The sequence below is a fragment of the Chrysoperla carnea genome, chromosome 5, assembly GCF_905475395.1.
Source record: "Chrysoperla carnea chromosome 5, inChrCarn1.1, whole genome shotgun sequence".
Taxonomy (NCBI): Eukaryota; Metazoa; Arthropoda; class Insecta; order Neuroptera; family Chrysopidae; genus Chrysoperla; species Chrysoperla carnea.
In genome coordinates, this window is record NC_058341.1 from 2,672,755 (window position 1) to 2,794,650 (window position 121,896).

The 121,896-nt window shown below is 28.4% G+C and overlaps 6 protein-coding genes across 8 annotated transcripts; 1 reads left to right on the forward strand and 5 right to left on the reverse strand.

Moving 5' to 3' along the window:
* Positions 1 to 2,670: 2,670 nt before the first annotated feature.
* On the forward strand, positions 2,671 to 4,891 carry LOC123300284. The gene is made up of 3 exons (XM_044882832.1): positions 2,671 to 2,743; positions 3,399 to 3,541; positions 4,620 to 4,891. The coding sequence occupies exons 2-3, from the start codon at positions 3,415 to 3,417 to the stop codon at positions 4,889 to 4,891; spliced, it is 399 nt and encodes a 132-aa protein (XP_044738767.1). The 5' UTR covers positions 2,671 to 2,743; positions 3,399 to 3,414.
* A 975-nt stretch (positions 4,892 to 5,866) lies between these two features.
* On the reverse strand, positions 5,867 to 10,049 carry LOC123300249 (monocarboxylate transporter 9-like). Of its 3 annotated transcripts, XM_044882787.1 has the most exons (8): positions 9,957 to 10,049; positions 8,902 to 9,083; positions 8,641 to 8,767; positions 8,407 to 8,550; positions 7,955 to 8,214; positions 7,058 to 7,610; positions 6,539 to 6,730; positions 5,867 to 6,245 (listed from the first exon to the last, which is right to left on the reverse strand). In XM_044882787.1, exons 2-8 carry the CDS (start codon positions 9,046 to 9,048, stop codon positions 6,091 to 6,093), a joined length of 1,578 nt encoding a protein of 525 aa, XP_044738722.1. In that variant the 5' UTR covers positions 9,049 to 9,083; positions 9,957 to 10,049; the 3' UTR covers positions 5,867 to 6,090. The 3 variants fall into 3 exon arrangements, with proteins under 3 accessions (XP_044738722.1, XP_044738721.1, XP_044738723.1); XM_044882786.1 differs by lacking the exon at positions 9,957 to 10,049 and having other exon boundaries at positions 8,902 to 9,127; XM_044882788.1 differs by lacking the exons at positions 8,902 to 9,083; positions 9,957 to 10,049 and having other exon boundaries at positions 8,625 to 8,761.
* Positions 10,050 to 30,310: 20,261 nt separating this feature from the next.
* Positions 30,311 to 31,088, reverse strand: LOC123300285 (uncharacterized protein CXorf65 homolog). Its single transcript, XM_044882833.1, has 3 exons — positions 30,903 to 31,088; positions 30,558 to 30,833; positions 30,311 to 30,471 (listed from the first exon to the last, which is right to left on the reverse strand). The coding sequence occupies exons 1-3, from the start codon at positions 31,054 to 31,056 to the stop codon at positions 30,311 to 30,313; spliced, it is 591 nt and encodes a 196-aa protein (XP_044738768.1). The 5' UTR covers positions 31,057 to 31,088.
* A 30,469-nt stretch (positions 31,089 to 61,557) lies between these two features.
* Positions 61,558 to 63,067, reverse strand: LOC123300963. The gene is made up of 4 exons (XM_044883654.1): positions 62,887 to 63,067; positions 62,593 to 62,677; positions 61,878 to 62,113; positions 61,558 to 61,799 (listed from the first exon to the last, which is right to left on the reverse strand). The coding sequence occupies exons 1-4, from the start codon at positions 62,966 to 62,968 to the stop codon at positions 61,588 to 61,590; spliced, it is 615 nt and encodes a 204-aa protein (XP_044739589.1). The 5' UTR covers positions 62,969 to 63,067; the 3' UTR covers positions 61,558 to 61,587.
* A 712-nt stretch (positions 63,068 to 63,779) lies between these two features.
* On the reverse strand, positions 63,780 to 65,512 carry LOC123300823. The gene is made up of 5 exons (XM_044883469.1): positions 65,454 to 65,512; positions 65,114 to 65,180; positions 64,905 to 64,996; positions 64,638 to 64,821; positions 63,780 to 64,514 (listed from the first exon to the last, which is right to left on the reverse strand). The coding sequence occupies exon 5, from the start codon at positions 64,471 to 64,473 to the stop codon at positions 63,865 to 63,867; it is 609 nt and encodes a 202-aa protein (XP_044739404.1). The 5' UTR covers positions 64,474 to 64,514; positions 64,638 to 64,821; positions 64,905 to 64,996; positions 65,114 to 65,180; positions 65,454 to 65,512; the 3' UTR covers positions 63,780 to 63,864.
* A 2,296-nt stretch (positions 65,513 to 67,808) lies between these two features.
* LOC123300294 (orexin receptor type 1) lies at positions 67,809 to 120,955 on the reverse strand. Its single transcript, XM_044882846.1, has 6 exons — positions 120,542 to 120,955; positions 100,474 to 100,653; positions 81,313 to 81,407; positions 70,078 to 70,242; positions 69,061 to 69,372; positions 67,809 to 68,445 (listed from the first exon to the last, which is right to left on the reverse strand). The coding sequence occupies exons 1-6, from the start codon at positions 120,953 to 120,955 to the stop codon at positions 67,866 to 67,868; spliced, it is 1,746 nt and encodes a 581-aa protein (XP_044738781.1). The 3' UTR covers positions 67,809 to 67,865.
* Between the last annotated feature and the right edge of the window lie 941 nt (positions 120,956 to 121,896).

A 121,896-nucleotide genomic window follows, 5' to 3' on the forward strand; every position in this document is an offset into this window, starting at 1 on the left:
AACACTTCTTGAACCATATATAAATAAAATAAAAAACAGCGAGAGGTGTCGTGGGACACCCGGTAGGAACATTGTTCCAAGTTTTCGTTTATCAAGTAATGAAAATGAACATCTGTTTAAAATTTGATTTAAAACACAAAATTTCGCTTTGTCCCCACGACTCTTGAGTCAGATCTTCGGAAAATAAGTTCTATATCAATTTTCATGGTGTCATGTGGGATGTAAAATCGAATTTTTTTGTCGTAATCGCCATCAGCATACGTTATCTGTGGATAAAATTTAAAAAAAAAAACTACTTTTAAGGCTATACAAGGAACCACTTTGCTCACAAGCCAGTGGTTTTTGCGTTGCTTTATATGTTTACATTTTACTCGATCCATAATTCGAAAAATTCGATTGAACGATCTATATTCCCTCGATACAATCGAATATGCCCCAATAATAGTAATCGATACCTTCAAATAAAGAAAAAATTAGCTGCCCGCGCTTATTTAAAACGTTTTTAGTCTTAAAGCTCGCATAAAATTTGGGCAATACCAACCCTATTTGTACAAACCATTTGATGTTTGCGGCACGATTAAATCGATCGAAATTTTTCGTGCATTATTCAAATTTGTATAAAAAAAAATTTTTAGTTTTAACCCAAAAACAGATATCGTATTATAGATATGAAATATATTTGTAGATATATTTTTTATATAAATCAAATACCAACATAAGAAATCAAAGTTTTGTTTCCTGTCTAATAAATTTATTTCCTGTCAGTATATTTAAATAAAAATAAAAAATAAAAATGTATACACTATATAAAATATATATTTAAATGTCAAATTTTATGTGCCAATAAATTTTAGGAATACAAAATGTTTAAAAATAAAAAAATCAAATAATTATTACTCGTGTTAAATATATTGAATAAATTTGCCAAAAATTTAGTTACGTTCATAAAAGTTAAACAATTTAATTCATTGTGTAATCGCTAAATCAGTATTTAATTCCTGTCATGATTTTGGGGGATTTTTAAAGTGTATTGGATTAGGAATCAGTTTTTCACCGCATTTTAAAGAATTCATATACTTTTATTTGATAAACAAAGTAACTGTATGAACGAGTTCCTAATTATTGCAAAATTTTCACCCCTGTATTGAGAAAAACATTTATGTCAGGCAGTAATTGAACAATATTCTTATAAATTACTATGTTTTCTTAATATACATCTGTTTATTTAACACCTATTGAGATAAAGTTAAAGTCTATTTATATTCTAAGCTACCGCATGTTGCATGACAAAGTGATTTTCCCAATATGCGGTATATATATTTTTCTGTTGATATTTAATAGAAAATTTCAAATTTTGGGGTAAAATTAGGGTAATTATTGACTAAGGTAGAATAAACATATACTTACTAAAAAGAATTGAGTTTGGAATGTAAGAAATTTTAATCACAAGTCTGGGCAACACCTTTCGATGTTACCCCCAAGCAAAGAGGATTTTCTAATCTGTTACATTCGAAGCTCAACTTAAAACATATGTACATGTAAATTATGAAAAGAGTGCTTAATTTTAGCAACTACCAGAAGGGCAGCATCTCATAGATAATTTTCCGAAAGATAAAAATCCTTTCCAAAACAAACTTTCCAGCAGTGGTATTGTTTTTTAATGCCGTTCTGTCGCTAGTTGCAACAATTATGCATGGCTGCTAAATCAAAAAAACTTATCATAGACTCCAACCACTACATAAAAAATACTAAATAAATAGTTAAAAAATGTTAAACTAGATGTCGATAAAAACCAAATATACTATATCTATGATTATATAACATTTTGCATATTCATCTATGAATTTTCGATTCATATAAAAGAAATAAAAATACAAGGTGCGCTCAAAACTATCGTTTTTGTAAAAGTTGGATATAGAGAATATAATTCAGAGGATAAAGATCTTCGGCAAATTTTGGAATGGCGAGATAGAGCTTCGTTAATTGTCGGTTTTTTAGAATTTCTCGATTAATATTGGTGAAGATATATTGAAATCGAAATAAATTTTAGATTTTTACTTAAGAAGACTTTGGGTTTTTCTGAAAATGGCAATTAATGTCTAAATTATAATTGAGTATAAAAATTACGTTTTTCCCATTGCGGTAGTTTTGAGACATCCTGTATTTTATTAACTATATAGTTTATAGAATTTATTTTTAGAATTTTAAAAATAAAAAAAATTTAAAAATAAAAACATGGTTGGACATGAAAAATATTTATTTATAAACAAAATATTTTATATTTACTTCTGTCATCATATTCTCTGTTGACACAAACTATAGCAAAAAAAAAGATTCTAGTCAGAAAAACTTTGTAGAAGTGTAATAATTATAAATAATAAAATAAAAAGTAATAAAACTGATAAAATATTGTAATTAAAACATTAAAAATTAATAAATTAAAAAAAAAAAATTATTATTATCATAAGTAATGTATTTATTTATTTATTAAAAATTTTTTCTTGTTTTTTGTTTATATAATTTTATAAACTTTGACCCGTTGTTTTAAACTGATTATAATTTTATTATGAAAGTGATTTAGTTTAAAACTGGACTGCGACTTGAATAAAAGTTTTATTTCGAAAGATATAATGTTATTGTTTCGTAATTAAAATGAAATTTATTAAACACATTTAAATAATTAGTTGTCATTTTATTTAATTATTCCAAGACCAATTAAAATATTGTTTTCTTTTGATATAAGGTTGGTAAATTTATTAAATTCTTTTCATTTTCAATTTTTCATTAAATTCTTTGTTGATAATTTTTAATTACGGGATTTAATGTAAATTTTTATTAGGAATTTTTATTTATTTAGTTTTAAACATTACTAACGAAAAAATATGGTAGATCGTGGTGTAGTTTGATCGTTGCGCGTTAAAATAAGTAATTCAAAAAGTGTATAGCGTTTTAGGATTCCGTAGTTAAAGTAGAGAGCCTTCAGAGTATTATTTATCAGAGACAAACCCAATCTATTTCAGGGTCGAATATTTAATTGTTGCGTTTAAAATGCAAATATTTTATGATTTTTGTGTTTCAATTACTACATTCTGCTTCGAAATATAAAGGAAAATCGATCAAGTAAAAGTGCAAAGTGTTTAAAGGTTCCGTAGTAAGTAAAGTTAAGTATATAGCCTTCCGAGTATTAGTCATTAGGAGGAAAATTTCTTTTATTTTAACCCTTCAGCACTTGCGTCAACCGTTCGGTAGTTTTGAGTCACGTGATGAGAGATTAGCTCACAAATTTTGCACATGCGTCAAATATTTCGCGCGTTAATTTTTCTTTAACTTGTTCAATCATACAGAATCTCACAATTTCTGAAGGGTAGTAAAATTTATTTTAAGGTTTTTTTTTTAAGTTTTAGATTGTAAAAAATGATAATAAAAACACCAACCGTTGAGGAATTAATTGCTCGGAGAAAGATGCATAATTGGAATAGTTATTATGGACAAATGTTTCAATATCCAATTCGTTTATCCTCCGATTATGTACTTAAAAATGGTAAGATTGTTTTGCATACTGATTATTCTCAAATAACTCAAGTATTACTTCGAAATTTGTAGTTCATTATCACAAAATCAAATAAATTTTCTTGTTTTTGGATTATTTTAGAAAAACTAATTCGAATAAAACATAAAAGTTCATTTCATTTGATGAATATCGTAGTATTTTTCGAGATATCTCATGAATCGTTCCGAAACAAAAATTTTTTATACAGGCTATTAGGCGATATCTCAAAAACTGTTCACTCGAACGTTAAATTAATACAATTTTTATATTTTTTGGGTCAAAATTACCTTTTATACTGATTTTTATCGAAATTGGAAAGAAAAAATTTTTGTCGAATTTCTCGATTTTTTCAAAGGGGTACCCCTTAAAAAAATTGAAAAAATTCGGAAAAATTTATTTGTGCCCGAATTGGATTAAAATCATTTTCTAGAGTAATTTTGATCCAAAAAAAACAAAAATCGGGTTTATATCATGTTTGGATGCATAGTTTCCGAGACATCGTCGAAAATGTAATACGAAGAACGATTTTCTCAGAAACTACGACTTTAACCATAATATAAACTGGATTTTTGTTTTTTTCAGGTCAAAATTACCTTATATACTGAGTTTTATCGAAATTGGAGAGACAAAATTTTTTGTCGAATTTCTCGATTTTTTCAAAGGGGTACCCCTTAAAAAAATTGCAAAAAAATCGAGAAAAATTTTTTGTGTCCAATTTCCACTAAAATCATTTTCTAGAGTCATTTTGATCCATAAAAAACAAAAATCGTGTCTATAACATGATTGGAATCGTTATTTCTGAGATATCGACTAAAAACCATCCACGGAGAACTCATATTTCGGAGCAATTTCTTCAATCATTACCTCAAAAACTGTCAATCAGTACAAAATGCACTATTTTCGATTTTTTTTAAGTAAAAAGTAAGTCCAGTGTTAGCCAGAGTATAAAAAGTTAAAAAAATTATCAACTACTCCAAAAAATACTCATCAAAAGTTCATAATTGCCCTCCAAAAAATTTCTTAATCCGGATAATTTCATTAATAATTTAATTTTTTATTGTTTTTCAAGAATTATTGAATTCATCCGCAAAAGACAACAATGACACCGATATAGATTTATCGCCACGTTTAATACCAATATCACGTAAACCTCAGACATGGGAAGAAGGACCATTGGTGCCATTAGGTATCACAGTAATATTAGCATTTTTATTAATACTATTAGTTGTATTTCGACAAAATCCAACAATGACTATTGCCACATTATTGGGATGTTTAGTCAGTTTATCTGTTGTATTATTTATTAACAATTTACATGATAATATGCCTGTTTATTATTAAAATTGTGTTTTATTTTATTTAAATTTACCGCCAAATGTATGCAAACCAGTTTATGTGCTGACATCTATGATCGAGTTACGTATAAATAGATGTTATACTCTCGAGACAACATCTCAATCTTCAAACTTAAAATGAGTCGTCATCTTTTGACGGAAAATATTACTAAAAATTCAATTTATCCCTGGAGCTATCCTTGATTCCTCTCTACATAAAATTTCACAATTTCTGATGAACAGGACATGGAATTGTGGAAGCCAAGACTCGCGTCAAAACAGACTCAACGATCGAATGTACAAACTGATTCAGATGAAGATTATTTTCGGGTCACAATCTACGTACCATCGTACATCGATTTGTTTCTAACAAACTTAAAGGATCGATCTTTAAATCATCGCAATATTTTATCAAATTTTTTTGGCCTCTTTCCCAAACAAAATGAAAATTCCTATAAAGACTCTTGCGCTCAACTTATTTTGAACCATAATTTGATCTCTGAGTCGACAACGTTAAACTTTAGCGAAAACGTACTCGATATTTGCAATGAAGATGCGTTTCTAAATGTCTAACAAAAGCTTCGAATGAACACCCTTTTCAATTTTTCATTGTCTCAAAGAGACCTTAGTTCAATGCATCGGAGCCATGCCACAGAGTTTGGGAAAAGTTTTTCCTGTAGCTGTCATAGTTATAACTTCTTGACAAATAGTTTTTGACAGAGTTACATTTGATAAATTATTTTTCGGCTTGATTTTAACTTTTTCAAGGGAGAGGCTTGCAATATCCGATACTTGTGGGTCCTAAATGTTTAAAAAAATGAAATTTTAATAAAAATAAATTTATTTTTGTATAAAAAATAATAAGTACAAAAATAATTAAGAATATTTTACACATTTAAGACTAAAAGAAATTGACAAAAATTAGGAAAACTTCCATAAATTTTTTTTATGGTTCTATAAAAGATACTTTCACAGTTTTTTCCTTTGCTAGCAACAATTTTGGCCAAAAAAGATGAAGAGATCTTAGGTAAGTATATTTTTAGGAATTTAAATGACTTATTACTATTTTTTGGCTAATTATCGCGTCTTTATATCTTATCTGTTGCCTATTCTAAACGTACTGTAAGCTCATGTCCGCCATATTATCACGCTCCGATGTCATGTTATCCAAAATTACCTATATTTATTAAATTTGTAAAAATATTGTCATGATTGAGTCATATTTGTTTTTAATTTATTTTGTTTATCTTTATAACGTCTTATAAATTTTTCGATTGTCCACGAAATTGTTATAGCAAACGTTAAAATATTTAGAAAGTGTAACGTTAATGTATAGTTTTGAGTTTTGTCACGAATCAATCCTGAAATAAAAAAAAAATAAATTGTATAAAATAGTTTCAAATTTTAAAGAATACACATAATTAATCTTTTTTTTGAGATTTAGTGATTTTCGCACAATTAGTCGATTCCTATCGTTGTAAAGCTTCATTTTGCGAAACACGAAATAATAGGTAGAGAATAAGTCGCCTTATTATCGACCAGACTAAAAATAATAAATAAAGAAAATAATTTTGCATTCTAAAACAGGGTTGATTACTTTTGTGCCACTTTTTATAAGTTCATTCATTCATCTCTTGTCAGTTTTGATGCTTACCTACAATGGGACCCAATGCTAATGCGGTAAATCCTCCAGCTAATAATTGTAGTCCAGTCGCAGCTGGTAAACGAGTTAATGGTACATGTGACGGTATTACTAATGCCATAAAAATTGTTCGTATTCCTTTGCCAAAACCAATTAAAGCAGCAATTGGTAAAGATACTGAATACGATTTTGTAATTATTAGCACTGAAAAAAAGAAGAATTTGTTTAATTTATCGAATTTGACATTACCATAAATTACAGATTTCTGTAAAAGTAGTCATTTGACATTACCATAAATTACAGATTTCTGTAAAAGTAATCATTTGACATTACCATAAATTACAGATTTCTGTAAAAGTAGTCATTTGACATTACGATAAATTACAGATTTCTGTAAAAACAGTCAATATAAAATATTTCACGGCCATCTTTTCTGATATACTCAATGAATAATTACGATTATTATACAGCGAGCTTTAAACCCAGCGAAGTAGGTGGGTATCACTCTAGTTATTGATCAAAATTACTTACATATTCGTCCAAAAGCAATACACATAATTCCAATCATAAAAAACGTTCGATTATCCCAATTAACTTTGGCCGATGCAAATGGAATTGTAAATCGTACAATAATATCAACGGTTGCAACCATCGACATGAAATTTGCGGTTTGTAATTTATCAAAATTATAATCTTTTAATACAAATGGTGTTAAAATTGAAAAATTAAATTCGACAAAATATACCACCGTAACGCCCATCATAATATTCAGAAAAATCAAATCTTTTAATAGATCTAATTCGAAAAATAAAATAATTGAATGCCAACATGATTTCTTTTCATTCTGATCTGGCTTTGTTCGGACTTTTGGATCTTTTTCATGATTATTTTTCATTAAATTCTCGGTTTCATCATTTTTCTCAAGTTTATCGAACGCATCTTTATCAGTGACCGTCGGAACTGTTTGAATTGTTCCATTTTTGTGTAGCTTTGAGAGTTCATGCTCATTTTCATTTTCTAATGATACGAAAGTTTGGTCCCTGTCTGTTGCTATGGTAGCACCATTTACATTTTTTAATTCTACCTGGAAACAATTTTTTTGTTTAATACCAATATTTTATGTCAAGCAATTAGGTTACAGTGGCTGTCCTGAGGTGAGACACACTTAGATCATAGGATCCGCTGTGACCCGATACCGAATAACGAAAAAGTTGTCTTTGATGACCTCTCTGACTTCAGATCGGAGAGGTTGTCAAAGAAGGACTTAATTAAATGAGCCCTTATCCTCTACAGCTTTAAGTTAGCACAAAATGGATGAAGGGCAAATAATTTCTGCTCCATTGTACGGGGATGAAAGCCTTGAAAAAAAGGGAGTATATTTGTGGAGCAGGCCATGTTTTTTTGCAAATAATATAAAATATTTCTTACTTCATTTCGAAATTTTGTATGCCAATGTACTGGATGTAACAAGCATGCACATACAATGGCATGAGCAGCAATTCCAGCAAATATTAGAACAGTACCCTCCACTTCATACTGATTTAATAAAAATCTAATTAAATGTGGCATTATAACAGGCCCTAATGCTGTAATGGTCCATGAATATCCTGTAGCAATACGTCGTTTTTTATTAAAATACGTATTTAACGCTATCGAATTTGCTGGTAATGTAAAGCCCATTCCAATACCTTGAGGAAAAAATCGAAATTAATCATTCAATAAGGTTCTAAAATGAATCTAGAGGCTAGTTTGAGAAAATTCAATATAGAAAGTCATTTTCAACTAAACAAAAGTCGACTTTATTTTGGATACCTCCCAATTATTGGGTCGAAACAAAATATGAAAAATTTTAATTGCACACAACACTTACCACAACTTACCATAAAATATCGAAAATACCACAATATATTCTGGAAATGTTTTCGTAAATGCTAACAATACAATCGATAGAAAACATATTGTTGCTCCAAACAATGATACTTTTCGATATGTAAATGCTCGAAATAATGGCCCATTCATTAATCCTGAAAAACACAATAAATCGTTCACATAAAAATATCGAATCGAAAATTCGCACATATGGAACGAACTTATTTACAATGAGGTCTACGCACCCATTAGCGACGATACGGCTGTATTCATATTAATAATTGTGGACGTTTCTGCTGCGGAAATGCCTAAATAATCAAATTTATCACGAAACAGAAGGCCAAATTGTTGTAATGGCGGATACAAAGTTAACTGAAAATTAATTAAGGTACGTTTTAATATAGAAATTTCATTTGTTTTACTTTTAAATCTGTTTAGTTTCCTGAGTTTGAAAATTCGGGAACTTCAACTCATAATCAGGAATAATTTAACAATTCAAAACTCACGGTTGCAATTCCACAAGCAAAACAAATTACCCAACTCCAACCACCATCCGGCGCTTCAAAATCAGGATCACCAACACGTAATCGTCGACGTTTAGGGCCATTTTTATCTGATATCCTAATAATTTTCATTTCATTACGATTTTTCATTGTTTTAAACTTGGCGTCGATATAAACACATGAAACTGAAAAATTTTCAAAACATATTATTTTAGTCACTCTATGTAAGTTTAAATGACTTTTCAAGTACATATGTTTATCATTTATGTCATCATAAATTAATAAATTTATTAAATTTAAATTAAGAGCACTTAATATAATTTTTATCTGATTTGAATTTGAATATTTTTATTAGCCTAAAAAAAAGTTGTAAGTACAAGTATTGCCATCTAGTAGTCGAATTTGTTACTACTGAAATCGGGTTTTCTTCTGATTTTAATTAGTACGAATTACTATCACCGGTATAAAAAGATACATAATAGTATTAGTTATTATGTTATGTATTAGGAAATAAAAATCTTGAAATATTTGCTATCTTTATGAATCATATGATGAAATTGATAATTCATAAATTAATTGTCATAAATACAATAAATATCAAATGTCCGTCACAGATAATTTAATTTAATTTAGATAAATTGTCTTCGAATTAGAAAAATTTTTGTTACTGGTAAAGTTACATTTTCAATTAAAAAAATCTCATAAAAATCGCGAAAATACCTTTTTTAAATTTCAAAATTTTAAGAAAATTAAGATTAACTTGCCAAGATTAACTACACAGCAATTCGAAATTGAAGGTATTATATTAGGAACGCTTTTCATTGACAAGCGGTATAAACATAAAATGAAAACATGCCATAAGAAATGTCAAATGGAAAATTGAAAACAAAAACATTTAACTTAGGCATTATGATTTGAATATTTCAATTTATGAATTAAATTAAAAAATTTATAAATTTTTAAATAAATATTACCGACCAACATAACAATTAAAATTAAACGCATATAAAAACACTAAAAAAAAAAATACTAAAATGAACGAAAAACTGGATAAATACCTCAAGTTATCACTTAAACTGGCTGTTTTTCTCATGAATAACTTAATTCACGAATATTTCCATTAAAAATTATAATTAATACACAAATTTTTAGCTTCTTTTCATCGAAATTTTAACGAAAAATTCATCAAGCCGACTATAAGAATATCACATTGTTAACATACAAAACTAAAATACTGAAAACGAAACATTACGAATATCAACGATATACCAGTTCGTGCTGTTGTCACTGACCTTGTCGAAAATAAAAATAGAATATATAATATACCGCGTGTTTATTTTAGAATTCATATCAAATCACGTCATAATGGCACAAATCAGCTTCCATTTTGAATTTTCAACCAATCATCATTAGGATGATTCCGAATTTGACTGACACTACATTTGAAGCAAAATTCATTTTATTTTGCGTCATATTATGTTTAACAGTTATAACAATGGAAACTTAACATTTACGAAGAAAAAACATTATTTAAGTACTTAATAAGGTACTGAAAGTTAAAAGTACTACAGTGTTGGCACCATATTAGTATTTTTACCATCAAAAACAGGGTTTTTTTTCCTGGTACACTTTATAATGGAATTACCCATTAGTCATTTGAGTTACTATCTAAAAATAATCCTAAAATCATAAGAATAACTATTTCCAATTCTTTACATGCGAGAATTTCTTTTTAGAAATGCTATTTAGATAGTTCGGCTGAAAATTAGTTCAAAGTCACTTAATTACAATAAAGACAGTTTTTGGGGACTCTTGCCTGGTAAAATTGTTAATTGTTTTTGAAATTGTGATTTTTAACACAGTACCATATGGAAGAACTCGCAATAATGTCAATTGTACAAAAATTAATCGATTTAGCTTCAAAACAGTATTCATCATGAAGAAAATTTGATCACAGATGCTGTAAAAAAAACACAGTACTTTACGACGCTTTCTAAGAAGAAAACATAATAAAACTTCAAAAATTAGCCAAATTTTACTCATAAATTTTATCTTTTACGATAGTTTTACTACATTTTATTATATTTACGTGATACAAATTGCCTAGTTGACGAGTTGATTAGACTAGTCAACTAGAGCTCAGCTAATAATAGCAATGGATCAAATCAGCAATTTTCAACCAATGAACCATATAGTTATTGATTTGCAATAGTATGAAAATTTATTTATAGAATTTCTTCTTAGAATTTTCATCAAAAACTTTTCATATTGTGTTCAAATAAAATACATAGTTTAGTCTTTTTCTTTTTTGGGGTGGCAAGCGAATAAAATGTACTATTATAGCTATTCTTTATTGTTGGAGAGCAATAAATATTGTCAACCACTAGCTCGTGACATAGTGAATACTCGACGGTGTACTTTTTTTTTTTTTTTTTTTTTTTTATTTATTAAAACTGGCTTCAGCATATCTGCTATACGGCCATTATCAAAAAAAATTACAATTAGGTTACAAATAAATGAAAAATAAGTAAACAATTCAGAAAGAACATACAGAATATAAATAAAGATATATATATATATGTATATAAAAAAAAAAAATAAATCATCTTCTGGATTTTCTAAAACAAACAGATAAATTCTTTAAAAGAAAAAAAAAAAAAATATTAATAACATAAATAAATAAATAACTTTTCAGTTAGGAGAACAAAAATAATATAAAAAATTTTAACTTCTGGATATTCTGAAACAAACAGAAAAATTCTTAAAAAAAAAAAAGAAAAAAAAAAAATTAAAAATATAAAATAAATAAATTTTCAACTAGGAAAAATTAAAACATTCTTTTGTTCATTTATACACACAGGGACACATAAGGAGTTAGATAGGAAATTCGTCGTCGGGGCCCGTCGAGACTTTATACAAAGGAAATAACACGTAAAAACACAGGTTGGGGGCCGCGGAAGGGTTGACAATAGAGTGGGTTATATATAAAAATTATTATAACAAAAACAGAATAATTGTAAAAATTAAAAAAAAAGGGCCAAAAAAAAATAACAGGGGGTGGGGATAGTATTTAAATTTGGAGTTTGGACTTGTTCAGGAAGGAACAAATTGCAGAAAGGATTTCATATTTATTTAAGGATAGGAGGTGGGGAATATAGTAGGGACCAAAAACACCCATACGGGCTAGGGAGCTTAGTAACAATTGTCTATGCTGGTTAAGGAGTGGGCAGGCGAACGTAATGTGATTTATATCACAATATTCATAGCCACATCTACATCTGGTGTCGGGGGCAATATGTATGCGATGTAGATGGACGGGTAAGGAGTTGTGACCAGTTCTCAAACGGCCAATCATAGTTACATTTTTTCTGCCCACATCCCATTTGTGGAACCATGTTTCAAGTGATGGGACTGGCTGTATTTCATACAGTTTCCGGCCTTTCGTCGATGTATTCCACATTTGGGCCCAATCACGCAGCATAGAGCTCTTGCAGATGGACCATAGATCTTGTGCAGGTGGTGGTGATTCATCTTCTGGACCCGTTTGGACTGCGTCCCTAGCCAACATATCAACAAATTCGTTCCCACGTATACCAATGTGTGACGGACACCACACAAAGGCAACGCGGAAACGACTTTGAATTAGTTTAAATACGGTATTTTTGATCAATACTATGAGAGATGGGGTTTTGGAGTAAATACAACTTTGTTTTAAGAGGGAAAGGGAGCTAAGTGAGTCGGATATTATAGCTGCCATTTCAATTCCATTTGACTCCACGTATGAGAGTGCTTCCAAAATAGCGACACATTCTGCTGAAAAGATTGAAAAGTGTTCAGAAATACTCATAGTGGCAGAATGCGCGCTATTGGGGCAATGGATTGCAACTCCCACACGTGAATTTGGTCCCACCTTGGAGGCGTCTGTATAGATGTATGTGTAATTTGGGAGAATGGTGTTAAGATAATTATTGAAAGTGGAATTGACAAAAGATGAACCATAATCGGCATGTGCCTTGTCAAGTCCACAATCAACAAAAACCGGAATGGTTAAATATCGGGAGGGAAAATCAAAAGAAAAGAAGGAGGGTAAAAGCGATTGGTAGATAGGAATTAGCGCAAATACTCGATAAGCCACCAATAATAAAGGGAGGTCCTTGTTTCTCCAATAGTAGGAATTTGTACAGAGGGTGTTTAGTTGAATAAGTTTTGGAATGAGGGGGTGAGATAAAGAACTATATTGTTTTAGAAAAAATTTTTTGGCTAGATACAGACGACGGACTTTTAGTGGAACATCCGCTGCCTCAATCAAAAGGGAGTTGGTAGGACAGGAGCGCATTTGCCCTAAAGCAATGCGTAAGGATTGAAATTGGATTTTGTCTAATTTATACGAACGCTGGTCAGATAATGGGCATAAGAGGAAAGAACCATAATCGATGAAACTTCGAATTATTAGTCTATATATCGTAAGTAAAGTACTCTGATCAGCTCCCCACCAAACTTTAGTGAGAGCACGAATGATGTTAATTCGGGGAGTACAATTATTTACAATATAGTTGACATGTGAGTTCCATTGCGACTTTCCATCGAAAATGACTCCAAGGAATTTCACAGTTGTTTGACAAGGAATAGATGTGTTGAGAAAAGGGATGGATTCAATATTACATCTATGCCTAGTGAAGACAATAGCTGAGCTTTTTGTAGCCGATATTTCCAAATTGATAGATATTAAATGGTTATGCAGTAAGGTTAGAGCGTTTGAAACATGTTCTATAGCTGTTTGCAAGGATTGGGAAGACGTATACAGGACAAGATCATCTGCGTATTGCAGAAGCTGGATGGGAGGCTGATTTACAGTATGTAAACCAGAGGTGTAAATATTGAATAGGAGACGGTGTACTTTATTAAAATGTTCAACAAGCCCAATCAAACTGAGTTGAATGACAGCTTCAGCTGAAATGTCAAATACAGTTGTATACTTATTACATGAATAAATAACTATTTTTAAACTATTTTTATAAAAATGGCTTTATTGAGGTATATCCATCTTGCATTGAATGATTGATTCAGTGTATATATAGAGTGGACCATTTAATCAATCATAAAATAACTTAATGTGATTCGGCTGTCACGTGAAAAGTCAACTATTTAACTAGGCAATTTGTATGACGTAAATGTAAGAAAATACTGTAAAGATATCGTAAACTAGGCAATTTGTATGACGTAAATGTAAAAAAATAGTATAAAAATATCGAAAAAGCGTCAAAAGGCAAAGTTTTTGCATGTTTTCTTTTTGGAAAGCGCCGGAAGGTAATATTTTTCTTGCATAAACAGAATCTGTGACAAATTTTCTTCATAATGAAAGCTTTTTTGAAGCTCATTCACCGATTAGTTTTTGTATAATTAACATTATTGTGAGTTCTACCATAAGGTACTAAGTTTTGCCTCGTAACAGGCCCCAAAACAGTGTTTATTGTGATCAAGAGACTTTGAACTACCATTTACCGTAAAAACCACTTTAACTATATCATTTACATGTAAACAATTGAAAATATTCATATTTTAAATAATCGTTTCATTTCTTGTAAATTTTATTAGATAACAGCGCTGTCGTTGATTTAGTTGTTTCGCCAATCTATGCCTCTGCCAATTACTTTACTAGAAATTTTATTCACAGTAAGTAGTACCCGACATCAGCCCCCATCATGATGTTTGAATGTACAATTAAAGTAGGTACCCCCATGAGTGCATATATAATGGAAAAAGAAACATTATTTATTTACTTTAAACAATACTGTACTTTTCTAGCTCGAAAAAAAACCTTTGTGAAGAAAATAACGTTCTTTTAACTTTCTGTTAATATTATGGTTTTATACCGAAAAATGAAATAAAAAATGTTTAATGCAAAAATATCAGTTTAATTCGATGAGTATTTTTCGAAATATCTCCATGAATCACTTGAAATAAAAGTTTTTCGTAGATACATGATTTTAAATCGTTAAATGAATCCGATTTATTTAATTTTTTTTCTGGTAATTTATGAAATTTCCAATTAAAGTCCTTTAGAAATTGCATGAACTTCTCTCATCGCAAGAGTAAAGGAGTAAGTAAAAAAAGATTAACTTCTATAATATAAATCGTACTCAGTAAATTAAATAAAACTTATGATAGAAATATGGTGAAATTAGTTAAAATGAATTTAACTATTCATGACGAAATCAAACTATTTTTAACTAACACGTGCATTTAAAACGCGTCTAACGATTACCGAACGATTGACACGAGTGCTGACCGGTTTAAAATTAGAAAGCCACTGATCTGTACCCCAAAGGCTAAACTCCTTACGGCTTGGTTTGTTTCTGTATATAGAAAGCTCATTGCAATGAAACATATTATATACATCAATGATTATGTAAAGGAAAAGACGGTTTTTCCTACGTGCAATTCTCAATTGTGTATGTACAATATATTTTCTTTATGGTTATATATTTGTATAGAAAAGTTTCAATCCAGTTTATTCCCATCTGCCAATTAGTATGGAAATCGTATACGGTTTTTATTTGCTTTATTCATAAAAAAAGCAGGCACTCAGGTAGTTTCCAGTAGCGTAAAGAGCTTAACTTGCATCCGGGGCATAATCCCTTTTTATCGACCTCCCTCCCTTCGAAAACTAGGCTCAAACTAGGCTTTAAATTTGAGACAAAAATGTAATTGAGAAAACAAGACTAGATATTTGAAATGTATGTACATGATCATCTAGAATTAGTTCGAAAGATACCTATTATTTATCTCTAGCGAATTCTCCGGGTATTTTGCGACGTCTTCTTACACGTATTGTTGTATCGATATCCCATTTTTCACAAAGAGACTTCGCTTTTTCTATTGGCTCTACACAGAGCTTGTCTCGAATTTCGGCTTCAAGATCATATCTAACATATTAACATATTATTTGATCAGAAAAATCAAGAAAGGTGCTAATTTATTTATCCACACAGCGTAGATGCCACAAGGAAGTGATGATATTCATAGGTCGTGTAAGCCCTGCCAGTAGAAAAGACGTGTCATTTTCTAATATGAATATATTAGAAGGTTCGAACAAATAATAAAACAAATACTTCATTAAAAGATGGTTATGTATTACAGTTTTTTTTTCTATGAAAACGACCCACTCAAATTAGGATACGAATTGATCGAAAATAATTATGAATACTACCAAATACCTCGAACGAAATATCATTAATTATCGAAAACGTGTGTTATAATATTCTTCGAAAAAAAAAATGTATTTTTACTTTTACAATATCTGAGAAATTTTCATAATATGGTCACGTAAAAATGTTTCATTTGTTTACATAACAATTGCTGCAGTATGAAAATGTTGTACAAAAATAATACTATCTAGAATTCTAGATAGTAGAAAAAAAGGTTTTTTTTCTAGTATATGTATTTTAAATAAAATATAATTTGAATTTTTATTACTTCATTTTCTGAGGATTAAAATAAACTTGTTTACAGGATTATGAAGAAGTGTAACGAATTTTGTATATGATAAAATAAAATTCGAGTTAGAAAGAAAACTGATCTATCCGTATGAATAATAAAAAAATAATAATATGGATAAACTAGCAGTTATGCAACCGCTTCGCTGTTTACCTTCAATTGTAAATACATGAGCTCAAGTATCATTTTTTACATACCGATTACCGATTTTAACCCTTATTTAAACTCTTTAGAACCTGAATTCCCAAAAATCTTCCTTTATTCATGCTTCTAGACCCAGCGGTTTCAGGTGTGCATTGATCGATCAGTCAATGAATCAGTATATAGGTAAATCAGTTTCTTGTTATTGGTATCAGATATCTTTTTAGCGAATTGTCGACGGAAATGGAGCTACTACTTTTGTACTGATGATGGAATTTTGAAAAAATTTCTTCAAATGTTTATTGACCCTACCTAGATGTCAAAAATGACCATCGTTAAAATATTTATACATATATATATATATACGTTTATGGGTCTGTAAGCTCTCTAGCGATCAAAATTTAAGCCCGATTTGAATAAAATATGGTATCAAAAAGGTCAAGATCGTTAAGGAGAGTTTAGTTTTTGAAATGATAATTCTTAGAAAACTTAAAATGCAATATTCGATTTTAATGATGTGTTCTTTTTCAATCTCTGAGTGAATTCGTTTAGCTAACGCAGCTTTTGCGCTACGAATTTTTTTCGTTTTGAAAGCAACCACAACGAAATAAATTTCGGAATACAAGCCTGTTGAGAAGGTTTTAAATATGTATTTAGATAGATATATATATATATAACAGTCTAAGTTTCTTCGAAAAATTCATTTCAGAGAGAAGATGGTTTTCGTGACTGAGAAAGATTTCATCGAAAGTATATTCTCACTGATTATTATTAACACTATATAAGAAATTTTTATTCAGTAAATTAACATAATACACGCAAACTAAAAATAAACAAATTTCTTGAATTGTTTATAAAAAAAAGAAGAAAAAAAAACACTAGAAAAATAATCCTAACTTTGAGTAAACAAACGAATAAAATTCCGAATATGGGTAGATAAATATAGAATCTATCGGAATATACTTTTTTGTAAATAACATGAAACAGCGATTTTACCACCGAAATTAGATAGATTACTTGTTTCTTATAAAAATTATCGACTTTCGGAGGACTTTGGCATTGTCCTTAGACCTAGCATGGAGCCTTGCTTAAATTACGAGAGTAGATGGTTGTCAAGGGGAATTAGAAAGGAAGTTGTTGATTATATTTTTCGATTTCTACCTTAATGTGGACCTCGATAATGTAAAAAATTGCTATGAAACAGTAGCCCCTCTCTAAAGAGTCGAAAAACTTAACTAAATTATTCTTTTAATTGATTGTTTCGGCCAAGAGAGCGAATTTGGTAAGCTTACGAAATTTTACTTCCTTTCAGATCTTCGCAAATCCCTGGGATTAAATTTAACAACTATATATTTTATCTGTCTAAACTTCGTACATCTCCGTCTCTGGCCAATTGGCTGGTGAAGCTCTTAAAAAACCCTCTGTGTGAAAGAATCTATCACTTTCGGGAAAACATCTATGAAGCTTACGTACGATTATTCTATAAAAAAAATATATGGGATATAAATAACAAGGAATCTTTTTTAATAAGTTGTTATGGTAGTTACACTTGTGGATAAAATAACTAGATAATATATCTATGTATGGAAATATAAGCATTCGTAGAATAGAAAGGCGAAAAAATACAGTAGAACCTCGATAACTTAAATCTAAAAAATTAATTAATTTTTTGCTTCCTTCCTCTCAAAACTTGAAATATAAAACGGATAATTTGGGCATTGTATCTCATTAACTTCAAGTAATATTTTGACGACCTCAATAACTTCTAAAAACCTCACCAAGTAAAAATATACACCATTTAAAGCTCCTTAACTCAAAGCCTTCGTGGCTTAGAATGTCAAAAATTTGATAAAATAAATTATTTTACATTGCTTTTTAATTTATCGAAATTATTCTGTAGTAGGATCCTGCAAAGAATGAAGTATTGACGACAATGTGACTTTCTTAAACTAGTCAAAATGTGTTTAGGAAAAAGTAAAAAAACCGTGAAGTACGAGGTACAACAGACGAGCAACGGAGTCGAAGAGTTCGAAACCCTTCTGAAAAGGAACCCTAAAATGAATATTTCAAAAGATGTGATGTACGACAAAATGTGATAACAGTTATAAAATAAAATTCAAACGTTAAAAATAGTCAAAATCGATCCTGGAATGTGTAATAACGTAAGTATAGTTTTCGTTGAAAAATTAAAAATAAATTTTTTCGCAATATATTTTACGAATGAAAATTTCCGAATTGTAGAAGGTGTATTTAAATATGCGCCTATTTTCCGGCGATCTAATTGATGGATCCATTTATTTTGGGATACCCGGTTATATCAATGTGTAAACAAAAACAATAATATTGTCAACATCAAATATTAATCTTTAATGAATTTAATTAATAATTTATTGTATATTAAATTAGTTTATGTAAATATTTAGACACATAAATTATTATTAATTTCCTAATAAATTTATAATTAACGTTATATTAGTCCCAAAAATCATGATCAAAAATTTACAAACAAATAAAAATTATATATTTCAATGACAGAGCCTAGCAAATTTTTAATTAATCCGCGTTTTTTTTTTTTTTTTTTGGTGAGTTCCGTATTTATTTAAGAAGCGTGACTTTCCTAATAACGCCCTTAGCGTTGCTGAAGGCTATTTCGCGATGGAATGAGAATAAATTTGCGACTTGCGATGGTGAATATTGTGATGTTAATAAAAAAAATTCGAACGAAGTCTGCGAAGAGCTAAATGAGATTATTCCCCGACAAATAAAAATTTTTCAATACTTTATCAATCCCATTTTTAACTCCCCCACCAAAAAGACGTGTTATTACTCAACGAATCGAGCAGACCTGATTTTATGTCAGAGGTTTCTTTAAATTTTTAATTTAATATATTATTTTACTTTTAGATATGATTAATTTTTTTGAACTAGAATATACTTTGAATATAATTATTTCGATAATAAAATATGAATGAAAGATTATTTATTCTGATAATTTTCTCACAAATGATATTTCTAAATATGTTTATTACTTGGGTTTTCATGAACTTTTCTCCGCTTTCCTTCTATATGAATGGTACCGCTGATTACAACGTTTCTTGCTTCTCTTTTAAGCTCAAGTGTTGCGGCTTATATATTATCATCGTTATATAAAAATATCTGATGTAATTATATATAACGCCTGCCAATCAAAAAGGATTTAACTTAATTTATCATTCAATTCCTTCCGTTTTCTATTTTCGAATCTCGAGTATTCGGGATTCGGCTTGTCAATTTAATTGGAGATATTCGTGTTGACTTATTTGTACAGGGTGGACCGTTTTAATCAATTATAGCTCGTTTTTTAGCCAAACCAATAAAAAAATAACTTAAGTAAAACCGAACTAACCATACTAAAACCTGCGTAGTCCATACTGACCTCCGTCTACATAAAAGAGGATCAAGTAACCTCTCAATTAGTAAAAAACTAATGGTTTCTGCTGTATATCCGTTACTCCACACTCTGTATACGTTTAAATTTTAAATATTTTCATTAATTTAAACATCTCACGGTAAGTTTTTGACATATTTTTGTTAGAAAGATAATTTTGTTTGACATACGAGATGTAATACATGTTTGTAAATAATTAATAAATAATTAAAATACAGAATCGAATACATGTGCGTCATTTTTAGAATATTTAAATTAATTTTATTTATTATCAAAGTATATTTGAATAATTTCTAGTGAAAATTATACTTAGTCTTTTAAAACTTCTATTTAGCACTTTCATGGAAATTAATTTGTAATAGATCATTTTATTACAAATTTTATCTATTTACAGGAAAATTTGGTGTCTTCTTTCGAAATATTTCGGTGTGAAAGCTCAAAACTTGACGAAAATATTTGTCACACTAGTAAAAACTAAAAAAAATCGTGGTAAAAATATTTCTGCCAGGATAAACCTTCAGTTTTACTGTCATGGGCTCCAAGCCTAGCAGCAAAATACTTCGTGGAGCATTAGAATGACTTTTTTAAGCTCAACCTGTAGAAATTCTATAGGAAATCAATCATCATATTTTAATTATTATAAATTAGAACATTTCCGTCTATGTATATGCAATATTTGTATTGATTTGTATTATCAATTGCATATCATATTACAAATTCAAACCTCACAAATATAATTTACCATTGATGGATATGGTTATAACCAATTCAAAGGCTCCTGTGTATAATTATATCATTCGTCTTATTTTGGGTGTTTAATTATAATAATACTGGATACAATATATCAAAAACAAATTAACTTTGTTAAGGTAGTTTTTCAAAGAATGAATCTACGATCATACTTCTGTTTCGAATTTTATTTATAAATTCTGTTAGAACTTGAGAAAATTAGACGAAAATAAAGAATAAAATTTTTCGATATATAGTGTGTCAATTTATCAAGGTATACTAAGTCTAGTCCCAATTTTGTAACGCTTAAAAATATTAATGGTAACAACAAACTTTTGGTATACGTGTTCATAAAATCACCTAATTAGTCCATTTCCAGTTGTCCGTCTGTCTGTAAACACGATAACTCAATAAAGAAAAGAGATATCGAGCTGTAATTTTTATAACGTGAAGAGGGCGTAAAATGTGAAGTCGTGTTCGTAAATGAGCAATATAGAAAAATTGGGTCTTGGGTCCGTAGGACGCATCTTGTAAGCCATAAAAGATAGAACAAAAGAGTTCACGTGTCTTTATAGGAAAATTTTGGTCATGCTTTTAACCAATGAATATTTGTTTTCCAAAGTTTTTAAGAAAATTAGCCGTTTAAAAGCTCAACACAAACTTTATCAGCGCAAATCAATAAATTTAATGAATGCGTATAAACACGATTTTAAGATTTTCTTAAGAAAACGAAATGTTTGGGTCCTTGCGGAGGAACGTCCTTAAAATATTATTAATGCATTTGGAATAATGAAAGCTTTATAATACAATTAGTAACATTATTGTTATGTTATTATATTTAATTGTTATTGCCTTTAAGCTTGACCATGGTTTTAGTCTTGACTAATTAATCAGCAAACATTACCAATAATTCCTTGTAATAATGGTCAAGTATAAGTAATTGCACTTTGAGGTTAAGATAGTACGTGCGCCACAGCAAGTTTAGACTTGTGGTTGAAATTATTTGTACATTATTATCAATTTTGATGATGAATTTGGTTATAACTTCATGAATGTAGACGAAAAATAAGAATAAACAAGGGAAAACAAACAATTGACTGAGTTAATTGTTGAAATACCATGTATAGTCAGTGTTGATTTCTTTATCACATAACACATACAAACATGTGACACATACATAACTGATAATCAAGTATAGTACATATTATAAAATTTCCGCGTAATTGGCGCCCTCACGGGTAAACAGTGATGTTTACGAAAAAATGTTTCAAACAAAAGTTGTTTAATTTTTGATAAGAAACATTTTTTACATTTAAAGTTTTGTTCTATCTCTAATGGTTTACAAGATGACCCAATTGACTACGGACCCAAGACCCAATTGACCTATGATTCTCATTTACGAACTTGACCTCACTTTTTACGTCCTGAGTACGCTGTAAAAATTTCAGCTCGATATCTTTTTTTCGTTTTTGAGTTATCGTGTCCACAGACGGACGGACGGACAACCGGAAATGGACTAATTAGGTGATTTTATGAACACCTATGACAAAATTTTTTTCCTCATTATTTTTAAGCGTTACAAACTTGGGACTAAACTTAATATACTATGTATATTTCATATATGCATGGTATAAACATACCATCCAACATGAATATTAGTTATCCAAATTTTCCATATCATGGTGTTGACTTATTTGAACACACTGTATAACATCAGCTAGATTTTGTCCGTGGACAAATGAAAGGTACCCACAACTGGACAAACATACACAACGAAATAATAAGGCCATTTCATTTCAATGGCCTTTATATCATACAAATAGTTACACAAATAATTATACACATCAAAAAAATTAATCAAGTGTTTTTTTCTTTGAATCACTTTCAAACCTTGTTTATGATTATTTTTAAAATAATTTTTACAAACATATTTTCGCAGAAGAAAATCTTTTCCAAAGGCTTTTTCTACGTAAAAATATTAATTAAAAATATTTGTTCATTTATTTTCGTTTGTATGTTTATGTATTTATTTAGAGGAACAGGATCAACATTTTTTAAGCCCTTTGTGGACTTCATCACATTAGTTGATTACAGGGTGTTCAGAAAATAATCGTAGGAGAGTTATATTAAACAATTGGTCTATATTAAAGTGGTTCGGCTGTTTGAGCAAGAACGGTGACGGCACTTTCCAAAAAGAAAACAGAGAAAAACTTTGATTTTAGACGCTTTTTCGATATTTGAAGAGCATTTTTTTTCATTTACGTCATACAAATTGCCTAGTTAACTTGTTGACTACTCACGTGACAACCGAAACACTTTAAGGAGTGTAATAACCTAACTTCCTCCTACTGTATTCTCCCTGGATTCGAGATAGATTATTACGGGACCTTTTATATATATATAAGGTATAGAAAAATCTAAGAGAAAAATTTGCAATACATAATTAAAGATATAATTTTGTGAGTTTCGAATTTTCCAAGAAAGGATGTAGCATCAAAAAGCCACTAAATTTTAATGTGATTTTAATTACTAATGGGAAATAGCATTAATGTTTTGTTATTATATTAAATATGAAACATTTTATGTAGGGGAAGATGGGATAGAATTGAACAAAAATAGTATTTTTGGGATCGTATGTCAAGCAGTCTGTGAAATATGAACCGAATGAATTATTTACTAGCAAAAGTTAATATTTTCAGCATAACTGAAAAACACACTCATCAAAGAAAGACAGGCTAGCCTCATAATAAATTTTAGTTCAGTTACAGATGTTACAAATAAAGAAAAATGAAAGAAACCGCTTTCATTTTGCCTAAAATCTCATAGAATGTGTGTTTTAAGTGTCAAATATCATTAGAATGTATGAGTTAGTGGCACAAATGTTTCTATTTGTTAATAAACAATAAAGTTTTAATTCAACCACTAACAAAATTAATAAATAGGCAATTTGAATTACATATACGTTATACATTTGTCAACACTTAACATTTACGTCATACAAGTTGCCTAATTACTAAGTTTTTAAGTGAACTTTAACATTGATCGTTTCATTGAATTAACAATTTATTGTTTATTAACAAATAGAAACATTTTCGCCACTAAATCAGACGTTACAAATGATAGTTGATACCTAAGTAACCCATTTCATGAGGTTTTTAGCAAAATGCGAGCGGTTTCTTTCATTATCTGTATAATTTGTACTTTGAAATTTTCTTTGAATATGGTACTATGATTATCCGTTATTTGACTGTACCCCATTTGATTGCATGTTAGAATCTAGTTATTCGTTGAATGGAAGTTGAACATTACAATGACACACAGTCATAAACAAATGTTTTATCACTACATTCATATTACGATAGTCACAAACTGTTTAATACTTTATGAAATATGTATAATGTGTTTAATAACAAATTTTATAGACAAAGAGCTGGGAGGTGGCATAAAAACTCGGGATTTAGTCCCATATAGATATTTGTCTATCCTTTTCTAGAAAATTGTTTCCAGATTTTCTAAAGAACAAGGTATTATTGTCATTATAGTCAAGTTTATGAAAATATGCTTCTATATAGAGTGTCTTTTTAGCCCTCGAATCAAAAAAGGGGTGTTATAAGTTTGACCGCTATGTGTGTCTGTCTGTGGCATCAAAGAGCTTAAACGGATGAACCGATTTAAAATTTTTTTTGTTTCTTTTGAAAGGTAATTTAATGGGAAGTGTTCTTAGCTATGTGTAAGGTTATGTGTTAGGATTCCGTACCCGAAACAACTAATAAATAGTCGATAATCCTGAAAATCGGATTCAATTCGGAGAAGGCTCTATGAACACTCAAGGAGAAAGCTCAATGAAAACCTTTCTCTATTTCATAACTGGTAATCGATAGATTTTTTTTGAAACATTATTCCGCAATTTTTAGGTATAGTTAAGGCTAAAATGGACTGAAAATTTTTACCCAAAATTGTTTTTTCGTATCAAAAGTGTTATTTCGTAAAATTGTTTCTGCGAAATCTAGACACTCTTCGAACAAAATTTTCCAATAACTTTTGGGAGCCAAATAACTGCAAAATATTTTTGCTCTGTTTTTAGTCATTTGGTGTCCCAACCTCTTGGGATGGGGCAATTTTTCAAGAATGTTTCAGTAGATCACTAGTTGAAGCAACCTGCAAATTTACAACTCTCTATCTTATTACAGTTTCTATTTGATAAGCCTATTAATGAATAAATCCATTAAGAGGGAAAATCTATATAATGTCTATACATACCTACAAAGCTTTGAGCATTTCGCTGTAAGCTATTACATCTTACAATTAATATCGTTCTGATTCCGACAAGTACTGCAGTACTTGTGTGTTTTGTATTTGATATGTTTTGTCATATTAAACAGAATTAGGTCAAGAGCCATTTTGGAAATGCACCTATCATCGAAAAATATTCCTAATCAGAGGACTTTTTTTGGCTGGCCTGGAAAATTTTTAATTTAATAGATATAATTTTCGATAATATTAATTAAATTTTCGAAACGCATTTTATCGTTGCATTCTATCTAATGCAAAATATTCGTTAAATTTATTATTCCCATCACGATGTTAAAGTAATAGGTATAATTTTAACTGATTGATTTATCAATAAGAAGACATAATACAGACAGGCATGAGGTTTACAGAGCGGAAATTTTTAATCGATAATGGGAAAAATCCTCTCCTAAATGACACTTACAGTATAGAATTAATATTCTCTCGAAATTCCAAACTTCTATCATTAGTGATTTAGGCTGGGTGTCGATGTATCAGTCAGGACATTGCGTTTTCCCCCTCTGAAAGGTTTCTGATTTTAAACAATATATAAAAAGAATCATTAAGAAAAAATCATCAAAGTCAGAGCTGCTATTGAGGACGCTCTAAGCATGGCTATTTTTTTGTATTCCTTTATGCGACTTTTAGCTTTTTACCTACATTCAATTTTTGTCTAATGTATAGGATGTGCAAGGATTACTTATTATTAAATTCTAGGCGAATTTAAGTCGGGTTGCAATTCTGGAACCTATTATTTTTGTATCGTGATTTTCATAATAACTAATCAATTATATTCTATGCATTATGTTACTCATGAATGCCATTCAAGTTGTCTATGTAATTATTTATTAGGTATAAAATAATTTGATATATAAACGGAACGAATGGCAAGCCAATTATAAACTTTATAAAATTTATTTTAAAAACACCTACCCTTTTCAACAAGCAGTTTATTTAGAGAAAAATTTATTAGAAGCAATTAAATATTTAACACTTTTACCATGAGAGACTTTTTTATACCTGCATTTTATGAAGTGACATTCTGTCTAAATCCGAAGTAATTTCCATCGCCATCAAATAAATTCGTTAAGGAGAGAAAAAAGCACTTTAACTAATCAACAATTTTCATTACTAATGGTTTCCTGTAATTAAATTAAATTCAACCTTATATATTTCTATGAACAGTCACTGATAAAGGTTGCATCTTTTAGAACTGTTTATAGAAAAAAATTTAAGTAAAAAAAAAACCTTTTTAAGGTACAAGTTAAGGTCAACGGATCCTTCGTGTTCCATACATACAATTGTTCTTTTACAAAATTGATTAAATACATTTCTACATATCTTGGAAGAGTTTTCTTGAAACGTTTCAATTATTTCTCAATTTGTGGACAGCCTGTAAATTCGATGTCATGTTTTCCATATGTAGACAACTTAGCTAGACACCCTATATATAACGTATATAAAACGATATCTGTATATGTAACACGACTATGGGGTCACACACACACATAACTGATATTCTCATATAATACATACTATAAAATGTTCTAGCCTAATTTGCAATCAGAACTAACTTTAAAACGTATATACAATTCCAAAAAATACAACCCGAATAAGTGAAATGAATATTTAAAGATTATATATTTTATCATCCCGACTAATTATTTCCCGCAAACAGATGTGTGTATGATAAAATTGGTTCGTAAATTCCACTTGAAAGCTCGAAAGGGGAACTAGCTGAACAGACCTGTGCTCTCGTCGATACGCCCGTATTTGAGAGACTAAACTTATCATATATGCAGCTTTATAAAACGTTTATACAATATTATAAAAATTCTTACTCGATCCCCGAGCGGAATTTCGTAGTGCGATATCCGTGGCTAAAGACAGTGACATACATCAACAGTACTTCAATTTATTTTTATTTATAGGCAATTTTATTACAAATATGATATGCAAATTACATAATGAATAAAATTATATGTGAATATTATTTCTCGAGCTTTTTTTTTGTTAAGCGGTACGGTCAGTAGGCAGCACGATAAGCTTTCAAATGAGGGGTAGATCATGGAATTTGATACAGGAATAAGGAAGATATCGCGTGGACAGGATAAAACAAGCTTGAGAAAAATTATATAAGATAATTTTTATAATTTCTAAATAGTTTCTCGTTAAAATAAAATGTGAAAAACATTTTCTGTGTTTTTGCGGTTGCATGAACAACACGTGCTTTGGATTTAACACCTAATGAAGCTTTATTGTCATAAAATTTATGTTAAACTTTTAGCTGCTTTTTTAACACAAATTAACAAAGTTTTTAATCACCAAACAGTTACTGTACGTACATGTATACACGGTGACTTATTTTTCGCAACTGAATTTATTTTCTTAATCGTGGAATTACTTTTTTGCTGAATTTGTTTGTTTTGAGTTCTACTTTCCAAATATCTAGGTGTTACAGCTCCAAGCTTGACCAAAGCATCTGTCACACCAGTAAAAAATAAAAAAATCCTAGCAAAAAATATTTCTGCCAGGATAAAACCCTAGCTGGTACACTTTGTCCATATAGTATACCTATCGTTAAATAGCATTGATTCATATGCGAAATTTCGAAATCTGTCTAAGTGTAGTTTTACTGTCACGGGTTCCAGAGCTTTAAGATGAATTTCGGCGTCTCTTCTGGATATTTTACCTGGATATATATACGATAAAAGTCGTTTTTTTAAAATGAGACATCGTGTAGAATCAACATAAAAGAAAAGTTTGATAATAATGATTATAAAATAATATTATCAAACAATGTCATTTTTATTAGAATTTAAAACAATATCATTTTCATAGGAAAATTTATTTTGTTATTTTGATGGAAAATTTAATTGTCTGTCACAAAGATGAAATGTTTCAAATTTTCATTGAATTCTATGAATATATTATATTACATTAAAGTAAGAAGATGGATTTTTTGGTTTAAAATTTACGGATTTCGGAGAATCAATGTTTTTACTTGACTGCACCAAAAGGAGTGTTATGTTTCCAATGTGAACACTATGAGAAATGCATGGCATTTACTGTAATGCTGGTATGGTATAGAGACAGATACTATGCGATCAAAGTTGCGGCATTTCATGGGGTCATCATGATCAGACATCAGATTGGACCTAGTTTGTATAAAATAAAAACAGTTTTGTCACAAAAACAAAAAGAAAACAAGAGTTTTTTCAAAAACACAATAGGGATTATTCATGAAATTTAAATTTGGTTCAAATATTTTTCATCCGTAACTTTAATGATTGGACATTTCAACTAAACCATTATTTTAGTAAATAATATCTTTTTAATTACTTAAAATTAATAAATAAAAAGTACAAATTCAGTGAGGGCATTTAAAAATTTCTAAAATGGAAATTCAAATTTTTTTACGAACGTGACATCATAGTACGGGTTTGTCAAATTTGTTAACCTACTGTATGATATTAATTACTTACATTTTATATGGTATTTCATTAAATTATATTATTCTACGGCTTTTTATTAGAAAACTTAATAATAACGAGTGGAAATTTTGTGTTGTAATTCATTTTTTTATAGTGTAAATTATACATTAAACTGTTACCAATTGACAGATCACTTACTTATACGTCATCAACAGAGAGCGCTTAAACACTGCGTTTAAATATATCAAAATTATAATGTATTTTAAATATTTTTTTACAATGCAATAAATAAATTTGTGTTTCTTTTCCTGTAGCGTATGAACAACCTTAAAACGTTTAATGTATAATTATTGCTATATAATTATCGTGTATCAATTATCATTACCACCAACAACGCTAACGAGATAATTAATTAAACATGTTGTATTCAATTAATCGGTAAATTGTATATAATTAATTATATATATTATTATCAATAACAAATACATTACTGATAAAAAACGATATAACTAATATCTATTACGAAATATTCCAATTTTTTCTTTTTCATCCACAGAGTTAAAAAATATATTTTTTTCATGGCCTTCAGAAATTATGAGAATTTCTCTCATCACGATAGTAAAGGTGTAAGCAAAAAAAATATAAACTTCGGAAATTTTTGAGTCTGTTCGTATAATGAATTTAATTATTTAGATTATTTCTCTGCCCGGCTACGAAAAATATCTTGGCACATAGACTGTATCATATATTTACCATTATTTCTAATAATCGAGTAAATTAGAAAACTTTGCTTGAAAAACAAAATTATAAAATATGTATCGATTAAAATTATTTGTTATTTGCAATTAAAATGAAATTAACTAGCCAACTTTTTGATAACAATTTTTTTTTTTATCCAATAGAAACTTTTCTAAATCCAATTAAATAAAATCGAAAAAATATTTTTTATAAAATAATTGCCTGTTTATCTAAAAAAAGAACTGTTTTTTAACGAAGGTTAAATCAAAATTAACATATTTTAATCGATTTCAAAATTGCATTGACATTGGTATCGGTACGCTAGTTTTATAGACAAATTTTTTAGACAAGAGTTATCAAGTACAATGGATGTCTGTGTTAATAGCTTTTAAGCCCAGGTAATTTTTCAAAACCATTTGACTTTCATGCTGTGCGTATACAGTCTCGCTTAAATACATGCATTCCAATTTTCTCAATGCCTTATTTTATTAATAATGAATTTTTTCATACAATTTCAGTCATCGGAACACTCCTGGTTTTACTATCGATTCGAGACGATTTTCGATGATCGAGACTCTACTGTACTTGGTTTATGAAAATTGGAAAAGATTTGCATGGTATAAAAAAAAATGTTTTTCGGCCAAGATGAAAAAAGATAATACAAATTTTTAACTGGCCGTGTTTATAAAAAAACAAAGAATAAGGATATATCAGAAAGAAATACGTGCTTTATTAAGAATCTTTAGTTTTAAACTTGATGAAAATGTAAAATAAAAGAAAAATGAAAAGGAACAATTCAAAAGAAAAATTTTATTTTATTAAATTACACAAAAATAAATTTTACAAAAGCAACAATTGTTAATTAACAAGCTTATAATAAGAATTATAATAATGGAAAAGTTTTTATCAAAGCTTTTCTTTGCTCACAAAAAAAAATTGGTTTACCATTATTAATGTAAAATATGTTAAGATTTTTCTATATCGGAATGAGAGAATGCAATATCTTGAGAGAAAAAATATAATTCTCTAAATAGTAGTTGTATTAGTGTAGTAAATCTGTCAACGCTACAACGATTAATGCTCATCTGTGTACTCGACTTTTAAGCTCATGTCGTTAGAAATACCTTAAATAGTAATTATTTTGCTTAGATGGATATTACGATGCTGAAGCAAATTTAGCGTATTTTTTAGATTGAATTTGACGTCGAACACGATTCATATAATCAGCATTCAAACGTGCGCCACGATTTATTAAAATGTATGGTTTCATTGAAAGGCCTGGTTCATGTTTAGGAATAACCACAATAAAATATACAGCTAAAATCGAAAATGATATAAAAATGGCGTTTTGAACTGTAAAAAATTTTCCCTTTAGACAAAAAAAAAATTATAATTGGAATTACCATTTTGTAATAATATGGTGTTTGCGCTTGTATTCGCTGGTAAATTAAATGTAAGTTTCATATTACCCATTTCATCAAATAAATCAAAATTCACTGTTTCTGGAATATTTGCCTCATTTCGAACATATTCCATTAGGATACGTATTGAACAATTTAAATTCACATATAATTCATGTTCTGGAATCGACGTTGACACTTTCGATTTTGGTGATTTTTGTGAAAGTTGTTGAAATTCATCCAAATTGTATGGGAAAAATTTTATACGCGAAAATGCAACTGGAAAATATGAAACAAGTGAAAATAAACAATTACAACGGACACTGCCCTATAGGACAAAAGCGATACCTGGTGTGAATTGCAATGGATTAGGACTTTTCGAACTCAAGCGATCGAAACGATTTTTCGAAGAAGAAACACTTCTTGCTGTCGAAACACGACTGGGACTCGCTGAAACACGACTTGCTCTTCTTGAAACTTTCAGTTGCATAGATGTTGTCATTTAAGAAATATATTTCACTATTTTGTTAAACTCCAAAAATTCTCCGAATATTCCGAAAATAATACTTAGAATTGATATTATTTGGCTTTAATAAAATATAAATTCAATAAATTAATCAGGTTTTAATAAAAAAAAATTATTTATCATATAATTAAATATCTTGACAGATTTAAAATTTTCTTTTGTTTGTGTTTTTGATTTGGAAAAATTTGTGGAAGGTGGCTAGTTCAACACTATCTCATAACTCATATTGCAGGTGAAATATAATCCCCCTAAAATTAAAATAATTCAGTGGAAGCTTTTTCGACATATGCCATTTTGCACTAAATTTCGATTACCTGCTTTAATCGGAGACGAAACATTTTTTAAATCGCTTGAATTGAATTTCGTAGAAAAATATAAATATTCCCAAACTATACCCACAAAATAAAACAATAAAACATATTTGAAAATCATGTAAAGTTAAAACAATTAATTTCGATTCCAAGGGAATTTTTTTGATTTTTAGCAAATCATTCAACCATTTTCCTACAAAACCAGACTCAACAATACGATCCATCATTTTATTTAATGGTTCCAAAATTGGATGATTTTTCTTTACATAAAATACAAAGAAAAATGATAATAATGGATCATTTAAAGCGTAAAGATTTGAAACTCTTCTTTGAGTCATTTCAAAAGTAATTCGTTGTTTATTACTTAAAAAACAAAAATCGGTATTTGTTATCGCCTTTGTAATACATTCTTCGAAATTTAAGCATTGATAATAATGTTCCAGAATATATGGATACGGCCAATCAGGATTCTGTCTTAGACGACCTTCGAATATTTTAAGCATGCCATACTTTAACCAGGAACTTGAAACCATTTCACCAGCATTTGTTACTTGATATTCTAAATATGGTTTTGCTAATGCACTTACAATACTACCTTGGTACGTATTACTTAGAATAAGGCCATAAAAAGATATCAAAAGTACTAAATAAGAATATTTTGATTGACGAATCCACAATGATTGTCCAATGTGTAATAATAATGATTTTAAAAAACTCAACCAAAATTCTTGATTTAAAACGAAAAGAAAAAGTCCAACGCAAATAAACGCAGAAAAGATTAATATCCAAACTTTAATATCAAATATTCGATAATAGGTTTTCCATCGAGGTTGTAACTGTGCTCGAGGACAAAACCATATTATACGATCAAATAAATATCCTCGACTGTAATCAACAATTTGTTGTCGAGCAACATTTGGTACAACTCCTCCAAGTAGTATATCATATTTCGACGAGTTTGCAAAAAAATGGTAAATGTCACCACGAAAGGTTGTATTGGGTTTTCGAAAAAATTTCAAATTAAAATTTATTTTTTCTTCTAACATTCGCATTAATTTGATTTCATAACCATCATTAAAATAATATTCAAGAGTAGTGGAATCGTTCCAAACTGGATCCATAATATTTGGTTTCCAAAATCTGAATAAAACATTGATTGGACATTTATGTAAATTAGTAAATAATTTTGGAAATTCTTCATATTTTTGCATTCTGGTGACATTTTTTATCGTTTTATTACAATAATTCGGTACATAATTAAACCAATTGTTATCAGCATCCACAATTATTACATTTGTTACTCGATGTGCATACAAGTATCGAAAATAATTGAATAACTTTGTGGCATTCATTTTGGAATCATAAAAATTCAAAATATATTTCGCTCGAAAGTTTTTAAATTTTATTTCATTAAATTTGTTGATAAAATTTGTGTAATTATTTTCCAAAATAAAAATGTAACCAATTGGAATTGAATCATTTTGGGAGACAGTTCCGATGGTGAATATATATTTTAAATTTCTACTTAAATTTTGGATTAAATTGTTCGTATACGAAAATGATTGAGGTCCAAAATTGACATTTATGAGTCCATTATCAAAATTCGAATCAATAAATTTTAGCAAATTATTTGTTAAAGTTTTTGTAATAATTGCTGTCACGAAAACTGCTATTCTTAACAATTTCATATTTGAAATAATCGATGGTTATTTGACGAGGCCTAAATTTTGATACTCAAATATCTAAAATAAAAATACAGAAACATTTTAGGGTCTAAAATATTTCTGGGAAAATATAAAACGAACCAGTTTCATGAAATATTTTCCACAATCAATTTCAGAAATCATGGCCGATTTTTCAATTAACAATTTTCTTCATTTCCAAGTAGAATTTAATTAGTTCGTTCCTTTTTGCCATAATCATGGTAAGTTATGGCATTCCGAAGAAAAATCGAAGAGTATCAATACATCAACTCGAAAATATATAAACGATACGCGTTCGTAAGCACTTGTTTACCCAAATCAACTATAATTACATGACAAATATTGCTTCAGTGTTAATTCGAAATTTATTGATCATTTGTTTCGACACAATCATACAAATGGAAATTTAAATGATTCAAGAAAGAATTAGAAATAAAAATAGTCAACATTTCGAAAATAATAGGTAAGTAATTACTAGATATTTATATGTTTTATAAGTAATTATTAAAAATGTTATTTGAATTTTCATTGAAATAATACATATTTCGAAAATTGTAAGTAATTACATATTACATAAATCGTGTTAGAAAGAAAAAATGAAGTACAAATGCCAAATATAAAATGATAGTCGTTTTATTTTATAACAAATTTTGCTTGAAACATTTTTTCATACAATCAATAGTTTTTCACCAAATTTATTTTCTACTCCTCTCAGAAACAACATGTTGAAATTTATCGAATAAAATCATTATTAATACTATTCAAATTTCATATCATATCAAAATCACCTCTCTTAATAAAATTTAAAAATGTAATTAAAAACTTTCCAGTCTGGTTATATAGACGAATCATAGCCGATTAAATGTTAATTTACGGACCTTTAGATTGAAGTTCATAGAAAAACATTAATATCCCTAAACCGTATCCACAAAATAAAAGAATAAAACATAATTGAAAATCACGTAAAGTTAAAACTATTAATTTTGATTCCAACTTAATTTTATGTCTATCCAATAAATCATGGAACCATTTTAGTAGAAAACCAGCAGAAGAAATTCGACCAATCATGTCATCTATCGGTTTCAAAATTGGATGATTTTTCTTTACATTTAATTCATAGTAAAATGAGAAAAATGTATCATCTAAACTGTAGAGATTTGAAACCTCATTTTTCGCCATTTCAAAAGTAACTCGTCTTTTATTACTCAAGAAACAAAAGTCTTTACTTTGTATCGCCTTCGTTAAACATTCTTCAAAAGTTACACATAGATAAAAATGAGTATGAATATATGGGTACGGCCAATTCGGATTTCTTTTGATACGTGCCTCATAACCTTTAATTACACCATATTTTAGCCACGAACTAGAAACCATTTCTTCAACATTCGATACTTGGTAATCTAAAAGGGGTTTTGTTAATGCACTTACAATACTACCTTGATAAGTATTTGTCAAAATAAACCCGTAAACAGAGACCAGAAGAATTAAATAAGAATATTTTGATTTAGCGATCCACAATGACTGCCCAATGTGTAATAATAATGATTTTAAAATACTCAACCAAAGTTCTCTGTTTATGGCGTAAAAAATAAGTGTGACGCATAAAAACACAGAACAAATTAATAACCAAACTTTAATATCAAATATTCGATAAAAAGTTTTCCATCGAGGTTGGAACTGTGCCCGAGGACAAAACCATGTTATTCGATCAAATAAAAATCCTCTGCTGTAATCAAAAACTGTATGACGTTCAATATGTGGTATAATTGCTCCAAGTATTACATCATATTTGGATGAGTTATTAAAAAGACCATAAGCATCGGAACGGCGGGTATTATTAGATTGTAAAAAATATTTTAAATCAATATTTAATTTTTCTGCTACCAATTTAATTAATTTAATTTCTAATCCATCTTTAACGTGACATTCCAATGTGATTGGATCCCACCAAATTGGATCCATAACATTTGGTTTCCACAATCTTATTAACACATTAAGTGGACATTTATTGAAATTATAAAATAATTTTGGAAATTTTTCATGTTTTTGCATTGTGGTGATATTTTTTATCGTTTTATTGCAATAATTCGGTACATAATTAAACCAATTATTTTCAGCATCCACAATTATTACATTTGTTACTCGATGTGCATACAAATATCGAAAATAATTGAATAACTTTGTGGCATTCATTTTGGAATCATAAAAATTCAAAATATATTTCGCTCGAAAGTTTTTAAATTTTATTTCTTTGAATTTCTTGATAAATTTTGTGTAGTTATTTTCCAAAACAAAAATGTAACCAATTGAATCATTTTGGGAGACCGTTCCTGTGGTGAATACATATTTTAAATTCATACTTAAATTTTGAATTAAATTATTCGTATACGAAAATGATTGAATTTCACAATTCATTACGCTTATAAGTCCACTTTCGAAATTCATTTCCACAAAGTAAGCTAAATTATTTGTTAAAGTTTTTGTGATAAATAATTTGACGAAAAATTTTAACAACTTCATATTTAAAGAAATATCGTTGTATTTTATTTTAAAGTTTAAATTTTAAGACTCAAGATGAGACTCTTAGGCCCTAGTATTTTAAGAAAAATACGCTGGTAAATACAAGCGAAACAATGCACGTCATACTCTATTATTCATATTTGCCCAAGAATTATGATACTAGTAAACCGTGAATACCTAAAATTCATAATCAATAAACATATTTTTTCACTTGGGATTTAAAAAAAAATATTGTCCAACCAATTTTGTTGATTATTTCTATGTTTACGTCACAACTATGTCATAGCTGAATATAGGATGGGTGCCGGTAACCAATAATAACTAAACATAAGATGGGAGCCAGTAAAAGAACAAAAAGAAAAGAAAATGTTAGTTTGTTTACCCAAGTAAATGTGTTTACATTCGAAACATTATCACAATGTTTTAATTCGAAATTTATTGATTTTATATCGAACAAACTATTGGAGTTAGAAAAGGAAAAATGTGTATAACAAACGATTTCTCCATTGCTTGTTTCAAAGTCGAAAAGATTGGGAAAAGATCTGTAATTATAATAAATTTAGAGGTAAATAACTCCTTCCTGATTGAAGATAAAAGATCGAGTTTTGATGAAAAATGACCGATAGGATGATATCTCTGACTGGTGTTAAACGCAGCCGTCTCACATGAGTCTCTCCATCTTTTTTCTGGGCTATAAATGGCTGCGCTTTGAGAAAAATTTGACAGATCTGATTTATGTGGCATCCTTTTTCACAATTTAGAAAACAGTACACTTTATCAAGTGTAAAACTTTCTTCAAGCTCAAGATCTGCAAAATTTTGTTCATAATGAGGATTTAAAATTTCTTCATTTTTCGTCAAAAACATTTCCAAAAAAATTGACTGTCACATAGGGGAATCCTCTTGTTAATTGACTGGATCTCTGGATTGAATTTCATAGAAAAACATTAATATTCCTAAACCGTATCCACAAAATAAAAGAATAAAACATAATTTAAAATCATGTAAAGTTAAAATAATTAATTTTGATTCCAACGGAATTTTATTAGTATCAACAATTTCATTAAACCATTTTCGTATAAAACCAGCCTCAATAATTTGTCCAATCCAATCATCCAACGGTCCCAAAATTGGATGATGTTTTTTTACTTGTAATTCCACATGAAAAGAAAATAGAGGATCATGTAAGGCATAAAGGTTTGATATACCATTTTCTGACATTTCGAAGAGAACTCGTTTTTTATTCGTCAAAATACAGAAATTTTCACTGTTTATGGCCTTCATAAGGCATTCTTCAATATTTTTACATGGATAATAATGAGTAAGTATATATGGATACGGCCAATTAGGATTCCGTCTAAGTATTTCCTCTAAACCTTTAAGTGATCCATACTTAAATCCTGGATTTGAAACCATTTCGTCAGTATTCGATACTTGGTAATCTAAGTATGGTTTAGTTAAGGCACTTACAATACTACTGTGGTACGTGCTACTTAAAATCAGGCCATACAAAGAGACCAGAATTATTAAACTGTAATATTTTGATTTAGCCATCCACAATGACTGCCCAATGTGTAATAATAATGTTTTTAAAAAACTCATCCAAAGTTCTCTGTTTATGGCGTAAAAAATAAGTGTGACGCATAGAAACACAGAAGAAATTAATAACCAAACTTTAATATCAAATATTCGATAAAAAGTTCTCCATCGTGGTTGGAACTGTGCTCGAGGACAAAACCATGTTATTCGATCAAATAAATATCCTCTGCTGTAATCAACCACTTTATGTCGATCAATATTTGGAAAAATTGCTCCTAGAAATACATCATATTTGGATGAATTAACAAAAAATTGAAAATTTACACCACCGAAAATTTTTTTTGTATGCATGAATAATTTTACTGTAAAATTTAATTTTTCTGCTAACAATTTAATTAATTTAATTTCATATCCATCATTTACTTGACATTCCATTGTGATTGGATCCCACCAAATTGGATCCATAACACTAGGTTTCCATAATCTGATTAAAACATTAACATCACATTTATTTAAATTATAAAATAATTTTGGAAATGTTATATTTTTTTGCATTGTGATAACATTCTGTACCGTTTTGTTGCAATAATTCGGTACATAATTAAACCGATTATTTTCGGCATCCATAATCACGATATTTGTTACTTGATTTGCATACAAATAACCAAAATAATCGTATAATTTTATGGCAATCATTTTGGCATCATAAAAATACAAAATATATTTTGCTCGATAGTTTTTAAATTTTATTTCATTAAATTTGATAATAAAATTTGTGAAATTCTTATCCAAAATAAAAATGTAACCAATTGGAATCGAATGATTTTGGGAGGTAGTTCCCGAAATGAATGTGTATTTTAAATTTGTACTTAAATTTTGAATAAAATTGTTCGTGTACGAAAATGATTGAAGTTCACAATTCACTATGCTTATGAGTCCACTTTCGAAATTCATATCAATAAAGTTTTCTAGATTATTTGTTAAAGTTTTTGTCATAATCGATGTTACGAAAATAGCCATTTTAAACCATTTCATTTTCGAAATTTTACTTGGAGTTTTTTTGTTGTTGAAAACCCTAAATTTTTTTCCATCAATTTTCTTCAATCGAAGGACTTGTTTACCTGAAATTACTTGATCATACATTCTCATAAATCCTTGACATTCTGGTAATTTTTAACTCCATAATCCATAAACGTTTTAGCAATTCCTTCAGAATGTTTATGGATTCGAATTATTCATAATAATGTCTTTATGTCGTATGTCGTTAGCTGAAAGTTAGAATAACTAAAACAGAAGGGGTGTCGATACCCGAACTCGAAACGAAATATAAACAATTTGGGTGTTAATTAACTATAAACTTTTGTTTACTCAAGTAAGTATATTTACCTGAAGAAAACATTATCAAGATGTGTTATTTCGAATTTTATTGACCGATTATTAAAAAACAAGTCAAAAATTGAAATTAGAATAATCTTATTTGAAATAGAATCGATGCGAATATATGTATATTGAAAGGGCTTCTGGCTATTAATTATAGAACACTTTTCTTTAGAATTCGTTTTATAAAAAAAATCAGTTTTTTGAACTTATTGACGTCATCAAAATCCAAAAAATTGAATTTTGCTCTATCTTACCCAAATTGTATCCGATATTGATAGACCAAGTATGAAATCCTACTAAATTTGGGTCATACTTTTCAAATTTGATGTTAAATTTACCGTTGGTGCTACAGGTTTCAAGATTGTGAGATCATAGTGTCGACATTTGGCAAAGTGGCGATTCCCAGCGAAAAACTAATATCACAGATGAAAAATATGACCCAAAACTAGTGGGTTTCAAAAAAAACTTCTCTCAAATCGGATAAAATTTCGCTGTTTTATCAAAAAAATGCATTTTCTGAACTTAATGACGTCATCAAAATCCAAAAATTTGATTTTTGCTCTATCTTTCCCAAATTATATCCGATTTTGATAAAGCAAGCATGTAATCCGACTAAATTTGGGTCGTAATTTTCAAATTTGTGGTCAAATTTAATGTAACTTTTACAGATTTCAAGAATGTGAGGTCCTGACCCGGATAAATGGCATAACAGTGAAGTGTAGCGAAAAACTAATATCACAGATGAAAAGTTAGACCCAAAGTTAGTGGGTTTAAAAAAAAATTCCACCTAAATCGGATTAAATTTGGCTGTTTTATAAAAAAAACTTATTTTTGAACTTCGTGACGTCATCAAAATCCAAAAATTTGAATTTTGCTCTATCTTATCCAAATTATATCCGATTTGGATAAACAAAGTATGTAAACATACTAAGTTTGGGTCATACTTTTCAAATTTGTAGTCAAATTTTACATAACTCTTATTATTTTACATAAATCGTAGAGAAAAACTAATATCACAGATTAAAAGTTTGTCTCAAAATTAGTGGGTTTATAACAGTAATATTTTGTTTTCCATTCTTGGTACACTTTTTCATGTAATCACCCACCCCTTGATCATTAATATATTCGCAAACATCTCTTAGAAATAAATATTAATGTTGATAAAACCACGGGATACAGTAATTATAATTAGTAATTAGATATAATTGTATTAATAATTATATATTTTCTGAATATCTACATTTACGTCTCAGAGATTTATTAAAATAAATTGAAATAATTAATATAATTTTAAATAAAATATATTTATTATAAAATGGCTACAATTCTTTGCTATAATTAATTACTTAATTATAAAAAATAATTAATAAAAATGTATTCTTTTTAAAATATTACAGATACCTCATATAAGCACTATAATATTTGTATACAGGTGAACCATAATAATCTATTATAGCTAATAGTTCGTTTTTTAGTTAACCTATCAAAAAATAACATTAAATAAAGTTGCAGAGTTTGATGGGAGACATCATGTTCTGACATCAGATAGGACCTGGTTTCTTAAATCGTCAAATAAGATCCTAAAATGTAACAGATAGAATAATACTTTAAATTAGAAAGTTGATCCTCGTAAAAAAAAAGCTATTTTTCCGAAAATCGTTAGGTTCAGCAGAGGAAATGCGATTTAAGGATCATTATTGCACTTAATCGAAATAAATTGTCATTCTTCAGCGTGTTAATCACTTTTAAGTCCAGGTAAATTTCTAAGTTCTTTTGAAGATCAAGGTCAAATAATAATCTGGACTTGTTGGTCAAAGTCGTGGACTCAGGCGAATATCCTCTATTGCCTTTGACAACGTTTGGCTGAAGCATTTTTCTGTAGCTGCGTGTTTTCTTTCGATTAAAATTAATAATGACATATTTTTAAGTCGCATTTTCTTCGAAAAATCCTCCGTTTTAAATAAAAAAATACAATTTTTTTTAAGCAGATACTCGATTCGATTTAAAGTTCTCGAAATTTTACTTACCCCAAGCTCTTACTTGGGCTTACGGATAAAACAAAAGTCATATATCACAAGCATCGAAATAAAGAAGGTATTTCCTTACAGTCATGAATTATAAATTTCTAGGAATAGAAATTAAGTAGATTCAACTAAATTAATTTGTCCTGTCACTATAACAAAGTTATTATTTTTAAGTAGCTTATATCGAAAATTAAGTCAGGATTATATAAGGATAACTTAAAATGGCTTTAGGCATTTTATTATAAATAAATTTATTTTCATTTCGCTTGTACATTTCATTGTACAAGTTAATTCAAATTTCCAAGAATTTATCGAAATCTTTTTATATTTATTATCCATAAAGTTTTTTTAACCCCGCAAATATCACGTGTAATAAACATCCCTTTTAGCGATGATATCTGAACACGGATGTACAAAAAAAGAAACAATTTATTTTACCTTTTTGTATATACCATGTATATATGTAATATATATCAAGCTATACGAAATTTAGTCCCAAGTTTGTAACGCTTAAAAAATTTTGGTATAGGTGATCATAAAATCATCTAATTAGTCCATTTTCGGTTGTCTGTCTGCAACACGATAATTCAAAAATCAAAAGAGATATCAAGCTGAAATTTACAGCGTGCTAAGGACGTATAAAGTGATGTCGAGTTCGTAAATGAAGAAAAAAGATCAAGGTCTTGGGTCCGTAGGACCCATCTTGTAAACCATTAGAGATAGAACAAAATTTTATGTGTAAAAAATGTTTCTTATAAAAAAATAGACAACTTTTGTTTGAAACATTTTTGCGTAAACATCATTGTTTACCCGTGAGGGCGTAAATTGTATAGTATGTATTTTATGTTAATATCAGTTATGTATGTGTGACATAAATGTATGTGTAATGTGACAATTTAATCAATACTGTCTATACATGGTATTTCAACAATTAACTCAGTCAATATCTTGTTTTTACTTGTTATAATAAAAGAAATAAAAAAAAATTGAGTCTTTTATAAGTTTATAGTTCATTAAACATCAATTTTGGTATGAAACAAATTTTATATCTAAAATTACAGTCATTTTTTCAAAGGTTTGACTGTCGAAGGTTACATTCAACGAGGTAAACGATCAATGAGTGAAGAAACTGGATGAAAACAGTCGTGTTACCTGCGTAATAAGTAAAAAACTGAAAAAATTTCGAAAATTTGGAGCACAACTTCTTTTTTTTGTGAAAAAAAGCAGCTTTTGTGATTGTAGAATTTGACTGGCGTATTTGTGTGCACCATTGACCTTTATGAAACTTGTTGCATAATATACTATTATATTTTATTTTGTGATGAAAATGTATTTTAGTGAAAAATCATGTTTTTATGATCACAAAACACCAAAAATAAATTTACTTTATGGCTTACAAAACAACAAGTACCTACCCAAAAATAAAACATATTTTATGCACTTAAGGATAAAGGATAATAAATATTACTAGCTTAACCCGTTCGGAATTGCGCTCCTATACCTGTGGCTAAAAACAACAAACAACAAATTTCGTAGAAAAGTGGCGAAAAAAGTCAAAAGTTCTTACATTAATATTAAATTTTTGATGTTTTTCGTTGAAGTTATTTGTCTTCCATGCTTTTTCCTAAGCGGAACAATTTTAGATCGTGAGTATATTTTTTGTCAAACTTAGACACAATTTGCTTGATATTGAGGAGTGAATCATGGAATTTGATAAAGGAATAAGGAAAGAAAGATAAGGGTAGGTAGGACAGAAAAAAACTTGCTTGAGTAATATAAATAAGATCAGGTTTGTATTTTGTTAAAAAATAATCAAATATTCTAAGCAAAAAGTGTTTTGTATGTTTTTCATAAAAAAAATTTAATGCATTTTCTGCATTTTCATATTTTATTTTCTTCTCTCTAAAGTATTTTTCTTCTATATGAAGTTAAAGCTTTTTAAATATAATAATAACGCCATATTTTAATCGGTTTAAAAAAATATTTACAAAAAAAAAATTTATTTAATCCCAAATGTAAGCCAAATAAAAAAATAATTATAAATATAAATAAACAAATAAATTTTCATAAAAGTTTTTATTTCGTTTATGGTTTCAATAGTTTTGCCGCGAGACAAAACGATAGTCGCAAGCCTTTTGTTCTGCCTCTTTCAGAAGTTTTCTATCTTTTGTCTCATACAGTTGAAACTTTTCTTAAAGAATGAGTCAATTTATCGATTATCAAGTTTTTTTCATTATCGGCCCGTCGTTTTTTGTTTTATCCTCGAATAATTTCGTTATTGTCATCTTTCGCGGCATCACTACGTTTTCAAAAAATAAAATAAACAAAATATTTTAAATAATAATTTTGTGGTTTTTGTACGTTCGTTTTGTAATTTGGCTATGCTTTGATATTATTAACTTTTTAATTGAAAGCTTTGTGCTTTCTCCCCGAAAATTAAAGTAAAAACTATCATTTTGAGATTAGTAAAATTTTTCAACACTAAAATTTTCGGATTTGACAAAAAAGTTTTCGGCACTTCGAATTTTTCAGTTTTTATAATTGATCTGGCACCAAAAGGAAATATCCAACCTTGATGAGTTACTTGTTATAATATTTATTTTCAATACTTTTCCATATTAATTATTTTTCACTAATTATCATATACGAAAACTATTTAATTTTCTAGAGTTAATGACTCCGTTATTTAAAGCCTCATCCGTTTCGTATGCTTTGGGTAGTTTTAATATGAAGAAGGCTTAACCTCTCAAAATAATCAGCAAAAAACTCGTAGCACAAATAGGGTATCATAATGAGCCTTTGACCACCAAAAGAATGTCACCACTGTCGAACTTGCCCTTCAAAATATACATTCAATCTATCCTATACCTTTTCTACATCGTCACGTCTTCAATACTTTTCTAAAGCGAATATATTTCTAGCACGTCGACCTTAAAATATAATTCTTAATAATATAATTACACCTATTTTTATAAAAAAAATTTGCTAGCCAAGCTAAAAAATGTGTAGTATTAAAAATTAACTATCTCTAAAGAATATTTCACTGTGTTTCTTCATATTCACGGATTTAAACTTATATTTTTATAATCTGAGATAATAATTTTTTTAAACGTCGCTATTTCTCATTCTTCGAAAATGAGCTAAAACATTTAAATGCTCTTAAAGTTTTATTGTGAAAAATATCATTTTTTTTGAAATTGTCACGAAATTTGTTACTAGAAAAAAAAAAAAAAAAATGTAAAAGAAAAAAAATTTTCCGACATATATTTTTATACAAAATCTTTAAAATTTTATGTAAATATTTTCATTTTCCGTCAAAAAAATGTCATAGAATAATTTCATTAAATAAAACTACCTATTTTTTTTTTTTAAAAGGACAATTTTTCTATATTTCAAGTAAAATGTAAATTTTGTTTCTAAAAATTTACATAGAACATAAAAATAGAGCTTTTATTTTTTGTGTGTGCTTTTTTATATTAAAACAAATTATCATTTTTATGATGTTTTGTCAGAGGAAAATTAAATTTTCACCCTTAATAATCGTGTGCTTGTGCAGATGTGGCTTTATAAAAGTTTTTGGAGAAGTGACGTTGTATGAACTTTTCATGAGTACTTTTTGGGTAATTAATATTTCTCATAATTTATTCGTTGATTTTGTAGAAAATTATTTGTATCCAAATCAGAGACATACAAATTTAGTAGGATTACATACTTAGTTCATCAAAATTGGATAAAATTTCGATGTAATAGAGCAAAATTAAATATTTTGAATTTTGATAACGTCATCAAGTTCAAAAATTCGCTTTTTTAAATAACACAGGCAATTTTGATCCGATCTAATTGGAATTTTTTTTGAAACCCACTAATTTTGGGTCATTTTTTTCAGCTGTGATGTCAGTTTTTCGCTAGTTATCACTTATGTGCTTAATTCCGGGACCAGGCCTCCTCATTCTTGAAACCTAATAGAGCTAGGTTAATTTTGATCATAAATTTGAAAAATATGGCCCAAATTTAGTAGAATTCCATACTTGGTTTATCAAAATTGGATAAAATTTGGATGTGATAGAGCAAAATTAAATTTTTTGGATTTTGATGACGTCATCAAGTTCAAAAATTCGATTTTTTTAAATAACACAGGCAATTTTGATCCAATCTTATTCGAATTTTTTTTAATAAAACCGGGGATAAAAAGGTAAAAAAAGAGTTTGAAATTTCACTCTAGAAAATTAACTATACATATTTAACTCAGTATATGCAGGATTTTTAAACCACCAAATATTGTAGTTTTTTTATTCCTTGTTTATTAATAACATAAATTTGGTTCTAGTATTAATATCATAAAGGCTTTGTCATTAACGATGAAACAAAAAAGGTAATTTTCATTTGTGTTAAAATAATAATATGATTTCGAATGAAATATGTTTTTACATCGAAAATATTATATTCTAGAAACTTGTTTTATACAATATTTGTCCTGTTTTCAAATATTTACTTCCACAAAAAAAGTAAATTTACTAAAATAATCGTTTTTCATACATGTATAAAATGTCAAATGATATCCAATCATTTATCAAAACTTTTGTAAATCATTTGTTTTTACTCGAATGCCTCATAAGGAGGATAATGTTTATGTATGTATTTATGTTTTTCAAGTTTATGTATGATTTATAAAAATATAAATATTTTCCTCTTGAAACCCGACTGCGTTAGATAACTGAAAAGAAAAAAACAAGTCCAGTTGTATAAAATTTCTAGATTTTAATAGAAATTCCCGACTGTTAAAGTTGCTACAATAACTACTGGATTTCTTTTTAAACACGCAGTTGGGTTTTTATGTTAAAAATTTTTACTTTTATTTATATTTTTATAGCGTGGATTTTCAATTAGGTACCATATCGAATGATACTTTAAGAAAATCGTAAGTATTCGATGTTTTAAGCTAATTTCAATACGACAAAAAAGATACCAACTGCTAAAATCCTCTGCGAATTATATTTCTGCTTCACTGGACTTAAATTTAAAATCTAATAAATTGAAAATCGCTTTAAAAAAATTAATTTAATTTTATTCCGAATTTAAAAATAAGGGAATCGACATACAATTCGGTCATGAAAATTCAATTTATCAAAGTTTATTTAGGTTGGAGCTTTTTACAATTGAAAGATAACTGTAAGTTTTATTTTCTCCATTCTTGATACGGAATCCTTTGAAAATAAACTTCCAATTTAAAACTTGTTTAAAATAAGTTGTTTCTACAAAATATGTCATTGAATTGAAAGCTTTCTTCATACAACAGTAATATTGGTTACGTTTTAATAAATCAATCCTGGAAAATGGGATTTTTAATATAAAGAAATTTATAACAGGATATATATACCAATTTTTCCTTGTTCCTTATATACAAGCATGTAATAAATCTTATGTTTCTATACAAGGATAAAGAATGCCTGAAGGAAGGTTTCAATATTTAAGTATTCAAGGTTTTAAACGTCAACTATGTTTTAATAAAGAAAATCTATTGTTTGATCGAATACTTGAATAAAATTTAAAACAAAATTAGTTAAGATTAGTTAATTGTTAAAATACTCTGTACATACATGAAAATCTATTGAGTGTGTTTCGAAAAAACGTTTCAAAAAAAACAGAAATTGGGATAATTTTCTACCTTTGGGAGATTTTTATAGAGAAAGTGCGTGTGTACTTGACCTAGAGGTTTTTAAGCTCAATAAAAAGCTCATTCTAGTCCATAACTGGTAATCTATAGATGAAAACTTTAAATTAGAAAGTTGTTATTGAATAAAAAAGTAACATTTTTTGTTCGAAACATTTTTGCGCAAACCGTACAATTTAGGCAAAAACGGGCTGAAAAGCTTTACCCAAAATGGCTTTTCCGTATCAAAATTATTATTTCGTGTAATGGTTTCTGTGAAATTTTGATACTCTTCGAAAAGTTGAATCACAAAACTGTACACTTCGACTAAAATTCAAACTGAGTTTTGAAAATGGAACGAGGGCAGCCAAAAACGATTTTTTTGAGGGCAGATTGGGGCCTCCCAGTCAATCGCGAGTTTTTGCATAATATAAGATAAATATAAATATTCAAACGAAACGAAGATAAAAATATTATTTTATTTTCATCTTTTGAATATTTATAAAAGTAATTATTAAAATATTTTCATATTTAATGTATTTGAAGCGAAAATATGCAGAATATTTAATATTTTAATATTTTATTAAATCCATTTTAATATGCACGAATAATAACACTATATTTTAACAAAAACTTTTGAAATATATAAATATTATTCAAAACAAAAACTATAATCCTAAATTATCCTGGATATATATATTTTAATTTTAGATTTCAACAGGATGATTATTTCCTCTTATGAAAAGTGAATCAAAACTTTGTCAGAAAGTTTCCCAACAAAATATTAAAATGGATTTATGTGATATTCCAAAATGATCGTAAAATGTATTAGTGATGAAGCGTTTTTCTAGATAACTTCTTTTAAGAGGGAACATTATATTTGGAAAAAATCTGGAAAATGTTGGAAAATGTTGTGTTTTCTTTTGTAAAGCCTTAAAAAAATCAGAAAGAAGAAATCAGTTCTTGAGTAATTATAGTCCAAAAAGACTGCAATGATCGAGTTCATTTTACGATTGGACTTCTAATTTTTGAAATGTCATTTGTAAAATCGTATACAAAAAGGTAATATTTCGAAGGAATATCCATCGATATCTCAGATACTCAACAATCAGTCCCAAAATGAACTGAATTATCGTGTTTTAAGATTCAGATTATAGTTACTGATCGGAAAAATTTTCTGGAACCTACGCTTAAGCATACGGGCACTCAGGGTATATTTTACAAGATATGTATTTACCCATGTTAAAACCCAAGAAATTGTGAACAAAATGGAAGAAAAGAAGGCAAAAAAATTGAATCTTTGTTTTAAACCCCCGAATTTAAAAAAACAAGGTCATATAAGTTTGACCGCTATGTGTGTGTGTCTGTCTGTGTCTCTGAACCCATGAACCGATTTTAATGTTTTTCTTGTTTCGTTTGAAAGGTAATTTAATGGAGAGAGTTCTTAGTGAGTTTCGGATTCCGTTCTCGGAAAAAACTAAAAAAATTGTCGATGATCTTCAAAATCGTTTCAGTTTAGAAAAGGCTTCAAGGAAAAAGATGATTTAAAGGACAGTATTCTTAGATATGTTTCAATAGCGAGTTTAGGATTTCGTACCCTAAAAATTTGTCGGGAGTTTTTTTAAATTTTGTATATTTCACTTGTTAAACTTAAAATTGTCCAGTTGTGCGGGCGAATAACTGCTAGTATTATTATATTTTGTATTAAATGTTAACATAAACAATAAATTTTAGCTTACATGACACGAAATATTCATCAAATATGTTCTTCTGTTTATTCCAACTCAACAAATTTAGATTAACGACCAAGAATACACTAAAACTTCTTTAAAATATAATTCTGTGTGATTATTATTTGTAGTAGAAAATATTTCGACATCAACAAATTAACTTTAACATAGAAACAAAACGTATAATTATTTTAAATTTACATAAATTTAGTAAATAAAATTTAATTTTAATTTCTGCTCCAAAATACTACAAAGGTTTTATTCTGTTTTTAAAAAAATGCTTTAAGTTGTTGAAGGGTTTTCCGAGAAAATTGTATTTTTTAAGATGTCGAATAATGGACATTTAGTTCATTCGACAGCAACGCAACTAGAACACATAATCTTCTTGTTAGACTGACAAATATTACGACGGCTGCCCTTTTTTTTTGCGAATTTCTTTACTAAAAGTTCATTGCACTAAAAATTTAACGTCATGTATATAAATTATTAAAAATTTTAAAAATAGAAATATGATTTTTAAAAATAAATAAATGTCGATGACCTAAAGAAGATAAAAAAACAAAATATTTTAAAATATGTCATTTCAAAAGTATCGAAATTCATGTATTATGAGATGTGTCATTCTCTTCACTAATCAAATTTTTATTAAATTTAATATTCAAACATGAGAAAAGAAATAATTGACTGAGTTAATTGATGAAATATCCTGTATAGAAAGTATTGAATGTTAGTGTTTGTATTATTTTTTTTTGTACAAATTAGAAGAGTTTAAAAAACCAATAAAATTATGGCTGGTTTCTGGAATTTCTTTTCGTTCTTCGAAAATGTTTCACAACACCAGTATTTGAAGCTACCTGCAAATTTTTAACTCCCCTTCTTTTATAGTTTAGGAGGAAATGGATACCAAAGCTTTTTTCTCTAATTTGCGCCTTCACGCGAGTAAACAGTGATGTTTACAAAAAAATGTTTCAAACAAAAGTTGTTTATTTTTTTATAAGAAACATTTTGTGTGAGTAAAGTTTTGTCCTATCTCTAATGGTTTATAAGATAGGTCCTACGGACCCAAAACCCAATTGACAGATGGACAGACAACGGGAAACAGACTAATTGGCATTAATATTTTCGAGCGTTATAAACTTGGGACTAAACTTAGTATACCTTGATATATATTTCATTTATACAGGGTTTCACGCGAGTAAACAGTGATGTTTACAAAAAAATGTTTCAAACAAAAGTTGTTTATTTTTTTATAAGTTATATTTTGTGTAAGTAAAATTTTGTCCTATCTCTAATGGTTTATAAGGACCCAAAACTACGGACCCAAAACTCAATTTACAGATGGACAGACAACGGGAAACAGACTAATTAGCATTAATATTTTTGAGCGTTACAAACTTGGGATTATACTTAGTATACCTTGATATATATTTCATTTCAGGGTATAAAAAAAATATATATTTCAAAATTTTGTTCTATAATACAAAAACCTAAAGCACCGAATATGATCCCTAACTTTTTGATCCCTAACAACTATTTTCTACAACTTTACTTCATAGTTCCATTTAGAGTATGAGCTAGAATATGGGAAGAACACGAAAATTTTTTTTTTAACCCAAAGCTTCTCAGATTTCTATTTCTGCATTTTTTTAATATATTTCATAAAAGCTGGTATATAGTGAGTGTAATTTTGACCTAGAAACGATCTCATTTATTTGATGAGTAATTTTCGAGATATTGCTTGGAAGTTTGTACACAAAGGTTGTATTTCGAAAATATTCTACCGATATCTCGAAAATTACTTCTCATCGTCAATTTATATATATTTTGGGGTCAAAATTACCTACAAAACATAACTGATTTCCACCTCAACATAACGAAATAAAAATTTGTATTTCAATTTTCTGGTTGAAACGAATAACCTTTCTATCAAATAAGTGAACAAAAAAGGAATATGTTAATCAATTTTTTATTTATTTATATTTCGAATTGAATTTACGATGAATTCTATTTGTAAATAATATCTTTTTATGTTTTGTATGTTATTTCGAATCTATATATACATATTTCTATACATTTCTATATTAAATTGTTTTAAAGTAAGAGAAAAGAATGTAAAAGAAAGCGAAGTAGAAAAGGGAATCAAATAAAATAACAATGTTATGTCTAGTCATATTACAATATTGAAACAGTTGTCATAAACAAAACTCGATGATCGTAGCAGTTTATTACAATTCTATCGAGTGAGTCAGAACAAATGGTTATTATATTCTGAGGTGAAGAAAGAAGGGTAGTGTAGATACATCGAAACTGGCATTTTCTCTGTCGAAGCTACAAGTATTAGAAACTTTTCATACCATGTCGAATTTTCGTTGGAAAAAGCTGTTTCAAACACAATCACGTGATTAGTCAAATAGTCAACTAGGCAATTTGTATGACGTAAATCTAATAAAATGCTTCATAAATATCGTAAACTAGGCAACTTGTATATCGTAAATGTAAAAAAATTGTTCTAAAAATATCTTAAAAGCGTCAAAAACAGAATCTGTAATAAACTTTCTTCATGATGAAAACATTTTTGAAGCTTTTCACCAATTAATTTTTGTACAATTAACACAGTTATTCCAAAGTTTTAAGTTTTCACTTATTTTCTTCTTATATGAATAAAGTATTCAATAAAAAATTAATCAATTTTGTCTCGTAATTAAAAATTTCCATGATTCTCGAAAGAGAATTTTATGGAAATTTTCATGGAGGAAGAAATTGTGCGGCACGATCTTGGCAACAAATTTTACACCTGCTGTGACATGAATATTCCTGCTGTGATATGAGTTTTGTTATACAAAGGTTTATTGGGATTTAAGAATGTATTTATATTAAATATGAGGTTTTAGGTTAAAGAAAACTTATGAGGTTTTTATAGTGAGGTTCAGATTGTTGTTGTTACAGTCGATGCGATGTGTTGTTATTGAGTTTGTGGTTTATATAAAATATTTCATACTATTTCTACTAGAAAAGCCACTACATATGGGAAAACTATTTATCATTGTCAAAATTTTCTCAAAACTTCAAAAGGCAAAGTTTTCGAATAGCATAGTTTTAATATACACTTTATGTAAGGTTCCTGTACACTAAGAGGACGTAAAGTTTTAGAGAAATTTGCTATTTACTTCCATATTTTCTTGAACACCGTATTCTTCCCATGCCGTAATGCCAGTGTTTCCAAAAACACAAAATGTTTTCATGACTTGATAATAAAAAAAACTACGCTCTATCCGTGCAGACAATCATACTAAAGGCTAGGGTAAGCTGCATGAAGGGAAAGAGGCGTTCCAAAAAGGCTGGAATTGAGCTAGGTAGTACATGGACGCTTTCCTAGTTACATGGTTAACATCCAAAAGAAATGATTTTTCTCCAAAGATCTCAAACCATTTGCAAAAAAGTGTATGGGAACCTTTAGAATTCTATATGATGTGTTAAGAGAATTTTATATAGAAATTTATTTTATACGTAAATGAAAGAATTATTGCCTTTTCACTTAGTGTATAATACACAGAGTGAGGCGTAAGTGGGTATACAGCTTTACTTTATAAGGACGTGTCTTAACTTTATTGATATGTAATCTGTGTGACCTGAATCTTCTGTTTCTGTATGCAAACCTCTAAAAAAATCGCTTATAAGTATTGATTTGAATTCGATCATCGTGAAAATCAATATGGCCTTATTCAGATAACTGATTTGGTTGTCTCAGAAATTATGCCTCAGATCGAAATTTGGTAAAAATCTTTTTCGTTTGTCTTTACAAGCTTTATTATGAAATGCAGGGCCACACACGTTACAAAATAAAAACATACAAGGTAATACTTTTTAGTGTATATTCACTTACGCCTCATTCTGTATGCATATAAATTATTAATAACATAGTTTTTTTAATATATGATGTAGTGGTAATTTTTAATTGAACTAATTATTCATAGTAATTTATTTTAATAAGAAAATAGTGTTTTTAATATGAAAATGCCGGGGTTTTTCTATGAAAGCTTAGAAACTGTTTTTTATTATAATTTATAATTAGAGTATTTTAATTTAATATTATCAAAAACGCTTCGACAACTATCTAAGAACTATGTTTTTTATATTAAAAATTAAGTAGGGAGAATTATTCTAAAATGATCTGAGAATCTTCTATGTACAATTTTTAATTTTGGTATGATTTTAAAGCTTAAAACTTGAGGAATGTTAAGACAAGTTTTTTTTATGTAAATGGTAAAACATTTTTAAAAGCACTTATTGACTAAAAGACCAACATTTATTACGATTTCTTCATATACCACCATATGCAAAAAAATGCTAATAAAGATAATTATATGGTTATACATAGACAAGGTAGCTTTGTGGTTATAGGACTTGCCTTTGAAACCAAGGTACGCTGGTTCGTAACCTGGTTAGACCAGGATATTTTTACTTTTAAATAAATGAATTTTTCCTGTTGTTTAAATTTTCCACTCTTTTTATAGTTAAACCCGCCCTCTTGTCATAAATTATGTCAATTATACATATGTCATAAATCACTATTCTTTCAGGGGGTGTGAACTTAAATAATCATAAATATTCTTTAAAGTCATAAATCATTTTTGAATAGGAAAACATGTAATAAGGTTGATCTCATTCATATTCTCCTATTACAAAATATTAAATTTTGATGTTCTAAAATTAAAAAATAGCTTGGTTGCGATAAAATTTGAAACTTTTTAATAGGAGAACATGTCCTATGGTTGATCTCACTCATATTCTCCTATTACAAAATATTAAAAAAATACTTATTTTGCTTGGTTTTTTGTTGTGCATGCAAAAATTTTTGAAATTTCATAAGATTTTGTAATAGGAGAACATGTTATTTCACAAAAACAAAAAAATTAATTATGTTAGTAAAATTGATTTGTCCGGCATAATAATTATTTAATTAATTAAAAATTAATTGGAACAATGCTGGATTTGAACCGAGGGACACTTCAATCTAAGGCAAGTCAGCTAACCACTACTACAACTTTGACATATGATACTTATCAATAATGTAATATATATACCTTTTGCTCACCTTTTTAAATAAACTTGTTTTTTTAAACTTAGTTTTTATTTTCTTTGACTAACCTTTTTTTATTAAACTTATCCATTCCGTATTTCTGTTTACTTATCTTTTTCCAATAAACTTACTTGCTTTTAAGTATTCATTGGTGTCAAATTCACGAATGAACCACCTTAATTTTTAATGACAATAACATTAAAATTTAAAAGACATATAATTTGTTAATGCTTTTTGGGATGTAAAACAATGGGTTTTCTTTAATTAATTTAGTAGTTCATTAAAAGATTATAAAACCTAGTGAATTTATTTACACGGTTAGAGCTTACTAGAGTAGATAATTATATTTACATAAAATAGGGCCCTGTTAATGGTTATACGGTTGGTTTTGTACCTATGTCGTTAAAGCTTAAATGACATATTGACATTTTCATGTTTTTAAAGTGAATAAAAACCTTTTTTCGCCTGTGTTATGAGTTAATTTAATTCTTTATTAACATTAGTAAAAAAGGTTTATTTAATTAGGACAGAGAAATATACGATTTTAAAAATATTGTAAAACAAAAATAGATTTTTGTGAAATTATTTTTTATATCATCTTCGAATTAGTTAACTAGGCAATTTGTATGACGTAAATGTAAGAAAAGCTCAGAGTTCTTTCATAAGGTACTATGTTAATCACAATTTTAAAATGATATAATTCAAACACACAAACAAACAAACATCCTTACTTTCACATTTATTAGGATATTAAAATGATATAATAATAATGTGAACTTTGTTAAATCAAAACCATAAGAAATCATTATTTTCGCTTTACCATTTTTAATTTGTAAACATCAAAGAGAAACAATATTTTTTAATTATTTTGTTGGTGCTGTTAATTATATTCAGGTAAACACACCCAGGTGAGTGATTGTGTTATATATATACTTTATGCATCAAGTAAATAAAATAATGCTTCTTCAATCGGGAAATATTTTTAATTGACACAGTGCTTTTTACAACAGTTCCTTCATCAAAGGTAAAAAAACAAAACCCTTATAATTTGACCTAGTTTTCTTGGTCAATTTTAATAAATAACATATCGATAGATTTCTCGTTCAAAGAAGAATAAAAAGTTTCTTTTCTTTTCAAATAACACCTGATATGAATCTGTAATTATGTACCTCTGTAGCTTTTACGTCTTGGGATATAGAAATCTGAAAACTTTGGTCGAAATATTTTTTCGTAAACATCACTGTTTACCTGTGAGGGCTTAAATTATGCGCAAATTGTATAGTAGGTATTATATGGCTGTATCAGTTATATGTGTGTGTGACATGTATGTATGTGTAATGTGACAGAGTAATCAACACTGTCTATACATGGTATTTCAACAATTAACTCAGTCAATTGCTTGTTTTCACTTGTATAGGAATATATTTTCTAGCTTAGTTGTCGATCTTTTTAACAAGACTTCAACCTGTCAACTGACATGATGGCAAATAAGACCCCCAGGTATTCAATTTGCGTATTCATACTTTTGTAGCATACTGTCTTATTATACATAGCCCGATGCATTTATTGGTATTAAACAATTGTCTGACAAACGTAGGTAGTATTGTTATTCTAAACTGTTTAAATATTGAAATAATAATAATGTAGAACTTTGTTAGCTCAACTGGCTTCAGAAGAGATAAGGCTAAACTCCGAAGTTCAGTTCTACAGAGTGTCATAGAAGCTGGTTGGGTCACATTTTTTAAGAGAGTTTAACGAAATCAGAAATATAAACTCAGGCAAATACAATTTGACAAGTTGAGCCGATTCCTAATATTTTGCTTAAAAAAAACTGTTAGAAAAAGTTGCTTAGAATATTTTTTTATACCCATATACCGATTTTCATGACAAATTCCGTTTTTTTAAGTTTTTTCATTATTTTGCTGTTTCCTCAAATTTATTGAAATATTTTAATACATAACACTATTAAATTATCAATTTGTCCAGTTTTTACATTCCATAGAGCACTAGTTATAAAAGAATTTTTTTTTAAATTTATAATTAGAATGCTATGGAATGTAAAAACTGGACAAATTGATAATTTAACAGCGTGATGGTTTCAAATATTTCAAAAAACTTGTATATAAATTTGAGTAAAGAGTTCTAAGCAACTTTTTCTAATAATTTTTCTCGATATCTCTAACCATCTGTGACGCTTGGAAAAATGTTAAGCATCAGTCCTATTTTTTAATTTGTAGTAGGCTAATATTTAGGTTCTGATTTCGGTTAAGTATCTTAAAAAGTATACCCCATCTCCTATGACTGTACAAAATTTCTAATCGATATTCCTATACATATCGAAAATATGAGGGTGTCTTCATCTTAAATGCGACACACTGTATATATATTTATTGACTTGTTCAACAGATAGATATGTATGATATGAAACTTCAATCGCTTCAAGCTTACACGTTATTATTATCCTAGAATATTCGAAAACATTTACGCTATAAAATGTCAGCTTGAAGACTAGCCAGTAAGAGTATTCGAATTGATGTTAGATGAATTTTAATTTTTTGAGAAGAAAGAAAATTTAAACATTTCCAAAGTTCTTAAAGCGAGCAAGAGATAGGTCCAATGGTTCAAGAGAGAGAAGTAATGATAGGCTAAGCATAGTTTAGGTATTAATTAATTGGAGCCTCAAAACCCCAACTAAAAAGTGTAAGGCAAAAAAAATTAATTAAAACTATTAAAAACTGAAAAGAAAAAAACGAATTCAGCAGTTTCGGGTCGAGATTTTAAATAGACTGTGCCAATTTAATTTGGTAGAATGGCTAGTGCTTACGTTTACAGGCTGTATATCAAAATAAACATGCACATACATGTAAAGTACATTGCCTAAACAAAAGCATGCAAATATGATTTATTTGAAAATATCCATTCGTATTTTATGTGCGCATATTTAAACAATAGGCTTTTTATTTGCTTACAAGGTTGCTGAAAAATAATCCTATACTCTATTTTTAAATAAACGGATTTAATTAATTTATTTTTTTCATATCCGTGAGATAAGAATTACTTATCCACTCATTTTAAGTGGAATAAACTAGCAAATTATTGTACATTTTATTTTCCAAAGCTTCCAAAATTACAACTGATAAATAACGAAGTCATATCACATGGATGGTAAAAGTGCATTTGCTCCAAAAAAAACTGCTCTGTAGTTATAGGGGGGGGGACACCCTGTTTGAATAATAATGCATCATGGATGTATGGAAACCTTATAATATAAAATTATATAGAATTTAATTAAAATACATTTTAATTTGTAGAATTTAGGTAGATTTTGGAAAATGTCAATTATTTAGAATTTAGGGAGAAATTTTACAACTATTAGATTTATGATATATGATAATTCGCTGCGTGCAGAATCAAATTTATCCCTATGTGCTAAAATATTCATAAGCTGTCTAAAATGTAAATGTCTTTTCATTATGCGATTTATCTGAACTTTCACACAATTGTTTAATCATTAATGCAATAATATTGCCTATAAATAAGAATATATAGAAATTTTAAATATTGTAATTAATTTTAAAGGATTCTAAATGTCATTGAAGTGCGAATTCTAAAACTTTCTAAAAAATGATTTTTAAATCACTGTAGGGCTTTTTAAAATATTTTTTTCTTTCCTAAAATTAAATTGTTTCAATTTACCACTAGAAAAGTTTAAATGTTTTTCATAAAAACATTTTCGAGTACCATTTTTTTTCGAGAACCTTTTTTAATTTCAATTTTTTTATTTTTTTATTAATATAAAACTTTGGTTTTAATTATTTCAAATGTAATTTTCATTCTATTTGAGGAAAACTTTTCAGTAAAACTTTTTTTTTTAAACAAACAATTGTATAAAGTATATGAATTACAGTAGAGTCTCGATAATAAAGACTCAATAAAAACCAGTGGGGATTGTATAGAAAAATTCAAACCATTGGAAAAATATCATTGAAATGTATGTATTTAAGCAAGACTGTACACACCGAATTAAAGAAGTATTATTATGATGCTATTGTGTTTTTAGAATTACAATGAATCATATTAGATGTATATTATTTTTGACTAATTGGAAGACAGCGGTTTGAAAAGTTCTGGCGGGTGTAAAATTCCGATAACTGGACGTTTTCAATTAATCGGTAGAAATTAGAGACGGTTGCGTTTCCAGAAACATGTTTGTTTCGTTATAGATGTATCACTCCTTGGATTATTGACTATTTATTCTGATACATCCGGTATTTTTCCCAATGAGTCGATGATCTATCCCAAGAGGATGACTCAACTAGTGCTATAAAAAACAAAACGCATTTATTGAAAATTTTTATTGTATAATATCAATATAAAAATTTATTATTATATTTTTACAACACCGGAGCAAACATAACAAAAAGCAAGTGAAAAAAATTACAATTGACTGAGTAAATTGTTGAAACACCATGTATAGACAATGTTTTGATTACGCAATCGTTTGTGTTTTTACGTCATGTGAGTAAACAAAGATAGCTACTCTTAGATAACCACAGTCGTGTATATATAACACGACTGTGGTGTCACACACACATACTTTATATTCCCATATAATACATACTTTATAATGTTTCTAATCTAATTTGCATCCTCATGGGTAAAAATGGGTAAAAAGTGATGCTTACGAAAAAAGTTACGAGGAACAATTATTACATTTACATTTTTGTGCTATCTCTACGAGTGTAAGATGGGTCCTTCTGACCCAAGACCCAATTGATCTATATTGCTCACTTACGAACTCAGACGTACATTCAGTCGAACAATTCGAAATGGATTTTATGAACACCTATGTCAAAATTTTGTTCGTAGTATCAATATTTTTAAGCGTTTTAAACTTGGGACTAAACTTAGTATATCTTGATATATTTCATGTATACATGGTATAAAAAAAAACCTTTGTTTTTATTAAAATTACAGGTGGTTTTAATATAAAATTTATTCTCATTCCACTACACTTCTCTGTTCTGCCACTTTTCTATAACAGTGCGGTGATGCGTCATCTCAATGTCATTTAAAAACAGACCACACAAAACTATATCATATGGTTGCTGTTTCTTTTTCGAAGAGAAATCGAAATAGACACATTAAAAACATATTCACACGTAGGAACTGCGTGAATTAAGTGAATTTTATCTTAAAATTGATAAATATTCATTAAGGACGATACTCAAGTAAGAAGATTTAGTCAAAACCGGTTTTATCGAAAAATTGGTTAACGGAATGGAAAGGTGCAGACAGAATCTCTTTGTAAACATATACAGGGTGTGCCATTTTAATCTATACACCTAAATATAACTCAATCAAAAAATAACTTGAACAAAAGTGACAGAGTTTGGTGCGGGGAGCATCATATTCTGGCATCAGATTGGACCTAGTTTTTCGGATTTCTTCGTAAAAGGTAGAATAACACTTTAAATTAGAAAATTAATCATTATTAAAAAAAACTAACATTTCTTTTAAACCATTTTTTCGAAAATCGTCAGCTTTCGGAGGAAATGCAACTTATGTCATTATTATATTAAATCGACAGAAAATACGCTATAACTACGAAAAAATGCTTTAGTCAAAAGTTGTCAAAGGCAAGACAAATTCCATCATTAATACAAAATCAATAGTTCATTTTCCTTAACGTAGAAATTCGCTGGAAAATACTAAAATAAAGAATTCAATTATCACTAAAAAAAAAAATATATATCTATCTAAATACTACAGAATATCATCGAAATCAATTCTCTTGAGAGCATTGTACGCGCACCAGTGGTTTTTGAAGTTGTTTTTGCTATCAAGTGTGTTTTTTTTTTTTGAAAGGTATATTTCTAATCGATTTTGCATTATGAAATGTCGAAAAAAAAAATTTTTGTATTTTACGATGAAAATAATATTAATGAAATGCTTGGTCAAATTATCGCCTTAATGGTATTTTTCACCTCAAATAAAGTTATAGATCGTTGATAGCGACTGATTTATTTACGTACTCATTACCCTTTGAGAAGTTCTCGAAAGAGTTGAGAAGAGTTGAGTCAAAATTCCCACAGATTTTATACTAATGTTCATTAAACTACCTGTTTTCTCAGAGCCTTCTCGAAACTGAAACGATTTTGAGGATCATCGCCTATTTTTTAGTTGTACCAGATACGGAACCCTAAACCCGAACTTACAACATAGCTAAGGACACTCCCCATTGAATTATCTTTCAAACGAACACTCAGACAGACTCCAAAAATTCCAAGTTCCATAGTTTTCACACTATAGTCAAGTCCATAAAAACATGCTCCTATCTATATACGTGGACTATTTTTGTGGCAACCAGTCATGGTTACTATACACAATACTTAGACAAAGAGTGTATACATATACACAATATGGACTATTTGTACAATTCATAAATGTTGCTAAAATCAGAATCCTCTTATCTTGCTTTGCACCCTAGTCGAATAAAAAACAATGTCTAGCCGAAAATAATTAAAAATATAAGAATATTTTCATTTCTAACTATAGAAAATATATTCCATTACGTAAATATATCGATAAGAAATATCACTTTTACCTTCAAATTAAAATAGATATTTTCTTCTTCGAAGCAATTATTTAGCAATAAAATGATTTTTACGAACATAAGAAAACGAAGATTAATAACTATGTCGAAAAAAAAAAATGAAGTCTGTATCAAGTATGTGTAAAAAAGATCCCGTAGGTACTAGAAATATAATGAACAGCTTTCAGAGCCATTTCATCCCTTCGTGATATAATGATTGTAAAACATAGTTGTTTAATTTTTAAATTCGGAGTACCGAAAAATGTATTTCATTGAAATAAAATCAACGGTGATGAATTTATCTGCCAAAACCAAATTTTTCGCAATTTACTATCCCACATTTATAGTTAATTTGTAAAAACTGAAGGTCATGCAAGCGCTTGTTAATATTTTGTAAACGAGTTTTACAGGAAATTTATTTGTAGCAAAAGAATTTCAAGAAAAGAATACCACAAAGAATTCGGAACATCGGTACAAAACCATTGCTGACCCCAAAAACTCAACAGAAACAAGTCAATAAATTGGTGAAATATGGCCGATAAATTCTTTATATATTAAATTGGCAATTAATTTTTATTTAACAACAAATAAATATTTTCTACAAAATGTTCAATAAATAGTTGCTTATATTCATTGCATATATATTTCGATTTGCCCATGCTTGGGATATTAATTCATAAAATTTTTTATTTCAAAAGAAAACTTGAGTATTTTTCGATTTGAAGTTAGCTTGCTATAATTGCATTTGTCCAATAGTCTTTAACTGTGATTAACAAGTTTTCTACCACCATTTACTCAAATCCTACTTGTTATAGCTTGGAACACGCTGTATAAGTGTGATATTATTGATACGTGAACCGAAATCGGAACGCCATCAAAATTTATATTGAAAGCGAAATATCTTGTTCCAAATAAGTTCATATCAAGTTTTAATAGTAATTTATGATTTTGGTATTTAATAGATGCTCAAGTACATACGACTCAAATTACAAGGTGACTCAAAAGTAATCATCTTTTAGATCAGTTCCTCGTCGGAGAAACGAGATATCAATTGTTACTATTCCGATAATTCTCAATCACCAAATTAGACCTGTTTATTGATACAACTTTTAAAGTTATCGCAAGTGGTTATAGTATTCGATAAATCCCTGCTGCGTTTTTTCAGACCGCTAGCTTAGGTATGACGTTATTATAATCATTTGCAAACGCAACACTTTCGAAAAAAAAGTCGTAGAAAGTTTGGTAGACTCATCTCCAAATGGAAGCCACTCACGAAGTTTCAAGTATGTATTGATCATTTAACCAAAAGTGTACTGTGCGTATTGCGGACTAAATATTTAATTTTGATTTTGAAAGAATGACTGAATTTTGAGACGCCTTGTAAGAGACATATAGTGGTGGTTACCCCTAACGTAAAAATAAAAGCGATTTAATGAACTAATAAATATAAATCTGATGAGAAGTATTTATTTTCAGATATCTTAATTACATCGGTACACAGGTCTATTAAAAATACAATATGAAACCTGTTGAAAAACTTACGATATCCTCCAAAACTAGATTTATTTACCTCAAAAAGTATACTTCATATCATTTTCTATAATTTTTTTTCCTCCTCAAACCCAGTCAAATGTCGGAAACCACTTCGCGATTCTTTCGTCTTGTCTCTTAAAAGTTTATATATGAGGATATGAAAAATTATGGAAAAAATTTCTGAAAACCATTTGATTTCTTGATAAATTTTCTTTAATTCAAAATCCAACCCTCAACTACCTTCCGTTTTTCATTAAAAGTCGTGAAACAGGTGAAATATTGGAAGAAGTATGTATTTTGGTCTCATTTTACTTGACTTTCTTCGGTATTCATATCATTTCTTTATTTGGAAGTAACTTTTTCCACAAACATCCATGATTTTAAATTTATGCTCAAAACTAACGATGAAAAATGAACTCATAAGAGCGCTTTTTGAAAGCATTCTAAAAAGAAACTCCGGACTTGAAACTTCGGACTGATGATTGGGATTTTTTTCTCGTTATTCTTCCAGATCGTTTTCGGGTGATTGCGTTCATTTGACGCCGAATACGTGTTATATAATCTGCGTTGATACGAGCACCACGATGTATTAAAAGTTGTGGCTTTAAAAACGTTCCTAGATCACTTTTTGGAAGTAATACAATAAAATAAACAGCTAAAATTAAAAAAAAATTATTGGGTTAATTTTTTACTAACATTTTTTTCGAAAATTTAAAAAAGACACTTTTTATACCTTTTGGTGTTAATATGGTGGAGGCCATTATTTGTGGATTTCTTATAAATGTATATTTCAAATTTCCCATTTCATCAAACAAATCAAAATCCATTGTTTTTGGGATTCGAACAGTATCACGTACGTATTCCATTAATAAACGTATTGGACTATTTATATTTATTAATATTTCAAATTCTGGATTTACTATTGGCAATTTTGTAGGTGATGTTATTTTTTGAGGATTCGACGATTGTCTTACATAAAATACAAAAAAAATTACGTCAATATTACATGGATCCAAAATGATGTTACCACTTAAATGGATGAGGTGTGTTATAACGTCGTTTTGGACAAAATGTCTCCCATCTACGTGGAAACATGTTATTGAATAAGCCTGAATTGTGAATATCCTTCCAAAATTGGCAGGTCAAAATTTTTGTAAATGAGTTAAAACGCAAGGATGTTTTTAAGAGCCTACAAAAGATCATGAAAACATTCCAAATTTCTCAATTTTTCTCAGCCAAAATAATTCAATCCAATATAAGTTGACCCAAATATCACTGCTAGTTATATTGTGGACCGAATAATTTAGACTTATGATGAATTGGGTTGGGAGTTATTTGGGTCCTTGGGGGTCCTTTAATCTTTAATTGTCAATTCTCATTTGTAGCAAAAAATTAAAATTTTTCTCTATTGTAATCAAGTAAGCATTTATTCTAAGTTGAAAACTAACTTTCCATCACCAGATGACTGCGACGTATTGTCAGTTCCTTCGGATGCTCCACCATATGGAATAAATTTTATTCGGATGTATGAAACTAAAAATAGAAAAAAAACTTATTTAAAGTCAAAATAGACAAAACTGAATTCGGTTTGAGATTTCCAGTTGATTCTGCGCTCGGTTAACTTATTTTGGGTTAATTTTTTCCGTGTATTTTGAAGAAATTTGAAGAAAATTTGATTTGACGAGTTGCCTTTTCCTGAAACCGTGTTAAGCATAAGATTTTAAAATTGATTAAGAGCAAACCTGGAGTTGAAGCTTCCTCCCCCTTTTTTGAAAATGAAAGTCTTGAACGTCTAGTAACGGCTAAGCCAAGACCTCTCTTCATTTTTTAAATAAAAATTCCACAACTGTTTTCACGACTGAATAGATTGATGGAAACAAATTTTATCACTGACTTTCAATTTATCACTTAAGAGCAACGAAAGATTATTTACAATTTTACTTATCTCTCATAAAATAAATTTTAATAATTTAACAAATTCCCAGATTCACAATGATCCTAACATTTTATTAGACAAATATTTGACAGATATCCATCATTTTATTGGTAAACAAATAATTTTGTTTCTTAATATAGTGTGTCCCGTAGAATTTGCACAAATATAAGATCGATCTTTACAGATCCAATAATACCCCTATCATAGTTTTTCTATCGAAAAGTGTTCATGGCTATTTTTAATGATATTAATTTTAATCAATCTTTTTTGCAACGGTGTTTTCCAAGCAACCTTTATTTTCGTAATTTAATTATCGTTCTTCTGGTACCAATTTCGATTGGCTAACAAATCGGTATAGCTATTGATCTGTTAAGCCATTAAAAACAGAAAGTTGAAAAAAAATTTGTTTTCGTTTAATAAAAATATTAAAAGAAACTTTTGTTTGAAACATTTTTTGTAAACTCAATAGATTCGACAAAATTTCAGCTTAAAGTATATAAAAAATACTGAAATCCATACGCGTTCACGGAATTAAAATATTCATATCTTACCATATGCAAGGTATTTAAACAATTAATGCTATTAATCAATGAATTTTTTTTTATTGTCTTAAATCATACAAAACACATGAGAAAATGTAATAAATTAAGTTTTTGTTTTCTAAAAAGTTATGGTTCCGTATCTAAAAAATTATCCCCAAATTGTGTTAAATAATATCTAATACAACAAGCTTTATATTAAAGCTCAAATGAAATTATTCCCACTGTACCAAACTATTTAATTTTCAAGTTGTGCGTTGGAAAATGGAAGTAGAAGAAGTTTGCGTTAACTTCGATTGACGTGATGGTACCCGTTCTGCTTCGCGTGGGCTTTCCTCTTCGTCTTCACTCTGTTCTGTAGCATCCAAGCTAGAAGAAGTCTGCGTTATCTGTGATTGATGTGATGATACACCTTCTGTTATTAGCGGGCTTTCCTCTTCGCCGTCACTCTGTTCCGAGGCCTCCCAGTAAAGTGTGCTAAAAGGTATATCACCCGGAGTCTCATCGTCTTGCGCCTTAGTTTCCTTAAATTGCCTCAGTCTAATTTCCTCCTTAAAACTTGATCTTCTGGTTTCAGTTTGGATTGGAGCAGCTTGAACCTGAGGTATGCCACTCGGAGTCTGATCGTCTTTCATCTGAGTGTCCTTAAATTGCATCATCCTAATTCTTTCTTTATAACTTAACCTTCTGGCTGCAGTTTGGATTGGATCAGTTTGAACCTGAAGCCTGTCACCCGGAATCTGACTCTTATAAGTGCTTTCAGATGGAGACTTCTTAATTTTCGGCTCTGAACTCGGCTGTGAAACTAAAATGTGAAGTGGTTCCTGCTTTGGTGGTTCAATTTTAAGTTGCATTCGAAAACTGTTTACAATTAGTAGAAAATAGGCTCCAAATACTAGAATACGAATACTTATATTATTTCCTTACAATTTTATAATCTAAATTGTCAAATTTAGGATCAAAATTCCCTATTAAAGAAACCCGAAAAACTGAGTCATGTTAGTGGGTTTGATCTTACTCGTTAAAAGTGCAATTCCAAAAAAGTAATTGAATATTCGATATGACTTATTTGTATCTTTAAGTACACTATCGTCATCGGTATATTTCGATCTTGTGGCGGTACCAATCAAGATAAGAAAACCATCAATAACTGCAACAGCGAAATGTATCAACAACCCAACAAGAATTATTTTTCGGTGTCCCTGAAAAGTTAACCAATAGAGATTATTCATGAATTTTTCTTCGCATTTCGGGATAAATATACAATAGAAAATCTATTTAATACCTTAATAGCCCCATAAATGTATAAAATTCCAACAAGAACGGCCCCCAGAAGGGTAATAACACCGAATATCAACAAGCTTGCTTTAGTCAGACCTTAAAAAAAGCCGTTATTTACTATTATTTAGGACAAAACTTATAATAACTTAGACTTATCCAAAAAGACAAGCTTATTTAGTAGAAATTTTTCACGTAAAAGTTTTAGAGACTTACCAGTGTTTTTGATTCTGGCCTTATTACCGGATATAATAATCGAGTATAATCCGATTAAACCAAATAACTGTAATAAATTATAAAAATAAACTAATTTCAATCAAAAGAACCATAAACCGAGTTAATTGTTTAAACACACTGTATATAGAAAATGAATATTGAACGACAGACGGATGGGACTATCCTCTCCTCGACTCTTTTACTGACAATTTGAAAGTATAACTGAAGTATTCAGAATCTTGTGTTTTTGATTTTGATTAATGTCATCGGAAAATTTTTGGGGTGCGAAGCGTAGTATTTTGCGAGTGGGGAATATAAATTGAAATATCAATTTTCTTACTATGCACAGAACACCAATTATGATGGTAGCAGTTTTTAACTTGATACCACAGATCCATTTTCTACATTGAAAACTAACCATGTCGAGGAAACTAAAAAATATCGCAAAAATAACCAACGAATAGCAGCAGTTTTATCATCACGTAAAATTATTGAAAATCGCTAAATAAAAGGTGGATAGAAAAAAGTCATCATTTTATGACAACTGACAGGAACGATGTGATTAGAAAACCGACATATAATTTTGTTTCCATAGAAATAATTTATAAAAATTAAAACTAATAATAAAATAAATAAAACCCAAGTTTCAAACCTTTTTCTATTTTTGGATATTTCCGAAAAACTGCTGGAAACTTGTGGAAACATTCATATCATAATTTTGGTTTTCGAGTCATAAAAATTCTTTCGAAAAACTTACCTTTTCTTATTTGAATTCGAACTTCCTTCCCTCTTCAAATTTGTCCCCTCAATTCTTTGGATTTTGGGTCTCATAAATTAAAAATCACATTCTAACATTTATTAGAAATATTTTTATTCTTTAAAATCTAAAAATACAAACAAATCTTAAAATTTGAAAAATACAAAACAAATTTTCTTTTTTTTTTTTTTATCTCTAATATTATTTGGGCTCATTTAAATATTATTAGATTTATTTATTTATTTTTTTTTGGACAAGACACTGACTGGAGTTTAACTTTCAAAAATTGCTATCTTTGCGATTATACCTTCCAATCGCTATCGACATTTTTAATTGAGTCTAAACTTATCCTTTCTAGAAATGGTTTTCTCTTAGGTCTAGAGTCGGACAAAGGATTTGATAATAATTTCAGAACGAAGGGCATGCTTTAGAGCTTTTCCCTCCCAGAAACTTTATCGAAATGTAAGCCTGTTGTTTGTTTTTTAATTTAATTTTAAGTCAACAAAAATTCATCCTTATTTTTCTAAGACATTTTTCCCACAGAGAGTTTAGAAAAATATAAAAATTATTTTGCCCCAAAAAAGTAGGATTCCGTCGCTCAACGGTTGAAAATTGCACGTTTAAAAGTTCGGGCAACGGATATCTTCTTTTTCAAGTTTAATATTTTCAACCATTTAAAAATTACTGTCAAATACTTCTGACCTTGCTTAATAACGAAGAAAAATTGTGGTTCTCCATTCAGTGTCTGCCTCATATTTATAAAAATTATCAAAAAATAAAAAATATATTTTTTTACTTTAAATACCATAAATATTTTATTGGTTTTTTTTTCAAAAATATTACAAAAATACTACTTTAATTAATTAAGTCCATTTGTACAAATCCATTACACAATTTTTTTATTTATTTGTAAAAGACATCCAATAATTATTTCAATTATTTTTGAGTATAACTAATATTTTTTGGCTACTTGTTTTGAGACATTAAGAACATGCAAATATATTTTTATTAATTAATTATTTACAGTTGGTTTTATAAAATGTTTCTTACAATTTAATACAGGGTGGAACACAAATATTTGTAAAATTTAAGTGAAAAAAGATTAAAAGAAGAAAATCAGAAATTATTTTTTGAGATATAGTTCTTTTTTCTACTTAAAATTCTTAAAATTATCTTTTATTAAAGTTAAAGAATTGAAAAATTAGATTTAGATAAATTTTAAGTATGAGTAAAATAGATCAGTAATTGGTTTTTTCCTCTTTGTAAACTGTCTCAATTGCTATATCTCCTGGTTTTTTTTCTAGAAACGCACGAAAACCTTCTACAATTATTTTTTCACTTGATTGAAAAATGAGTTTTGGAAATTTTCATTGGCTGTACCATTAAATAAAATTAAAATATAAAATGTAGCCAATATTACCCCAAAAAAATGGTAGCTGGAAAAATGGTAAGCAGTTTAAATATTTACTAATAAATTCTAATCAACAACAACTACTTTTGGTAAAATTGATTTTCAAATTACAGCCAAGATTTTGGGAAAAGAAATCTGTACATCTATAAAATCTTAGCGAATGACTACATACAAAAAATTATTATGACCTTTTGAAATTTATTATTTGTCCAACGTTTTTTTTTTTGACTACATAATTCTAATATTACGTCATACTTGTGAAAATTTTCGATATATTTTACAGAAAATTTAATATCATTTAATATTGAAATCTATTGAGCTTCAAAAAAAAGTAGTTACTCGTTTTCTAAAATTAAAACATTTTCTCAAATCGGATCTTATTTTGAGTTAATTTTAAGCTCTAGAACAAGCTTTTAAAATTTCATTTCTCTATTTTTGATCATTTTGTATTTTCAAAAGTTGATATCTCTGCGAAATGCTTCCCTTTAAGTAAAACGGGCGATAATTTTATCCAAAAGATAATCGTTCAAAAAATTTTTAACCGGAATTTTTAAAACATGGTTAAATTATTTCTTGTTTGATTTCTACGAATCGTACGTATCTGGCATTTCTGACATATCCGTTCCAATTTGTATTGATGAAGCCATCATCTTATTATGATGATGATGACTTCGAGAAGAATGTCGATGTGGTCGTGTACGATGATATTGTTGCCTCTGAAGTGGAACATGATGATAATTATTTCGACTACCATCTACAAAATCATCAACAATCGGAGCAGCTGGAGCGGCTGGAGAAGACGGTAATGTTATATAAGTTGGTGGTGTTGGTCTTCGTGGAAATTCTTTATTATGATCGGAATACGTAAGTGAATTTGTTGTTGTACACTCTGTATCACCGTCATCGGTGGTAATATGATGATTTTCAATTGTTCCATTCGGAATAACAGGACTTGGATATCGAATTGGTGTATTTGAATTACGATGTTGATGATGATTAGATCCTGTGTTGTTTGTAGTGTTTGTTGCAGTGGTTGTAGAACTCCCTAAACCACCACCCGTAGCACTTGAAACGGATGTAAATGTTGTACCAATATCGGTTGTTGATCGTTTTAATTTCCTGTTACCGAAACGAAAGTAACCACGTAAGCGTTCCTTTGCCAATCTGTGCATTGAGAACAAAAAATACAAATTTTACAAACAAATAATTTTATAATAGAAATGTTTTTAATTATTTGAGACTTATGAACTGTGAATTTTTTATAGAATTCGTATAACGGGTGGGTACAGTCATCAAACGTAGTTCCGTGGAAGAGAACGATTGATTACAGGGTGAATCTTTAAGTGGTCCGGCTGTTTGAGCAAGTACGGTGAAGGTTTATTTATTTGCGATAAATGAAAGTTCAAAGTCCCTTGATCACAATAAACACAGCTTTGAGGCCTCTTGTGAGGCGAAATTTTGAATTATTTCATTTTAAAATTGTAATTTTTAACACAGTACATTATAGAAGAACTCACAGTAATGTTAATTGTACAAAAATTAAACGGTGAAGAAGCTTCAAGAAGGGTTTCATCGTGAATAAAAAAACTTCGGTTTTTGAAGCTTTTAAGATATTTTTAAAGCATTTTTTACATATACGTCATACAAATTGCCTAATTTACGATATTTTAATACCATTTTCTTACATTTACGTCAAACAAATTGCCTAATTGACTAGTTGACCAGTCAAGTGACGGCCGATTCACTTTAAATAAAAATAAAATAAAACATACGACTTACCGACTCATGTGCCATGATACAAATAAAAATGGTGTTGTGACCGTTGGTACAAATGCAATCCATACAATAAATAGAAAAATTAAATCGAAATGTCGACTATTCTCGTACGTTTCAATAATAGCTAAACGTGCTAAACGTAGTATCATTAATGGGAACAAGCATACAGCAAATGAAACAACCATCATCGTTAAATATTTTTGTGTACGAATCTCCTTACAAACATCCAATTCACCTTCATACATTTCGAAACGTGGTCGATAACTGCTCCGACTATATTGACTTCCACCGTGTGTTGAGCCATCGTAATCTGATCTGTAAACACAGATAATAAGAAAAAAAAAAATTAGTTTTACAGTTAATAATTTAAATAATTGAGATTTTCTATCGAATTGTTCTGGAAATATACAGGGTGTTCCAAAAGGAACAGGTGCCCTTGTTGAATCAAGTAGAAAATAAAATTCTAAAACGAAAAGTTCTCTTCCTTTTTTTTGATGCGATGCACGGATAGTTAGTTATTAATTAAAATAGGTAGAAAATCAGAAGTGCGCCATAGCAGCAAGACAGTAGAGGGGAGGAGAATTCTTAAAATAGCCACAAGAGTGCAATCAAAATACGCGTTATACAAAGGTTTCCTTTTGTAGGTTAAATTTTTTTTTATTTATAAAATGGCATAAAAATTGGTTTGATTCATTTTTAATCTACACATAAAAATGGAAAATGTGATTATTTTTCAATCACATCGAAACTATTAATTTCTAGATACGTGTTGTTTTCCATGAATTGCTTGCTCGAGGATTGAAAAAAAAGGCAAACTTATTTATAGTTCACAGAACGAATTCGTTTTTTTTATTGTAATTCACACAAGCTTGAATTTACGAGCTGAAAACTATAGCAAATTGATTTAATAGTCTGCGTACATACTTTGAAATAATTGTACCAGTAAAGCTTTCATCATGGCCTGTCTACTTCTACTCGCTGACCTTTTGGTTCGAACAATTTTCCAAAATGTTTACTTACCGATAATCAGCTGTAGAATGGGAATCCGTTCGAGAACGTGATCGAGTACTAGTTTCCCGGGATCGATGTTCAAACATCATTACGGCTAAAGGTCCATCTTGAACTTCCAATTCACGTGATATTCGTATACAACAGTATGCGATGGAAGCTAACGGCGCTACGTACCTGGAACAGAAGAAAAAACAACTTAAATAAGGTTGAAAAAAGACTGATCTTTTGCAAATTTTTGATCTGCTATTTATACCAAATCGTGTTTGAAGCAGTTATATTTTTATCATTTTCTAAAAGCGGAAAATCGTTTTGGAGATGAATAAATATTTTTGATGAACATAATTTAGTTTAAAGTAATTAAATGGCTTGTCTTGGAGCAAACAATTTGTAGAACTTAAATAAAAAAGTATACAACTTCAAAAGAGCTTGCATACATAACTATAAACTATACATCGCAGCTTTTAAAAGCTCTCCCACATCGTTTTATGCTAGCAACCTCTGCTGTTTGTTAAATGTATGCTATTATTTTATGATATCCCCAAGAGAGTTGAGAAAATGATTATTATTTATTAACTTGAAACAATAATTTTTTTAGTTCTACCTAGAAAAAAAAAAACTTATATGCACAGAAGAAACAAAAGAAAGGATTTTCTTTTTTATTCGATGTATTGGGAACACTTAGAAACGAGAATATAAGTTTCATGATAGAAATTTACTGTTTTTACTTCGAAAATTAAAATAAAATATTTTGGTATGGAAACTGAACTAAATAAGTTCCTCAGAAATTGTTAGAATTTCTTTCATCACGAGAGTAACGGTGTAAGCAAAAAACTATTATCTTTGGCAATTTTCACACCTGTTCGTGTAGGTACTTTTGTAAGCTAATATTTTCATTCTTTTTGTTTTGTTTTCTGGTTAATTTTTTTGTTCTATAAAATTCTAAGCTACCTTTGGAAATTTCTTTCAGTCTATTTTATATAATGTGATCAATCGAACTTCGAACCAAAAAGTGATTGATCTGGCTTCAGTCAGTTAATATTCACCACGGCGTATTGAGAATACTTAGAATATTTTATCGTTGATTGACTTTGTTTCATAGAAAAAAAGTAAATTTTCTATTAGTTCAATTCCCAATCGTAGAAAGAAATATTTTTTGCTGGATATTTATTAGTGCGGTAAAGTTTCAAACCATTAAACTATACTTATCTTATATAAATGTGGTTTTTCAAACTTTGTTGGGAAAAAAAGTTTCTTTTTTACTTCATTGCCCCCAAAAAAGAGGACAATAATGTTGTCTTATGTTTGTATTAGTTTTCCGATAAAATATGTTTCGATTAAATGAAAAGCATTTTCTTTTGATTTTCATTATTTTTTCTAGGTACAATTATCAATAAATTTGGAAAAATAGCTATGATTAGTGTGCTGTCAAAATAATGTACTATATTTTCATTTTTATCATTCCATACTTCAACAAAGACAGGATTTCGAAAAATTTTGATTTGATCTTAATTCGCCAACTGGTCACCAGCAGAATAGTCAAACTATTTCTAATTTGTAGTACCTTACAAAGATTTAATGTTACGGAACACTAATTATGGAATTACAGTTTAAAATTTCGGTATTTAGCTGATAAAATCATTTCCCTAATCGAATCGGATGTGGATTAAAGAATTTTCATTGATACGTTCATTAATGATTCATATATTTTTCACATCCACTATATTTTGTGTAAAACAATTCCCTATTTTTAGAACAGGATATATATACCATATCCTGTTTATTATCCTAATAATAAAAAAAGAACCAACTATTACAAATGATCTATATCCATTTTACACGGAATATAATAATAAACTTTACAAAAGTGTTGTTGGGAAATAATTTTTAAATTCAAAGATTCGATAAACCAAAAAAATTTCCACAAAAAATTCGAAAGCTGTCAAATCTTATGAACGAATCGATCAAACATTCATATCTTGAAACTAAGCGATCCCTGAATTTTGATGTTTTCTCGTTTTGTGTGGCATGGGGTGACTGAATTTTCCCCGTAATATTTGCCCTTCATATAAAATTTTGGACTAAATTTTTGAAATTGTGATTTTTCTTTTGAATCTGATGGAACTTGGTTTATAAGGTCATTTTGACTTCAAAAATACAAAAAACATGTTCATTTAATGATTGAGGGTGTAATTTCTGAGATATCGCTTAAAATTCGGTACAAAAAGCTTTTATTTCGGAGAAAGTTTGAAGGAATTTCAAAAAATACTCATCTTATCGTCAAATTAGTTGCAGTTTTTTTATTTGTTTGAGCCCTTCAACAAAAATCTGGTGAGTTTGCACGAGAACTCTTAAGGTATCATGAAGAAATTGCACCAGGTTATTTTCCTTCGTGAACAGTTTTACTTAATATGTCAAAAACTACTCTTCCAAGTGACTGGATTGTTGTTTTTTGCTCATAATTACTTTAAATCAAATCGAACAAAAATTTCTCTTTCTATAAAATCGAAATAATTATAAAAAAATATATGTATGCTATTATATTGTGAGTAGGAGATGGTTAATTTGGTACGTTATGCTAACAAACTATGCTATAACCTACATTTTCACAAAACAATTATGAGACAAAATAGAAAATATATCTATTGAGGTACTCTAATGATATAATGCTATGCATAAAATGTTGTTTCGTAATTTATTTTTTCTCTACACTTTCCATGGAAAATGAACTTTTATGTTAACGATCCTACATGATTTTTCAACTATACAACAAAATTTTCATCCATTAAATTTAAAATAATATTAAATTACATAATAATCATAAAATATACACGAAAAAAAACATAAACATATAATAAATATCCTGTTTTCCACGACTTTTGTTTGTGGTTCGTTTTGAAAAATTTATTTTTTAATATAATTTTGTTTAAATAAAGAATTTGGATTATAACAAAATTTCTAAATACGATAAAACTTATTCCCATTTTTGTATTAACTGCGTAAGTATACAAAAAAATCCACTCACAAATCAACACAACCCAACCCAACTCTAATTAGGCTGAAGTTGCGTCTAGCAAGTGCACCGCATATATGGCTATCAAGTTGGCCTCATTTCTACTCGAAAAAGTTCCTCCATTTTGCAATATTTGATCGGTGAGCATCGACCTCTGTATCGCGATGTATATTGAACGAGGTTAAAATTTTTGGCCGATCTTCATGCATGGTCATGATCTAAGAGATGTTTTGAAAGATGTTTGAAAAGAAGCGTTCTTTCGTCACTGTTATCATAGTCAAACTGCCAGAACCCGAAGTATTCGGTTAAAATTTAGAGACGCGTGCACCTTGATTTCAAATATCGAGTGCTTCGAGAGAATTTTTAACGTCTTGTACGACAACGTGATTTCGCCAAAATTGAACATCGCTGGCCCAGATATCACGAAAATCATCGTGCAAAATTTATGGAGTATGATTCAAATAGTTTCACATAAGAATCTTTTTCAAAATTTGTCATTTTGTTGGGAAAGAAACAAGTAAAAATTGACAAATTACTGCAATGATTCAAAAATCGATAATCTTTGTAGATTGTGTTTCGGGAATAATCTTCATTGAATCAGTCAATACATTCAAGCGTTGAGTGTGTTTTGCCAAGTATACCTTCATCGCCAATAGATAATTAAAATCCATTCCCTCAATGTGCGCAGGCCTGTCCAGATGGCCAAACTATGGAATTGATATTGACGTAATGCAAACTAATTACCTTTTTTTGTTGTTAATTCTTCTTTATATTCGAACCATTCTCACAAATCATAACATTTGACATTATTAATATTTAAAAAAAAAAACTACAGAATTATCAACAAATTTATTTTAAAATTCCCAAAAATTTTCCTGTTTAAACTTTATAATAAAAGCCGATTTCATTTTCATTGAAAAGAGCATTAAAAAACATAAAATATCATTATTTTTTAAATCCGATTGCGAATCATTTATGTAGAAAAGTATTTTAATGTTATGCGATCAAGTCAAATAAAAGCATTCATAGAATATCATGCCCGAAAACAAGTTGTTCCCAATGGTATAACAGTTAGAAACGTCACGAAAAAAATTAAATAAATAAAGAAGTATCAGGAATTAAGTCGTTTCAAAAGTAAACTCTTGGAACGATTGTAATTGTAAATCGGAAAAGAAATTGATTTACTTGGCTTCCCTAGGCTGTACAGATACATTATCCTATATCCGTTTGGTGCCCAAAATGTTCCCCATAGTCGTATCAAATCATCACGTACTTAATTACAAAGAAAAAACTTTATATTTTTCGGGACAATTTTATACATATAAGTAAAAGTTAAATAAAAGCTTTTAAAATTTATTGACATAAAATAAATAAACGTTTCCCAAGCTTCGAATAAAAAGTCAAGCTCAGTTAAACCTCGTAATTATTCCATCTGTCTCAAACCACAAGAAATTTATTGGAAAAAAGGGAATAAAATTATAAAATATTTATATTTTACAAATAAAATATGACAAACATTATTTCGATTTCACCCATTATAGAAAATATACCATTATAGAATTTAATTCGAATATATTTTTAAAATTTATTATGTTTTTTAGGATAAAGAGACAAGTTGAGAGGAAGCTTTTAATAGAAAGAAATAAAATATATACATACGACAAATTTTTATACATAAAAACAAAGACTGTGTGATTTAATTAATTTTAACTTCTGTTTACTTATTTTGCTCTTCTTTTAATAATGCAAGTAGTTTCAAAAGTAATCATCCAATCTTTTTCCTACCACTATCAAAGCTTTTTTTTTTCTAAGCTAACAGGGTGTCAATCGACAGGAGGACTAAAAAACATTAGTGCTAGACTTCTACACTCGGTTGATACGCTTTCGTTTTAATACAATATGTATAAAAAATATATCAAGGTATACTAAGATTAGTCCCAAGTTTAAAATATGATGCTAAGAACAAAATTTTGGTATAAGTGTTCTATAAATCCATTTCTGGTTGTCCGTCTGAATGTCTGTCTGTCACCACGATAACTCACAAACGAAAAGAGACATCAAGTTGAAATTTTATAGTTCGTAAATGACCGAAATAGATCAATTAGATCTTGGATCCGTAGGACTCATCTTGTAAGCCGTTAGAGATAGAACAAAAGTTTTAATGAAAAAAAAAAAAATTCCCTTATAAAAGATTAGCCAATTTAAGCCAAGTAAAACGTGACAAGTTAGTAATCCAAGGGCTTACTAACCAATTTTTGTGACTCCTACTTTTGTGATACCTTGTAGCAATAAAATCAGTGACTTTGGGTTTTATTTATAAAGTTGTAAGGATTTTAACTACCTGAATAAATAAAACTGATTTCATTTTAGACCACTAAGGTATAATGATGTATAAGTATATTTTTAAAAAAAATACACTGAAAAACATCGAAAATGAGACAGTTCTAATCAATAAGAAACCTTCTAAAAAATGTAATCTTCATCAAATTTAATCATAAAGTTATTCGATTGAGGCCTCTCATAATAAACAACCTTAGTGTCGAAAAAAATGCATAGACAGGTATTATAAAGTGTGTCTGATTGTACATCGGATCATTCTTTATGAACGTGAGTGTAGAATTCTAGTTTATACATATTTAATGAACAAGACTGTGATGATCTTAAAACAGATATGTAGTATTATTTCTACCGTTCGTATATTATTCTATATATAAATAACAGCTATTTATTTGTATTCCCATTTGTTCCAGAAAATTCTATATTTACTGTACCGAAAAATACAAAAATGGAGAAAGTTGGGCTTGGAGAAATAAATAAAAAGTGTTTTGAAGGTTTTAAAAACATACCATGCATGTTTCTATTGCTTTTTTACTATTTAAAATTTTTGTTTTACTGCGTCTCAGGTCTAGGACACCTTTCTTAGCATATGGGATTCAAATTTTCATGAACTTTGGATACCTACATTTTCCTATGTCAAGTATTATGAGAAATGTACCAATAATTAGGAAAATTCAACCACGGAAAATAAAGGTGAAAAAACTCCTCCGAACCTCTGCTCCGTGTTCATTGTACCCAAGCTTCCCCTATTAATATATTTCGAATTTTCTCATAAAATTTCTAGTTTTTTTGTGTGTAATGAAATTACTTTACAAACATATTATTTAAAAGCATTATGAAAAATCTTTATCAATTTGTATTAATTTAAAATTTATTTCATTTTGGATTTAATTTTTTTGCATAAATTTTATGAAATGTTTAAAAGCTTCTCGGAAAGATTTTTTTATTAAAATTCTGAGAGATAATTATTCAATATCAAATTCGAAATAAAATTTTTAAGCAAGATGGATATTTCACATCTATTTCTAGACTGATGGAAATTTGAGAAGCAATATTCGAGGTTGTGCCATGTTGCCAAAATGAGGTTGTGCCAAAATGCCACAAAATTAAAAATTTTTTTAAGCACCCTGAAATAGAAATCTTCAACTATATAAATTTTTGTAAAGTTTCCACGTCGTTTCGTTTCGTTCGTTTTTGTTCTAAGCGTTCCCAAATCATTGATCAGATTGTGATGCAACTTTGGTGGTTCGAAAATTCCAGCGAAGGTTTATGAAGGCTTACGCCCCAGACGAATATTGTGTGTCAAAAACACTTCAATCAAAAGACTGTGCCACAAAAAATCTTATATTTCACATTTCATTGCAACCTACGCCGGGTACAGCTTCTTTTAAACAAATTTTCTTGTTTCTAACTGATGATAATTGAAAAGCTTTGGTAAATATAAAACAAACAAAAAAAAAAACCTAAAAATATTATTTTATTCTGCTAAGATTAAATCGAGTTTTCATGTTTTTCTTACAGATTTTCATTTATAAAATTTTCTAAAGGTTTTAAATAAAAACTAAACTGATGTATTTTCTCAGATTATGTTTTCTCTTTTCGAATAATAGACAAAGAAGCTTTAAAGAAAAGTGTTGCTACAAGAAGACTTTTTTAGAATTATATTTTTAAAGACTTATATATAATTCAATATAAACGAATTTTACTATGTTTTAAAATAGAAAATGTAATCACAATTTTTCATTTAATTTTCTTAAATAAGAATTACAACATCGTTTTTTTTTTTATAAACAAATTTTTTTTTAATTTTAAAATTTACATATAAACAAGAAAGGGTTTGAAAAACAGGGTGTAGTTACCCATCTTAAAAAATATTAAATCGTTATATACCTACACAAATCGAGAAAATCGGGAATTACTAGAGAAGAAAAACTTTTCAAATTAAAAAAATCTAAGAAGTAGAAAATAAAATGATGAGTAGTTCTCGAGATATTGTCGGAAACCTGTCCAAAATATAGGGTTTTATATAGAAAATACTCGACTACAATCATCAAAAGAATCCAATTTTTGAATGTTTTTAGTCAAAATTTCTCGAGATATTGTCGGAAAAAGGTTTATATATATGATTTCGGTTAATGTGGGAAAAAAATACTCGGCTACAATCGTCAAAAAGTCTAATTTTTGTACGTTTATAATAAAAATTACTCGATATTCCGAAACTACAAATATTTCTATTGTCTATCAATTTCAAATGAAGTTTTTTTCCTTAAAATTTACCGAAAAACATAAAAGATTTATTATCTCGTTTTATAAAGTAATGTTAGCAAAAAAAAATTGTTTATTTCATGATTGGAAATTTCTAGGAATTATAGTTTCTGAAATCACATACGTCTAGCAATTTTTCGATTCGAGATCAGGTTATTTCTTAGAAAGTCTAAAAATTGAGCATCTTTAATCACTTTTGGGTCCTACTTACGCTTGAAATCCAAAAATAAAGACAGTATTTTTTGAGTTCACCAAAAAAATCTGGTACAAGTCCTTGAGTAAAATTGTAATAAATAATCTATTTGAATGAATAAATGAATACTACAAAAATACGATCATTTAACCGTTTATTGAACTGTTTTCGAGATATTGCCCATAGAATTATATGTTCTTAAAGCCATTCTGTATGACTGTCTGCTGGTGAAAACAAATTACCATTTTTATGATATTGTTCTTTTTCAGGTTTGTTAAATTTTTACAGCTTATTAATGTCCTTTGTGTTACCTGTAAGATAAAAAAGCTTGAAAAGAAAACGAAATTTTTAATTTAAAATTCTAATTAATCACTTTTTTTTTTGCTATGTTGGACCTTCATTAAAATTTTAATAGTTTTTTTCTGCAAAAAGTTTTTAATTCTGTAATTTAATTTTCAGCACCGTTGATTTTATTTTAAATCTCAACATCGTGGATAATCTTACATTTTTTTTAATCATCATTTGGTTATTTCGAAAGGGATTGTATTTTAGCTAGTTTGTTACATTACATGAGTAGTCCTGGACTGAAATTCTTAAAACAAAAGAAAATAAAATAGACCCCAAAACACATGGAAGCAAAAGATACTCAAAGAAAAAGAAAATCAGTACAGTAAAACTCTTGACCTAAGTCCAATGAAAAGCTTTCTTTGAGGCCCAACGCCTCCTCTCGGGATTAAAGAAGAAGAAATAAGTGGTGAAGTAAGTCAATTTGACTGAGGCTCACTCCAGGGTGGCTCTTGGACGGAGACTATAGCATTTACTGCTCTTGCTACATTCCCAATCACTGTATAAAATCAAGATGAAAATTGAACACTTTTCGGAATATCACGGATATTTCTTCTGTATAAGTTCAAAACTATTCCTACGTCTTTTACAATTTGCTGAATAATTACAGTTTCAAAACGACAAAATAATGCGTTAATTTTAATCTTGTTCGGGAAATCGAAAATTCTCCCAGACTCGTGTATGGTTCCTCTAAACTTTTACGATTAGAAATGAAATTTTGGCATGTTTTATTGAAACGGAACTCTTGTGAAAACATTAAAAACAATTTATTGGTTTATTGTGTTGAAAAATAGGTGTTTCAACTTTAATAATAAATTTATCAATAAAATGATGGCTGTAAAAAACCAATGGTATTGGTATCAGGATATTTTAATAAATCAATTTTAGGATATCTATACAGTATATCACTCAATAAAGGATATTGTAACAGGATATAGAAGTTTTTTTCTACTTGTCCTATATATAGACAAAGGTACTGATTTTAGCTGGAAGGTACGTTTACATCGATTCAAGAATTCAACCTTTTTTTTTGCATAGAAACAAGAAATGGATTTGATTCATGCATCTTTACATGGTAATTTTCTCCTACATTTCCATTTTTTTTCTACATGGTAATTTTCTTAAATAAGAAAGATTTTCTAAGGTAAGAAATGTATGGCGTTTACTACAATGCTGGTGTGGTAAAGTGGTATAATATTACAGTATTGAATTGGGATATACACCAGTAATACTCTCGATATCACCAACCAGTATGGGTTTGACGCCCATACTGCATTGACTCGTCCGCCATAACTATGGCTAATGTTACTGTTTTAAACAAAAATTGTTAGTCTTTGTAAGAGTATCAATTTTCTTATTTAAAGTGTTATTCTTTCTCTTACCATTTTGGATCTAAATTTGCTATTAAAGCAACCCAACGAGCTAGGTCCAATCTGTATTATTAAAAATTTCATTGCATTACTTTTTCCTCATCCTGTTAGTCGTTCACAAACGAATGACGAAGATGGTTCACTACATTTCACTTATAAAAGCTTATATACAAATTTGGAACATAAAACCTGAATATCATGTAATCTATATTAATAAAGATGTTTCACTTCATTTCACTTATAAAAGTTTATATACAAATTTGGAACATACAACCTGAATATCATCTATATTAATATTTTACAAATCATAACAATAAATATCAATGAATTTGTAATCGAAACGCACGAAATATTTTTTATTTATAACTTCAAATGAAATACAAAAAAAAAAAAAAAACATAAATATATAAAAGTGAATAGTTCATTTTTTACCATCTCTAAAATCGAAAAAAAAGTATATATGTAAATTTCAACACATATTATGTTTGTTGAATATTAAATTTAAACAAATTTGATTTTTGTTGTTGTTGAAAATGACACGGGTTAATATTTATATTTAAATTGTTAGATGATTTTTTTATTTAACATGCCTTTTTTTTCGTTCAATGAACTTCTTTTTAGTCATTCATAAATTTTCATAAAAAATAAGGCCATTCAGTCTCATTATGAAATGGCAAAACAAACTAAACTAAAAGCAACTTTCTGCTGCCAAATATATTATTAAAGTTGTCAATTGCCAGTTGTCAACTCAAAGATTTGAACCTTTAAAAAACACTATTTTATTATAGATTACTGATATAGTAAGAAATTGGTGGAAGCGCAAATAAGTTAAGTAATATATCCCTTCATATCATATTGTATGTATTTATTTGCACCTCCACCATAAAATCGTAAAAAATACACAATATTTACAGGCAAATAGCTTTGTTATCCTTTATCCTTTTGAGCTCCATCAGGACTTATTTTAAGGGCAAAAAAGTGAACTTACAAATGAATGACTTCAATAAACTTCTTAAATTCGAAGTGTTATCATGGCAATCGTTTTTAAGGACGTGCGAGCACCAAGGCAATTTTAAATAAAAAACCTGACTTTTTTATGAAGTTGGACTAAGTCAAAATCAATTCAGAAAATGGGGGCGGGCGGTTTTGCCTGATTATTTAAATAAATAAATGACTTCAAAAATAGGGACATTTAACATTGGTTTTTATTGTAAAACAGTAGGTGGATGATGTTTTCATAAATTTCTCGAAAACTAGTTGGTGGAAATTAAAAAAAAAACTGTTTAAATGAAAGTGAAAACCTTAGTAAATTATTGAAAATACAAAACCCGTGGTGCCCGACTAATTAAGGATGTATGAGCACGGTAGTGGGGTCACAAATTTAAAAAAATATATATTTTTTTCAAAATTTTTCGATATCTGGAATAATTTTCAAAATTTCGATAGTTGAAACTTTTGTTTAAATATTTAGCTTTCGATATTTCGAAAACCAATTCAGATATCGAAAAATTGTTACACTGTTTTGTGTTTCAATTTTACAAATGGTATAACTATTTTCTGATCATCCTTTACTACAAGGACAGTACCTATTTATAGCTCATATTTCATTTTATATAAATAAATATATAAATAAATAAATGAATTCAAAATATAAAATCATATTAAATAAATTGAAATAAATGTTTATATTCATTTCAAAATGAACAATAAATTTTCTCACTTACATGACAACAAATAATGGTCGAATATATTCTTGTATATCATCCACCAGATTTAATGCACAGATTCCAACACCTTCAAAATGTAATTTTGCAAATGACTGTAACAGAAATAAAAATTTAATAATTTTTTGTATGACTGTAAAGAGAAAAAACAATTAAATTTACATTAGAGTAACTAAAAAATATAATAAATTATTTTTGCAAAAATTTAATTTTATGTAAATTTGAAATTTAATTTATATTATTTTTAAATTTGTATGAAATTTGTACAGCTGTGGTGACATAAATTATCTGACCACATAAACCGAACGAAGGAAACACATTGATGTACCAGATTTTCTCGCTTCTGATTAAGAGACGATGAAAAGTAGACGGAAAATTTTTCCGGTCTTTAATTTTAGTTGAAAATCCGTTCATTTTGATAAGGTTTTATGTCAGTACTTTTATTAAGGTCACAGAATGTCTTCTGAGGAAGTGTTCTTTCTCAGGAAGTGTTCGTAAATTAAATTTTCCTGCGTCCTTCAAGTTACTGTCAGTTTCAAACAATTGATGCTTTGTCGGTTATACGAACTATGTAATATAATTTATGTATGGTAACCCGAAAAAAACCGAAGACGAATCATATATATATGATTCGTCTTCGGTTTACGTATGATGAATGAGTAGCAATATAGTATACGTATGATGAATGAGTAGCAATATAGTCATTCAGTATCTGTGGGTAACAACTAAACTATGTGCTGTGCTCGTCAGGTTATTATCACTTTTAAATAATAGATGCTTTGTCGAGAGCACAAAAGTATACAATTCATATTTTTTACTATCGGATGCCTTATATGAAAATCAATTCTTCAGTTGTAAGCTCCAAAAGTTAGGAAAAACACCCATTAAAAAATCAGGTATATTCGTTCGCGGTATTGCAGCTCCTAAATGCATGAACCGATTGAGATGTTTTGTTTGTCTGAATGGGTCTATGATCGAGGACTATGGTCCCCTAACGTGATATGATTTTCCGTTGTAACAGCGTAAAAACGAAGCTTGTAATTTTCGTTCTCAACTAAAATATAAACTCTTAAAATAATATAAATGAGTTTTTAAAAACAATTTGTTAAACTTTTTTTTTTTCGTTTTGCTATAAATTTATTTTCAACTATTTATTTACAGTCTATGAATTTGTTATATATTATTGTGATTTATGACTATTTTCACTCAAGTTGAGCGCAAGCTTACAATTTACGTTTACATTTTGTGTAAATGTTTTATCCCGAATAATGCACAGGTACAAAAAAATATAGAAATAATTTATAAATAAAAATGGTTTATTAACAAAAAATTTGTTTTTATAATTTATGCTTTGCTTTGTTTAAAAATTTGATTTATTAAAAGCGTTTTTCTATTTTGTGTATTTTGTGTATTTTTTTACAACGTCCATTGTTTTGATTTTTGAAACAGATTCATCATCAAAAATTTATTTTTTGCATCTAAAACTAATGTATATGTATAATCAATATATTGGGTGTTACGTAAAAATGTTAGGGACTATTCAAAAAATAATAATAACGTCATACAGTCAATATGGAAGTCGTCAGCGGACTTCGATCTTAAACAAATTGGTATGTGGAAAGAAAAGAGTAGGCAATTTTTTAATAGACAATTCATTCATATATTTGAACAGTATTGTTGTTAATTACTTTGATTTCTTAATATCCATCGATTTATTTATTCGAGGCCTGTTGAAAACCAGTTTAAGCTTGAACTGAATTAGTCCATTTCCGATTGTCGGTCTGTCTGTCGTCTGTCGTCTGTCTGTCCGTCTGTCATCACGATTACTCAAAAACGAAAATATATATCAAGCAGAAATTTTAATAGCGTGCTAAGGACGTAAAAAGTGAGGTCAATTTCGTAAATGAGTAACATAGGTCATTTGAGTCTTGGATCCGTAGGATCAATCTTGTAAACCATTAGAGTATAGTTGTATAACCAAATTGTATAGTATGTATTATATGGGAATATCAGTTATGTATATGTCTGACATGTATGTATGTGTAATGTGATAGAGTCATCAACACAGTCTATACATGGTATTTCAACAATTAACTCAGTCAATTATTTCTTTTCACTGTTTTTTTATTCTTTTTTAATGAAAATAATTTCCATGGGAATTTTTATAAATTAACAATTTTTTTTTAGTATGATTTAAATTGCATAGAATTTTTAATTTTAATACATAATTCTAAAAAAAAACTAGGAAAGATAAACAAATTAGAAAAACAAATTTCTATCTCTTTTTCTAATACGTACAATATTTCCCAACAGTAAAGTTTATTACGTTCAACATATCATAAAAAAAATTCAGTATAAACTCAACTCATACATTTTCACTGACTTATATATTATTTCATATTTTAGTTGGGGCTTCTTTCGCTTCAATAAATAGCGAGCATTTTTTTTTGTGTATATGAATAAATTGGTATTTTTTTTTATTCAATGTTTATGTTTGAAAAAAAAAATGAAAATTATCATTCAAACACAAAACAAACGTACAGGTTTAAATAACTTTTCGAAAAAAAAATATGGGAACTCGTACAAAAATTTTAGAAATGTATAACTTTTATTTTTGTGTTTTGTGTGTATTCTTCATATCGTATTTATTGTGTATTTGTGTATCTATGCTCTCTGATTCCTAATGATAGAAGTTTAAGGTGGTTCTTCACTCATTTTACCAAGGGCGTGAAATCATTATTTGATTGGCGTGAAACTTAATAAAAATAATTTTTTTTAAGACTCCTATTAAATTTTCATTTGGTGGAAAAAAATATTTATAAAGAGAAGTGATTGGAATTCGTCTAATAAAGCAACCGATTAAATCCCATTCGAATTACCACACTAAAATAATTTGAATACGTTATTTTTTAACCCCCGAACCAAATAGGGATGTTAAAAGTCAGACCGCTATGTGTGTTTGTCTCTCTGTGTGTCTGTGTGTCTATATGTGGCATCGTAGCGCCTAAATGGATGAACCTATTTTGATTTTTTTTTTGTTTCCTGTGAAAGGCAATTATTTATGGGGAGTGTTCTTAGCTATGTTTCAATTTTCACATCTTTTTTTGTTAAAGGGCGCTAGTAAACATATTAGTGTCCGTGTTATTTCATCGCTACATTCATTCACTCATAAAAAGGGATCAACCTAAGATTCTAACGAAATAAGCTGAATAATATTTGTGTAAACCTCTATTTTGATAGTGAGCCTAAATGGCCGAGAGGTCTAAGGCGTTTTTTTTTTTGTCTGTTTGTCCATTTAGACTTAGGTTTTGGGTTCGAATCCAGGCAGCGGCAATGTGAACAATTTATAATTAATGGGAGTGCAGAATTGATCACATTGCCGTCGCTTGGATAAGAACAAAGTAACCGACTCCACCCACATCAAAATGTAATTGTAAATATGTTTGTAATTAAATAAATAAATATTAACAAATAATGATGTGGGTGACCTCTGTTATTGGCGTATATGTCAGAGAAACGGAGGTTAAACCCCCTTATTATAACCTTTATTTTGATAGTTATTTTGTGTTAGATGACAGTTCAAAGTCCCTTGATCGCAATTAAACAATTTTAGGGTCTCTTGCAGGGCAAAACTTAGAATTATTTCATTTTAAAACTGTGATTTTTAACATAGTATCTTATGGAACGTTTACGTCATACAAATTGCCTAGTTTACGATATTTTTAGGGCATTTTATCACATTTATGTCATAGAAATTGCCTAGTTGACTAGTAACGGACTTCTTTAACTTTGAATTAATATATCATTTTAAGTGCAAAACTGTTTATAATCCATATAATATTCTACACAATTTGAAGAGCATATCAACATTCATCATGTTTTAAACGACATTTTAATGTGTTCTGTCATCTTACTTATAATAATAATTATATGATAGTCATAAATAAGTGTTTATCTATCGTCAGTAAAGTGTTTTAACAGTTTATTTACTAAGTATTTTAACAGTTTATCATTATTTAATGTTTTCGAATTATCTTATATACTATTTGAATGTATACAGGGTGTTCCGGGACTCGATGAACATGGCTTCTTAATAAAAACGTGTTCTTTGGACAATTTTAAGTCATACTTTTGTCCAAAATCAAATGGTAAAGGAGTTATGTCCATTTTTAAATTTAGTCAATAAAGTTAAGTCTTTGTTAAGTCAAGTGGTTTAATGTTTTATTAATTTTTCTTCGAATATTACAAGAGGGACTCTTTTTCGATCATGTTAAGAATGGCTTCTTTGTCGTTAAGTTCTTGTTATACGAGACGTTCTGCATTAGCTTTAGGAAAACTACCTTTTTCTGGCAAATAACGATGCACATGTAAGAACACTTGTTTATTAGGAATTCTTCGACCAGGAAACCACCAATGATATTCCTGCACCGATGCATTTTCCTCACAATAGTCGTAAATAAAGGGAATAATTATCGACATATCCTTGAATTGTAAACGTAGATAATAAATTAACAACTACGACTTAAGGTATTTCGATATCAAAAAAATGATAATGATCTAAAAAATTGAAATAATATTTATCAATTAATCATCCTTTCATATGTCTTTTGTGAAAAATTCATATCGATTTTCTGAACGGTTTAGGAGAAATTAACTATCAATGTCAGTGCTTTTACCAAAAAAAGTTTTTCATTTGTATGCACAGTTCTTAATTTTGGTTTGATTTTAAAGTTTAAAACTTGCGGAATATTGATAAATGTTTTTTTATGAAAATGGTAAAACATTTTTAAAAGCACTTAGTGACTAAAAAAACCAACATTTATTACGACTTCTTCATGTACCACCATGTAAAAATGGCTGTTTTTGATAATTAATTTATCGTAAACCGTACAGAGGGAATATATTTGAAATTGATACAAAAGGCGTATTAAATACTCATTGACATAGAAAATTTCATTTTTTTTGGTAACACTTGCGTTTTTGTATATCAAAACATCTTAAAAGTACCATAACAACAATATGGCAAAGCAATTCGACAAGATTAATCAAGTTATTATTAAGTTTACTCCTCCTGATTTTTGGGGACATAATAGTGTCCTTTGCTCTTTTACTATTGGGCTTTGGACAAAAGTATATAATACACTTTTCACTTAAAATTGTCCAAAGAATACGCTCTGTCTATCGAGTTACGTGACACTCTGTAAACAGGTTGTTATCCATCTGAGATGCGTAAACTTCAAAAAAAAAAATGCATTTGAATGATGTTTTTAAAATAAAAGTAACTTTTTTGCAGCAAAGAATAAAACTTTGACACAAAAAGCATGTAATTTCATTTAAAAAAAAATCGTTGACCTTTGTTTGACTATGAAAATGTCTCGACATAAAAAAAAAACGTATAAGGGTGGAAAACTTTTTTAAAGAATCACTTTGTATGTGTAAAATATCTTATATAATTACGATGTTGTAAATTCCATTTCACTTATAATTATGAAGAAACTAACATCCAATTAAACTTATTAGACATTAAAATTAAAGTCTTTACTATTAATAAGACCGATAACGATAATTTTCTTCGAGTTGAGTTTGTATATATGCGTATTAAATTTATCGATTTATAAATTAAAGTTGACAAACATACAATTCTTCATACTTATAGTTTGATAGTATTAATTTAGAGAAAGTAAAACCAATTAAATTTAAACCTTATTATTTATAAATTAAACATTAATTATGAGATATAACCCCAAAGGCTTTATAGTTTTACGACAAAAAGAAATTTTTTATTACAGTGATATCATTAACTGGTCGTTTTCACACTTCAGATGAAGAATTTTCACTTTAACGAATAAAAAAGTGAAGTTGGTTTTTTAAAATCTTTACTAGTATGCAAGATATGAACGTTTAAATTTCCTTATTAAACAAACAGGAAAATATCCACTAGTGACGTCATACGTTGGTATCGTCATAGTAATTATATATAATTAATATATAATCTTTCAATTCAATTTCGTGTTAAAGTTAACTTTAACACTGATTTTTCCATGGAAATCTCTCCAAACTGAATACATTTTCATGAAAGAACACTATCGATCAAGTCAAACAAAAAAACCAAAATCAGAAGCTCTGATTAGGAGCTACGATGTCACAGACAGAAACACAGATACAAAGATACACACGTTAAACTCATATAATCCTTTTTTTGTGTCGTGATTTAAAAAAAAAATACACTTTCTAATTAAGAACTCAGAGTGAAAACAGATCGAAACAACAAAACTTTCAAGAAAACTGGGTTTCTAGTTCGTACAGTGATACTTTTACAATTTCTATTTGATTTATAAAATGAATCACCCTGTAAAAGTTATGCAAATAGCAACAGATAAAAATTTATAATAAAAAATTTATATTTAAATAGATTTCCATTCTTCTTTTTTCAATAAATATAAAATATTTATTTTTATACAAATTTCAAATTTTTTTTTATTATCATTTTTAATATCAATAAATTCTTCAGACGTGTGTATATTAATATTTAAAATGAAACCAATCATCCGTATAATTCAAAATACGGAAACTCAACAACAGAAATTTTCCCAACGTAGATCTGAGCACAAAAAAAGTATATGTCAACTTCGTCAAGAATCAAAATCTATGTTAGCTTCACATGTAACTCACATTAACGAATGCTTCAAATTGTCCGATTAACTTTGAACAAAAGAAATTGGCAATTGTAGCCAGTAAAATCTTACAAAATAGAAAAACGAAATGCGATGTGAAGCTGCTTTTTTGGTATGTTATTTGGACTCTAAATCCACAACATTTTAGTTGCAAGTTTTTTAGAAATAATTCCAAGTGGATATTTTTATTCTGAACTTTTTGAACTGAATAAAAAAAATTATGCTTTTTCGATTCATTTCCCAGAAGAAACATATTTGAGATACTTTGTATATTTATGTTAATAATTCAAACTATTTATTTAAGATGAAATATAAGTAATAAATTTTGTTAATAGATATTTTTCCCTTAAGGTATCATCTTAATAAAAAAAAATTGTATTTTCATTTTTTTTTTCAGAGAAAAATATACGAAATTATTTATGCTAAAATATTTCTTTTTCAAGAGAGCAAAAATATTCAGATATACATTTTTAGTGTCTCAGTATAAAGTTATTTATTTCATCCCAAAATCTTTACATTCGATAATAAGAAAATAATATTTTATAGATCTTTATTAATTCTATTCATAGTCACGTTGACAATTATTTCAGTGACTGGACATATTGAAAATTTTGTTGCCTGTGTTGTTAGAAAAAAATGGTTTTACATTTCTTTTTTGAAGAGCTTTTTTCAAAATAATCCTCAATTAAGCCAAAGTACCTTAAAACAATAATTATATCAGACAACTATTGGTCTGAACTTTAAATGTCATTTCCAAAACGGCTCGTATTCCCTATATGTGTACATATATACGTTTACCTGGAAGATTAAATTAAACGAACCACCTGTTTGAGTTTCTAGTTCAAACAAAATTTGATATATTTTCATAAAAAATTGTATCAAAAAAAATATGTTAGGTACATTCTTGCCGAAAAAATTCACCTATATAAATATTTTTATAGTCGTTCGTCCAATGGACATCAAATAAAATGACTTTAAAGAAAATTCCAGGAATCATGGTTCGAAATTTGTAAACTGTATGTGAAAATAAACGTTATTTTCGATAATTTTCAGTAAAAAATACCTTATAATATGATTTGTTTTCAAATCGGGAATAGAAAATTATTTCGATTTTTTTTTTTCTAAAAGAGAAAATCACAAAAAATTGTATAAAATCTATTTGGGTCAATTTTTTAATGGTTTTATTCTAATTTTGGCCCGAAAAAAACGATTCTGTTATCTAAAACTCGATAAGATTTATGGTTTTCGAGATAACGAATGCATGGAGCTTAAATTTGAATTCGAAAAAATTGGCAGAAACATAACTTAAAATATATGAATTGTAGATTGACATAAACGCGTTTTTCATAATTTTGGGGTCAAAATTACCATATAAATTGATTAAAAACGGGAACAAAAAATTTTTTTTTCTTTACTTTTTTTCTAAGGGGTTCCCCATTAAGAAAATCTCGAAAAATTCGATAAATTTTATTAAATTCCAATTAACTCAAAAACGTAGTTTTATGCTAATGTTTTTCTTGCGAAAACGATTCTGCTATCTAAAGTTCATTTCCATTTATATTTTTCGAGATTTGGCATTCAGGAAGCTTAAATTCGAAATCCCAAGAATTGCCGGAATCATATCGTTAAATATATAAATTGTAGACTTAATTCAATGTTTTTTTTTTGTAAGTTTTGGTTCTGAATTACTTTAGAAAATGATTTTCATTAAAATTGCAAAAGCTTTCTTCTATCAAAAAATTTTTAAATTATTAAGCTCAAGAAAAAAATAAACTAAGCTACAATTCCTTGTTAGAATTGTGACGAAAATGTTCATAGAAAAAAAATACATTTTTAAGCACACTGTCGAGGCTAATAAATCTTCGGGTATACAGGCTCTTACTTACATTTCTAGAGAACGTAAACATCAATTTAAACATCAATAAATCATCAAATTTTATTAACAACATTTAAATAATTTTCACCATTATTTGTGTGAATAATTAAACGATGGTTGTTAAACAAGAAATTCTAGAAGTATTGAATGCCTTTTTAAATACCTACTCCTGTTTTTCTATTTCCCAGAATGAAAACACATTTCTATGAATAAATAATGAATCTTTTTAAGTGTTTTGTGTATGCATGGAACGCGAAACATATAATTGTAAATGTTACCGATAATGCATATTTTCTTCTTTTTAGTAAAATAGAAACAAAAGTTTAGTCCAAATTTTGTTACGCTTAAAAATAATGATATCACGAACAAAATTTTTGTATACGTGTTCATAAAATCATCTAATTAGTTCATTTCTGGTTGTCTATCCGTAAACACGATAACTCCAAAACGAAAAGACATATCAAGCTGAAATTTTTGAGGTTGAGTATGTGTGAACATCGATTTATGGGGTCTTTTTAACCGTTAGAGAACTTTTCTTTGAAACATTTTTTCGTAAACATCACTGTTTATTCGGGAGGACGCAAATTAGGTTATAACATTGTATAGTATGTAGGCACGGCTGTGGCTATCTAAGTGTGACTATCTTTCTTTTCTTGCATGCCATAAAAACAGATGATTGCGTAATCAACTGTCTATACAGGGTATTTCAACAATTAACTCAGTCAATTATTTGTTTTCACTTGTCTATGTAAATTTTTTTAATAGATTTCGTAAATGTTTTAGCTATTTTTATAAATTTGACGATTAAAAGCCATGCCGGTGACATTTATACCCGGATGTATCTAACTAATTCAAAAAGCCCATTATGGTTACTACATGATTATTACTCCATTTTCGTACACTTCTGTATGTTGAAAGCTTTTTCCGACCATATAATACACAATGAATATATTATGAATTATAATTGTAATCTTTTGTTTAACACACCTGCTGAAGTCCTTTTTTTTGCTATTCAGAAAGGATTCGATGTAACTTTTTGCCTTTGATAATTTCATTTACCCATTTTAGCTATATGTACAAAAATCTCATTTTCTATTATGGTCAGTTTTAGCCTTGACCTATTATGATTGTAATATAAATTACTAGATTTTACTGGCAAGGTTCGCTTCGAATTTATAAAATAATAAGTGTACCAAAAAGAGTGGAAACTGTTTAAAAAAAGTTACCAATCTGTTTGAAAAATTTTACAAAAAATTTTGTGGAAATTTGTTGAATTATACGTGCACGAATGGCCACAAAAAAGTGTTGGGGTGATGAGGTACTAGCTTAGTTTTTGATTGAACTGATCGAAAGCAGTGAATATGAAAGTTTAGCTCGTTGGAAATTCTCACCTTCTTGAATTGTCTTTTCCTAAGCTTTGAGACAATGATGAATAATTTTGGTTAACACTATTTTATACATAATATACATAAGAGGATCGAAACATTGTTTTGAAATATGTATAGGGTTTTTCATTTAAAATGAAATAATTCTTTAAACTTTCAATCAAATAATTTATGATAACTTAAGATATCATCGTTGTTTTTTTTTATATCGTCTAAAAGATAGGTAGCTTAAACCACCGAACCCAAGAAACGACGTATTATAAGTTTGACCGCAATGTGTGTGTGCCTGTCTGTCTGTGGCATCGTCGCGCCTAAACGGGTGAACCAACTTAGGATTTCGAACCCACAACAAAAAATTAAAAAGAGGCAATAATCTTCGTAATTAAACAAAGAGGATAATACCCACGTTATACGTGGGTATGACGTGGGTAAACCCTTTTTTACCATAAAAAATAAATTTTCATGATATCTCATTCATAAGTACTTTAAGTTTCATGTTCTATCACTTTCTATGGAAAACCTTTTATTTTATTTAAACCACAAACTAGATAACAAGATGCCAACAACAGTTCGTAAGCCTTACCTCGAACTTAACCTTTTGTTACTTGAAGGTATTGTTTATACAATAAATTATGGATTTCACTCAACCACAAAACTTCACGAATGCCACAAGAGAATATTGATACATAATAAACGTTTGGGTAGCGGAGTTTAGATATTCTACATGTATTTATCAACTATCTTTAAATCTTATTAAATTTCCTAAATTCCTATTCCTATGTGTACGGTATTTATTTATAACATATTCGACTAAGAACTGGGTGAAGGAAAAACGCCACCGACCATCGATAGAATATTCTTATAGAAAATGGAAAGTTTCGGTTTTAAAAGGGTTGAAAATTTGATATACGTATAAACTTGTCCTATTTTTTGAAGTAAACATAATTGAGAATTATCCGATTTGTTTCCAAATTATTTTCCAGTTTCGTACTCGAAGCTGGACTATAATATTTTTACCTAAAATCCTTGACCTAAAACGTGTTGGTTGGTGGCCAATTCATTAATATCCACCAAATTTAAAAGGTTTATAATGAGTACAAAGCAACCACGGATGTATTTTATATTTTCCCTCAATTTTCACTATAAATGCATTTTCGCCACACAATTATTTTTTACAGTGTAAAAACACAGTTCTAAAAAACATATTATTATTAATTGTGTAAAATGTATTTATGAAATGAACATATTTTCTATGGCGTGGTAAATAACTAGTTAGAAGAGTCTCTCAAATTATTCTGGGTAATTTAATTTTCAAAACCATGTTCGAATGTGTTGTTGCAATGGTTTTTGTACCTACATGTTTTAGTATAAGTGGTTCAATAAATTATGGTTTTTATATTATGGGTCAAGGACCAGAAGTAGATAGTATTTCGGAATAACTAGAAACATATACATACTCGGCTTTGGAGGGCAGTATTTTTGATCTAAACAATTCCTACGAAAATTTTCATAGGTATGGATTTCCTTAAAAAGAAAATAATTGAACAAAATAAAATGTCAAAATCATTTCGCCACATCCTGAACAAAAGAAGTTGCCTGTAGTCCGACACTTTAAAAGTTGAAATTTTTGTCTCGAGTAACGGACATCTTATTTTCCGCTGTTCGTTTGGCTGTCAGGGGACAGTATCTCATAAATTGCAATAACAAGACCAATATGGTGAATTCCACAAAGCTGCCATGTAAATAAAAAATTTCGATATCTGAAGCAGGTATTAAACATGCATGTATTGAGCAGTCGTAACAGAACAATATATGAAAATGTACCGAAATTTTCGTGGGCGAGTTCAACTAACATTTGATCGATTTTTCTTTCGTTTCAATAGTCAGTAATTTTTAGAAAGCTTGAAAGATCAAGTTCTCGAAAATGACAAATTTCGTATAGAGGACAAAGCTTTTAGGCATGACTTCGATAATAATCTCAAAGCATTAACAACGATTCTTAGAAATATGTCGAATGACTCTAGACATAACTACTATCTTCATTCTATCGTGTAATAGTTTAATGTTATCATTAATTTTTTTATCATAGAATCCTGTAAGCATCTGCTTGTAAATATAGTTAACTAAAACGGATAAAGTAATTGAACTAATTACAGTAATTTATTTTTCCACTTATTTATATACACTTTAAAAAATTTCTATGGTAATTTTACTAAAAAATGCTAAAACCCATGTTTAAATCGGTTTAATTTCTCACTAATCGATATCTTCATGATTTATTTTAATTTCCTTAACTGGCTTTTGAGTTTCGTCAACATTTTACACTCAGGTAATAACCGAACTAGAACCAGAGAGAATCTATTAGTTTTTCTATAGAAACTAAATTTAAATTTTAGACATATAGTGACTTTATTATGTCTTTGCAACTTAAATAAACATTCTAGAAACTTCTGTTCTGTTTTAAAGAAGACAATTACATAACAAGGGTTCATTTTAGTTGTTTTGGGTTTTGGATTAAAGTCCGTTTTGTTTTACTAAGCGCCATTCATTCAATGTAGAAAGGTAATGGTATTATACTCGAAAGTATTTTGATAGAGTGTTCAGAAAATGGATAAGGATATAGAATTGGTTCTCATTGATTTAATCAAGAAAAATGGTGTTTCTTATGGCTGACGTTTTTCCTGGAAGCATTGAAGTTCAGGCAGGATGACTTACATGTGGCTTCAACCCATGGCCTAAATATTAACGTGTTTCGATACCAAAACGATAGTGTTACCAAAGAACTGAAATTTTGTATGTCAATTAATGAGTATTTGATACGTTTTCTGTATAAATTTCAAGTCGATTCTCTGTACGGTTTACGGTAAATTAATTATTAAAAAACAGCCCTTTTTACATGGTTTTTTGTCAGTAAGTGCTTATAAAAGTGATTTACCTTTTACTTAAGAAACTTTTATCAATATTCTTCAAGTTTTAAGCTTTAAAATCAAACCAAAATTAAGAACTGTGCATAAAAATGAAAAATTTTTCTTGGGTAAAAACACTGACTTTGATAATTAATTTCTCCTAAACCGTACAAAGAATCGATATGAATTTTTCACAAAAGACGTGTAAAAAGATATATTTGTAGGGTTTAAATATACTATTCCTGAATCATTAACTCTTAATTTCTCTATGACAGCCGAAAACCTTCTTCGAATTCTGAGTAAACTCCCGGTATATACGTATAATATTATTATATTCGAAGACAATAGGTAAATATAATAAATATCTTTAACTTGAAACTAAATTAGCATCAATGACATTTAACATTCAACATTTCAACCTCTAAAAAACAACCTAAAACCGAAATAACCAAACTATATTGTTTAAAACAATACAGAATTCTACGGTTATCTATTTCAATCTAATAAATTGTTGTTCAAAATCTGATTAAATCATTTTGAAAGTTAATAAGTTAGTTTTTTGCTCTTTATTAAATTGGGTTATATAGTACGTTTTAATTGGTCGAAATGTTCTCATTATAACTTTAATAAAACTTTCATACACAAAATAAATTAACTTATATGGAAATTTATTTCGTTTTGGTCCTTCGAGCCGGATATAATAGAAAATTTAAAACAATGTATGTATGTTGACACCTGACATAATTAGTTGACTTTACGAAAGTTTCCAAAACCAAAATTGTTTTGTTTCTAAAACTGGCCATTTAATTTAAATTTTTTTTCTATTTGTTTAAGGATGTACGAACTTAAGGGTAATTTTGGATAAAAGACTTCAAAAAACGGTAGATGGATGATATGTTTTCATATAGATTTCTTCAAAACTAGTCTTTGAAAATTAAAAAAAATTATTGAAACCAAAAATATACCCGATGTGCCGACTAATTAAGGATGTATGAGCCCGGTTAGGTTAGGTTATATTGTGATACCATATATGTGTTTTACCACATTTCCGCTGATAATTTCATTTATCAGCTCCTCAATTTCAGAGTGCACCTCCTTCATGCATATATCATACACAACTCCAGCCCATCACAACTATTAATTAAATTAATTTTTTTGCGACGGCAGGAATCGAACCCGCTACCCTAAGCATACCGCGGGCGGAATTGGTTAAGCCTTAACTAACTGAGTTAGCAGAACGACGGTATGAGCACGGTAGTAAGGACACAAATTAAAAAATATATTTTTTTTTCATTTTTTATGGTGAATTATGATCTAACTTGACAATATAAGTCGAAAAGTAAGAATACAATATTTCGATATCTGGAGTTTTTTAATTATATTTTTTGTCAACATTCATGAAGTCGTTTCGTTAACAAAATTCATCATCAAAGTTGAAAATAAGGTACAAATAATTTCAACCACAAGTTTACTGACATTAAAATAAACATTCAAATTCGTTTCACAGCTTTGCTATCACTAAATCCATTTCCAACCTTGTTTTCTCAAAGCTTTGACTAAATATAGTTAATACTCACTTCTGTATGAATGTTTATTTAATAACATACAGAAAATGATCTCTTTGATAATTATGACATATGACCATGTCATTCTATTTATTATGACATATTATTTTATCATACTTATATATGATTATAAAAATGGACATAATGTGAAATTATCAATAATTTTAAAAAACGGTGACATAAATGCAAGAGTTATATACAAATAGGAAGGACATTATTGAGATGACAGAATGATGTCATGTATTATTTTATGAAATATGTCATAATATGTAATTTTAAATGTATGATAAATAAAAAATAAAAATCTCTATATATTATAAATGCGAAAGTAAGCTTGTTTGTTTGCTTGTTTGTTTGTTTGTTTGTCACGCTTTCACGCTAAAACCAGGGAATGGTTTTTAATGAAACTGTACAGCAATATAGCTGATATATCAGAATAACACATGAGATATAATTTATAAAGATATATTAATAAAAAATGAAGGGTGATAATGAAAAATGAATTATCAATTAATCTTTTTAAATACGTCTCTGTACTCCTACACTAAAACTTTTTCCAGGCACGATGTAAAATTAAAAGTATAACTTTTTGATTTGTATTTTCACAAAAAATAAAAATAAAAAATTTAATAAAAATCTAAAATTAATACTTTTTTTAATCGGCTTTAGTTATAAAGTATATATAAAAGCCTAAAAAGCTTTTTTTACGAGATTTTATTTTATATATTTATTTATAAAAATACGGATGATGACTTAATATTTAAAATAAAATATTTCGACAAAACATCATCGATTTAGAATTAAAAATTTATTTGACTATCTTGAATGGGTTTTTCAAAATGTTTTTGGTTTGAGGCATTTTCTATGAACTCTATGAAAATAAACCAAAAAAAATAACGATGCCTATGCTTTTGTTGTCTGAAGATATTAACAAAACAATTTCTTTTTGTATATTTACAGTATGGTAAACTCTTTTACATAGAGGTCGTGTGGCGTTAATTAGTATCAGATTTTTTTCTTTTTTCAAAATCAACTTTTAATTTTCCAAATGAACAAATAATTATGGAAATATAAATTTAATATAAGAAAATTTACATAAATGAATCAGAATATGTAATTAATTACGAAACACTTGAAAAATTTGTTATTAAAATTCTGACAGGAATAATTAAGATAAAAAAATTATAAATCCAATATATACAGTCAAACCTGGGTAAGTGAGAACTGGATAAGTGATAAAACTCTATATAAGTGAGAGTAATAGCCAGGACCCGTCCATTGAAGATCCCAAAGCCTCTATTACCGAGAAACAGAAACCTCTGTAAGAGAGAGTCGTGTTTCTCTCATGGACCTCCGTAAGTGAATTATTTAGCTTTCAATATTTCGAAAGCAAAGCAGATATCGAAAAGTTTTATTCTGATTTTTCGCCTACATTCATGAAGTTATAACAAAATTCATCAGCAAAGCTGAAAATAAGGTACAAATAATTTCAACCCTAAATCTAAAATTGACCGAGCACTACTTAAAGAGATAGTGTAAATTAGAAAAGAGAGGAAAATTACTAAAAAATACGATTTGAGTGAAATTTGTATAAAAATATTTTCTTTTTAATTTTGGCATTTGAAGTGTAGTTTTAAATATCCTACCTAGGGGACACTCTATCTTATGTATGATTTTCTGCATCTAATTTTCCAATAAAGATAATGTGATTTCACATAAAAGTTCAAAGTTTTAGAATTTCAAATTAAGTACGACTTATTAAAATATAATTATATGTATACAAGCTTTTGATTCAAAATATGTATAATAATTATTTCTAGTTAACAAAGTAATAAGTAGACTTAATTTAGTTAGACTTTATGCTACAAATAACATGCTCTACAAGTTAAAAGCTTGCTACATACGCAATTTAACTTCTATTGTGCTTTTTCGTATAGATTTTAATAAAGTTAATTTTCTCGCAAAAATAGGAAGTAGTTATTACTTATTAAAATATGTGTGTTTAATAAAATTTTCAAACTACTTCACTCATTTTCAAGCCTGATAAAATATGTACAATGTGTGCCATAATGACTGCATTCAAATCATGAAATCAAAACTAGATATAACAGCCATTTGAATCGCAGCTTACTCGGTTTTCAATCTTCTTCCGTGTATGTTTTGAGAGACTTCTATGAAGTATCTTTGGGCTTTTACAGGATTTTAAAATCAAATGATTGCCCAGGTCAAAAAAGAACAAACCTTAGAAATTGTAGATCTAAAATTTGTAGGGCATTCGGAATCGGACTAAATTTCTGTTTATCACTCTAGATGAAAAATTCTCACTTCACGTATAGAAAAGTGAAGTTGGTTTTTAAAAATCTTTAATGCAAAATTTCAATGTTTAAAATTACAAATTAAGCAAAGAGGAAGACTAGACGAGAGGGTATCGCCATAGAGATTAAAAAAAAAACTTTGTTTTACTAAAAGGAGATGGGCAACCTTAGAATGCAATCTTTGATTGCTCATAACTTCTTCGTTTTTAATCAATTTTGATTTCTCATTCAAATTCATGGAATCAAGTCTAGTTTTACATTTTAGGGTAATATGGCCAATTCGACATCAAGATTATCCCCTATTTTGAAACTTGTTACCCTTTTATTATGTTCTCATACATACCTGTCAAATTTTTCTTTATAATATTCAAAACTGATAGGTATGAGCCCTCCGAGGCAGAAGCGATAAAATAAATCACCGTATTTCAGTTAATAATGAGATACCATATTATCTTCTGAATAAAACAACTTTAGGATCATTTTTCCTAGTACACATTGTACATATATGCGAATATAAATCATATTCTTAAAAATGTATGTTTCAATTTTGATAAAAACATGTTAAAATAATTTTGTATACAAATAATTTTCATAACAATAAATGTAAATATCTAGATACTAGATATCAATAAAAAGTATCTCGATACTTTTAGGGTAAATATCGTTAATGTACTTTATATTATAGAATAGGTTTTGTCATATTTTATCAGAATATATCGAGAAAAGTTTTTCAGAATCATTAATAAATAATTTTCATAATAGAATACTAAAAACATGGTAAATATTTCGATGACATGGCTTTTATTATGTTTGCTAAATTTTTTTTTTTTTGATAAATGATTTTATTGAAAATATCTGTCTATTATGATAAAATTTATTTGTGCTTTTATCGAGTGTTCGGATATTAGTATGTAAGTACGTACTTTTACTAAGTTTAGGTCACAAATCATATCCGATTTTGATAAACCAAGTACGTAATCCTTCTAAGTTTTGGTCTTGTAGTCAAATTTAACGTAACTTTAATATTTTTCAAGAATTTAGGGTCCTTGTCCAATATTTGGCATAACGGTGAATCGTAGCAAAAAACTAACATTAAAAATGAAAAGGTTGGCCCAAAATTAGTGGGATTCAAAAAAAATTTTTTTCAAATCGCATAAAATTTGCGTGTTTTATCAAAAAATCGATTTTTTTAACTTCATGACGTCATCAAAATCCAAAAATTTTGATTTTTCTCTGTCACACTCAAATTATATTCGATTTTGATGGACCAAGTATGTAATCCAACTAAGTTTGGGTCATACTTTTCAAATTTGTGGTCAAATTTAACGTAACTTTAATATTTTTCAAGAATTTGGGGTCCTGGTCCAATATTTGGCATAACGGTGAATCGTAGCAAAAAACTAACATTAAAAATGAAAAGATTGGCCCAAAATTAGTGGGATTCAAAAAAAATTTCTTTCAAATCGAATAAAATTTGGGTGTTTTATCAAAAAATCGATTTTTTGAACTTCATGACGTCATCAAAATCCAAAAATTTTTATTTTTCTCTGTCACACTCAAATTATATTCGATTTTTATAGACCAAGCATGTAATCCAACTAAGTTTGGGTCATGCTTTTCAAATTTGTTGTCAAATTTAACGTAACTGAAGTCATTTTAAAGAATGTGGGGTCCTGGTCCAAACATTTAGCATAACGACGAATCGCAGCGAAAAAATTATATCAAAAATGAAAAGGTTGGCCCAAAATTAGTGGGATTCAAAAAAATTTTTATTCAGATCGCATAAAATTTGCGTGTTTTATCAAAAAAATTGATTTTTTTAACTTCGTGACGTCATCAAAATCCAAAAATGTTAATTTTTCTCTGTCACACTCAAATTATATTCGATTTTGATGGACCAAGTATGTAATACAACTAAGTTTGGGTCATACTTTTCAAATTTGTTGTTAAATTTAACGTAACTCAAGTCATTTTAAAGAATGTGGGGTCCTGGTCCCAACATTTGGCATAACGACGAATCGCAGCGAAAAAATTATATCAAAAATGAAAAGGTTGACCCAAAATTAGTGGGTTCCAAAAAAAGTTTCTTTAAAATCGCATACAATTTGGGTGTTTTATCCAAAAATTGATTTTTTTGAACTTCATGACGTCATCAAAATCCAAAAAATTTAATTTTTCTCTGTCACACTCAAATTATATGCGATTTGTAAGAAATTTTTTTTGAATCCCACTAATTTTGGGTCATACTTTTCAAATTTGTGGTCAAATTTAACGTAACTCAAATCAGTTTCAAGAATGTGGGGTCCTTGTCCAAACATTTAGCATAAAGACGAACAAAGTTAGTGGGATTCAAATAAAATTTCATTCAAATTGTATAAAATTTAGCTTTTTATCCCAAGAATTTAATCTTAGATATGAAAAAACCATAAACAATACTTACACCTAGATCAATATATGTGATATATATCGGATAAGGTAGAACAATGCAAACAGCCAAAAACCAGGTACCAGTTGCACATACGAAGGCTGGAATGCGAGGTTTCATCGGATCTTGCACTAAATGATATCGATCCACAGCAATCAGTAGAAATGACAGCATACTAACATGAATTGGAATATCCTGGAAAAAAAACAGGAATAAACATTAGTTTTCATTATAAAATGTAATGGCTAGCATAAAAACCACATGCTAAATTTTATTTTGTTAGAAAGTGACACAAATAAAACTTTGATGGCTTTTATATAACTGCTTTTCGACATATCAATAGGCTATTATTAAACGAAACAAAAAAATTAAAATCTGTTCAACCGTTTAAGTGCTATGATGCCACAGACAGACAGACACAGAAGTCGTTTACCACCCCTTTTGTAGGTTTGGGGGTGTTAAAAAACGAAAATGGGTTAATGGGATGGGTTAAGTTAGATTGCTCTGCTCAAAAAATTTCCTTTCATAGACATTATTGATATCAATTTTTGAGGTAAATACAATGGAGCTTTGTATAAAACCATTGTACTCGAATTTTCTATACATATTAGAATTATTTTTCTAGCTTCATACGGTATGCTCATCATTTTATTATATGTACATGAACATAATATAATTTATTTATTAATTATTTCTACGTATGTGATGTAATTAAATTAATTCTCGATAATTATTCTACAATATTTTCCACATAACAAATCAAGCAACTTTTCGAATTCAAACAAATCGAACAAATTTTCTATCAACATACCTGCCAACAACATGTACAAGAATACCAACGTATAGAAAATTTATTTAAACAGTAAAATTTAATTATTAAATGTTCATAGATACCTTTCGACTATAAAATTAAATTAAATTCTATATAAAACAAGTGAAAATAAACAATTGATTGAGTTAATTGATGAAATACCATGTATATGTAGCGTTGATTACGGTAATCGTTTGTTTTTGTACGTCATGTAAGTAAAGAAAGATAGTCACTCTTACACATAAAGTAATAAGAGTATCTTTCTTCTCAATTCCTCAGTGGATAAAGTAATAAACAAACAAACACATACATAATATATGTAACGTATAAATTTTAAAACATATACAATATCTATATAATGTTTCTAGCCTAATTTCGAAAAAATGTTTCAAACAAAAGTTGTATATTTTTTTATAAGAAGCATTTTTACTCAGAAAGTGTAAGGGAAATAAGTGAGAGCAAGGGAGGTGAAAACTATAACGCCGTAGTCTTTGGTTTTACACCCAGCAAAAGGGGCGATATCATGCTATTAAAGTAAAATTAAAGATATTTAAAACCTGTATTTATAATGCCTATCTCACTAACAACATTTGTGCTGCTAATAGTCTGTCGAAATACTCGAAAATTCGTTGTTGAACGATAAACTTAAATCAAGAAGCTCCCCTTCACTATTAAATTGGCTTGCCGCTTATTTAATACTGTCACCTTTAAGTATTTTATAATGCCATGGGAGCTTGGACTATGAGAAAAATATATAAAAAAAATTGACAGTTATTATTAAAGCATCATTTTCCATCAAAGGAAAATTTAATAAAACTGTAATTAAACGTACACTTAACTACACAATAAATATGAATTATAATTCGAAAAAAAAAAATTAGATTTATCATAGTTATTAAATTTATTAACTTTTTTTTAAATCAATTCTAACATGGATAATTTTAGAATTCAGTTGCGCAGATCTAAAACCAAATTTGAGGAAGGAAAGTCATGGTTTTAATGGACTTAATCTCTTTACATCACAATGTAAGAATTTAGTATGATCCCCGTTGCTCGGGAATGGATATTTCCGTCTAAAACTCAATATAGAATTTTTTCGTGACTAGACAGGAAAAATACTTGTTTTTTTTGCTCAAGAATTGCTTTTTTTCTTATCACAAATAAATTTCTTTTCGTTTCATGAATATTTTTTTTCTTTTTTTATATTCTTATTTCAAATAAAGATAGTATATTTCTTCAAGCTATAATTTCTTCTTACTGCTATATATAATATAAAATCCATCGAATCTTTCGAAATGAAGTTTTAATACACTTAATCGTTGTTTTTTTGTTCGAAGAAATAAAGAAGTTAATCGATATACAACTAATAAAAAAAAGAAAATGTTTTCAGTGATTTATTTAAATCAAATAAATATTTTTATTTTTTTTATTAGTATTTAAAAATTTCGATTAAAAAACTTTTTATGATTAATTTTCATCTATTCAAAATTAAATCAAATTTTATTTTAATAATAAAAAACCGTGTCTAATATATATTTAATAAAAAAAGAAAATAATATATTATTTATTTTTATTTACTATAAATATTTATGATGTATAATCAGTGATGTTTCATAAAAAAAACGAGTTTAAATGTTTAAAATGAATTACCCTGTAAAAGGAAATAACATACATACAACCGTGATAACTTTTACAAAATTTTTATTTCAGTATTTAAAAAAAATAAATAAATAAATAATGAAAATAAAAACGTGTATTAAATTTATGTATAATTAAGTGGAAAAACACATAAAAAATATTGAAATAATATAAGTATTTTATTTTCATTTGATTTATATTTGATTTATTTTCATTTGATTTATACAACAACAAGAACAACAAGGTTGTTCTTGTTGTTGTATATAAATGTTTAGTTTCACAAAACATTATTTAATATAGTTGCAAGTGACATCTAGTGGGTATTTTTTGTGCTATCTAAATAGATACGTACTTACAATATAAATATAAATAAATTTTATTAAATAAATATATACGAAATAGAAAACTGGTTGAAAAACGAAACGATGCTCTTTTCTTGAAAATTTGTAACCATAGTGGTGAATACAGCCCTGGTTGTAGTTCGAAAATCAAGAGAAATACACTGCTTATCCAGAAAGTAACAGCAGATCGTCACTTAAACGCAGTTACATCTGCTGATTACAGGATTTCTGCGAGGTTAGAGTTAATACAGAATGCGTAACTTTTTCTATTCTAAGAATCATCTCCAAAAAAAAAAATCCGATCGTAATTCAATCGATAATTTAACCAATATTGAAGCTCTACGAAGCACCATTTAACTGCAGAAGTAATAGATTCCGAGTAATAGATAGTTGAATCGATTCCACATTTGTTAAGGAGTTTTCAGAGGTTAGGGATTTTGCATACATAGACTCAATCAAAATTTTGCTTCTACTTCGAAGTGTAATCAAAAAAAGTGTCTATCATTTCTTGATTGAAGTTATATATAACTTATAAGCGGGCCAAAGACTTAATCCACTGTTGTCAGTCCCCAACATTTTTTTACAGTTTAAATTATAAATTTCTCGAAATCTTATTCGACTGATACAGAGGAGATGTGACCAGAGGACGATACACAATAACAAAAATAAAATATATGATTTAATAAAACACACATCTGTGTATTTATGTCATTTTGTACATCCCTTGTAATTTATTTACCCTTCGTTAAACTTAAATCTTATTTTAGAGCCCAAGCTGTATAAGTAAGATACAATAATATTTATTCTTACATATACATATGTCTCTTGCAATTATCCTTTTTTTATTTATAACCATAAAACAAATACTAAAAAAACAAGATATTGTTCATTTATAACAAACGTCCTACACCCCCATATTACCCTATGTTACAGAAAGGAAAAACAATAAAATTGAGCTATATAAATAGCATTTTCCTACACAAATTTGATATGATTACCGGGAAATTTGGTAATAATTTACATCGAGGAATTCTAATTTAGTTTATACTACTTTTGAACATAAAAATAAATAATAGTTTAAGAAATACTATAAAACACGCTTTTGTAACTAGCTGAACTAAAAAGTAAAAAATAATTTCTTGAAATTTAATAAAAATCATTTATTCGTAAAAAAAGCGTGGGGTGCTAAATTTCAATTATTGTAAACGACGATACAATGATTTTATTGAATTTAAAGAAATTAGTTTCTACTCTTTAGTTCAGCTAGTTACAAAAACGCGTGTTTTTTTTAGTTTTTTTAAACTATTATTTAGTTTTTTAGACCAAATTCAGTATAAATATGGTGGGAGCGCAAATAAATGTATATAGTTTCAGATGGAAATCGTAATTCCTGAAAATTCTATAATCTGGGCAATCAAATTTTTAATTATTGTATTTTCATCTTGATAAGTTTCGCCAAATTTCGAGTTAATCCAACTTAAAATCAACGATGTTTAATTAATTCATCGGATATATCATCGAAACTCATTTTAATATTTTTTATGCTCTAAAATTGACCTACACTGACCCTACAATATAACTGTCCTTCAAACCCCTCTTCGCAAACTAGTGGTACGTCCATGATAGTTTTTCGCCGTAATTATATTTAAATCTATCCTGACATTCGATTCAACACTGGCACGATAGATAATCAGATTTGTTTGAATAATGTGTGTATTTCTAGTTTTCATTCGTAATAATTAAATTATTTCTATGTTGCAAACAAATGGACCAGAATGAGCCCAGTAATACCTACATTTTTAATTATAAACGGATTTAAAATTATTAAATTATTTTATACATATATTTGTATAATCTCTACAGGGAGTTTCGCTCAAATTTAAAAGCCAAAAAAAAAAGGAACAGGTCGTTCTATCTTTTGAAATAGTGAGAGAAGTGTACTGAGCCCCATACCATATCTCCCACACACTTGTCGATCGTGAAAAATTTAAATTTTTATTTTGTCAGTAAAGAGTAAATAATAGGAAAAATTATTTAAAATTGAAATTTAATTATGTAAAAAAAATTTTCTGATGTGTACGTGAAGTCTTTGAAATGAAAAACTTTTTCCGTTTAGATGAATTCAACAAAAAAAAAACTTTTCTTTCTTCGTCCTATGTAAATAATCATTTAAAAATTTATTTTAATCTTAAAAGTTTTTCACAAACTTTCACCTTTTTTTTTATAATTATAGTTCAAGAGTCGATGACATACAGATTTTTAAGGCATTATCGACATTAAATCCAGCTATAAAAACATCGGTTATAGCGACGACCTGCGACGAAATAGAACAATCTCGACTGAATCCCATTATAAACACAATTATTAACGTATCAGGTATAACAACATCGATTATAACGTCATATCGGCTATAGTGACCAATTTTCATTAGAATATTCATAAGCCCACATATTGGCTAAAACGACCAACAAAGATACATATGCACATACATTTATTTCAATATAAAAATTTACATATCGCTTATAATGACTATCGGTTATAACGAACATGATTTCCGGTCTCTTCGATTAAATTACCTAGTATTAGCTTTACCAATTTTACTAATCTGCAGGTCTTATTATAAAGTCTATGGTCGTTAAATGAGCATATTTCTTTTAAGCCAATTCCATCAAAATCCATTGAATTGGTTTTAAGATAAAATCGAGTCAAAGATCTGAAAGAAGGATTCTGAATCTCGACTTACATGCATTGTCTACTTCGTAAACAGTTCACATGGACTCTTAATAATTCTTAATATTTCCTAGCATGGGTTCCTTGTCTATGAGAAAAATTGGTTGAGAATGTTGATAATGGAAAATATAAAATAGAAAGAAATTTTACCAAAGAAAACTTTTTTTCTAACATAAAAGATTTTTATATTGAAATTAACATTTGAACACAAAAAATAGTGTATTTTTTCGAATTCTTTACCTAACATATCTTCTCGGTTCTGTTTATTTTCTAGAAAAAAAATGTTCTAGAAAAGATTATATTCCAACCTAAAAAATGAACCATTATAGCGTATTAAAAACCGTCCATTTTTCTGCCCGAGCCTGTGTATACATATATTTAATATTTCCATACTAAACGAAAAATCACTTCGGCACAACCTCAGAATTTCCTCAATTTTCGAAAGCGAAATAAAGAAAAATTTTTAGAATATTTAACGTGCGAAATATTTTATGCATTTGCAGAACGCGTGAGCAAATCTCTCATAACGCGACTAAAGATTAACAATCGGTTGACGCGAGAGATGACGAGATAAGTTCCTAAGAAGCATATATTCATTGGCCAGCTCAAATAATCATCTCTAACTTGCTGTATCTCAGTAATAAATTATTTCCGGACATGCATGCACTTTTTGCCTATTTTGAGCTAAAGCACACGCTACTTATATATTGCCGAGCAATTTTGAAGCACTTTGTATACTCTCCTAATCACCAATATTATATAATTTATTTATACGAATACAAAAAAATCTATAATATTCTTTGACAAATTACATATAACATTATTTAGTCGTATCAAAAAAGATACAAAAATATCTTGTTTTTTTCACACCACCTTCTTATTTTTCTTTGACACAATACTTTAACAAACAATATGTGTATGATTCCTTGATTCCCATCTTTTTTTATATCGTTATACATGTGTGTGAAAAAAAGGAATATTAGCAGGGATGTTTTTCATGGTGTTATTATGTTTATCTCTATAATGCTTCATCAAACTTCAATAGACAAGACACTTTTTTTTACTTCTTATCTTATACGACAAAAAATATACATAACAAGATAAAAAATTACAGGTTGTAGTTTTAAAAACTGAATATAGGATTTAACAAATTTGTTGTAATATAGATGCTCGTAATAAACACTCCTTCAGTCATAAGAATCTATTCTCGAATACAATTTTACGTTATTCAAGGAAAATAAAAACGGGACTGACCATCATCCGATATTTTTAAAATTGTTGTTCAGATTTTCAATTCTGCACTATATAAAAAGCATATATACCGTTATTAAAAATACACTCCGTACAATTATATCTATATAAAGAATTCTTTTATTAGAGACATACAAGTGTATATTAGCCTTAAATAATACTTGAATCAGGCTTGTTTCCAACCAAATAGTAAGGTGTTATATTTAATAAAGTCCTTTAATTCAAATAAATAAAAGATATTCATATACACTTCGATAAGACCTTATAGAAAAGGAGAAAAGATTATCATATATCTATTTTTAGAAATATTTTATCTCAAATTCAAACTTTTTTTATATATCGGTATAAATAAGCAAAATTATATAAAATTTATAAATATAATATACCAAAAGTTATCACAGCCAACTTTTTATTTTCCAATAGACTTGGAAAAACTAGTAGTTTTGAAGTATTTCAAATTTATTTAAGTGATAAAAAAAGAATTATTAGAAAGCTATTGGTTTGACCTATTCGTACTCAATCTAAATTTTTGTATGTAATTTATATGAAAATTTCGAACTCAATTACTAAAAATCCATTTTAAAAATCATTGTTCATTACAAAAACATCCACTACATAAATATTTATTTAACTAGCTTAAAGTTAACCTATTTCTGGAATAATAATTCTAGACCAGTAGATCACAATACTTCAAACTGCCTTATAAACTAATACCGGCCAATTTCCAACCATTACTAATGGGTATTGGGTGATTAAATTCGACGGAATCGAAAACAAAAAAAGCGATCATGGTCTATTTCTTCTCTCTTTGCTTAATGGCTATCATCAAGACCCTCTTTCCCATTGGGAATAAGTTTCCAGGGCCCCACGATTCTTTTAATGCCAAAAAGAATCACCGTGGATATGAAATTGCCAAAATCAAAGGTCCTCGGGGAAGAAAGATATGCTGTATTTTAAAAAGGGACACGAGGGACCCTCTTGATTGAAGATTGGGTAAAAGATTATCGCAGTTGTCATAGGGGGTCCAAGGATTAAATTCAGGTTGGGAAATTTTTTGGGAACACCCCATTTTTTTCGGTTCGGGGGTTAAAAATGGCAGATTTTAACTAGTTATTAGTTGACGGTCCGGTATAAACTTTTATCAAACTTATGTAATTTATATAATAATGAAACATCGAGGAAAAACTTAAAACTTCTAATTCTAATACTAGAAAGTTTTCTAGTGAGTGCTTGGATTAGCAGAACTCTTTGAAAATATCATAAAGTAATCTTTAGTAGCTTGTGCTTATATTCTAAAAACTTTTCAATATTGTGAGTGTGTATTATTAAGATAGAAAACTTCGTTGTGAAAACCATTAAATTAAAATTTATATCCTGAAGTTCTAATTTTCTTTGTTAAAATTATTGAATTGTAATATATACGTATACGTTAGATGAAAAATTCATGTAATCATCAAAGTTTTATGTTATATTATCCTCGACAAGGAAAGTAGAAAATAAGTCAGAATAATATAATACCTGCACTTTAATACATTATTTAATAGTGAAAAGACATTTCTAGGCCAGTTTCTAGCCTCAAAAATTGGATTGGGACTGATTCTCTAAATATGTGCGTCATATATGTCAATTAGAGTGATTCCACAAAAAAGGTTTTGAGTAAAGAGGTAATTTAATAGAAGTTTAGGGTTCAGTACCCGAAAATTTTTTCGGGGTTTTTTAAATTTTGTAAATTTTACTTGTTGGGCTAAGAATGAGATTGGTCTAGCTTTGCCAAGTTTATAAGTATGCAAGATAAAAGCTGAATGCTCACATCAAATTTTTGCTTCGACCTTGAAAAAATAGTATATTTTTCACAATAATAAATATAAAAATTATTTACGTATAATTCCGATTAATTTGCATAAATACAATTATTATATTTATCTCGGAATAATCATCATTAACAATAAATGGCTTCATTCATGAAAATGATATATCTCCAATTCAATTTAATTCAATTCATATAGACCGTATGCCCATCACAAAATGATTCTTTTTGTCTGGCATTTTAAGAATTTATAAAAGTACTTTTTTGTTTAACATACCCAAAAAAACTATGAAAGCCATAAACAAATTCATTAATTAATGCATATTATTTTTGCCTATATGATGTCACATCATGGTGGCTTGTGTATAAGGTCACTTAATATACAGATTAAAAAGTACGACTTTTAATTTTAATATAATAAAACAATAATGTGCTTATATGATTCAAAATCAAAATATTTCTGTACATTAATTTTAATTTTATTCAATTTCATAATTTATTTTTTATACTACCGAAAGTACCCGATCTAGCTGCTATTTTTTTCCGAATTTTTCAACATAGTAGGCAAAAAAAGTGGAAAAAGAAAAATCTAAAAAATTCGATCTCTATTAATTCAAGACGATGGCGTGCCTTAAATCAAAAGTCAGACCAAAAGCAAAAAAAATTATGGGCTTACGATCTGATATTACAATTAACTTTGATTTGACATTCAAAATAATGATGGCAAAAAGTTAATTGAGTTTGAACTATATTTTGAAATTAATACGATTCGCTTTATTGGAAGTCAATACTATGTATATAGAAATTCTACGATTTTCTAAGTTAAGTTTTTATGACATCTTCTTTCTTTTAAATATGTTTAAAAACTAAAAGAAATGATATATCGAAGTCGTAGATTAGAATCATTTTTCGAAAATATGTATAGTCGGATTCGCCTAAAAAGATCAAGAAAATTGCGTGGCTGGCTTCAATTATTGATTGCATATCCATTAAGCACCGACTTTTCGATTTTCGACCTAAGTTTTATCCTTCTTGCTTAGGCTACAAATATAACCAATGATATTTTCCAAGGCTACAACGACTATATATTTTTGAAAAAAACAAAAATAAATTTTAGCACATCATATAAAATAATGGTTTTTTATCATGAATATGAAAATTTATAGCACCCAAAAATTGTGTAAAATTTATGTGAAATTGAAATCGAATAGTGGTGACATCATAATAATAATTTACGTTCAAAAAAAAAAAAAAAAAACTCTTTGGGGAATTTAAATAAAATAGAGAAAAAAAATCATTTTATCAACAAATTTTATATCAAAAACAAGAAATAATGGGCCGTTATATGGTTCGTCTGATAGACGGACGACGTCTAGAAAACAAACTCTGGAACTCTTTTGAGTCTAATCTTTTATTTAGATATCTGAACGCTGAATAAAATGGTACGATTTTCAAAACATCTAGAAAATCGATTTTCTCATTATCATGCATTCCATCTAAAGATATATTCGAAAAATGCCAAACATTCATAGAAAATTGAAGCTGAATTGAAGAAAATTGAATGTTTTCTATTGGAAAACTTATTTTGCCAAGTGGCAATCGAAGACTTAAAATATAACAACAAAATAGGCTTAATAGGCTTCTTTCTTTGAGTTTATAATTTTTTGAATTATTTTAAGCCTGTTGATGACTGCCATATCAACTGCTTGACGGCAGAAATAATTTTCCCAATAGTTCACGGTTTTTGCTAGTGCTAGCAAAACAACATTAGGTGAAGAAAACTTTATGTTAAACAATCTGTATAAATAAATTTATGAAGAATTATAGTTTACCATGTTTTTCTTATTTGTGAAATGAAAACCATAATATTTTTTATTTTGTACATTTAATATTCTCAAGCCCTTTTAATAAAGCATTCATCTACTTATGTACTTAGATGTAAAACGATATTATTACCAACACAACATTATTAAAATAATATAACTAGGGATTTTATTTATTAAATTGTTCCATTCAAATGCACCATAATAGGGCAGAGATTATATTAACTGATGAAAATTTAATTAAATCTTTATAATCATCTATCAAAATACAAGTCATTTTCTTTAAATTAGAAAAATTATATTTTTCTTTGAGTTTTCAAGCAGGATAAGTATCTACTCTCCTTCAGCACTGTTTTCTAAATTTTCTAATATTGGGTGTATGCGGCAAGTCAAGTTACACCCGATGAGCAATTAATTAACTGTTTGTTAACTGAAAGCTACTGAACCCAAAATACGATATTTTCGATCATATTTAACTCCGGGAAAAGCTGCTCTTTTCATACCCTTTCTTGCAAGGATTTTTTAATAAATATTTTCTACTAAGTTGAAATATTTTCGTTCAAAGAAATTTGCCAAAATTCTATAGCCCCTGTATTACGAGAGGTGGTGGATTTAAGGGGTGGCAAAGGAACAGTTTCCTACTGGGTCCTTAAAATAAGGTAGCACAAGGGAGATCGAAGTGCATTTGACTAAAAAAAGGTGAAAAAGACAAATTTTAATGAAAGGGCACCTTAAGGGAGCACCAAGTTCAAAAGCCCACTAGCACCATTTCTTTTTTTCCTTAAACGAGTAGTAGTCTCACCTAATGATCGCAGATCGCTGATGTTTTTCTATCTAACGAGATTAGACTGTTTTTTTCTAGTTATTTAACGAATTTAGTGACCGTATGACTACATAGGCACTAAAGAATTAAAGAAATGAGATTGTTCAGAGCAGCGGACGAATAACAGCTACTCCAGAACACACTTAAACATTTCATGATGTAGTCAAACTTGAGTCATGGATGGAAACCGTGATAAATTCTTTTCTAGTCGTTTATTACATGTTACATGACCCGTAAATTAAAAATACTTTTTCTTACATACTCCTAACATTCATTGTTCTCTTAAACACATTTTTCTGTTTTTCTACGAATCGTTGAATGTTCATTCTTTTCTAAAATGGTATGCGTTTCTCGAAATAAAAAACAACATTTGATGAGTAGGAAACCATGTATTTACAAATATATTGTTTTTGAAAAGAAAATTCATTGTTTTTCCATTTTCTTAATATTTTCATATACGTTTTACTTTTAAAATGGATAAAATATACCGGGTGTTTCAAAAAAATTTTAATTTCTGTTGTATCGATTGTTAAAAAAAACATTTCCACTTCAACATCTCCTTTGGGTAGAAACATTTCCACTTCGCATAGCGTATTATCTTTCTTGATTCTATTTCTGGGGGACCTGTAGGAACTCCCAAAAGATAGTTTTCGGCTTTTCAAAACGCTGCTTGTATTCAATATTTTATCTGTAGGACCTGTAACGCTCCTTGATCTATCTATGAATTAAGATGCCCTGTAATACTAAACTGATTTCGGGTAATATTCTGTAGAAGGAGCAAATACATCTTACTTCTATTTCAAAACTATTCTCGGCGACCAAAAAGTTCGTCTGGAAATCTAATTGTGTTAGATCCTTTGGCCTCGATTACGAAAACGCGATTTTCGATGAAATTTCGCAATTTTTCAGTGAATTACAAACAAAATCGTATACAACCTACGTCATTCGATAGGTTTTGTTGTTTTCTTTCTCATTTCTTAGGTTATGTTCTGAACCAGCAGGGAAAATGCCAAGAACGCTATGTTTCTTATAATTCTATTTTCTACCGGACCAATTTTTTTACTTCTCGGCTGCATCCTTTAGGGCTCTTTCCATCGGTTCATTCATAGAATCCGTGGACTAAAAGTTGTTTTTTCGTATTCAGGGACTTTCTTTCTTGATTCGGAACCTCCTGTAGGTGGGGGTGATTTTAATATGACAGGCATAATACAAACAGTAAACGTCTATCACTGAATTCTTTAAATATTAGCTGTATTTCTTAAATCATGAATAATATACTAAAAAAGTTTTTTAATACAAAGAAGCTAAAATAAATATAAACAAAATATTTATAGCTTTTAAAGCACAATAGTGAAATACATATACTTATGAAACCAAACACGTGTCGTCTCATAAATTGGATTAAATTAAAAAGTTTTAAACTTTAGAAAACACAGCTCAGCGTTTTATCTCGACATTTCATTATATACCAATGTGTGTTTTATACACTCATTGATATGTAAAGAAATGTATTTCCTTTTTAAATTTCTTAAAAAGAGAGTATTCTGTAGAATTTTCTAAGTATCTGCAGCAAGTCTTATAATATTAGTAAAGGAGAGTCAGAATAGTTCGGGAGCCATGATAGGATCAGGCATTATTTCTACAATATCCTACTCACTATTAGACCAATTGGTAGCGCAAGAAATAAGTTTTTATTTTTTAGGTAAGTTATTTAAAAATTTGTATGTCGACAATACTAATATTAAATTATTGACATCTATAACAAGAACCAAATAGATCAGTAGTTAGCGGTTCTGACTACGGATCCACCGGACCCTGGTTCGTATCTTGGCACAATTTAAGATTTGTTTTGTTTTTTTTTTTTAATTTTCAAAACAAACTTTCATCATATTCTCCTAATACAAATTATCAAAATAAATGAAAATCAAATCAAAAATTAGTATTTTTTGATAATTTGTATTAGGAGAACATAATGATACTTTAACGAAATGAAAAAAAAAAAAAAATTAAATAATTTAATTATTATATATGACCTATTTTTAAAGGATACCCAGCCCGGATACGAACCATGCTACCTTGTACTCGCAATCAAATACGCTAACTACTAAGCTATTTTGATTCTTGATATTTATACCCAAGACAAGGTAATTAATCTTATTTATAACTAGAGAATTGTGATATGTAATTATATATTAAGATAGGAATATTGATTAAGAATGGTCCTACTCCGATAATTTTTATTCAATTTCATTTCGAAGTATATGGAATCAATTTTTGGAGACTATTTTCCTTTTCGCACGCTTTCGTTCTGATTTGTTTACGGGTTAGGAGGTAAAGCCAAGAAAAGTGTAATATAAAAACCATACCAAAAGTACGAAAAGAACAATGTTCCTACCGAGTGTCCCACGACACTTTTTTGTATTCCTAAATCCACCATTTATGAAAATAAAAAACTGAAAATGCTTGTAAAATCGCATATGGGCTAGTTATTTAGCTTAATTATAAAACGGAATCGAAAAAGAGTCCAAAATTTGATGTACAAAGGAAACGTGAAAATGAATGAATTGACAGAATGGACTATAAAGGTTTTTACTAGAGATTTCTGACAAGATTTTGAAGAAATTCTGTTTTAGACAGGTAGTTAGAAACTTTATATATACTGCCTTTCCTTAAATCATGATTGGATTTAAAGTTTAAAATGTCAAAAGTTGAATATATTTTATTCGAAACTACCTCTATCTCTACATATCAATCTCAATTAAAATGCAAATTACGTATACCTTTCGAATTCGAACTGTCATGTCATATACGCCCTCGCTTGATAACGCCCTCAAGATTGATTTATTGACAATTTGTCGTGAACATTATACAAATTCAATTATATATATACTTATATTCTCGTAAAATATATTTGTATCGTTAAAATCACGAAGGAACAATATTTCCAATATATAAATTTTATGATCGTTTTAAAAGTAAATGAAGCGTTTATCTATAAATATCTTGACCTAGAATATATACTTGAAATGAAAACTGAAGAAGGTCTAGAATATTCTACATGACTGGCATACAAATTGGATAAATCGTAAAAATATAATATTTATGTTTTCCATAAAATTATTAAATAATGTATCTCAATGTTTTAAAGTAGTCAAGCTGTTTAAGCAAGTACGGTGAATGTTTTTCCGGGTAACTGTCCTTTTTTTACGGGTAACTGATAGTTTAAAGTCCCTTGATCACAATCAATACAGTTTTCGAAATAGTGATTTTTAACACAATACCTTCTGGAAGAACTCACAAGAATGTTAATTGTACAAAAATCGGTGATTGAGCTTCAAAAAAGCTTTCATCATGAAGAAAATTTATCACAAATTCTGTTTATGCAAAAAAAAAAACATAACATTACGACGCTTTCGAAAAAGAAAACATAAAAAAACTTTGGTTTTTGACGCGTGTACGATATTTTTAGAGTATTTTATTACATTTATGTCATACAAATTGCCTAACTTAAATAATGTATCTCAATGTTTTTAATTTTATCAAAATATATAGTGGAATTAATTTATGAAGAAACGGTACCAGATAATAATTTTCTTTTCCCAGTTTTTGGTAACACAACCTGTATACTTATTATTAAAAAATAAATGATGCAATCTGCACAAAACAAACCTTTAAATTGACACAAATGTTAACTGACCCAATTTTTTGTTGTTTTCTTAACTATTATTTACAATATTGGCAAGTTTGCAAGTTTTTCTATTTGACTTTTGAGACTACCAATCTGGAAACTTTCGAATTTAAAAAAAAATCGGTTAAATGCGTGTCGAACTCACTAGGGGAGAGTTTTGTACAAAAAATAGCCGAAGATTAGGATGTAAAATGACTAAGTTTTCTTTTTTAACCCCCGAACCAAGAAATGGGCCGTGTCATAAGTTTGACCGCTATGTGTTTCTGTCTGTCTGTCTGTGGCATCGTAGCGTCTAAACGGATGAGCTTTTTTTTTGTTTCGTTAGACAGGTTTAATGGAGAGTAGGACAATTTAATGGAGAGTGTTTTTAGCTATGTTTCAAGTACGAGCTTAGAGTTCCGTACCCGGAACAACTAAAAAATAGGTGATGCTTCTCAAAATCGGTTCAGTTTGGAGAAAGCTCTAAGAATTCATTGTGAGACAAGGTCGAATAAACCGTCTATTGTACTGAATTCACGAGCAAAAGTGAGTGAACGATGAGTTACCGACTAATTGTACTAATCTTGTTTCATTTAATTCGATTCGGTGAAAATAAACGGTAAGCGGACAGACAGACAAAAGAGTGAACCTATCAAAATTCCATTTTAGAAAAGTAGTGAGTTGGGAATTAAATTGATTAGAAAATAACATGAATGAGAAATATTTTAAAACCACTTAAAGTTGAGAAATAATATAGTAATGAATAAAATATTTTAAAAGCTTTGATGATGGTCATTTTCAAGTTTTACAATCAATTTTCGAATTAGAAAGCATTTTCTAATTAATTTTCTGTTTTATTTTTCTAGTGGTTTCTTTTAAATAGGAAAAATTCAATTTGTACGGACACAAAAAACGTTTCATTGACAAGAAAATTGTATGACAATAAACATGAATTCTTTCTAAAGTAGGTATGTGTTTCCATACGGGTCTAGGGACAAACGTGGTATTTCATAATATGGTACTGAGAGCTGGTGATTTTAGCAATAACGAAACTGTTAGTGAATTATTAGTAAGAGGACATGAAAAATGATTTTAAAATTTGACTTGGCACTTCAAACACAATCGAAATATCTGTGTTTCATAATTTTAAAATTAAAATTATTATTAACGACCACGTTTCGATGTGTCTTCTTTGTCTAATTTCAATTATTCATTCCTGTGAGAATTTCGAGGTGTAAAATGTATAAACACTCTTGGATATAAATGCAACGACCTGTCCTAATTTCTAGTTAATCCATCGATTTCTTTTCGAGTTATGCAGCCATAAACATGCAGGAGTTAAATATTTATATATTAGATATACAATGGGTATAAAAAACTATTAAAAAACCATGGAGACCACCAAATTAGAATTTCTGCGACCTTCTAGAAAACTGGCTAAAGAAGTATTCATTTCCTAAAGAAATATATCCAAAATTCAACCATCTTAGACCTTGTCAACTTCCTCACAAATTTTCAGCATATCTGAAATGATTCTCGAATACTACGCTTGACTCTGGACCTTTAAATAGAAAATTCATATAGAAAATTCTATAGAATTTCTTCTTTTTTTTTTCATTATTTATTTACATTTTATAAATGAATAACATTCAATTGTTGATTAGAAAATAACAACGCAATAATATACAACAATGAGATATACAATAGAAGCTTTTCTAATGCTTTTCCTTTGTTGTGGTCTACTCTATTAAAATTGTGCTGAGAAATTGTAACCTTGGTTAAAATTGGTTTTCGCTGACTGTGGCGTCGCGTACATGGAATTGCATATTATGTTTATTGTTTTTGTAAGGTTTTAGAACCAGCTACTTGAAAAACTTGTTAATAGAAAAGTTACTAGATCGAAAACTTGGTAGAAACACCGATTTGGAAGACACTCCACTGTCTATACATGGTACTTCAACAATTAACTCAGTCCATGGTTTGTTTTCACTTGTTGGGAAAGGATTTAAATTTAATTTAAGGATTTTAATAACATCTTAATTAATTTCGATGTCAATTTTTCAAGTCATCTCTTAAAACGTGCGAAACGTTAAAATTAAAACGTTACACAAGCAAGTATTATATTATATACTCCAACCGCGCTGGAAGAAAAATATACCTAACCTCTATGTTTAATGTCGATACAAATTTTTCAAAGATATTACCTTTTGAAGACGCTTTTAGGCGATGTCACAGAAAGTAAATAGCTAACCGTCTAGCTGAACGCACAGACTAAACCGGTGATCGTAGTGACCTGAAACTTGGAGGGTGTATTCTTTATATGACTGAGGCATCTGATTTTCCGAAATTCTACTCCTAAAGGTCCAATCTACTTCAAATTTTGCATAAACATTCCTTAACAGGATTGAAGTGTTTGTATGTATTCAAAATTCAATTTACGTAGCGAAGCGGGTGGATAACTGCTAGTCTAATATAAAGATTATCTTTACATAGAGGTTGTATGACTAAATTCACACCACGTTTAAAAAACAGAACTTTAACATTCGTGCTCGTACGATCATGAATACATTTTAATTCCAGAATATTGTATCTTGCGGTCTGACACATATTCCAGACTATTTCCTTACTGGCATACATATTATTTTTACTAAATGATGAATGTACAAAAATGTATTCCTTTTATTTTAGAAAAATAAAAGAATATTTCTCTTATTTTTACAAGCTGTTATTTTTGGAATAAAACAACTTTATTATTTTTCTATCAATTTTGTAAAGGATATCTTTTCGACCCGGGGGAACCGGTAAGAAATGGTTCGAGTTTTTCCCAGCTGGAGTATTTATTAAACGAATTTTTTTTTAGTATATCGGGGTACAATGTTTTTATGATACAGTTAAATTTATTACCGGAAAAGTTTTCATTCTTTCTCTTTTCCTAAGAATTCTATACAACAATAGTAAAAACAAAAAAAAAACACTTTTCTTTGCCGGAAAAATAATTTTCTTTCAATGTGTTAATGAAATCGTATAATTTACTGTTATTGTTTCTCATATAGAAACCTTTATTTCTCAGAATTGATTGACGACATAAAGCATACTGAAGCACCATTGATTTTCGTGAAAATAAATTAAAAAATGAAGTCAAGTTTTATTTTTTCCTAGAAGGTTCTACACGTGTGACGACAAATCTTTTTTTAAGTCTTCAATCAGAAAGAACTGCATCATATTAAGATTATCATACAGAACGATTTATTAGAATTTCGTTAAAATTATCTTTCAGAATATTGCTTTTTTTATATAGAAACGTAATTTATATGCAAATTATTTCTATTTATTATTTAATATATAGTCAATATCTATTACATAACAACACAAACAGTTGCATATAAATAAATATCTATATGAACATTTTTTTTATCGTATCTGTCATAGGCAATGTTTATTACATTATTGTTGATATAATTGCTTGTACATAAATACTTTATAGAAAAATATATGCATTATTTTTTATATTTTTGTATATTTAATTGCATTTAATATTCTGTAGATGAAATAAACTTACAAAATGTGTCATTTTAACGGTATAAATTACCTGATTATCGGAGGAAATTGACATGTGAATCACATTAATTTTATGCAAGTGAATCTTTTACTTCGTATTTTTTTGTCTTTTGTGATAATTTATTCTGAAACATTCGGTATGCTAAATAACCTAATTTTAAGATGATAATAGTATATAACTAATTAGTTTAGTGTATACCTTTTAGATTAATCGAATTCTGACTTCGAATATGATTATTATATTTAGATAATTATAATTGATGCTTGAAAATTAATTGATATATTGATAGAAAATATCTCACGGATAATCTATATTTAAAACCGATACTTTAATAACTTATATAATAAGCCCTTTCCCTTTTATTCTCCCATCAACCATCTTACCATCTTATAAAAGGATATTTGTCAATCGTCAATATTTACTTTAATAAAGTTTAAAAATTTTTCCAACTCTATGACAAGCCTATACCTATTTAATAAAATAACTGTCTTAACAGATTTAACCAGGGAGTTAATTTTAATACCTACTTTGATAAACTTGTGTAATCTTTAGTCTGGATAATAAACAGGTAGGAAAGAATGCGTTTTTAAAACAGTGAAAAAAGAACTATAATTAATTTTTCCAAAATGTCTTTTTAATCCCCTAACTAAAAAAAAGAGGTTTTATAAGTTTGACCGTAATGTATGGAAAAAAGTAATTTAATGGAAAGAAACCACAAGGCACTTTATTCGCTGTGGGATTTGAATCATTTCTTGTCAGATCTGCTCTTCCAGAGATTCAGGTTCTTTTGAGAAAACACTTACTAAATTTCCTTAAAAACACAAGTAATTTTCTTCAGTGCTTAAATTTCTAAAAGTAAAAACAAAATTTGGAGAACTGATGAGATTTGATTTTATATTGTTTTCAATATCGCACAGCTCTCTGCTCCATCATATATATAGTATCTTAGTGCGAATATATTAAATTATTTTGAGTGGGTAAAATGAATTTTCCATGAATTTACCATCTTTCATACAAAAATTGAAAATATAATTTTCTAAATTATTTTGAAGAGCCTCATTTATCATCATAGACGATCTATTTTAATTATAAATTGAAAAGTAGACCACATTTCTACCTTTGCACCATTTCTATTGATTTGTTATACTAATTGCATATCGTATTACAAAATAATACTTCAAATAAATGACTATGACACCACTGGTGTTATATTATATTATATAATCCCATGTGTCTTATTTTCATACCACTTGGAACAAGTAGACGAATTTATCAGTATTATAGAGTGTAGCAGATATATACTTGATTCAAAACATTCAACTAAATTACCTGGCCAAAAACAGGAAAGTAAGCAACCAAAGCGAGGTCCATCACAAAGTTAAGCAGTCATACAGTAAAAAGGAAAAATATATAAGGCCCCCATGTTTTTATACCATAGAAATATATCAAGGTATACTAAGTTTAGTCCCAAGTTTGTAACGCTTAAAAATATTGATGCTTCGAACAAAATTTTGGTATATGTGTTCATAAAATCAACAAATTAGTCTATTTCCGGTTGTCTGTCCGTCTGTGATTATTTTTTTCCATTGTACCTGTAAAAATAGTGCATCATGGCCAAAATAATTGCACTTACCTGTAACATTGGTAAGAAAAAGCATAAAAACTGTCCAAATATCCAATTTTGTATAAGCTGTACCATTAACGTAATCGGTAAAACAATCGCACATTTTAATATATCACAAATCGCGATATTTATTAAAAAACAATATGTCGGATCACGATAAAATCGATACCGTACAATATATAATATCATACCAATATTTGTTAAAACACCCCAAACAATTAGCACCCCATATAAAATTATAAATACCCAATAATATTGTTTAACGGATGGTCGTATATGTGGTTCTTTGTAATTGATCGATGTTGAATTTAAACCTAAGATAAAATGTGTTATATAACCTAACCATTGTTCGGGAATTTCATTCACTTCATCACGTGATACCGGATCGTGGATTTGTTTAGGTATCGGAAATTCCGTTGGCATTTTGATCAAATTTTTTATTTATCACTCCGAAATAAAGTTCATATTATATAAGTTTTTTTTATTTTGGTTCGATTTTAGCACTAAAAATATTATTTTTATTAAGTTGGCATTTTGTATAGTAATTTTATCGACCTTATAACAGTTCTCGCGAATCGTTAAAATAATCACTTTTTTAAAAAATTTATCATAATTCTTAAACTATTAAAAAAAAAGAAAATAATAAAAATTTCTTTTCTCTTCGGTAGGCAAATTTTGAGTTGAATATCGCCGAAGTATAAATAACGGTATTTTGTCAATATTTTTATTTCCTCAATATTAAAGCTAATCACTTTTTTTATAAGCACAAAGTATCACAATTTTTCAAATATTAAAATAAAAAAATTAATAAGACAAAGTTTTTATATCACATTTTTAATTTTTCGATTTGAATCCAGAGAATGTCTTTTAAATCGTTAGAGATACACGAAATTCATAGATTAAAAATGTTTTTAAATTCTATATGCTTTTTTTATAACTCACTCAGTATTTACAGAGTATTTTTAGTTATTTACTCACATTTAATAATGTTAATTTTAATTTAAGTGTTTATAAAAATATGACACATATTTTTTTTTAACTATTTTAAATTAATTTGATTTTAATTTTAAATAACTCTAATACACAAAATTTAAGGAGAAATCGATTCCCGATTGATTACAATTTTTATTATTCAGTTAATTAATTTTAGTTAATAATTATTTTGTATTTAATATATCACAAAAATTAATGTCGAAATTTACAAATATTGAAATTAAAAATTACAAAGATTAATATGTGTTATTACATTTTCCATAAAATCCTTTTTTTATACTTAAAAAGGACGTCTATTGCAGACAAAAGTGTATTTTTAGTTTAGGTAGTTAGAAAACACAAATAAGAAAAATATTATATCTTCTCAACAT

Excerpts from the sequence above, each read along its gene's own strand:
- LOC123300285 (XM_044882833.1), bottom strand. The coding sequence starts at position 31,056 with ATGACAACATCTATGCAACTGAAAGTTTCAAGAAGAGCAAGTCGTGTT. Across the intron at positions 30,834-30,902 it reads TCCATTGCAATTCACACCAG|TTGCATTTTCGCGTATAAAA; the intron begins GTATCGCTTTTG and ends CATATTTTCCAG. Across the intron at positions 30,472-30,557 it reads CACCATATTATTACAAAATG|CTGTATATTTTATTGTGGTT; the intron begins GTAATTCCAATT and ends TTTCGATTTTAG.
- LOC123300249 (XM_044882787.1), bottom strand. The coding sequence starts at position 9,048 with ATGAAAAATCGTAATGAAATGAAAATTATTAGGATATCAGATAAAAAT. Across the intron at positions 8,551-8,640 it reads AGCCGTATCGTCGCTAATGG|GATTAATGAATGGGCCATTA; the intron begins GTGCGTAGACCT and ends TGTGTTTTTCAG. Across the intron at positions 8,215-8,406 it reads GGTATTTTCGATATTTTATG|GTATTGGAATGGGCTTTACA; the intron begins GTAAGTTGTGGT and ends TTTTTCCTCAAG.
- LOC123300963 (XM_044883654.1), bottom strand. The coding sequence starts at position 62,968 with ATGAAGAGAGGTCTTGGCTTAGCCGTTACTAGACGTTCAAGACTTTCA. Across the intron at positions 62,114-62,592 it reads CAGTCATCTGGTGATGGAAA|ACAATCGTCGAATCCTCAAA; the intron begins GTTAGTTTTCAA and ends ATTTTATGTAAG. Across the intron at positions 61,800-61,877 it reads CACCATATTAACACCAAAAG|CTGTTTATTTTATTGTATTA; the intron begins GTATAAAAAGTG and ends TTTTAATTTTAG.
- LOC123300823 (XM_044883469.1), bottom strand. The coding sequence starts at position 64,473 with ATGCAACTTAAAATTGAACCACCAAAGCAGGAACCACTTCACATTTTA.
- LOC123300284 (XM_044882832.1), top strand. The coding sequence starts at position 3,415 with ATGATAATAAAAACACCAACCGTTGAGGAATTAATTGCTCGGAGAAAG. Across the intron at positions 3,542-4,619 it reads CGATTATGTACTTAAAAATG|AATTATTGAATTCATCCGCA; the intron begins GTAAGATTGTTT and ends TTGTTTTTCAAG.
- LOC123300294 (XM_044882846.1), bottom strand. The coding sequence starts at position 120,955 with ATGCCAACGGAATTTCCGATACCTAAACAAATCCACGATCCGGTATCA. Across the intron at positions 100,654-120,541 it reads TTTTCTTACCAATGTTACAG|GATATTCCAATTCATGTTAG; the intron begins GTAAGTGCAATT and ends TTTTTTTTCCAG. Across the intron at positions 70,243-81,312 it reads CGACCATTATTTGTTGTCAT|GTACGTAGCGCCGTTAGCTT; the intron begins GTAAGTGAGAAA and ends CTTCTGTTCCAG.